The sequence below is a fragment of the Zootoca vivipara genome, chromosome 4 (genome assembly GCF_965207765.1).
Source record: "Zootoca vivipara chromosome 4, rZooViv2.hap1.1, whole genome shotgun sequence".
Classification (NCBI taxonomy): domain Eukaryota; kingdom Metazoa; phylum Chordata; class Lepidosauria; order Squamata; family Lacertidae; genus Zootoca; species Zootoca vivipara.
This window is the reverse complement of record NC_142587.1, coordinates 90,523,280-90,667,458: the sequence shown is the minus strand read 5'-3', so window position 1 is coordinate 90,667,458 and position 144,179 is coordinate 90,523,280. Positions and strand designations below refer to the sequence as shown.

Genomic DNA, 144,179 nt, shown 5'->3' with positions numbered 1-144,179 from the left:
CCCGAATTCAAAGACATGAACAAGTTTCATATTCCAAACAGTCTCACAGCACACACCCACTTGTCATACAGTTGACAAGGTTAGGTCATGCATCAATGCTCCAAAGCACTGTCTAAATTGAGCACTGCTGCAGATTCGCCACACCAAGACTGACATGTCTGTGGCCCACAGAGGAAAGCGGAATTCTCCCACCAGATATGCATATCTAAAATTCTCTCTTGGGTTTGCTGGTAGACCTTTGCTCTCCACCTGTGAGACCAAAATTCTTCCAAAATTCCTTGGAAGTAAAGCCCCATTGATTTCAGGCACATTTGCCTCCATGCAAGTAGAAATGTCCTCGGCCTGTTTAAATAAGATTTAAGCTAACAAATGTGGGGCATCTTCCTCAATAGCATGCTGTCTCTCAGCTCTACTGAAATGAAATTCATCATGCTATAGAATGAATATTGGCTCTTCACTGGAGGGAAAATATACAGGACAAAGATTGCATGTACTGTGGGGAAGAACCCCCCTCCCCGCTGTCAACAGGATAAAACGGCATATGAGAAATTGATATTTGCATGCACTTTTCTTCCCCACCAATTTGCTTCTTGTTCTTCAACTGAATTGTTGTTCTTTTTCCAGAACAGATCGATCAAGTTAGAAACAGGCACAGGCATGACAAGAGAAAGAGAGAAAGAGGGAAGAGAGAGGTGGAGGGGGCAGGAAGAGAGAGAATGCCACACAGAGAGGTTGACAAACAAACAGAAGCTGTGGATTAATCCTGAGCAGATGTGTGAACACAATCGACCACTGCTGACATCATTGAAGCCCAACGAGGGAATAAAAAAACAGAACAGCAGGGATTAAATTGATGACCTGAACAACTCAGAGATTGCCATTGAAGGAACACCCGGGAGTCCATTTAAAAGGATTGTTATTCATTTTGAATGATGCTCGGTAGCTTATCCAAATGCTTTTGGAGAAGGTTGACTTTCATATTTTTGTGGGGACACACACTGTTTTCCATTCTGAAACCCTGTCCACAATTTGTCACCGAGGTGGTCAGGCTCTAAAATAATGACGGAGACATGTCACTGTAAGAACTTGACAGTGGTGGAGCTCTATCATTCAGGCATATTCGGGATATTAGATGTAGCACCCAGAGAGGAATGTCAACACTGAAATGGGAAATTCCTTTATCTCTTACGGTTTTAGTAACCAAGTTTATACTGTATTCCTTACAAGTGAAACTGTAAACTTTCTACTTCATCTTGATTAAAAGTTGATTCAGCTGTCAGATGAGATTGCTCTAGGAATCTGGATCTGCCTTTTCACAATTCCTGGCTAAAATGAAATATCCTACTATCTCTGGTCATAGAATCATAGAATCATAGAGTTGGAAGAGACCACAAGGGCCATCCAGTCCAACCCCCTGCCAAGCAGGAAACAGAATCTAATTTTTCACAGTGTCACAGATATTACACTATAGATGCTTTAGTTTTTCTGGAATGGCTACTGCTATATTAATCCATCTCCAAATAAAGAACAGATCATATTTTATTTTAACAAAACCAAGTCATAGCCAAATGAGGATGGTCCATGAAAAATAATTAAGAAGTTGACATTGTAAATAATTAAGTGTAATGTTTTTTTGAGGGAAGTACACAGCCCGAAAGTGAGCTTCAGAAGAATTTTGGGTAACTGATTTCAACTTCATTCAGAAGGCAGAATGGTTTGTTTTCATAAACACAGGAAGAATGTTGGGTCATTAATGTTCATGGTTAAAGGTTTATCTCAAATTTGGTGAAAGCTCAATCTATCACCCAAGGTCATAAAGGCACTTAAAGTTTTGTTTATCAGTTGATGGTCAATAAATTTTGGGTTAAGAGACGTGCCAACGTGATAAGCTGAATATATGGATGGAATGATAGTTGTAAAAGTTGATGTATTGATATTAGAGCTGTCAAAAGGAAATTTAGAGCTTGCCTTATCTAGAAGAAATATGTATGTCTCCAAGTTTATGCTGATGAAGAATTTTTAGGGAAAGTAATTTAGCGAGAATGAGTAAATGTCCTTTGTGCATGTTAAAGTTGCTGGGGGAATGCTTAGAAACAAAATAGCTTGGACTGCTGATATAATTTATGAGCCAGTGACATGTTAGCTTCACAGGAGAAGATTCTCAAAAACAGGATAAATATCGTCCGAACTACCAGCTCCCTGCCATCTGAAGCTCACTTGCCTGCTCCTGGGCTGGCAGCATCTGACAAGAACTAGTAAGACCTGGAAAATTAGAGAAAAAAATGCTTCCCTAGTTTGAAGGCAGGTTCACCTTCGAATGTGAACTGAATCACATTTCTCTTCCCTTCTCTTTTCAGTCCTTCATTGCTTGCATCTCATCCCACACAAGAGAAAGATTTGTAAGTGCAGATGCATGTGGTGGGCATAAGAGGGACCCTATACCGGAGGCTAGATGAGATATTTTGGGAGGTAGGATTGAGCTCCCCAAGCTGCTTATTAATTTTCTTTGTTGATTGTCTTCATGCTCAGTGCAGTACAGAGTCCTTCAGTGGTGATCTCTGGGTTTGTTCAGACATCCTTTAAGCTCTTGGCATGCATTTTGTAGTGCTGTCATTGCCGACTATGCATGCCTGAGAGTACTTCAGTAATGCCAAGAGTGCCCCAGGAAGCCCTTGTCCGATCATTACAATGCACCGCTGGTATAAAAATAAAAAGGATAAAGCCAGTGGCATATTTGTAACAAATTCACCATGTGTGTAGCCCAGAGCAACACATGCCAGAGACTGATGCTGATGATTCGTTGCCATCTGGGCGAGGCCAAACACATACCAGCAAGGGTGTGTGTGTGTGTGTTTTGTTGCAAAGAGTCTCCTTTTTGGCGGCAAAATAACGAATCGCGGACAAAACGGTCCCCGTCACTGAGAAAGACAGTGTCCGTCTTGCAGCTAGGGGTGCCAGCTTCTGTTTAAGCTGACCTCCTTTTTTTTTGCTCCTTGGTCAACAAACATGAGGCGGTAACGCTTTCATTCTCCATGCAGTTGCCCCCAAAAGCTGCTGTAGATCAAGCTGTTGTTACAGACTCAAGAGAAGACCAGGTTGGCTTAGCAACCCTGTTTGCAGGTTCCGACAACACACAAGGAAACAAGGAGCGGTGACGTGTCCGAGCTTCTACAGACATATCGTATGGGATGCACAGCGCTGACACATTGAGGAGGTGGGTTACAATGTCTCTTGAGGTGCTCCTCCGACTAACAGACATCTCACACGGCCTGGGGAAGGAGGGGGTTGCGGTGCTCATGCTTTTGCTTACCTGCTCATTGTTGCTCTCCCACCATTCCCCATACTCCCTTTTGGAGTGAAACATTCTATTTCCGACTTGTGCTGGGCCAGCTTCCTGCCTTTGTACCTAACACATCAGGACGAGGACAGGAGCAACAAAAACAGAGAGAAGTGACCATGTGCTCGGGAGTCACCCTGTCGTACGGCGGCTGTGCAAAGGGAGGGAGAGGAAGGCACATGCGCACATCACCGTGAGCCTCCCAAAGGCTGCCATAGGCCTCTGCTGCCATAGACCAGTGTCCTCAACCTTGGGCCTCCAGATGTTTTGAGACTACAATTCCCATCATCCCTGATCACTGGTCTAGGGATCATGGGAGTTGTAGGCCAAAAACATCTGGAGGCCCAAGGTTGAGGACCACTGCCATAGACCATATGTGGACCACTTGGTTCCTTTGGTGTGTGTCTGTGCATGTTTGGCAAACAGGATCCAAAATACCAGCCCTTTGCCATGTGATATGTGCTTAGGAACCCCACCCCAAGGCAAGGGGGAATGGAAGGTTTGGGAGGAGAAGTTGTAGGAAGGAGACGTTGTAAGGGGAAAGTGCTCCTCTGGTGAAAATCAGCCTCTCCTGGGGTGCATGTGCTGATTGGAAGCAGCTACCAGGAGTGGAGGGGATTTTTCCACATGCTGACTTGGGCTTCCACCTTGGAAAGTGTAGACAAGGATAGGGAAACTGTAGACCAGGCATCCCCAAACTTGCGGCCCTCCAGATGTTTTGGCCTACAACTCCCATGATCCCTAGCTAACAGGACCAGTGGTCAGGGAAGATGGGAATTGTAGTCCAAAACATCTGGAGTTCCGAAGTTTGAGGATGCCTGCTGTAGACCTTCAGATGCTGTTGGAACCCATCCCCCTTCAGCCCCAGCCAGCATGGCCAATGGTCAGGGATGGTGGAAGTTGCAGTTTGGCAACATCTGGAGGGTCAAAGTTTCCCCATCTTTGGTGTGCGCTATCTTCAGCATCTGCTGATGATATCCCACTCACAGACATGGTTCTTTCATTAAATTCCATTAGTACTTAGCATCATTATTTAAGTGCCCTCATTAGTAGCATCTAAATAACAAAATATAAGAGGAATCCCATTTACTGGCCATCAGTTAATGTGTGGGGAATAGCCAAAAGGAGCAGGCAACCCTTAGCTGAGAATTGATTTAGTGTTGCAGGAAAATAATAACGGTCCCGCCGGTGCTCGTATTGTGCTTTGGGGAGCAAAATTGTGGTGACTGTGGGTGCAGTGGGAGAGATAGCTCATTGAGAGGAGGAGTGGCTTCCCATATGTGGTTAGATTCCAACTCCCATCATCACTGACCACTGGCTATACTGGCTGGGATTGATGGGAGTTGGGAGCCAAATAGCATCCAGAGGGACACAGGTCCTCCATCTCTGAACTAGTGCAACCAAAACAACTGGCTTCTCAGCTCCAAATATACCCAGAGCAGCCAAAACTGAGCAGCGAGATTCAGAACGTGTCAAAGTGGCATTTGTGATGTAGCCGGAGCATCGATTAATATCTCTGACCAATTGCTGATTCCACCAAAGCAGTGTTCTGTGCAAGGTTGTGCCGAGATTGCAGGTTATAAATGAGAACCATGCAGGATAGACAGAGAGATAATATGCATACGTACTAACTCAAGTCGGGGTTCCTAAATGAATGAAAAAGCTGAGGCACTTTGGCTGCAGTTGAAACCACTGAAAGATACAAAGGAAGTCAAACTGGATCACAGGAGTCCTCTTCCCGAGACAAAGGAGCCTTCGCTCATATTGGGAGGGAAAGAAAAGCACCCAAGAGGAAGAAAGGAACCAAGAAAAATGTACAGATCATGCCCTTGGGAGGGGAAAATCCACAAAAGGATGGCACATCTTGATACTGAATGCAGCGTGAACTTCTGTAAGCAGAAGTTTGCTCCATTAGAAGCATGGTGCTGTTTTGCGTCATCACCACAAGGGCAAAATGCATTCTCTCCTTCGAGGGTGGGAACCTGTGGCCCTCAAGATGTTTTTAGTCATTCCCCGGGGAGGAATTGCGGGGTGTAGAAGGGAGGAGAAAAGAGGAAGATTGCTTGCACGAGTTGCCTTTTCCTCACTGCACACATTGAATACAACCCACAGAAAAACCACATGATCCCACCTCCTGTAATCTATTTCTGACATCCGGTGAATTCATTCTAGCCAGGGATTACAGCAGAAAGAGGAAAATTCTGGCGATCTGCTGGCTATTGCTGGACTACAACTCCCATTCTGCCTGCTGGGAGCTGGAGTCCAACAGCAGCCCCAGGGCCCCAGGTTCCCTGCCTATGGAATAGAAAGCATGTCCACTACAAACTGATTTAGCCACCACTCCCTCTCCCTAGTGAACTCTAGGCATTGTAGTCTACGAGAAGGACGAGCGATCCTGAACAGAGAATGTTTGGCACTCACACCATTTTGCAGCTCCTAAAAGTCTATGGAGTAGATGGTATAAGTTTGAAGTTAACCCAGAGATGCATTTTAAATAAAAGCACACATTCTACTCATGTAAAAACACGCTGATTCCCGGACTGTCTGTGGGGCAGATTGAGAAGGCGACTGGGCCGCATCTGGCCCATGGGCCTTAGGTTGCCTACCCCTGCTCTTAGCATTACAACGGAACACGGCTATTATCTATAAAAACCAAAGAGCGAAATATATAATTCTATTCTGGGTGCAAGCCTCAAAACATGTGTAGCAGTAACTGGTGCATGAAAGCCATAGATTTGTAGTTCCATTGCTGGAAGGAGAAGGAGAGGAGGGCAGAAAGACCACAATTCTGCTATGATGGAATGGCTCTGCTTCTCAAACCAGACTTCCTTGCCGTGAAATTGTAGAATTCTGAAGTCCATGTACACTGGGATGAGGAAATCCTGTAGATTTAAAAGCTGCAATTCATGACCATACTCTGTTGTCATGTTTGTTGATAAAACTTAATAAACACAATGGAAAACAAAACCTGCAGAGTCTTTGGGGCAGAGACTCAAAGTATGTTCTTAAGTACCTGAAAAACACTTTGCAATACGGAAATCAGCCCTGAGTGCTCCCTGGAAGGACAGATCGTGAAGCTGAGGCTCCAATACTTTGGCCACCTCATGAGAAGAGAAGAATCCTTGGAAAAGACCCTGATGTTGGGAAAGATTGAGGGCACTAGGAGAAGGGGACGTCAGAGGACAAGATGGTTGGACAGTGTTCTCGAAGCTACGAACATGAGTTTGACCAAACTGCAGGAGGCAGTGCAAGACAGGAGTGCCTGGCGTGCTATGGTCCATGGGGTCACGAAGAGTCGGACACGACTAAACGACTAAACAACAACAACAACAACAATACATATGTGGGCACCATAATAACAATTCTTTAGCTCAGGCATGTATCAAATAAGACAGTGGGGGATATGTAATTGGAACATGGAAGCTGAGAGAGGGGACAGGCAGTATGCCTCTGAATATCAGTTGCTGGGAATCAAAAATGAAGAGTGTCTGTTGCGCTCAGGCCCTGTTTTCAGGCTTCCCGTAGACAACTGCTTGTCCACTGTGATAATAAGTTCTTAAGTTTTTAAAAGCAAGCATGTTGCATTGGTAGCAATTAAAAGAGGGGTTATTGATGTGCACCACTGCCAGACCTCTCCATAGGACCTTCTCATTTTTTTTATCTCTGTAGTCTGTGTAAACCCTTGGGGTGCCAAACTCTGTAGTGCAAGGTCTCAGCGTCAAAATATCCCTAGAACCGAGTGCTAGGATTGCAGGTGAGAATTGCCGGCTGGTGTGCAAACGTCACACATCATAACAACTGAATTGTTCAAGTTTGTTCTTATGAAATACAAATCACATTTCAATTTAAAACCTTCCTCTCAGGCTAGCCTTCTCCTCCTCCTCCTCCTTCTATTATTATTATTATTATTATTATTATTATTATTATTATTATTATTATCTAGGGTTATCTATGTAACATGGCAGTTTCATAACTGTATGGCTGGCATTAACCCCCCCCCCAATATTAGCATTTTTTAGTTTGGGTCAAGGGTATTGACAATTCCATAGGAAATCCCTAGAGAATCTCCCAGAAGCACAACTAATGAAGCCGTTTTAAGTCTGTGGTGTTGATATGCCCCAAGATAATTTCTCTTTGAAGAAGAACATCAAATTCTATTCCCCCCGAGGAAGGCTTTAAATTAAAATGCATGGGTTGTGGTTTGCAGAGTGCTTACAAATAAGTCCTAGTCATCCATGCCTCTGTGAGCAAAGGAAATGTGTAGCTCTTTTGCACCTGTCTTGCTCAGTATTGTTTACAGTGATTGGCTGTGGCTCTCCAGAATTCCAGGCAAGGGAATCCTACCTGGGAAGCCTGGGATTGAGCCTGGAATCTTCTGCATGCAAACCAGGTACTATACCACTGAGGGCTCATCCAGGCTTGTGCTTGTTATAAAGCACATGCCTGAGCAGTTTTCCACTTTCCCCTTGTTTTCCAGGCATCACTCCAAGCGGTTTTGCACTTGCCCTGCTGCTTTATCCTGGAAAACCCACTCTTCAGTGATCAATTGTAACAAACACCAATCCACAGAAAACCCAATGGACGTTTGCTCTGATTCAGCAGTAAATATTGCGTTTTTTCTAGGGGAAAGCAGTAGGGCAAGGGCAAGAATGGATGAACCCTGAGCTGTGGCCTCCCCCCCCCCCTGATTGTGTGGAGCACCTACACATGCACAACTGTCACTGGTAAGTGATTTATTGCCCCGCAATTGCCCCTTAATTAGTCAACCTCTGCTGCCTGCAAAGGGGGAGGGATTGATGGAGCTACTCTCATTGTCTTTATTTTATAGTGAAATACCAGTATTGCATTATAAAAGGAAAAGGGGGGGGGAGAGAGTTAAGCAAAGGGGAAACAGTAATTAAAGCCTTTCTGCCAGGGGAAATTAATCTGTTGACAGTTCTGCTTTGGGTTAAAATCATAGCAGCCTTTCAAAGCCTCAGCAGTCTTCTGATTTAGCTTCATGGAGACACCATATGACCCACATGTCATAAGACAATTAGAAGGGTAAGGCTTCCTGCTCTCACTTGGAAGTATTGTGGGACAGAAATGGCACCTAAGGGGACCACATCTCTGCACCTGTCTGTGCATTTCACACACACACACACACACACACACACACACACACACACCCGTGCTACTATCCTAAGAATAGGGCAGCCCAATTGTGGTTGGGGGTGGACTATGAGGTTCTGGTGTTTTGAACATAATGCATAAATATTAATAGAGGAATTAAGGTAAATGCATAGTGAGCAGTGATTGGATGAGCCTTTGAAAGGGAGTTTGAATGCTGATGGCAAGTCAACCTTAAGAGTGGTGCCAGGTGACTGATGGCGTGAAAGTTGATGGTGGATGAGAAGCAGGCTTGGTCTTTTAAATAGGATCTGTTTTATAGCAGTAATGTGTTTAGCCTAGATAAGAGGAGACTGAGAGGTGAGATGGCAGCCATCTTCAAATACAGTGGTACCTCGGTTTATGAACACAATTGGTTCCGGCAGTCTGTGCATAAACTGAAGCGTTCATAAACTGAAGCGAACTTTCCCATTAAAAGTAATGGAAAGTGGATTAATCTGTTCCAGACAGTCCGCGGAGTACTTAAACTGAAGCATTCATAAACTGAAGTGAACTTTCCCATTGAAAGTAATGGAAAGTGGATTAATCCGTTCCAGACGGGTCCGCGGAGTACTCAACCTGAAGCGTACTTAACCCGAAGCATGGGTGTAATTGGTTCCGGAAGTCTGTTCATAAACTGAAGCGTTCATAAACTGAAGCAAACTTTCCCATTGAAAGTAATGGAAAGTGAATTAATCTGTTCCAGATGGGTCTGCGGCGTTCGTAAACCGGAAATTCGTAAACTGAGGTGTTCGTAAACCGAGGTTCCACTGTACCTAAAAGGTCAACATATGGAAGATAGAGCAAGCTTGTTTTCTTGTGCTGGGGGGGGGGGGTGGTTTACGGTATGACCTGAATCAATAGCTTCAAGTTACAAGAAAGAGAGACTCCTTTCTTGGACATACATCAACTTTGTTGGATAAACACCAGGAAGAACTTTCTGGTGGCAGAAAGTTGGGAGGTGGCAGAGTTTTTTCAGCAAAGTTTGGATGTCTATCTGTTGTGGATGCTTTCATTGAGATTCCTGCATTGCTGGGGCTTGGACCTAGGTGACCCAGGCTCCCTTCCAACTTACAATTCTATGATTTGAGATAAAGAAAGTTGGGTGTACACCAAGGAATCATAGAACCCTCGTTTATTGTTTCTGATCAATAAATCAATTGCATCACACCGCATGCCTCATATTTGGTTACGCTGGGGTGGAGTATTCTGATAAATATTATCTGTGGTGGCAGCAGGGAGGTTATGGAAATACCCATTCAGAATTCACCTCAGAGCTAAGAGCGGGAAGGTGCTACAGGGCCGCGTGGGTGGAGTCTGAGCATTTTATAGCAGGGGGTGGAGGTGCCGCAACAGGGAGATTTTGGCTCTGCTTCTCTCCCCTGATGGAAGTATCGGCAGCAGCTAGGTCTCAACTGATTTAAGCAGAGCCTGAATGACGCCATTGCTTCCCCATCTCTAATAAGCGTTGAAAGAAATATAGAGTTTCCTACGCCCACATAGTTTCAAGAGACCCCATTTAAAGCCAAACATACCATTTCATTATCTAGCTGTTAAGTTGCATCTATGGGAGTAACCCTTTAAAAATAAAGCTGCTGTAATTAGATAACCACGTGTAATTGCTGCCCGTGCTTTACACAAGCAAAAAAATGATTCCTCAGCCCCCTGTGAAACGGTAATCTACAGACCGAGGTCTGATTGACACGTTTTTACACATATCTCCTCCTGAAAAGACTCACTTTAGAATAGATAGTTTCTATGACTCGTTCACAGGAGATCAGCATAGACATTGAAATGGCCTCATAATGCGTTTTTCAGTTTGAATGTATCTGCGGTGATGACTTTTTCATTTTCCCCCTCAAAAATTATTTCCTGTAGCACAAATGGATGAACTTTTGCCTATTAATGACTAAAATGACGTATATTCCATTGAAATATTTAAAAAAGGTTACGCACAAACCGTTTTTAATTTTTTTGTTTGCCGTTTTACCATTTCATGAAATTGTATTAACAATTCTATATATATTTCGTATCAAATTTGGACACAACACCACATTCCACAATGGGGAGTGTTCTTAGCAACATAGGGTATACAAATGTCACACCTACGCAAGGTAAAAGCCCCTTTTTGGGACTTCAAAACTCAGCCAGCAGACCCTGCCGGGCATGCTGGGAAAAGAACCTACAGGAGAGGTAGCAAAACATCGTCCTCTAGTGGCGCCTATACTGTTACTGCAGCTAAAAAAAAGCTTCCTTGTGTGTTTTATGACCCTATATAATGTTGTATATATGTGACTCTAAAGCTTGGGTTCAATTATATATCTGCTTACAGTGACTTCAAAAATGGTCAAAAAACTGATAAATATTTTTTAAAATCATTTTGTGCGTGAGGTTTTTTAATCAAATCTCTTTGAAAGTAAGATTTTATCTAATCTTTAATGAAAGCTCATCAAATTATGATATAGGGAAATGAGGTTGTAAAAAAGTCATCACCCTAATGGGCATCACAACATATAGCTTGCTTGCAGAACACAGAACACAACAGAGTGGCACTGAAGCTAAAAGCCGGTTTAGGTGATGTATCAGACAGTTTCCTGTCTGGTACACTTCATGTTTTGCTTGAATGACGCCTCTAGTTCACTTCAGAACCTCAGATATATAAGCTAGGCTCCAAAGCGTTCTTTAAACTAGGGTTTCCGTTGCCAAAATGGAATGTCTAGTTGCAATTTTGGGGCCAGACGGCTCAAAAGTCATATTTTTCAATATGATAGAATTCTACGGGATGTGTTGCTAGGCAAGATCCAAGGATCCCCAGCCACGCACTTCCAGATGGTAGAGACATCAGGTGCCATTCTGGTGCCTGGGCATCTTTACTCGGTCACAAGTGGCCGATAGCCAGGTGCAAAATGCGCCTGGCAAATTTCAAATGCTGTTTCCTGGCACCTCTAGCTCAAAGAACATCTCAGATAACAGCTCTCAGAAACTTGCCACTTTCCCGAGATTCCCAAAAGACCCACCAAGAGCAGATGTGGATGAGTTAGCCCAGCCTCCCCCAACCTGGTCTTTTCTAGATGCTTTTGGACTGCAGCTCCCATAATCCCTGACCATTGACCATGCTGGCTGTGGCCGATGGGAGCTGGAGTCCAAAAGACCTAGAAGGCACAATGAGACTCAGCATCTCTCCTTCCCACATACCATATATTTAATTAGGGTTTAATAAAAACCTATTTAAACATTAGCCCACTCCCAAATTGATCTGGGTCTGGGGTGGGTGGTCCCTGGGTTGGCCTAGTCCCAGGGACCTGGGTCAGGGCAAGATTGCAGGGAGGGAACATCTGAGCACATGTCACCATGCCCAGTTGAACATTATGGTGCATAGTGGCAAAATAGTGGCACATAGTGGCAAAGAGACCAAATTATGATTCAGGAAGGTCCTGATTCAAGAATCGTGACTGTGAACTCATTGAGAAACCTTAGTCAATCCCCCACCCTCTCAATTTTGACTTAGAAAATGGGAGTGACAATCCTGAACTACCTTACAGACCTGTTGGAAGGATTTCAACAAGGTAGTACATAAGGGCCTTGAATGCATTAAAGGTAAAGGTAAAGGGACCCCTGACCATTAGGTCCTGTCGTGACCGACTCTGGGGTTGCGCGCTCATCTCGCATTATTGGCCGAGGGAGCCGGCGTATAGCTTCCAGGTCATGTAGCCAGCATGACAAAGCCGCTTCTGGCAAACCAGAGCAGCACATGGAAACACTGTTTACCTTCCCGCTGTAGCGGTTCCTATTTATCTACTTGCATTTTGACATGCTTTCGAACTGCTAGGTTGGCAGGACCTGGGACCAAGCAACGGGAGCTCACCTCGTCACAGGGATTCGAACCGCCGACCTTCTGATCAGCAAGCCCTAGGCTCAGTGGTTTAACCCACAACATTAAGGAGTGATAAATATACCAATATAGTTTCATATATATATATATATATATATATATATATATATATATATATATGTATCTGAACTTGGATTTGAAGCAGTGCACTCCATTCATTCAGCCAAACAATTTGTATCGCTCTGTCAAAAACGGTTTAATCAAATCTATGCCATGGAACACTCTCCAGCATGTAAATTAAAATCCATTGTAATCATAGTGTACGAGAAGCTCAATTCATTATAAGATGGAGCATTTTTTTAAAGAGCAATTCATCAAAATCGTTCAGATCTAATATCCTTCACACAATTTCACAAAGACAACCCAGCTATTCCTCTGCAACCCTTAATTTTAATTAATCACATTATCAGACTTGTCCAGAGAGGTACCTGAAATAAATTATCTATACGGAATGAATGAGTCTGACCATCAAACAACCTCCACACTCCTAGATTCTGTGGTACAGCAACCTGCGAGGGATATAAGCCCTCCTCAAAGGAAGGTGAACACTGCAAGAGTTGGATGAGAACAGTGGCTCTGATCCAGTTTAAGCTGCTGCAACTACTTGTGCATAACACAAATAACAGAGTGGATGGGGATATATATCCCTAATAACTACAAAATGCTCATCCAATCAATGGGAACGAGGGTTGGACAAATGCTGTCAATTTCAGCATCTCACCATATCCCTAATCTTCATTTTGGATCTCCACATTTTCAGATCAGTTTGTGATTTTTTAAAAAAAGAAGTCCTCGTGGAAATTCACCAGCATTTTAGTGTGACTAAATCATAGAATCATAGAATCATAGAAGAGTTGGAAGAGACCACAAGGGCCATCCAGTCCAACCCCCTGCCGAGCAGGAAACACCATATGTCAAGAATGCTTTGATGGTGTTTCCTGCTCGGCAGGGGGTTGGACTGGATGGCCCTTGTGGTCTCTTACAACTCTTCTATGATTCTATGACTTTCTCCTAATGTACATTTTTGTAAGCGATTTACCTAATGTACACATTTTTTAAAAAAACCTAATAATAAAGTCTTTATGAATAATTTTTTCCACTAATGTATATGCATCATTGTGCACAACTAATGCAACAAAAAATGCATTTTGTACACATTACTTGCTGCAGCACAACATCTGGAGAAGTGTGAATTTTTTGAAGGGTGGCTGTTGTTTCAGTTCACATATTGTTCTGGAAAGTGCAACCTAGTTAGATTCGACTTTAAATGCAGGCTGAAATGAGTTTCTCCTTCATACCTAATGGGAACCATGGTTCCCTGTGAAGGGAATTGTGAAATTCCAACGGATATCAAAGTGCATGTGAGATCCACACCATTTGCATTCCTTGTCACTTCTTCTGTTTTCAATGTCCAGGAGTGAGTGACGTCACCGGAAGCCCAGGTAACATGAGTGGCTAGAAGCACTTCCCCCCCCCAGCTGTGTCTGCAGGTTCAGCCATTCCTGGACCGGGAGAGCTTGACCCCAGAAGATCAGGCACTGGTGACTTCAAGATTGGATTACTGCAACACCCTCTACATGGGCTTCCCTTGTGCTTGATCCAGATACTGCAGTTAATGCAGAAAGCTGCAGTGCTGTTGCCGAGAGGTCCATTTGCCCCTTCTCGGGCGGGCGGCTTTGTGGGCAGGCCTCCTCTGTGAACCAGCCTATTGCAGGCTGGATTGTCCTCCGGCCACCAAACTGGCCAATGGCGGCAGGAATTAGGGGGCGTTCCCCTGGGCACAGGACGAACTGACCAATAGAGGCGCTTGGCCCTGCACCCAGGGCAAGGATAAATTCCCAGCTTCCTGGGTCGCTGCAATGCTGTTGCAGAGAGGGAGACCCTGTCAGCATATAGCACCTCTGCTTTGAGACCTGGTTGCTGATTTGTCCTTTAATTAAAAACAAAACAGAACTGAGCCTTGTTCAAGGTGTTACTATTGGTATATAAAGCTCTTAACGGCTTGGGACCAGTTACTTGCAGGGTCATCTTACCCCATATGTGCCCACTCAACCACTTTTACCTGCAGAACTACTACAGGTACCACAGTTTCTAGCTGTTTTTATTTATTATATTACTTCTTGTACACCACTTAGAGGTTTGTCTACAAAGCGCTTTATATCATCTAATATAAAGCGGGGTTGTGGTAGGGCTGTTAAGAAATTTAATATAGGGTTTGGGCTGGGGCCTAGGCCACAGGTCATGCTGAGTAATGGGGGCGTGGTTATTTAAATGCATGTATTGGGATTGGTGGAGGGGGCCCCCATTTAAGCTTGTGTCCTCCATTTTCTGATCACTTTTGCCTTGGCGTTCAATCTCCCTCCCACCCGCCACTTTCTTTTGCAGGTTTTAGCCTGACATTGCTTTGCCTCTCTAGGGGTCGCCTGTATTCAGGGGCCCAGTAGGAATTTTCCAATTGGCTGACTGGCTTTGCCTTTTGGTTTTCGCCTACTGCTTAGCAAATTGTCACAACTTGTTAGGTTGGCGGTTAGGCTTTTGGTTGGTGAATCGGTTGGAAGAGGAGTGTGGCATCCAGATGCCTACCCCCCCCCACACACCTTTGTTGCTCCACATAGAAGTATTCCGTTAAAGGAATCCCGGGGCTTACGCTCTCATCCTTACATCCCCGCCATAGGCGGGATGGAGGGGCCAATTATAAGAGTAAGAGCCTTGGGGAACATTCTTGGAAAAAGAGAGGAGAGAATGCCTGGCCTCAGCTACCTCCTCTCCCAGGGGTGTTCACTTGACTTCCCTTTAGGAAGTCGGAGCTGGTACTGTCCAAGCGGACAGTGGTGAGTCCTGTCCCAAGTGGACAGATGAAGTGAGTCCTGCCCCAAGAGGGGGCAGATGAAGTGAGTCCTGTCCAAAGGGGACAGATGATTGAGTCCTGCCCCAAGTGGACAGATGAGTTGAGTCCTGTCCACAATGGACAGATGGAGATGGTCCTTCTTAGGGAAGGACGAATGGTTAACCAAAAGCCTAAGCCAACACTCGGATTAAAATTATATTTAAATAAAGTTGTGGCCTAAATTAATGCCAAAAACCAAACCAAAATTTTCGTGTCTGTTGTGAGTTATTTTAAGGGTAATTTCTGGTAAGCCTCGACACACAATCAAGTGGTATATAAATTTTGTTAAATAAATAAATGTTGCTGACGCAGCCTAAATGGCACTATCTTTGCAGAAGAGGGAAGTATCAGATAGCCCGGGGCAATGCCACGATTTGTAGAAGCGCACTGAAAATCTTTTGAACGAAACAATAACTGGGAGAGCCCAGCAAGGAAGGAGCATTTCTCAGTCAGGTGGGGACTGAGCATGCTCGGTAGTCACAGAGTACTGACTGAAAGTCGGGGGCGGCAGCACTGAAGATACACAACCAGGGTGCCGGTAGAGTAACAGAATGGAATGCAATGGAGTTTCATGAATGGTGTGCATGCCTGGCTGACTGGAATGTGCACTTGACACTGCAACATTTTGTTGCAGCCCCCCATCCTTCTAAAAGGATTCTTCCTTTTCTCTTTTAAATGCGCTGCTTTATTCCAGGGGTCTTTGTAGTCTTTGAAATATTTTTCAGCGCGGTCCGCCTATAAACCAATTAAGCACTGTTTTGTCAAAATCGGTTTTGTCTCCACGCAACGCCGCTCTCAGTTCCCCAGGGATCTGGATATTTGCTGGCGCTGTCGTTGGCAATTTTACATCTGTGGACTCTATCTGCCAGTGAGGTTTTAGATTTGGATGGCTTTAAAGATTTGGATGCCTTATGAGGAACGGCTTAGGGAGCTGGGTATGTTTAGCCTGGAGAAGAGAAGGTTAAGGGGTGATATGATAGCCATGTTCAAATATATGAAAGGATGTCATATGGAGGAAGGAGAGAGATTGTTTTCTGCTGCTCCAGAGAAGCGGACACGGAGCAATGGATTCAAGCTTCAAGAAAGAAGATTCCACCTAAACATTAGGAAGAACTTCCTGACAGTAAGAGTTGTTCGGCAGTGGAATTTGCTACCAAGGAGTGTGGTGGAGCCTCCCTCTTTGGAGGTCTTTAAGCAGAGGCTTGACAGCCATATGTCAAGAATGCTTTGGTGGTGTTTCCTGCTTGGCAGGGGGTTGGACTGGATGGCCCTTGTGGTCTCTTCCAACTCTATGATTCTATGATTCTATGATTCTAAAGGGGGGGATTAGACAAATTCGTGGAGGGTAAGGCAAATCAATCACTGCTAGTTGCGACAGATTATGTATCGCCTCTGGTATCAAAGGTATGGAGTACCCTGCTCTATACTGAGTCAGACCACTGGTGTGTCTACTTCAGCACTGTCTATACTGAATGGCAAAGACTCCTCAGTGTTCAGGCAGGTGACATTCCAACCTTACCTAGGGATGCTGGGGATCAAACCTGGACCTTTCTGCATTCAAAGCTCTACCACTGAACTACAGTCCTTCCCAGGAGCCTATTGCTCACTATGCCTCTGAATACCAGTTGCTGAGAAACATGATTGGGGAGATTGCTATTGCAGACATGCTTTACTTGCAGGTTTCCCAGGTACAGCTGGTAGGCCACTGTGAAAACAGAATGCTAGAACAAACCAGCAGTAAATCACACTGCCAAAGCTGGACTTAACTATTTTTTTTAGCCAAAACAGGTACTTCATATACTTGGCTGAGTGTCACAGCAGTTCATCTCTGGTGGGTCTTGCCCTATGGATCTGTTGCTCAGACTGAAAGTCCCTGTCTCCCCAAAGCCTTCCAAGTCCCTTCCTCTCTAGGGCCTTCCCCAAGCAATCAGAGACTCCGCCTGCTTGCAGCCTGCAGCTGCTCAGCCCATTTCAGCTCTCTTCTGGTTCTGGGAGACAAGGGCGAGGGAAGCTTGTTGCAGCAGGAGGGGGAGACACCCATGACTCTTCAGCAGCCTGACTCATCTCTGCCTCTTGGCCTCTCTCCTCTCACTCCCGTTTCAGCATCTGCCTCTTAATTGTGGATTTGTCGCTGCTACACTCTCTCAGCTCACTAAGCCCTGTTACCTCTTCAGCTTCTGACACCTCCTCTTCCCTGTCTTCTCCCTCTGACCACTTGCCGTAGTCTCCCCAGGCTCTGAGCCTTCTTCCTTTGGTGGTTCCCCAGCGGGTTCCTCCCACCATTCCTCTACATGCAACCCGTCCATGACAACTAGATGCACCTTTGGTCTGATCCAACAGACCAACGTTTTTCAACATTGAAAAAGCCTGCTTTGTGCAGACCAAGGACCCAGCTAGTTCAGCATCCTGTTCTCAGAGTGGCCAACCAGATGCCCATAGGAAACCCACAAGCAGCACTGGAGTGGGGAAACAAAGCCTCTCTCCACTTGTGATTTCCAGCAACTAGCATTCACAGGCATACATTCAGTGGAGGTAGAACAGAAGCCAGCATGGCTAGTAATGATTGATTCTTAGGTCCTCATGGGTTAAAGAACAGCCATTCATTTTTATATCAGACACAACGGAGAAGGCCTTTTTCAAAAATGATGCCCACCGTGTCCGATATTTGTAGATCAGTTTATTAAAATTGCAGCCGTTATCTGTGTCTACCTACAATTGCTATCCAGTAAATCAGGGACATCATTTCAATCAACTAGCAGATTCTTAAATGGATTTACCTAAACAATCAAACAACTCATTGCTTTATTGAGCGGTCACAAAATTTAGCTTGCAAACTTGTCAGCCCATATCCTTGATGAATGGTAAAGGCACACAGCTCAAGTGCAGCAGAACAACCTCCCAAAACACTTTTTAAAAATCCGTTCTCTTTGCAAGGGCCACACGTTAGCTGCCATGCGCTGAGAAGGTTATTCTCTCCAGGTGAGAACAAGCAAAACTCAAGTCTGCAGCCCTGGCTGATTCAGGGGCTGTACTTGAGTCCCTTAACCCAACCTTGTGCCTCCAGATGTTTTGGGACTACAACTCCCATCATTCCTGACCACTGGTCTTGCTAGCTAGGGATGATGGGAGTTGTAGTCCCAAAACATCTGGAGGCACAAGGTTGGGAAACACTGCCTTAACCAACAGAGGGAGGGAGGGAGGGAGAGGGGAGGGAAAGTTGCAGGCATAGTAGCCAGACTGGGGTCCTTCATAGGAAAGCCCCCTGGCTTTTTCCATTTGATGTTTTTTGGCGCAGAAGTCAATTATGAAGGTGTGTTGTTGCGGGGGTGGGGTGGGGAGATGACCCTTAAGAACTGCAGGGAAGTTAAAAATCAGTGGATGAAGGTGGGGAAAGCACAGTCTATGCCCCGCCCATCTGACTGGGTTGCCCCAGCCACTCTAGGCAGCTTCCAACATATGTGAAAACATAATAAAGCATCAAACATTAAAAAACTTCCCTATACAAAGCTGCCTTCAGATGTCTTCTAAAATAAAAAAATTCCTTCAGTAGCACCTTAAAGACCAACTAAGTTTTTATTTTGGTATGAGCTTTCGTGTGCATGCACACTTCTTCAGATACAGTGAAATGGAAGTTTCCAGGCACTTATGTAGAGAAGGGGTGGGGAGGGGTGGGGATGGGGAGGGGGGATCACTCAGAAGGGTGGTGGAAATGGGTGATTGACTGACTGATAGCTGTTGATGACCGCAAACGACTGCAAATGGTTTTGCATGAAAAAGCAAGGGTTGAGATGGCTGAAGATCGCTTATCATGTATAATGAGATAAGAACCCGATATCTCTGTTCAAACCAGGTCCCTCCATGGTTTTGAGCTTGGTGATAAGTTGCAATTCAGCAACTTCTCTTTCCAGTCTATTTCTGAAATTCTTTTGTAGTAAGACAGCTACTTTGAGATCTTGTATAGAATGTCCTGGGAGATTGAAGTGTTCTCCTACTGGTTTTTCTGTCTTCTGGTTCCTGATGTCAGATTTATGTCCATTTATCCTTTGGCGTAGGGTTTGGCCTGTTTGTCCAATATAGAGAGCTGAAGGGCACTGTTGGCATTTGATGGCATACACAATGTTAGAGGATGAGCAATTAAATAGTCCTGAGATGGTATGTTGGATGTTGTTGGGGCCAGTAATGGTGTTGTCTGGGTGTATGTGGCAGCAAAGTTGGCATCTGGGTTTATTGCAGGCTCTGGTACCAGTGTCCATGTTAAGTCTGGTGGTTGTATTATTGTGGGTGAGGAGTTGTTTAAGATTGGGTGGCTGTCTGTAGGCAATGAAAGGTCTTCCTCCCAGAGCTTGAGAAAGGGAGCGGTCATTGTCCAGGAGAGGCTGTAGATCTCTGATGATGCGTTGTACTGTTTTAGCTTGGGAGCTGTATGTGATGACTAGTGGTGTTCTGTTATTTTCTTTTTTGGGTCTGTCTTGCAGCAGGTTCTCTCTAGGTATCTGTCTGGCTCTGTTGATCTGTTGTTTAACTTCATCAGGTGGATATTTTAGTTCTAAAAAGGTTTGCTGTAGATCTCTTAGGTGAGATTCTCTGTAGAGTTGGAACAGATGCGGTTGTAACGTAAGGCCTGGCTGTATACGATGGATTGTTTGGTATGTTTGGGATGGTAGCTAGAAGCATGTAGATATGTTTGTCGGTCAGTTGGTTTTCTGTATAAGGTGGTGTCTATACGTCCATCCTGTATTTTTATAGTAGTGTCCAAAAAATGTATTTCTTGCATAGATTGGTTCATTGTTAGGTTGATGGTGGGGTGAAAGTCATTGAATGTCTGGTGGAAGGTTTCCAGGGTCTGTTGTCCATGTGTCCAGATAATAAAAATATCGTCAATGTATCGCAGGTACAGGAGAGGTTTGAGTGGGTAGGAGTTAAGGAAACGTTGTTCTAAATCTGCCATGAAGATGTTGGCATACTGTGGGGCCATGCGGGTGCCCATGGCTGTGCCGCTGATCTGGAGGAACAGGTCATCACCAAATTTGAAGTGGTTGTGGGTAAGGACAAAGTGGCAGAGTTTGGTAGCAAAGTCCGCTGTGGTTTTATCTGAAATGGTGTTCCTTATGGCTTGTAAACCATCATTGTGTGGGATGTTGGTATATAGAGATTCCACATCCATAGTGGCTAGTATAGTATTGTTAGGAAGATTGTTCAAATATTGTATTTTCCTCAGAAAATCTGTGGTGTCACGTACGTAGCTGGGAGCACTGATAGCATATGGTTTCAGAACAGAGTCCATATAGCCGGAAACACCCACTGTAATGGTGCCAATACCTGAGATGATGGGGCGTCCTGGGTTTCCTGGTTTGTGTATTTTGGGTAGAAGATAGAAAGTTCCTGGCCGAGGTTCCGCTGGTGTGTTTGTGAGGATCTGTTCTTGGATGTGTAGGGGTAGCTCCTTAATAATCTTGTTCAGTTCTTTTTTGTATGCTTGTGTGGGGTCTGAGTCCAATTTCATGTAAAAGGCAGTATTGGAAAGTTGTCTGTGGGCCTCTTGGATGTAATCAGTTTTGTTCATGATGACGACAGCTCCACCCTTGTCTGCCTCTTTAATTATAATGTCTGGGTTGTTCCTGAGATTTTCTATGGCTCTCCTTTCAGCATGGTTTAGATTTTGTTGTAAGCGATGGTGTTTTCTGGTCACATCCGTTTGGATTCTGTGGCGGAAGCATTCGATGTACAGATCTAGTGTGGTATTGCGTCCATCAGGAGGGGTCCATGTGGAGTCCCTTTTTGTGTAACTTCTTTTCGGTGGTAGTTGGTGGTTAATGTTCTGTTCATTGATGCGTTTGGAGGGTGATGGTTGTTCCCCAGTAAGTTGAGAGGTGTTGTGTTGTGGGGATGTAGTTTGTTCTACAAGACAAAGTAGAACAAGACAAAGTAGAACAAACTACATCCCCACAACACAACACCTCTCAACTTACTGGGGAACAACCATCACCCTCCAAACGCATCAATGAACAGAACATTAACCACCAACTACCACCGAAAAGAAGTTACACAAAAAGGGACTCCACATGGACCCCTCCTGATGGACGCAATACCACACTAGATCTGTACATCGAATGCTTCCGCCACAGAATCCAAACGGATGTGACCAGAAAACACCATCGCTTACAACAAAATCTAAACCATGCTGAAAGGAGAGCCATAGAAAATCTCAGGAACAACCCAGACATTATAATTAAAGAGGCAGACAAGGGTGGAGCTGTCGTCATCATGAACAAAACTGATTACATCCAAGAGGCCCACAGACAACTTTCCAATACTGCCTTTTACATGAAATTGGACTCAGACCCCACACAAGCATACAAAAAAGAACTGAACAAGATTATTAAGGAGCTACCCCTACACATCCAAGAACAGATCCTCACAAACACACCAGCGGAACCTCGGCCAGGAACTTTCTATCTTCTACCCAAAATACACAAACCAGGAAACCCAGGACGCCCCATCATCTCAGGTATTGGCACCATTACAGTGGGTGTTTCCGGCTATATGGACTCTGTTCTGAAACCATATGCTATCAGTGCTCCCAGCTACGTACGTGACACCACAGATTTTCTGAGGAAAATACAATATTTGAACAATCTTCCTAACAATACTATACTAGCCACTATGGATGTGGAATCTCTATATACCAACATCCCACACAATGATGGTTTACAAGCCATAAGGAACACCATTTCAGATAAAACCACAGCGGACTTTGCTACCAAACTCTGCCACTTTGTCCTTACCCACAACCACTTCAAATTTGGTGATGACCTGTTCCTCCAGATCAGCGGCACAGCCATGGGCACCCGCATGGCCCCACAGTATGCCAACATCTTCATGGCAGATTTAGAACAACGTTTCCTTAACTCCTACCCACTCAAACCTCTCCTGTACCTGCGATACATTGACGATATTTTTATTATCTGGACACATGGACAACAGACCCTGGAAACCTTCCACCAGACATTCAATGACTTTCACCCCACCATCAACCTAACAATGAACCAATCTATGCAAGAAATACATTTTTTGGACACTACTATAAAAATACAGGATGGACGTATAGACACCACCTTATACAGAAAACCAACTGACCGACAAACATATCTACATGCTTCTAGCTACCATCCCAAACATACCAAACAATCCATCGTATACAGCCAGGCCTTACGTTACAACCGCATCTGTTCCAACTCTACAGAGAATCTCACCTAAGAGATCTACAGCAAACCTTTTTAGAACTAAAATATCCACCTGATGAAGTTAAACAACAGATCAACAGAGCCAGACAGATACCTAGAGAGAACCTGCTGCAAGACAGACCCAAAAAAGAAAATAACAGAACACCACTAGTCATCACATACAGCTCCCAAGCTAAAACAGTACAACGCATCATCAGAGATCTACAGCCTCTCCTGGACAATGACCGCTCCCTTTCTCAAGCTCTGGGAGGAAGACCTTTCATTGCCTACAGACAGCCACCCAATCTTAAACAACTCCTCACCCACAATAATACAACCACCAGACTTAACATGGACACTGGTACCAGAGCCTGCAATAAACCCAGATGCCAACTTTGCTGCCACATACACCCAGACAACACCATTACTGGCCCCAACAACATCCAACATACCATCTCAGGACTATTTAATTGCTCATCCTCTAACATTGTGTATGCCATCAAATGCCAACAGTGCCCTTCAGCTCTCTATATTGGACAAACAGGCCAAACCCTACGCCAAAGGATAAATGGACATAAATCTGACATCAGGAACCAGAAGACAGAAAAACCAGTAGGAGAACACTTCAATCTCCCAGGACATTCTATACAAGATCTCAAAGTAGCTGTCTTACTACAAAAGAATTTCAGAAATAGACTGGAAAGAGAAGTTGCTGAATTGCAACTTATCACCAAGCTCAAAACCATGGAGGGACCTGGTTTGAACAGAGATATCGGGTTCTTATCTCATTATACATGATAAGCGATCTTCAGCCATCTCAACCCTTGCTTTTTCATGCAAAACCATTTGCAGTCGTTTGCGGTCATCAACAGCTATCAGTCAGTCAATCACCCATTTCCACCACCCTTCTGAGTGATCCCCCCTCCCCATCCCCACCCCTCCCCACCCCTTCTCTACATAAGTGCCTGGAAACTTCCATTTCACTGTATCTGAAGAAGTGTGCATGCACACGAAAGCTCATACCAAAATAAAAACTTAGTTGGTCTTTAAGGTGCTACTGAAGGAATTTTTTTATTTTACTTCGATCCAGACCAACACGGCTACCTACCTGTAACCATGTCTTCTAAAGATTACTTATCTCCTTGGCTCAGGGGTCGCATAATTCCGTCCCCTCCGATGAAAATAGGGACGTCCTAAGGAAAAGTGGGGGACCCAGGTGGCGCTGTGGTTAAACCACTGAGCCTAGGGCTTGCTGACCAGAAGGTTGGCGGTTCGAATCCCTGTGACGGGGTGAGCTCCCGTTGCTTGGTCCAGCTCCTGCCAACCTAGCAGTTCGAAAGCACGTCAAAATGCAAGTAGATAAATAGGAACCGCTACAGCGGGAAGGTAAACAGCGTTTCCATGTGCTGCTCTGGTTTGCCAGAAGCGGCTTTGTCATGCTGGCCACATGACCTGGAAGCTATATGCCGGCTCCCTCGGCCAATAATGTGAGATGAGCGCGCAACCCCAGAGTCGGTCACGACTGGACCTACTGGTCAGGGGTCCCTTTACCTTTACCTAAGGAAAAGTGGGACATTCCAGGATCAAATCAGAAACTGGGATGGCTTCTGTAAATCTGGGATTGTCACTGGAAAATAGGGACACTCGGAGGGCTTGAGATGGGCTTCAGGGGAGCTGGAGCATTCAAAACAAACACTTCTTCTCAAATGACTGCAAGCAGAATTGAGGTGAGCACAACATGCTGTAAGCAGGCTCCTTTGCACTGATTCTGTTCATACCCCCAAACCCTAGCTGGTCCTCTGCCCCATTTCCCTATGAACCGTCAGCCAGAGAAACAAACAAACAAAAAAATACTGGTATTACTGTCAGAAGCCTTGAATCTGGGCTGCAAAGTCTTCAGCTCAGTTGAGTGAGGCAACTCGGGGTTTCGAGAACATTCTGAGAAAAAGCCTGAGATTTCCCCACATAGTCAAAGGCATTTTTTGAATGGAGATGAGGGATAGCCACACATTCCAAGTGGGTCTCTCTCTCTCTCTCTCTCTCTCTCTCTCTCTCTCTCTCTCTCTCTCTCTCTCTCTCTCTCTCTCTCTCTCTCCACTAGGTGGAGTCTTGCCCTTACCGCAACTGTTATGGGCCAGTGTCTCTCCTGCCCTAGAACTTTACAGGACTCTTGCCTTAAACTGCATCCTACACAGAAAGGAAAAGGGGAAAAAGCCACACAAACCTGCGCTCAGTTCCTTGCTTTTGTTCTCTCTCATTCTCAGCCTGACAACATGCAAACTTTTGAACGGAGCCCTGGTGCTATCTCTTTGACAAGCCTTTGAAGCGACGTGGTCAGGCCACCAATTAGCATCAAAAGAGCACCGTGCTAATGATAGAGGTTCTTCTATGCCCTGGCGTGACTTAAACTACATGTTTCTTTAAGAACTGGCATGATTCACTCCTTTACAACACTCTGCACCATCTAAATATAACCACATCATTCCAATTCAAAGCCCCCTCCCAGTTTTTTTTTTTGTATTATTTTGTTTTAGCTTCCAGTCACTTCAGTGTTGGCTTGAATGGATTCTTGAGCCGGCTGCCAAACATCAAACAGACCCATGATTTATATTTTGGAATTATTTACAGGTTGATCATTAAATAAGAAGCGGTTTGTGTTCCTGTACTTGAGAAGGTAATCTGCCAAATTTAACAAAATAGAACGCTGTCCCGCGTGCTGTTGTAAAAGTTTGACAGGCTGACAGCTGTTTTCTGGAAGAGTGGTCTCTGGGGTTTTTTTAATGGGTTCCTTGGAAGGCAGGCATCCAACAGATGAAGCTTTCCCTAGCATGGCAATTCTGCTCCAAGAGAGGGAGCCTTTCAGCCTTTCGAAAGAGTGATGCGCCGAAACCTGTCCTCCGATTTTGTGAAAAGTTTCCCATTCCTGCAAAAGAGGCTTCTGTCTCTTTTGCTCTGCCTCATTGTCAGGAGGATGCTAGGAAATTCCCTTACAATTTCTGTGCGTTGAGCTTACCTTATCGCTGCAAGGTGGCTGGGGGTGGTGTGTGTCTTTTCCTGTCCATTAACCATTTCTGCAGCACTCTGCAGCCTCCATGGCTGCCAGCGTTTCCTGATCTGAAAAAGCCCCATGGGAGCAGTTACCTCGTGACATCTTCCCCCTGGGCTTCATCTCGAAGGGTGGGGAAGCCAGGGGAAAACAGGCAACTGAGCGCCTGAGATCAGTGCACTTGGTGATTTTGTTTTCAAGGGTGCAATCGTAAAGCAAGGTCTGCTCCATCTCAGCAGGCTAATTCCCTGGCTCAGCTGCTGTCAAGTCCCCAACCCTGTTCATCTGAAGATACACCAGAGTAATTTGCTCACCTGAGCTCTGCCAGGGCTCAGCTGACTGACCTGAAATTTGTTGAAAGGGGCATTCTAGGTTCTGATAGGGGTGGAACCAGTAAGGGGATATTTAAGCTGGATCCTACAGCCTGTGTAGCTCGGCCGTATGACCTGGCAACTCAGAGTAGAACATAATTTTAAAGCAGAAATTAAAAAATTCCTTCAGTAGCACCTTAAAGACCAACTAAGTTTTTATTTTGGTATGAGCTTTCGTGTGCATGCACACTTCCTCAGATACACTTGAAACAGAAGCGTCAGACCCTTATGTGACCCTTATTAAGCCTTAATTTTAAAGGCTTGTTTTTCCTCTGCCAGGCTTAGGAAGAGCAGCAGCAACCCTGTTGCTGAATGAGTTTTGGATATGGCGTAACTTTACGCTGGCTTAACTTGCAGTGGCTTGCTTTACCGGCTTCTTGTGCTACCTAAGCAAAGTCCTTCCTTTTGAAAAGAATTCCCACACCAATGGCTTTAAAAGACTTCACTTTGAGCCACCCCACCTTCCCATCCTTACGGGAAAGTCAAGAAATCATGGGCACCCAGGAAGAGTGCCGACTGCCAGAACGCCAGTGTGGTGTCATGGTTAGATCACTGGACTAAGATCTGGGAGACCAGGGTTCAAATCCCTGCTCAGTCATGAAGCTCACTGGGTGACCTTAGGCCAGTCGCTCTCAGCCTGAACTACCTGACATGGGATAAACTACCTGTTGTGAGATAAAATGGAGCAAGGGGAGAGCTGTTTATACCACCTTAAGCTACTTAGGGCGCAAATGTAATAACCACCTCTGGCCCCTCTCAGGTGGGCACCATTGCCATTACAGTGGAACCTCGGGTTATGTACCGCCCCCTTTGCATATGCTTCAGGATACGCATGCGGCAAACCCGGAAGTCACAGAAAGGTTTCTGCCCGCCGCGCCTGCGCAGAAGCGGGCTACCGCCACGTGCGCCTACGCAGAACAGGTGCCTCTGGATACGAATGTTTCAGGGTAAGAACGGACCCCCGGAATTAATTAAATTCGTATCCAGAGGTGTTCATGGTGAGTTCCGGCACCTCTTTTTCTAGAAAAATAGCACTGGTAATAACTAACAAACTAAATACTGGAGAGATGATTCCTAGGATGAACCAAAGGGACACTCACAAGCACCATAAAGCAACCTTGAGGGTAAGGTCAACTTAGCAAAAAAACAAAACAAACACTCAAATCCAAACCAAAAAAGATTTCAACCCACCCATGAAAATGTCACTGAAATTTCCCATCCCCTAATTTTCAAATGCAGTTCCCTTTTATTGTTAGTTAATGGAGAACAGTAGAGAAAAAAGAGAGGAGAGATTTTCAGCACATCACTGGTGGAAAGCACAGTCTAAGGCTGGAATAGGGGACTTGTGGCCTTACAGCTCCCATAAGCCCTGGCCAACAGGGCCAATGGTCAAAGATGAAGGGAGTCAGCGCCCCACAACATCGGGGTGGCACCAGTTTCCCTGTCCCTGATGCAGGAGAAGCAGCTTCGGGCCTCGAGAGCAGGAGGCAAGTACAAGTATGGAAGCTGTGTGGCCACAGGAAGTGATGTCAGCATGAGGACAGCTCAAGTTCAGCAGACTGTTAAGAAGCGACCAGAATAAATAATGGCAGGTGAGGAGGGGGGGGGGAAAGAGAGTCAAAGAGTAGGAAGGAACGGCATGCGAAGAGCAAAATTTATACTAGTTGAATCACTTGGAAAACACTCATGGAAATTCCAAAAATAGCTCCTAATGATCCTATCTACTGAATGGTGAATGATTAATTTCTAGTTACGAAGCAATTATGTTGTCTTTCCACAGTGCAGGGGGAGCTACAGTAAGCCCACAGCGTGCTTGACAATCGGCAGAGAGAAAGGGATTTTGGATTAACAGCTTCAAAGACAAGAGGAAGCAATTTGCACTCCTTGTGATTTTCCAGGCTCTTGTTTGCCTCCTTCTGGCATATGTGCGGCTGACTCAACAGGTCTGGATGGGCCAGTGATTGAGCCTGCCCCATATTTCCTTTACAATCTGCTAATGGAGCCCAGTTAGCTTTGCTGGGCCTTATGCTTATCAGCTTGTGACATACCCTCCAACATTTCTCCAATGAAAATATGGATGTCCTATTCAATAATAATAATAATAATAATAATAATAATAATAATAATAATAATACCCCTTCCATCTGATTGGGTTGCCCAGTCACTCTGGGCGGCTTTCAGCATACCCATCAACATTTATCTGATGAAAAGAGGGACGTCCTAAGGAAAATACCAGGATCAAATCAGAAACTGGAACGGCTTTTGTCGATCCAGAACTGCCCCTGGAAAATAGGGAAACTTGTGGGGGTCTGTTGTGATGTAACATAGAGGCTGGCTTTTTCACTCATTGCACCAGTGTTGTGGAATGCCCTTCCTGGCTAAAATGCAAGAGGCCGCGTCAATATTTTGCTGGCTTCTGATGACATACTTGTTTAGTCCAGCATTCCTTTGAATTGAAATTCTGAGTGTATTGTTTTAACTGGGGGGTTGTTGTTTTTTTGGTGGGGGGAAGCCAACTGCTTTAATTGTCATGTTCTTTAATCGCTTGTTTCATTGTATGTTTTGATTAAGGTTTCTTTAGTGCCCCGAGGGAACTGTTATTGTGCATTTTAATCATGTACTGTTGTTAAAGTTATAAACCACACTTAGAAGCAATTTTGGCAGTATGAATAAAGACAAACAAGTGATACTTATTACTTTTATGTATTTCTGTTACCTTGTGTAATCAACGGTTGCCAACCTTTTCCGGTCAGTGGGCACATTTGGAATTTTGTGCAGAAGGGGGTCAGTAACAAAATGGCTGCCGCGGGAATGTGGCACAACACAAAATGGCAGCCGAGGCTATGTGGCGAAACACAAAATGCTGACCACAGATAAAAGAGCAGGTGAGAAGAGCCAAGGGCTACCAAATGGTGTGCAGATGGAAGAAAAACACCTGCACCAGCCACCACCACACATACTCAGAGAGAGAAGCTCTTTGTACCTCTCCTCTGTTCAGAATGGGAGGGTGGGCAACCAGCCCTGGCATGCAATGGAACTTGGGCATGCCTAAGAGGCCATGTTCAGAGTAGGATTGTTTAAACCTGTGCAGTGAGGAACTCAGCAAGAAGAGCCAACAGTTTCCAGTGCATTGCAGGGGTTTAAAAGGATTTTTACCGAGACTTTCTGTGGGTACCAGAGAAGGAACTAGAAGGCACACTGGTACCTGTTTTAAGAATACAGTATTAGATGTTTAATTTTCCTGAAATGGGAATATTGATTTGAGTTGCTATGTGTATTTAAAACGGTGTGTGTGTGTGTGTGTGTGTGTGTGTGTGTGTGTCCATCAAGGTACAGTTCTCATGTGATTGGCTAATAGTCACATGGGAGGTATGCTTTGACAGTTCGTGACAGTCTCTCTTTCTGTTACTGGTCGCTGTTACTGTATCTCTACCGGGCCCAGTAAAAGACAGTTTGCCTCTGCCTGTACTAAGTCAGACAGAGGGTGATCCCTATAATGTAAACAGGAAGGCTTCTGTCCAGGAGATTTCTTTATAAAGAAAAAACTCTTTGCTGAGCTAAAGAGCTACGTGGGAACTGAGACTGGACCCATGTTTTTATGAACACGAGTATGTAAGTATGTTCTTCATTTAAATATTTATTAAAAGAATTTACTCAGTTACCTAATAATAATAATAATAATAATAATAATAATAATAATATTTATACCCAGAAGAGTTTTTAGGCCTTTTGTTGTTGTTGTTAGCTACTCTGCTACTTCACATCAAGTTTAATTTTTTTCAACTACCCAATAACAACAACCTGCACATTGGTGACCCCGGCTGCATATTGTGGGCTACCTTCACCCCAGTTTCCTTTATTCAGGGACAGCATATGAATTAAAGCAGGAGCAGGTGCCTGTGGTCATCCAGATGTTGTTGGACTCCAACTCCCATCATTCCTCACCATTGGTCATGCTGGCTGGGGCAGATGGGAGCTGGAGTTTAGTGACATCTGAAGGACAACAGGTTCTCTCTCAATTAAAGTCCAGTCTATTTTAAGTACGATGCATAGGCCTGAGTTGCATGGGCCCACATCCCATAACACAAAATTATGTAGCTCATGAAGTGTGTGAAAGTTGCAGGAGATAGATGCAAACGACATGAGTCTTTTCTGTTATCGCCCAGCAAAAACATGGTGGGAAAGACACCAGGGACTAGCCTCATCCATTGAGTTTCAGTATGCATATACCAACAATAACCGGATAAGTCAACACCCCAGAAAGAATGGGCTTCCAGAAGAGCATGTACAGAAGGCCAGGCAGCCCAATTAATGAGATTAGAGGACTGCTATGTTAAGTTATTCTTTCAGAAGTGGTCCTTTGCATACATTCAGTGCTATATTAGCTATTCTGTCCAATAGACTAAACCTAGTCTGTGGTGAAAATTTCTCATCCTCCTTTTCTTGGGGGGGCGGGGGCGGCTGTTCTCCATCAATTAATGAGAAAAGCAATTGCATTCAAAAATTACGGGGAGAGAAAGTGATCAGTGAAACTCTCATGGGTTGGGAGCCAGGACTTGCTTCGTGCTTTTACCACACTTTTGAGGTGCTTGAGGGATGTTGTGTGTGTGTGTCCTGCCATTCATTCTACAAGTCATCTCAGCAGTGGCCTGCACCGGGCACCCTTCCCAGGTGCCCATGCTACAGTTAAAGGCCATAGGAAGACATGATGAGGAAGTGTGGGCAACTGGGGAGGCTGCAGAATGCTGAGGAGATATTTATGGAAAGAAAGAGGGGGGGAAGCCCCACACACTACCCTCAAACACCTCACAACAATAAAGTAAGCTCAAAAGTCTGAACTCACTGAAATTCTAAAAGTACCATGAGAATGAATGGGGGGAAATTGAAGTCTCTTTCACAGGGGAAGGATAATTTCAAGAAATCGGAGGACAGGTTTCAACACAGCACAAGATTAAATTATTTGCCTTCAACTGGTGGTTCCGGAGTCATAAACGGATCATGATCTGACTAAGCATGGGTTGTATAGACAGAAGCAGAAAAGGCTGATAGAAGGAGAGAGAGATAAGAGAAAAGAAGGAGACAGAGGAAAAAAGAAAGCAAAAGAAGGACAGATCTAGAAAGATAAAGTAAACATAAAATTAATTTGAAAGTTAAATTATTCAACGCAGCTCCCATGTTGCAGGTTGGGCTGAAAGATGGATTCTGAATCTTAACGGTAGAATCCAACTAGACAGCCCAGAATAATTTCACCCTTGTTGGGATGCAGGGCAAGGCTGGGGTGATCATAATAATATAATAATAATTTATTCAAATTCAGGATGGCCCGTCTTATCCCTTCTCCTGCTGCCCCTGGAAAACCTGCACTCCAAAGCTAGCGTTACCTTAGGGTCTCTCCAGATGACCCCCGCCTTTTCCAAAGGTTGACCAAGCTGCTTGAGCGGCTGGTGGCAGAAGATGACTTCCCGTCCCCCACGTGCATGCGGACCACTGTCGAGGTGGTGAATGCGCTGCGCACGTTCCTCTCCGGCTTGGCAAGGATGATGTAGACCTTTGGCACGAACATGCAGCCGAGAGCCACCGTGGCGCTCAGGCTGACGGAGAAACACATGGTGATAATCTTATAGTTGCTCCCAAAATAGATCGGCACGAAGGCCAGCCAGATGATGCAAGTGGTGTACATGGTGAAGGCGATGTACTTGGCCTCGTTGAAGTTGGCGGGGACATTTCTGGTCTTGAACGCGTAGAAGGTGCAGCTCAAGATGAGCAAGCCATTGTATCCGAGGGGAGTCACGACCCCCAGGTTGGTGGTGTTGCAGATCAGGTATACTTCTCGGATGCTCGGGTAATCGTGCTTTATATTGGGCGGTTCCATGATGAAAAGAGCGACAATGATGCCCAGTTGTACGCATATCAAGATAAACGCAATGACTAGCTGTGCACAGGCGCTCATGAAGCGAGGTTTCTTGGTGCAGATTTTCTTCTTGCTGCCGGCGAGGATCCTCGCGATGCGGTTTGTTTTCGTCACCAGCGCAGAGTAGCTCATAGCCGGGGAGAGGCCAATGCCGATTCTCTGAAGGTAGCAGTAGATCTGCTGAGGCTTGGCGATGAGGCAGAAAGTGCACAGGTAACCCAGAAATATGCCGGCTAAGATGATGTAACAAAGTTCTCGGCTGGACGACTTGACCACTGGAGTGTCGCGGTACATGATGAAGACCGCGGTGACAAACATGGTAGCCAGGAGACCCAAGCAGGCAAAAACAACTGCAGCAATTGGTTCCGGATCTCCCCAGCGGAGGTACTGGACTGGGATTAAATCACAACCTGGAATGGAGAGGAAGGAAAAATAAGTCAGTGAGGAAGAAGCCTCAGAGTAAAGAACTGAAGGCAATTGTGTATGCAACAATGGCATCGAGGAACTGTATGCACAGAAGTGGAAGGAAACAGCAATGCCCACAAAAGAAGAATGGATTAACAAACTAAAGGACTATGCCAAAATGGCAAAACTATCTGCTAGACTAAGAGACTCTAACAATGAGGTGTTTGTAGAAGAATGGAAACCCTTTTCAGATTACTTAAGTAAATGCTTTAATTCTTTTTCAAGACGAAATGGATTTATATCTCAAGCAACAGAAGAACAAGAATATGTTATTTTCAGGTTTATATTTTATACTTTGCGTCATGTTAGAAACACATGGGCAGTTCAGAGAGCAGAGGTATAGTGTCCAATCAAGTGGTATGGGAAGTCACAGAAAAATAAGAATATGTTTGTTTGTTTTAAGATGCATTATGTGAAAAACGAATTTATTTATTTTTAAAGAACCAAAGGCATCACACAGGTGTCCTTAAGCTTGCTGAGCAAGGGTTGTGGTGCTGGAATATAAAATCCTCTATGCCATTTGCCTACTCTTTCGTTTGGGGGAGATGCAAAGCCTCTGAAGCAGACACAGCTTGTGTTTTGCCAAAGGCCATCTCGCTCTTCCAAAATGTGTTAACACACACACACACACACACACACACACACACACAGCCCATTAACATGCTTTATGGAATATTGCAAAGTGTGGCTTCGCTGCAGTACTTTTTCAAACCAAAGGCTTGTTTTTGAAGCATCGACGTATGTTTGCATCCTCTCAGGCTCCTTGACATACACGTAAACTCCTGCAGTGGGCATGCCACACGATGACCATTTAGAATTGTTATTATTTAAATGCATATCCCACCTTTCTTCCCAAAGGAGTCAGTGAGGCAAATGCACCAAGGATTAAAAACATCTAAAATGCAGGTGCAAACTGGGAAATTGTTTCAGAAGAGGGAGGTCTTCAGCAGATGCCGAAAAGCAATAGAGATGGGGCCTGACTCATATTTGATGAGAGGGAATTCCAAAGGAACTGGCCTGTGCAAATCCAACTGGGAATTCAATGTCCACAAAAAGAAATTTCTCAGAAAACCACTTCCCACTTTCCTTACTTCATGCAGATTTCCTAGTTTGATATAATCCTCCTCGGGGCAGTTGACCTTCCCAGCAGCTCCTTGATTGTTACTCATAAAGCTGATATTTGATTGCTCTTCTAAGCTTGTTGCTGTTGTTCTTTGGGGCCCTCTGTTGAGTCCTTACAAGCCAGCTGGCATAGGGTTTTCTCATATCTAAAACTACTTCATCCTTAGTCAAGTATTCAGCTCCTTGAGAAAACCTCACCTGTGCTCTCACAGTCCTCTTGATTGCATTTTCAGTGCACTTTATAACTGAACGCCAGCCATCCTTTCAATGATTAAAAGCGACACACACTTTCCCAATCAACCTTGTCAAAAGGGGTAGAATTATATTCTCCATTAACATCTGCCTTTCATCTTCTCCCACTCTGTAGCTTTATGGAAAGTAAATCCTATTGAATTCAATGGAACCTACTTCCAAGTTAGGATTGCAGCTTAAATCAAACCAACCCATTGAATCTTGACCAAGATAGATAGATAGATAGATAGATAGATAGATTCCTTCCTTCCTTCCTTCCTTCCTTCCTTCCTTCCTTCCTTCCTTCCTTCCTTCGATCCAGAACATCATAAATGGTTCCCCCACATGCTATCCTCCTAACAGCCCTGTAAGGTAGGTGGAAGTTGAGATACAACCAATGCACTTCATGGCTGTATGGGGTTTGGAATCAGGGTTTTCCTATCCTTTGTTGTTGTTTAGTCGTTTAGTTGTGTCCGACTCTTTGTACCCCATGGACCATAGCACGCCAGGCACTCCTGTCTTGCACTGCCTCCCGCAGTTTGGTCAAACTCATGTTCGTAGCTTCGAGAACACTGTCCAACCATCTCGTCCTCTGTCGTCCCCTTCTCCTAGTGCCCTCCATCTTTCCCAACATCAAGGTCTTTTCCAAGGATTCTTCTCTTCTCATGAGGTGGCCAAAGTATTGGAGCCTCAGCTTCACGATCTGTCCTTCCAGTGAGCACTCAGGGCTGATTTCCTTAAGAATCGATAGGTTTGATCTTCTTGCAGTCCATGGGACTCTCAAGAGTCTCCTCCAGCACCATAATTCAAAAGCATCAATTCTTCGGTGATCAGCCTTCTTTATGGTCCAGCTCTCACTTCCATACATTACTACTGGGGAAACCATAGCTTTAACTATAGAGACCTTTGTTGGCAAGGTGATGTCTCTGCTTTAAGATGCTGTCTAGGTTTGTCATTGCTTTTCTCCCAAGAAGCAGGCGTCTTTTAATTTCGTGACTGCTGTCACCATCTGCAGTGATCAAGGAGCCCAAGAAAGTAAAATCTCTCACTGCCTCCATTTCTTCCCCTTCTATTTGCCAGGAGGTGATGGGACCAGTGGCCATGATCTTGGTTTTTTTGATGTTGAGCTTCAGACCATATTTTGCGCTCTCCTCTTTCACCCTCATTAAAAGGTTCTTTAATTCCTCCTCGCTTTCTGCCATCAAGGTTGTGTCATCTGCATATCTGAGGTTGTTGATATTTCTTCCGGCAACCTTAATTCCGGCTTGGGATTCATCTAGTCCAGCCTTTCGCATGATGAATTCTGCATATAAGTTAAATAAGCAGGGAGACAATATACAACCTTGTCGTACTCCTTTCCCAATTTTGAACCAATCAGTTGTTCCATATCCAGTTCTAACTGTAGCTTCTTGTCCCACATAGAGATTTCTCAGGAGACAGATGAGGTGATCAGGCACTCCCATTTCTTTAAGAACTTGCCATAGTTTGCTGTGGTCGACACAAAGGCTTTTGCATAGTCAATGAAGCAGAAGTATCCTATCCTTCCTCTAAACAAAATAATTTTTTTTCTCCCAGTAGCACCTTAGAGACCAACTAAGTTTGTTATGAGGATGGGCTTTTGTGTGCTTGCACACTTCTTCAGATATACTTCTTCAGATTTCGTGTGCATAGACATGAAAGCTCATACCAATAACAAACTTAGTTGGTCTCTAAGATGCTACTGGAAGAATTTTTGTTTGTTTGTTTCGACTATGGCAGACCAACACGGCTACCTACCTGTAACTTCCTCTAAATGTTACCCCGGCCGGGTTCTTTACTTCATATTCACACTATTTATTCATAGATGGGAGCTGCTATGGGGGAGCAATAATAATAATAATTTATTATTTATACCCCGCCCATCTGGCTGGGTTTCCCCAGCCACTCTGGGCGGCTTCCAACAGAAAAATAAAACTCAGTGATCTATTAAACATTAAAAGCCTTCCTAAATAGGGCTGCCTTCAGATGTCTTCTAAAAGTCCGGTAGTTGTTTTTCTCTTTGACATCTGATGGGAGGGCGTTCCACAGGGCGGGCGCCACTACCGAGAATGCCCTCTGTCTAGTTCCCTGCAACTTGGCTTCTCGCAATGAGGGAACCGCCAGAAGGGGACCTCAGTGTCCGGGCAGAATGATGGAGGTGGAGATGCTCCTTCAGGTTCAGCAATGCATTGAAACACAAAACTGAGTAAGAAGCGAGATGGTAGATATGGATTGTGGCTATTTTGTGTATGCTGCTTCCCAAACCACAGGTGGGAGTGCACTGGATGCAGAATAAATGGGAGTGTGTACTCCCATTTGACTGTGTCGACCACAGCAAGCTATGACAAGTTCTTAAAGAAATGGGAGTGCCTCATCTGTCTCCTGAGAAATCTCTATGTGAGACAAGAAGCTACAGTTAGAACTGGATATAGAACAACTGATTGGTTTAAAATTGGGAAAGGAGTACGACAAGGTTGTATATTGTCTCCCTGCTTATTTAACTTATATGCAGAATTCATCATGCGAAAGGCTGGACTAGATGAATCCCAAACCGGAATTAAGATTGCCGGAAGAAATATCAATAACCTCAGATATGCAGATGACACAACCTTGATGGCAGAAAGTAAGGAAGAATTAATGAGGGTAAAAGGGGAGAGCGCAAAATATGGTTTGAAGCTCAACATAAAATAAAACTAAGATCATGGTCACTGGTCCCATCACCTCCTGGCAAATAGAAGGGGAAGAAATGGAGGCAGTGAGAGATTTTACTTTCTTGGGCTCCATGATCACTGCAGATGGTGACAGCAGTCACAAAATTAAAAGACGCCTGCTTCTTGGGAGAAAAGCAATGACAAACCTAGACAGCATCTTAAAAAGCAGAGACATCACCTTGGCGGCAAAGGTCCGTATAGTTAAAGCTATGGTTTTCCCAGTAGTGATGTATGGAAGTGAGAGCTGGACCATAAAGAAGGCTGATTCCCGAAGAATTGATGCTTTTGAATTATGGTGCTGAAGGAGACTCTTGAGAGTCCCATGGACTGCAAGAAGATCAAACCTATCCATTCTGAAGGAAACCAGCCCCGAGTGCTCACTGGAAGGACAGATCCTGAAGCTGAGGCTCTAATACTTTGGCCACCTCATGAGAAGAGAAGACTCCCCGGAAAAGACCCTGATGTTGTGAAAGATTGAGGGCACAAGGAGAAGGGGACGACAGAGGACAAGATGGTTGGACGATATAGCCTGCAGATGGTTGAGAACGACCCTCCGAATTCACCTTTGTTTTTGCTCTAGGTGAAATCTGGTGGCAGCACAGTAAGATCGAGCTGGCAACTCAGCTTCCACATCAAGGATTGTTCTTCAGCGCCTCATTAGTATGCTTAGGGTAAGCCTTCCTTTGGCTGCTTTTCAGGGAACTTCTTGCTAGCTTACACTTGAAGTGCTAAAGGGCTGAACTGTGATCCAGGAAAAGGAGAAGGTGGGGGGGGGAGAGCAGGGGTGTCCTTAATTTACTCCACCAGATCAGTTAGATACTTTTCTTCCAACTATATGAAAATGCACATTTTTGAAGTCTAGTGCAATTAAACAGAAGCCTTTCAGGCATTCCACAGACTCCAAAATACAGAGCTTCCTTGTTCTCACCTCAAAAATCAAATTTCCAACACATTTAGAGGACATTAAGAATGAGAAATGCCGATGTAGCCTGCAGATAAATCAAAAGCTGGTGGAATTAATTGCATCTACTCTCCATCCTTGCCTCCAAAGCTTCTGGAAGTAACTCTTTGTTTTAGTTGCTCCATGAGTGACAAAAATATGGGATTCAGCCCCCACAGGAAGTAGCAGTGATTGTCACAGTTCTGGCCCAGACCACAATGACACAGGTTCTTACTTGAGAAAAAGGAAGAGATCTGACTTGAGAGCAGAGAAGACCTAACAGGCTCAGCAGCAGGAAATGCGTCCCAGCGGCTGCTATGCTCTGGCTAGAGGGCAGGCAAGGTGAGGCTACACGGGTTGGGGAACAGTGTTCAAAGTCTAAGGAGTCCAAGATCAGGGCAAAGATCAGAGTTGTCCCAATGGGTAGGCACGCCCACCTGCCAAGCCTTTAAAGACAAGGCAAGGAACACTTACTTGTAAGACTCTTGTGCCTTGCAAAATTGCTGGGTCCGCAGATGCTCACTTTGTTGGGAATGATGTACCTGTTGCCAGTGATGGGAGTGCTGCCTGGTCCTTCAAGACCAAGAGGTGACCTCCCCTTCTGACTCTGGTTCCTCCACTCCTAGCATTGGGCAGATGCCCTCCCTGGATTCCGTTGCTGTGTTCTTCTCCCCAGGAAGTAAAATGGAAGATGGGAATCCTGTTTACCCAGCCAAGGCAGCCATATCCTGGAAGAAGGAAAATAAAAAATTCCTTCCAGCAGCATCTTAGAGACCAACTAAGTTTGTCATTGTTATGAGCTTTCGTGTGCATGCACACTTCTTCAGATACTTGAAGTGTGTGTGCACACTTCTTCATATCTGAAGAAGTGTGCATGCACACGAAAGCTCATACCAATGACAAACTTAGTTGGTCTCTAAGGTGCTGGAGGAGACTCTTGAGAGTCCCATGGACTGCAAGAAGATCAAACCTATCCATTCTGAAGGAAATCAGCCCTGAGTGCTCACTGGAAGGACAGATCCTGAAGCTGAGGCTCCAATACTTTGGCCACCTCATGAGAAGAGAAGACTCCCTGGAAAAGACCCTGATGCTGGGAAAGATGGAGGGCACAAGGAGAAGGGGACGACAGAGGTCGAGACGGCTGGACAGTGTTCTCGAAGCTACGAACATGAGTTTGACCAAACTGCGGGAGACAGTGCAAGACAGGAGTGCCTGGCGTGCTCTGGTCCATGGGGTCATGAAGAGTCGGACACGACTAAATAACTAAACAACAACAAAGGTGCTGCTGGAAGGAAATTTTTTAATTTTGTTTTGACTACGTCAGACCAACACGGCTACCTACCTGTAACTGGGAGAAGGAAGTATCTGCTTCTTCTTCTAGACTCTGTTCCCCAGTCTCAGCTCCCTCTCATCACCCTCCTACCATTTGACAGAATGAGGCAGCTGCCTCAGGCAGCAGATGCTGAGAGGGCAGAAGCACCAGTCCCCATAGGACCAAATTCTCCATTCCAATCCTGCTGGCTTCAAAGGTTTGCTTCACCTGTGTGTTCCCCACAGGGAACGCACTGCAAAGCAGCACCCAGCAGAATTGAACTCTCCACTCAGCAACAGGTTCAATCCTGTTGGCTGAAGGGGCCATAGAAAGCCATAGAAAGCTGAGTGTGAATCCCCTTCCTCCATAGGGCACCGAGGGGGACAGGAACAGAAGATAGTTTCCTGGAAGACATAATGGCTGGCTGAGACCTTGCATGTACTTTTTCCTTTTAATCCTTATAAAAATTCATCAGAATTATAACGCTTATTCCTCCTAATATACACATTTGCATGCAACTTTGCGCAATACGCACTTTTTTTTCTACCAATTTCACCATGTAGAACCACTTTCTCTTTGTTATTTTCAGCAATGTGTGCATTTCCACACACACCTTCCCCTAATATGCACATTTTTGTATACAGTTTTTGGCTGGAGAAACAGGCGTTGCATAACTCAGGGAGGTGTGGTTTCCAATGGGTAGATGTGCCTCTGTCCACATATTATTTGGGGAAGCGTGAATTAAAGAGCAATCCCACCCCTAGTTGCAGGTCCCATTCATAAGAGCATAATCTACATACCAGTGAGCTCGTGGTTGGGCCAAGAACCCAGCTCGCAAGCTGTGCATGTGTATTCATCGAAGACAAATTCGTTCTCTTTACATCGTGTGCAAGTCCAACAACAACTGACTTCACCTTTGCGGATAACCTAAGAAGGAACACGCATCAACATTTCAATGTCTGCAAAAATATTTTGCTTTATGCAGTTTATTTTTAAAATTAACCTGCCTCCGCCCCCGGCTCACATTTTGTACACCTCTGTCCTGTACATATATTTTACCAAATGGGCTGAAGCTATTTATGGATGTGATTTCCATATGATCAGCCAACACTTCCCTTGAGCTAAAACTACTCACCCATTTTCAGATTAGCTTTCAACGCTTGCCAAAAGCTGGGCCCCAGCTTTGGTCGGGAGCCAGAAGCCCTGAGCGCATCATGAACTCAAAAGGACCTTCACTTACCTTGATCTCTCCTTTCTCACACGGCTCGCTGCAGACAGATCTGATGGCAGAATTTTTGTGGGCCCAAATTTCGTTGTCGTCCATTTTCAGTTCGCCGTTGTCCCAACTTCCAACGTTGATATAGTCAAAGTAGTCCTTTCCCATTTTCTTAAAGTTCATGATCTCGTACCTTTTGAACAAAAAGGACGAATCATGCAGTTGAGTTTAACACAGAGCTGAGGACAGCCATGTAAGGAAACTGCCTTATATAGACTCAGACAATTTAGCGAAATATTGTCTATACTGTTTGGCAGCAGCTCTTCGGGGTTTCAGGCTGGGAGTCACAATTAACCTGGTCCCAGAGAACAGTATGCACTGTTAGGACCAGCCCAAGACCTTTTGCCGCCTGAGGTCCATTACTTTCAGTGAGGCTACTCAGAGTAAAACGTAGAATTTTGATGAGTCTACTCTACTTAGAATTTTGATGAGTCTACTCTAAATTGGCCTTGGTCAGATACAACCACAGCATATTGTGCCACAGGTATGCTGCATAGTGAGATAAACAATTAAAAAGCCAAAATAAATAATGGCATATGCAATCCAGACAAGGAAATATAAATTGCCAACAGAAACAATGCAAGTTAAATATGACTATACTAAATAGGGCTAAAATGTATCTACTTCATAATAAAAGCATTGTTTAAAAACTTGAAATATTACATTGGGTTACAAATTCTGATAAAGGTATGCTACATTAATGATGCATGTCTATTTTTTATATATATAAAAAAAATCCACTGGCATTCTACGGTGTTCTGTGATTTATGCAACCCTGAAATGCTGCCAGGCATTACACAGGAATTTAAGAGGCTGCCTTACACTGAGTCCATCTAGCTCAATGATGCATCAATGAAACCCAGCCAGGTGGGTGGGGTATAAATAATAAATCATTATCATTAAATTATTATACACTGAAGTCAGCAGCTTTCCAGGGCTTTAGAAAGGGGTTTCTCCTGCCTCTTCCTGGAGATGCTGGGAATTGAACCTGGGACTGTCATGTGCTCTACCACTGAGCCACCACCCTTCCCCTGAAGTTAATGGCTGGATCCAGAGTTGCTGTGAGCAGAACCCCCACTGAGATCCTACCCTAAACCAATGTGATCTTTGCGATCCCCTTGCCCTATCTGTGTAGATTTCTGGCCATTTTGAATCACTGCTCAGGGGAAAGCAGAGCATCATCATCAACCATGGAGAAGGCCATGGCATTGCCCTTTCACCTGTGGAGTCTACTCATCTTCCTATATGCTGATCATCATAGCATCATTTCTCTCTGACCATGAGTAAGAGGTCCACACTCCACACTGCAGAGACTTGGCTAAGAGCCACTGTGTTTTCTCACCTGCATGGATCTTCCTAGTCCTTTTCTAAGCTTCAGAGACCATCTGTGTTTTCTCACCTGCATGGACCACAGGCCTTTAAAAGGGTTTATTAAAGGGTTTATTAAAGTGTAATTTGAATGTGTGACTTTTCCAAATAATTGGCGGTTTGGGCAGGTGCCGTTGGGGCTGAGTTTTTGGCTATTATTTGCATCATCACTTGAAAACTTTCACACTGAAAATTATGTGATTCTCAGAAGCCCTGAAATACTGATATATATTTCCCCGCACACACAACTTATGTGACCCAAAGTATAATTTTCCTGCTGTTGATAATACATAATAGAGGTGAGACCTTTTCCCCTGGGCATTCAGAGGGAAGAGAAAGTCAGGCAGAGAGAAGGCAAGAAATTAGTTGACTGTCTGCCAAGGAAAAAAAGCGTTAAGCCTTTTGATGCTCGCTTCAAGTGATCAAAATCACTGGCTGACGGAGGTTCTCTGCCAACCAGCTAATTCAAGTGAATCCAAAATAGTATGAGAGTAAACTATCATTTAGACTTCTGCATAAATCAGCCAATCCGATCCATGGTATAGCCACGATGTGTTTAAAAATATATTTGCAGGACTCTCATTCACATGGAGGCAGAAGCAATTCACCAGGCTGGCTTCCCAGCAGGCGCTGCTTACTGGGAGGAAGAGGGGAAGGGGTAAGGCAGTTGGGAGGTTGCTGTGGTGCAAATGGGGCCAATCCGGCACTTCTGCTAGTGCATTTACACTTTGCCGACCTCCCCACTGCTTCATCGTCTCCCTCCCAGTAAGCATGGGTGATCCACCTGCCGGAAAGATAGCACAGAAGCTCTGCCCCACTCAGAAAGCTGTTTCTGCATGAGAGATACCCATCACGTTCAGCTTAATATGTGGATAATGCCCATTCACAGATGTTTCCACATTGTGGGCTGAGCAGCACACATATGGACATTGGTCTGGGGCTACTGTACGGGACCCCTGCTTCTCACTAGACAGTTGAGTGATGCCTGGCTAGGCATTTAGCAAGGCACACATCCCAATAGTAGCAATTAAGACAGGGAGCAACGATTAAGGCATTTCATGCTTTCCAGATTGATAGCTATTTAACAGTACCGTCCCGGTGAGTCTCCATTCTCGTCGAATGTGATCATATCCCCAGAAACTCCAGTGAAGTTGGCCTTCATAAGAGAATCGAGGAGTTTCCGTCCATCAATGGGCTTCATAGCATCACAAAGACCCGCGTAGCCTGGGCAAAGTGCCGTCTGCATGTTATGCAGGCCGTAAGCCATGGAGTATATTGCGTTAATCACAAAGCCCATCTTGGAATCTTGGACATGTTGTGTTTCTAAGGTCAAATTGCCTGTTGAGAAGCACAGCACATTGCAATTGTTAGCATGCTCAAGGTAATAAAATCAAGTTTTAATTTTATATCTACAGGAGCCCCTACCCCCTTTTAGGGCACTAGAATTTTTTTTTGGGGGGGGAACCCAGTTCTGAGACCGGATACAAACATTCACTCTTCAATAAGGTCAACGACAAAGCACTGCTATTTTCACGGAAGTCATCCCACGGGCTTCATCGATAAGTGACTGCAAACCAAGTTGCTGGCATCTCAATAAAAGACGTTAGTTAAAAAGAACAGTTGGAAGAAAATGTTCCCTGGCATATTAGCTGTGAAGGACCAAGCGATTTCCCTGCAACCAAAAATATTACCATGACGACGAAATATTGTGAGATTGCCGAAGGAGCAGGCCAATGTCAAAGCATGTGTTTCTGAAGTCTCTCCGTGCCATGGCTTGAAAGGTGTCGAGCACAAATAGTTTTTGTTGAAATCTGTGGGAGCAGCTGAGCACATAAGGACCTTCTAGGACAATGGCCATTATAAGTCATTCTAAAGGGAACTCACCCACACCTTCCGCTGGAAGTTAATAAATAGTGTTCAGCTGGAAAGGAAAGTGTTGGGTTTGTGCTTCTTCCAAGAAGCTATTCATGCCCCACAGTCATCCTGAAAAAGCATCACTTTATATAACTCTGCATCAGTTTGTGAAATATTCCCACATGTCCCTATTTTCTCCCTTTCTTTGCTTTTTTTTGGGGAGGGAATGTGACAATTTTCGGGCAAGTTCCTTTCTTCAACGTTCAGCTTGCTGGAGTCTCTAGAACGTAAAACTTAGCAGAGCAAATGGAAGCATCATTCAATGGCATCAAAAGTCACCTGGAGATCAAGGAGAATCAAGAGGGTCACACTCTCCCTGACTCATACATCATACAGGGCAGCCAGCTCACCATACATGGTGGTTTCCATGCCAAAACCAAGTCTAAACCCTGACTGAAATAGATCTAGAAAATCAGTCTCAGCCAGGAGAGTCAGGATTTGGATATCAACCATGTGCTCAAGAACCTTACCCAGGATGTGGACATTAGTGACCCCTTAATAGTAGACTACATTTTCTGGATCCAGGGAAGCCTTCTCAAGGTGTGGCCCTTTAAGTAAGCCAGGACTCTTCCCTCTCATGAGGAGGCATTAGTCACCACCCTGGCCCAACCAGCTGTCCCCTCTTTATCAATTTTTATCAGCTATGAAGGGCAAGCGCCAAGAGCACATGTGATCAACTACACCAATCCAAGAATTTTGTCCACATTCTTGAGCTGTGCCAGCGAAAACTCATCCAGGAAAACAGAAGGCATTCTGGAAAATTTGCAGAATTTTGGATTTCAATGGGTGGCTGGCTGTGTTTTGGTTTGAATGTTGTTTCAGAAAGTGCCAATTAAGCAGCGCGTATTTTCCCAGTCCATGCTCAGGAAGGATTTTACAAGGGCAGAGCATTAATTGAAGGGGTGGTGTAGAATAATTTCATTTGAACCCACAGGATCTTCGGTGTATCATTAATAATATGCATCATTTCTTTGAGTTGAAAGGCTTCATAATATAATTTAAGATTAGGCACTCCCATTTCTCCTTTGTCTCTAGAACGATACAAAGTTTGGAGGGTTGTTCTACTTTGCTTACCATCCCTGCTTCTCCACATATATCATAGCTGTCAAGTTTTCCCTTTTCTCGCGAGGAAGCCTATTCAGCATAAGGGAATTTCCCTTTAAAAAGGGGAGAACTTGACAGCTATGATATATATGTATTTCTGCAATTGCCTTCCAGTGACTTCTCCTATTACATTCAAGGTGCATTTATTGCTCAGTGGCACTAATAACATATAGGGCATCCCTTCAATTATCTTCCAAGACCTCACCATCCCCCCCCATGTGTCTTGCTTTGCAACTTGCCCTCCTATTATTCAGCTTTTTTCCAGTGCTCCAGAAATTAGCCTTGTCAAATGCTCCTTTCTCAGAACCTCAAATGTTTTCAAAACAAAATAAAAAAATTCCAGCCAGTAGCACCTTAGAGACCAACTAAGTTTGTCATTGGTATGAGCTTTTGTGTGCATGCACACTTCTTCTATGGAAGGCACCACATTGAGTCACATGAAATGGAAGTCCATCAGGTATCTGAAGAAGTATGCATGCACATGAAAGCTCATACCAATGATAAACTTAGTTGGTCTCTAAGGTGCTACTGGAAGAATTTTTAAAAAAATTTTGTTTCGACTACCCTGTTTCTCATATTTTAAGACATACCCATAAAATAAGACATAGCAGGATTTTTAAGCATTCAAGGAATATAAGCCATACCCCGAAAATAAGACATAGTGATAGGCACAGCAGCAATGCCGGCTGTGGCAGGAGGAGGAGGAAAAAAATAAGACATCCCTTGAAAATAAGCCATAGTGTGTTTTTTTGAGGAAAAAATAAATATAAGACATGTCTTATAATATGAGAAACACGGTACATCAGACCAACACGGCTACCTACCTATAACTAGATCAAATGTTTTCTGTTCTCTTTATGCAGCTCAGCATTCTAGAGCCAGTTGCCAGGCAACCCCCAAGTGCATTCTCTTTCCCCTGCTCTTTTTGGACTTGGATCTCATTGGCTAGGAGTGTCGTTTAGGAGCTACAGCTGGTACAACAACGACAACCATTCTTGGGCAGGGATAGCCTGACCACAGTGTTCAAATGCATGGATTGGTAACCTCAAAGTTTTATTATTGCAATGTGCTCTGATGTGGGGTAGGGTTGTGGGAGGGATTTGGCCCAGTTCACATTTAAGGGCAAGCCTACTTAATTCTCACTTTCCAAGACAAGATGCTGACTGAAACCCAGCCACCTTGTGAATATTTCACTTCTCTGAATTTTGCAATGCGGATCTCTAATAATAATAATAATAATAATAATAATAATAATAATAATTGTCAGGGGGTTGTTGTGGCTAATCTTGAGTAACGGCCCTCCACATCTGCTGGTTTTTCAGATGTTTTTATTAGTGCATATTATTCACAGTGCAAAGAGTCTGTAAACATGTCTGCCTCAGTCCGAGTCAGAAACCTGCAATGCCTGCTTCCTGTTGCGCACCCAACACAACAGCCTGGGAACTGCGAAGCGCCTCCCTCTGCTCCTACGGGGAGCCGTTCACCTCAATTCCGGCGTTTGGGGGGGGGAATGGCCTTCCTGCTGACTGTCTGCCGGTCCTTTCTTCCCCTGCTCTTTCTCCCTCCCCTTGGAGCAAGGGCTCTCTGATGCTGCCAGAGCCTCGGCTCTGCCTTCCTGTTTCCTGGCTCTTGTAATCTGATCCTGTGCTCAACTGGCTGCTCGTCAAGGAACTCAACCTGATGAGAGGGGGTTGTTCTCTATAAACCTTTCCCCTTACAACAATAATTTATTATTTATACCCCACCCATCTGGCTGGGTTTCCCCAGCCACTCTGGGCGGCTTCCAACAGAAATATTAAAATACAATAATTTATTAAACATTAAAAGCTTCCCTAAACAGGGCTGCCTTCACATGTCCTCTAAAAGTCTGGTAGTTGTTTTTCTCTTTGACATCTGGTGGGAGGGCGTTCCACAGGGCGGGTGCCACTACCGAGAAGGCCCTCTGCCTGGTTCCCTGTAACTTGGCTTCTCGCAGCGAGGGAACCGGCAGAAGGCCCTTGGCACTGGACCTCAGTGTCAGGGCAGAACGATGGAGGTGGAGATACTCCTTCAGGAGTAAATGGACCAAGGCCATTTAGGGCATCTCCAATGAAGTAATGTGTACAAAAATCAGAGGTGGATTTAGGGGAGAGCAACCGGATCACCCTCACAGGGCACTGAGCCAAGAGGGATCCACAACAATGATGTAAAATGGAAGGTAAAAAAAGGGGGGGAGTGTATGCAGAAATTTGGTGTTGCACAGAGCACTGCTGAAATTTGGAATCCCCAAGTCCGCCACTGCAAAAATATATGCTAGGACAAAGTGTTCATAAAAAGGTGTCTATTGGAATTCTAAAATGCATTGCATTAGGCAATACTGCTTGACAAAATTGTGTATTGCATGGTGCAGTTGTCAGAGTGCCAGACTAGGAGCTGGGAGACCGGGGTTCAAATCCACATTTGTAGGCCATAGGTAGTAGATTGTTGTGCCAAAGGTTTGATGCAAAAGGGGGGGGGTTGGAAGAAAGAAGAGAGGTGGCATCATGCAGGTGTTCTTGGAAGCACTTTGAAGAGCGGGAGACCTTCATCCTACTGAGCAAAGGCTGCAGTGCTGTAATATAAATCTCCCCATGCTGTTTGCCCACTCTTTTGTTTGGGGGAGATGCAAAATCTCTGCAGCAGAAACAGCTTGTGTTTTGCCGAAGGCCATCTCGATCTTCCAAGAGGCATTAAAACAGACACACAACAACAACAACAACAAACACAGAGGCCATTAATGTGCTTTATGGAAGGTTGCAAAAAGTACATTTGCTGCAGTGCTTTTTCAAACTAGCAGGGGTGTCAGTGGCAAAACATGCTTTTGCAGTTGCTCTGCGATGGAAAGCTGGCTAGCGCAGACAGACGTAGGAGGCACGTTAATTTTAATCAAGACATTCATATATAAACCATGAAGAATACTGCAGGGTTCCACACAGCCACCTTCCAATTGCTGCTACGGTAAGGCAATACTTCATATATTCTACACAATATGTAGGGAGACATAGGAAGGCGAGTTCTCTGAGTCAGGCCATTGGTCCAGCAAACTCAGGGTTGTCTACACTGCCCGGCAGTGGCTGGCCATCCTAGGGTTCCAGGCATGGGACATTCCTAGCCCTGCGTGAAGATGCTGGGGATTCAACTTGTCACCTTCTGCATAGAATCATAAAGTTGTAGAGTTCAAAGAGACCTCGAAGGTCATCTCATCCAACCCACTGCAATGCAGGAATCTTAGCTAAAGCATCCATGACAGGTGACCATCCACCGTCCAAGGAGAGTCCGTCACCTCCAAAGGAAGCTTGTTCCACTATTGAGCAGCTCTTAATGTCAGAAAGCTCTTCCCGATGTTTACTCAGAATCTCCTTGTACCTTGAAGCCATTGGTTCGATTCCTACCCTCTAGAACAGGAGAAAACAATCTTGTTCCATTATGTGCTCTGTCACTGAGTCATGGCCCAGGAAGCATACCTGCCAAGTCTCCCGCTGAAAAATGTGGGATCAGTAGCGTCGCGGCACTGGACGTTGCGTAGAAGCAACTTCCGGGGCTGTTCTGACCATGTTTGGGCACCGGAAATTGGGCAGAGCGGCACCGGAAGTCGCTTCTACGCATGCCTGGCGGTCATCTTGGTGGTGGCCGCCGCCATGAGGCCACCACCAAGATGGCCGCTGGGCATGCGTAGAAGCGACTTCCGGTGCCGCTCTGCCCTATTTCCGGTGCCCACACATGGGCAGAGCAGCACCCAAAATGGAGGCTCCCTGGCAGATAGGAAATCCGGGGGATTTCGAAGGATTTTTCTCCATTCGGGAGAACAGCAGGGAACAGATTAAAATCCGGGGGTTTCCCATGAAAAATAGGATACTTGTCAGCTAAGCCCAGGAAGGGAGGTGGCACTTTTTAAGACTTGATGGGGAAGCTGTGAGATTCAAACATCCCTCTGTTGACATAGCTATTTAAAGGGACAGGGGACACCTACAAATCAAGGGACTGAAACAGCTAATACAGTCATCAGACTCAAATGCTCCCTACTGACTTTTTGTTTAATAATAATAATAATAATAATAATAATAATAATCCTCACAGGGTTGTTGCAAATTAAAAATTGAGAAGGTACATGGAATCTGCTGTAGTGATAAGAATGTTGGGCTATGACTTGGGAGACCAGAGTTCAAAGTTCCCACTGGGTAACCTTGAACTAGTCAACATTTATCAGCCTAGCCTACCTCACAGGGTTGTTGTGAGGATAATATGTGGGGAGGAGTAGGCATGCTACTTTGAGAAAGTTAAGATAAACATGCAACAAAACAATAAATACAAATGTCACAAAACAAGTGTTTACACATCTTTCCTAATTGCTGCAGTCAACTAGATTTTATTCAGAGTAGACCCATTCAATAGCCATGGCTAATTTAGGCCCCTTGATTTCAACAGGTGTACTCTGAGCAACCCTTGATGTGGAAGCAATTCAAGCTGTCTGTCCCGACCCCCCATAGAAGGGGACATTTGTTACCCAAGGAAAATTTGAAACCTACAGGGAGGGAGGGAGGGAGGAAGGAAACGGCATATTACCTTTTTGTTCTGGTAATTTCTCCTCCTAATTAAGAATAATCAGCATAATAGCTGTGAGAATAGATTGCACTGGAAATCCATTCTAATTGAAATTAAGTGGAATGCTGAGCAGTAAATTATGTTGCAATATGCAAAACTTTTAACAAAGTATTCACCCTCAGAATTAAGTGTGCATGCACTGTGTAATTAATTATACTAGTCGTTTAACAGAAACCAAACTTGAACCAGAAACAACATTGGTAGTTTTTTTGTTTTGTTTTTTTTAAGAAAAAACACACAGAAAACATCTATTTTATTACATACAGTTCTCTTCAATTTTCTTTTAAGAGCGGGATGATTTTGATCTGTGCTGGGATTTGTGCTGTGTAATTTTGTAGATGGCCTAGTGATGGTTTTCCAGGCAGACAATTCAAACTCAAGTGAATAAGAGTTAAATTGAGATGGGTCTGTTTCACACTTCACGGAAGTCAACCGCTACCAGGGATTAAGCTGAGCTACAAACCTGTGCTTTTCAAAACTAGGTTGATTTCTCAGCCCACAGAATGTGGAGAACGGGGGGGGGGGGGGAGAGGATGGGGCGGTGGCGGTGGCAAACACGCCTTGCTAAATATTATTGTGGGTTTGACCAAAGGGGAGCAAAGCAGAAGGCTTCTTCAAGCAGGTCAAAAGCCCATCTAGCCCATCACCTCACAGTAGCCAATCAGAAGCCTACAAAAAGTCCACAAGTACGTAGGATCTTGGTGCACCTGGGAAGATGTGGCAATCTGTCCCTCCTTGACTGTCCCACTCATTCACTTGCAGGGAATTCCTAGTCACCTAATACTAGCAGGTGTATCCTTAGCTACCTGTATTCAGTGTTTTCCTTTTCTCCACAGGTAGATTCTGCTTCTTAATTTGATTCTTCTGAAGGTCTACAAGCTCCTTGAGAAGCTGCCTCTTGTGCCATTCTTGCAGAGCTATTGTGCTGCTTAAATTGTGATACTGTATTGAATGGTACACCAGATACCACCTGCGAGTGGTGGGTTTTTTTTTTAACCTAAATAATTGTAATGGCTCTGTATGCTCCTCCCACCCACTGGATCGGATTCAGGACCCAAATCCAGGACTTCATATTGGGTCCAATTTGACCTGGGCCAACCTCCGCCTCCCGAAGCAATCCAAGGGCCAGCCCACATGTTCAATCAAGGTTTTAAAAGGTTAATTAAAAACACAGGTGGAAAGGGAAAACAATGAGGCACTGCATCTCCTTTCCACTTCTCCCAAACACACTGCAGAGAGCAGGACTGAACCTTCTACTCTCTGTGAGTGGAGATTTTAATTCTGCTGGCTCCTGTTTTGCCAGCACAATCCCTGCTAGGAATAGTGTTCCTTACGGGGTCCCGGATCAGGTTTAAGGTGCTGGTTTTGACCTTTAAAGCCCTATGCAGCTTGGGACCCTCGTACCTACGGGAACGCCTCTCCTGGTATGCCCCGCGGAGGACCTTAAGGTCCACAAACAACAATACTCTGGAGATCCCGAGCCATAAGGTGGCTAGATTGGCCTCTACTAGAGCCAGGGCCTTTTCAGTATTGGCCCCAACTTTGTGGAACGCTCTTTCCGAGGAGACCAGGGCCCCGCGGGATTTGTCATCTTTCCGCAGGGCCTGCAAGACAGAGCTGTTCTGCCTGGACTTTGAGTTGGACTTAGCCTGACCCCTGTGTTTTCCTCCCTCATGGCCTGGATTTATGGACTACTTGAAATGAGGCTGCATTTTAAATTTTAATACTGTATTTTAATCTGTATTTTAATTAGTTTTTATGTTTTATTGTGGTTTTGTTGGTGTGAGCCGCCCTGAGCCCGTTTTTTGACTGGGGAGGGCAGGGTATAAATAAAAATTTATTATTATTATTATTATTATTATTATTATTATTATTATTAACAGTTGTAAGGTTGGAAATCTGTACAGGAGAAGATTCATGGGGTTAGACACACTGCTGGCCACTGTTTCAGCAGTCCTAGCAAAGTTAGAAATGGAAGAGCAAGTGGCTTGCAAGATAAGACCAAAGGCCAATCTAGTCCAGCATCGTGTTCTCACAGCAGTCAATAAGATGCCTGTGGGTGGATGTGCAAGATAACAAAAGCATTCTGGGAAATGATATATAATGGGTTGGGGAAAAAATGTTTAAAATAATGTTTGTGAAAAAGACAGAAGCTTTCTTACTAAGAATTTTAGGTGCAGAAATACCAAAGGTGCAGAAACAATTATTTATGTATGTGACGACAGCAGTGCAAATACTATTGACCCAGAGATGGAAAGAAGATAAAGTCCCAACCAGAACACTTTAACAACTCAAAACTTTGGCAGGATTTGAGTAATGCTTGTAATGTACTAAAACTAAGGTAAAAATTGATTATTTTAAGAAAAATAGAGAAAATATATGATGCAGTTGAAAAAGATTGAAAATGGAAACCACAGAAGGGTGGAAGGAAGTCTAAGGATTCAAGGAATCCTAAATGTTGATGATCATGTCTAATGTTTGAATTTAAATGTGTAGTGTAAAACTGAATAAAAAAGATTATATATATAAAAAGATGTCTGTGGGAAGCACACAAGAAAGACCTTTAATATGTCTTTTTTTGAGTTGCTGTAACAGACATCAAGCTGTATCGATTAACTGCATCAGTCCTGGACACAGGGCAAACTTCTCCAAAGCACAGTTTGATCCTTTAAAACTAGCACACCCCATTAAATGCACCCATGTTCATTTCTCCCATCCTAATGATGGCGCAGAGTCCCTTCCTTTACTTCCTTTACTTGCTGTTTTTATCTGTTTCTTTGGGACTCCATATGTCTCGCCCGACTTCTCTGACACGGAGCTGAAAGCATTGAGAATCAAGGTGGATAACTCTGAACACTTCTCCTTCTCTGTAACGCTTCGGCTGGGCAGAAAATCAATGCACTTAGCAGAGGCAGCAGCAAGTGTTTGAATTAAGGACGGCTAAAACTTCCAACAAAAAAGAGGCTGTATTTTCCATGTTAGCTTGGCCCCTGGATGAAGGGCAAGGGAACATGTGCTGCTGCTGCTGCTCAAGAAGCTCCCTGTTGCTGAGCTCGCAAGCCTGCAATGACACCAGGAGATCTACCCAGCATGCAAGTAGACTAGCAGGCATAACGAATGGACTGGATTTGACTGAGTGGGTCTCAGGCTGTATACAAATGGGGAAGGGCCATAATTCAGTGATAGAGCACGTGTTTTGCCTGTCCTAGGTTCCACCCCCAGCATCTCCAGGCAGGGCCAGGAATGCCCCTTGTCTCAACCCTTGGAGACCCAATGTCAATATATACAACCCCAGGTTAGATGGGCCAATGGTTTGACTCAGGATAGGGCAGTTTCCTGCATTCTATTATCATAAGAATAAATATTCCATTGCAAGTGAGGGTGTTTTGTGGAGTGTGTTTGTGCTCTAGCTTTGATTGTCTTCACTCCATAGCTGCCAAGTACCCCGGTTTCCCCGGGAAACCCCCGTTTTTACTTACCTTTTCCCAGTGGCCCCCTGTATCACTTCGTCTCCCGTTTTTCTCCGTTATTTTCTCCTGCCGGCGGCCATTTTTTTTATTTCTGATTTGCCCTTCTATGGGCACAAAAATGGCTGCCGCCAGCTTCAAAAGTCGCATCTACGCATGACCAGAAGTGCGTAGACGCGACTTCCGGTGTCGGCGGCGACCATTTTTGGTGCCCATAGATGGGCGGGGCGACACCGGAAGTTGCGTTGACGCACTTCCGGTCATGCGTAGAAGCTACTTTTGAAGCCGGCGGCAGCCATTTTTGGTGCCCATAGAAGGGCAAAGCGGCACCGGAAGTTACGCCGATGCAACATCCGGTGTCACACGGCTGCCGCTCCCGGATTCTGCAGTCCGGGATTTAGAAGGTAAGCTTCACTCTTTAACAGAAGAATGCAAGAATATTGTCTTCTGCAGATGCCATAGAAACCAAGCAGGCTGGCAGAGGAAGATGGGGCAATCTGTCCCTCTGCGACTGCCCCACTCACTCAACTGCATGGAATTCCTAGTCACCTAATGCTAGCAGGTGAGTTGTTAAATATAACCCTGGCTCATATGGGCTTGACATTTGCTGCTCTGTTATATTTATCACCGTCAGCAAAGTCACTTAAATAATGCAAATGAAGTCCTCCGAGAAAAGTCCCGTTGACCCTTTACCGAGCAAACTGAAAACAGTGCGCAATTTGAGGAGAAAGGAAAAGAGAGGTTTTGTCTTTCTTAGTTCAGTCCTTGTACATAGGAGGAGGGGGGAAAATCAGCTAAAATATACAGAGGGAAACCCCCTCTGAACTACATAGCCAATCAGAACATGTGCTACCTCAGTGAACATCATGTGACTCTGGTTGCTAAGCAACCCTTCCGCCGCCCGCACCCCTCTAGGCTAGCTGACTTTTTGACAGTATCAGAGCTAACCCTTAAGTTACAAATGAAATAATCTCTGCTGCTGGAAGAGCAGAAAAGTATCTGACTGATACTAAAAAGGTAAAGGTAAAGGGGCCCCTGACCATCAGGTCCAGTCGTGTCCGACTCTGGGGTTGTGGTGCTCATCTCGCTCTATAGGCTGAGGGAACCAGCATTTGTCCGCAGACAGCTTCCGGGTCATGTGGCCAGCATGACAAAGCTGCTTCTGGCAAATCAGAGCAGCATACGGAAACGCCGTTTACCTTCCCGCCGGAGCAGTCCCTATTTATCTACTTGCACTTTGACGTGCTTTCGAACTGCTAGGTGGGCAGGAGCTGGGACCGAGCAACGGGAGCTCACCCCGTTGCAGGGATTCGAGCCGCCAACCTTCTGATCAGCAAGCCCTAGGCCTAGACTCTGTGGTTTAACTCACAGCGCCACCTGGGTCCACACATCTGACTGATACTACTCTTTATTTTTATTTATAAGTTTATTTTACAAATTAGTGAAATGCTGCGCAGCCTGAGGCCATCAAAGTGGTGTGTAACAAGATAAAATAAAATAAAAAACAACTGCCGCAAAACGAAACCAAATTCCAGAATATAGAAATATAATAGAATAGAAGCTATGCTCAACCTTTTTGTTACCACATGAAACTGTTGTTTGAGTCTGCCCCCAACTCATTGGCACAAAAGACTCTTAACAGCACCATACCTTCATCCTGACACTGATTCCTCCCGTTCCCATAATCCCAGAAGCAATGAACAGCTTGGACTTCATTGGTTTCAAATAAACAGACATGTAAGAATAAAGATGCTTACTGCTGCAGGTCTTATTGAATTTCATATTCTCCTGAGGGGATCCCTTCAGCCGGCACTGGAAACGGTGTTGCCAAAATTCCTGAAACCACGGGTTTCGGTGGTTGGTTTCTGGGTGAAGCTGCAGGTAATAGTCATCGAACCATTTCACATCCGGAGACTGAAGCTTGATTGTTATTCCGCCAACAGCCTCGCGCTGGTATCCTTCTGTCACATCGTATCTGTCTGCCCAGCCATCGCTGCAAAGATAAATAAAAGGAGCAGACTCTCTGTGAGGACGGGGCTGCTGTGAATCATTGAAGAGAATTATTGGCATGCGTCCTTGGGAATAGCAAGGGGACCCTGGCCAAACGAGAGCTGTGGCTGGACAAGGAAGGTGCTTCATTCTTGTCGCACAGATACAGTAAGATCTTGGGTTTCCTTTATTTAACCAGCTCACACGTTTGGCTGAGAGTACCATATCATGGACCTAATCCTGGGCAAGCAGCCCTGCAATCAGACCCAGAGGACAAGTGGCCAGATAAACCAGAAGGACCAGTGGCACAAGCCCCAGAAATGACGAACCCATAAGAATGTGTATAAAAAATAAAAGAGGAGTCCTGCTGGATCAAATCAGAGGCCCATTTGATCCAGCGTTCTGTTCTCACAGGGGCCAAGTAGATAACTATGGGAATCCCACGAGCAGGATGATGACTCTTCCAATCATCACCCACAGTGACTTTCATTCAGAGCACAGCCATCAGGTTTAGTAGCCATTGATAGCCTTAACCTCCATGAAATGTTCTGACCCCCTTTTAAAGGCATCCAAGTTGGTTTCCTCCACTACACATTGCGGCTCAGAATTGTGGTAGCAGATTCCATAACTCAGACCAAGGTTCTTGACACCAAGCCAGAGTCCCAACCGCTGGGATGCACAGTATTGCGTTGCAAGGCTCTTTGAATCACTTTTGTGAGTAAAGTGACGAAGAAGAAGAAGAAGAAGAAGAAGAAGAAGAAGAAGAAGAAGAAGAAGAAGAAGAAGAGGAAGAGGAAGAAGAAATCTTGAGTCAGATACCCCAAAACTGGGACCCCCCAAGCATAGCAACCCACGAACAAATTCCTTTAAGGGTCAAGCTGCCTCTACACTAGAGACTTCATCCTTCCCAGTACCTACTTCCCAGGGCAGTCAGTACACCCAAGGGGAATGGACAGAAAGGAAATGGTGCGCTTGGCTCTGGACCAGAAGACCCTTGATGCCTCTGAATGCCAGTTGCTGGGAATCACAAGTGGCAAGAGTCATGCCTTGTTTGTGAGCTTCCCGTAGGCATTTGGTTGACCATTGCTGAACTAAATGGGTCATTGGTTGGATCCAGCAATAAATAACACAGTTAAATATCAGTTGAAACAGCAGTGTAAACATAGCCAACAGGAATAGTAGCCATTTTTAGTCTTATCCTCCTACTCCTCTATTTAAACCATTCAAGTTGGTGACCATCATGATCTCCTGTGGAAGAGTGAATTCCATAGTTCAACTATGTATGGTGTCTTTAATCTGTCCATTGGACACCCATAAGTTCTAGAATGAGAGAGGTTTCTCCTTATCCACATTGCATAATATTGCACACATCTATCACGTCACTTCTTACTAAAAAAAACAACAACCCACCCCCTGCATTAAGCAGTTGGTCCCCTACCTTTCTTAGCCTGACCTGGCCACAGTGATCCATGTGATGGTCACCTCTAGGCTTGATTATTGTAACTCACTCTATGCGGGGCTGCCCTTGAAACTGACCCAGAAACTCCAGCAGGTGCAGAATGCGCAGTGAGACTCCTTACGGGGTCCTCGCCGCGAGATCACATTCATCCAGTGCTTTACCAGCTGCACTGGCTCCCGGTGGAGTACAGGGTCAGGTTTAAGGTGCTGGTTTTGACCTTTAAAGCCTTATGCGGCTTAGGACCCTCGTACCTACGGGACCGCCTCTCCCAGTATGCCCTGCAGAGGACATTAAGGTCCACAAGTAATAACATACTGGAGATCCCGAGTCACAAGGTGGTTAGACTGGCCTCGACCAGGACCAGGGCCTTCTCAGTATTAGCCCCGACCTGGTGGAACGCTCTCTCTCAGTAGACTAGGGCCCAGCGGGAGTTGTCATCTTTTTGTAGGGCCTGCAAGACGAAGCTGTTCCGCTTAGCCTTTGGACTGACTGTTACCCTCCCCTAAGGCTTTATCCTACAGATATTTAAATGAGGTTGCACTTGTAGATTCCTAATTTTAAAATTGAATTTTAACATTGTATTTAATCTGCATTTTAATTTAATTGTTTATTTTATGCTTGCTTTGATATTCTTGTTGTTAGCCGCCCTGAGCCCGGTCTTGACTGGGAAGGGCGGGGTATAAATAATAATAATAATAATAATAATAATAATAATAATAATAATAATAATAATAATAAATGTTGCAACTTTTTCTCATGGGAGTTGCTCTATCTCCTTGATCACTTTGCTCTCCCTTGTGGCTCTGCTACTTAGGACATGAGAAATGCCCTTCTGGATCAGACCAAAGGACCATCTGGTTCAGAATCCTGTTCTCACCACAGGTCACCCCTGGAAAGTCTGAAAACAGGACTCATGGACCCCAGTCACTGGCATTCAAAGGCATGTTGCCTCCGAAAGAGGAGGAAGAATGTAGCCACCCTGCGTATTATTTTATTGTATATCTTGCTAGTATTCTATATGCAGTGTAAACTTGGATAAATGATACAGAGGGTGGCAAATGCCATAAAGAAGCAAGCAGTGGTGACCTAAACATTTAACCCTTGTAGGAGCTCCACTGTTCCTCATCCTATTGATTCAAAGCCTGGTCCCTAAGGTCCTCATTTATGCACACAGCTCTTTTCACAAACACACTGAGGTTGAATTGGGGTGAGTTGCGCACAAAGCTGCTGCAACCTTTTTTCTGACCACCAGGCAGTGAGCGCAAGTGATGGCGAATGAAGTAAGAGGAATGACTTCATCGGCCGCTGAAAAACAAATAGCAGAAGACGACAGAGCCTGATGCAGTAATATGAACACATACTGACTTAGCTGAAGATTCATAGGGTCTCTGTGTCTCTCTGCAAAGTCTACAGGAATTTGACTTTCTAAAAAAATAGAGGTTCAAAAAAAATGGGGTGGGGAGAATAATGAGATGCTGTAATGTTTCAGCATAGGGATGGGGAACCTTTTTTTCCAACCTGAGGGCCACATTCCCTTTTGTAAAACTTTCTGGGGGTCATATGGCAGTGGTGGGCAGGGCCGGAGGAAAAAGTGGGAGGAGCAATTAATGTAAACGTTACCTGTGAACAGTGGGAACACTCACAAACCCCTTTCTATTCTCATTCCAGGCAAGCCAAAGGTATTTTCAGGGTTCAAGGATGCACTGCAGCCAGGCAAAAGCACTCAAGGGGTATGTGAGGCAGGGCAGGGAGGAGAGAAGACTTTCCAGGAGTATGGCCTGGAGAGAATCTTGAGGGCCACATTCAGACTCTGGGCCAGAGGAACCTCAATGCTTCTTTAGGATCATCCCCATCTTCTTCTGTTTTAAAATACAGTGGTACCTCTACTTACGAATAACTCTACTTACGAATGCTTCTACTTACGAACGGAGCTCCGTCCGCCATCTTGGATGCAGTTTAGATAAGGATTTTTTCTACTTACGAATTTTTAGATAGGGTTGCTTCGACTTACGAATTTTTTATCCCAATGCATCCCTATGGGATTTGACTTACAATTTTTTTTCGACTTACAAATGTGCGTTCGGAACACATTAAATTCGTAAGTAGAGGTACCACTGCACCTATTCCCTGGTCCCTATGCAAAGGGAGTTACAAAAATATTGGCCACAGAACATGGTGATGATGTCCTAGGCTTGTGAAAAATGTGGTATTGTTATTCTTACAACCCAACCCAACCCAACCCAACCCAACCCAACCTCTCTCTCTGGATGTATAAAGGATCAAGGTAGGACTACCTTATACAGTATGCATGTGAGAAACTGGTGATGAGGATGACAATGAGATTGAAGGTGATGATGGATTTGGTGAGTGACGACCATGATGATGAGGGTGGTGATTATAGCCTTGCTCCTGTTGTGTTGTTTGGTCCCTCTGGTCACCGCTGCAGTACAAAAGATAGTATTTCAACACAACTGACAATCTGGAACCACATCGCTTCGAGGCTCGTTACATTTGGATTCAAACCATTTGTTGTATCCATTTAACAAACATTGATATCCCACTTTATTGTAAAGAAACCTCTAAATGGTTGACATAAATACGAAATAAAACATTAAAAGGCTCCATAAAGAACAGGTGTTTTAAAAAACATTCAAAACATTATCGAACTAGATAGGCGATGGGAAAGAGGCAAAACCCATGTAACTCATACATGTTAGGCTTGCCTAAACAAACATGTTCTAAGCAGATGCTGAAAAGAATACAGTGAAGTCTTGTCATCTGGGCAGCCCAGGACCTCCAGACACGCTGCCCAGGCTTGCACCCCAGAACATCATTGCTGTTAATGCAGTTATGCGTTACTGGTCTCTGCAGTCACAGTGGTTCTGCAGCAGTTTGACTCTTGAGACTGATGGGTGCCAACATACAAAAGTCTGACTGATGCCAATATGCAGGGAGTTCCAAAGTTTCATCAGACTACACAGTCTGCGGACAATGGGTTTGGATTTCGTGATAGGGCAGAGGTGGACAACCTAGATCTAGACAGACCTGGAGAGTTGCTGTCTGTTCGAGAAGGAGGGTATTCTGGGCTCGATGGAGAAATAGACTGGATACTAAAAGGAGGGGAGACTCTTTTATAGCTCCACCTACTTTTGACTCTGGCCCTGCCCACGATTGGTGTGTGGTTGGAGAAACTTGTCCAGTCAGAGTCTTGCATTCCTTTCTAGGCAAGTTTCCAGGAACAACATGCCAGTGGTGGGTGGGGTCAGGGGCAAAAGTGGGTGGAGCAATGCATATAAATATTACATCCGTACAGTAGACTAGTTTCTACACATGAACTCCTCTGTATCCTCAATCCAGGCAAACAAGAAGCATGAAAGATACAGGGCGCCAGCCAGGCAATGTAAAGTAGCAGAGAAATGTCTGGAAATTTTGCAAGTTCAAAGTTGCTCTGGAAAACCAGCATTACTGCTCTCGGGAGGAAAGCACTCTATGTGTGCCCAGAGACTCTCTTGCCTTTCTCCAAATCAGCCTGTCAGTTCTATGATTAAATGCAGATTCGTAAATTCAAGATCCCTCTAGTTCAAAGAGAGCATTATAGTCACCCTACCGCATTGGCCTGTGGCTGTTTTGACAATAAGGTTTGTGGCTCACAGGAAACAAATTCGTAGGTCCCCTTTGTCTCCCAATCGCTGCCCTAGAAATTCTAACACTTGTACCCGAAGCTTGATTGCCGGTATACAACAGCATCTACAGAGCTGTATCAAGTAACCATGGCAACTAAGTGTATAGGCCATTTTCTAACAAAATATGAATTACAAGGCTTCTTTATTGTTGCTGTAAGAAAAGGGGGCAAGTCTGAACGCTTTAGTGCTATGGTTTTTATTTTTATTATTATTATTATGGAAGAAAAAAACCCCACTTTGTATTCTTTATGTTATCTTCCATTTTGCCACCCACTCGGAAAGAACACGGCAATTAGCATTACACAACGGTTTTAAATTGGGAATGGTGCCATTCACTGAAGTGCATTTAATTGCAGCTATACTTGGTCCTACATCCATATAGGTTAGATGGAGGGCCTAAGTGCCCGTTACATAAAAATGAGTATAAACTAGTGCAGGCGGCCATTTTGTTTCAAGAAGGGGCACTTTGTGATTTGGAATGGAGAAGCAGCAGAAGGAGGGAAGGGTGTGTGCTTTCCCTACTTGTCACTGTTCACATTTCACTTGCCAACCAGCTTCACCTATTCCTAGAATCATAGAATCTTAGAGCTGGAAGGGACCCAAGGGTCATCTAGTCCAACCCCCCGCAATGCAGGAATCTCAGCATAGCTGCCAAGTTTTCCCTTTTCTCGTGAGGAAGCCTATTCAGCATAAGGTAATTTCCCTTAAAAAAAAGGGAGAGCTTGGCAGCTATGAATCTCAGCGAAAGCATCCATGACAGATGGCCATCCAACCTCTGTTTAAAAACCTCCAAGGAAGGAGAGTCCACCACCTTCTTGTGGGAGTCTGTTCTACTGTTGAACAGCTCTTACTTCAGAAAGTCCCCCCCCCCCAATGTTTAATTGGAATCTTCTTTCTGCTAATTTGAAGCCACTGGTTCGAGTCCTACCCTCCTGAGCAGGAGAAAACAAGCTTGTTCCCTCTTCCATGTGACAGCTCTTTAGAGATTTGAAGATGGCTATCATATCTCCTCTCAGTCTCCTCTTTTCCTGCACTGTTCTAAGCACCTATTTGTGAGGGAAGAAACACAGGTCTAGGAACCTTAAATCTGAAAAAAGATGTGTGTTGTGGTTGGTTGGTTGGTTCGGAGTGGAGAAAGAGCTGGCAGGAAAAGATGAAAGAATCCCATCTACTTAGTTCCTTAATCTGCTCTAAACAAACTCCTTTTCTTTTTTCATCCTTTCTCTGTTTTTGTTTTTATCTAGATAACTTTCTTTTATCTGATTGTATTATGAAAAAAAGCTTTAATAAAATTTTATTATTTATGTTATTTAAACTAACCTTTTTGGACTAGTGGACACAGTTGGAATTTTGAAAAAAATTCATATGCAAAAGACATAAACTTGGTGCTGAGAGGACGAGGCTTACCCAAAATGGCTGCCACAGGGTGTGTGGCCCAACCCAAAATGGCTGCTGTGGAGGTGTGGCTGCCATACCTAAATGAGCGGGAAAAGCCATGAGTCTACAAAATGATGTGGGCATGCCTCATACCTGTCAATGGAAAAAATGCCACTTCTCTTGCCACAGCCATGTTCACTTAGAGAGGGATGTTCTTCACACCTCCCCTCTCCTCAGAATGGAAGGGTGGGTAGGTGTCTAATCCTGGCATCTGAAGAAATTGGAACATGTTTAAGGGGGCTTGTCCCGTATAGAAGCAGCCGAAAAAGTGCAATACATAACTGGGCAGGAAGAAAGAGCAAAAAAGCCACTTGGGCACTCTGGATTTTTGAGGAGATATTTACTGATACCTTTCATAGGCACCATAGGAGGCAATGGAAGGCACACTGGCACCCATTAGTGCCATGTTGGCAATGCTTGTGACCCTAACCCAGGAGGAACTGAGGACTGAAAATGAGAGTTATGTAGGATATACACTGCACCTACAACAAAATGTTGCAGTATGAAGTTCTGCTGTTCAGGCTTCCAGCCACTCTGTTTCACTCTTCCCTTTCGTCCCCACCCTGCTTATGGGTTTTATGCTTTCTGTTTATTTCCTTTGGCTTTGTTGCAAACTGCCCTATGGCTTGTGCAAAGGGCAGTATAGTGGACCATCTGGATATGAACTTAATTCGTTCTGGGGGTCCTTACCAGGGCCGTCTTAAACACCCCTGCCACTGTGGTGCGCCGGATCTCTCCGGCGCCCTCCCGCCCCATTTCCCAGCGCGGTGGGCGGGTGGGCGCAGTGGCGGGCGGGCGGGCAGGCACAGCGCGATCTCTCTGGCGTCCTCCCGCCCCATTTCCCAGCGCGGTGGGCAGGTGGGCACAGCGCGCAGCGTGGCTCCCACAGGCGCAGCTGCGTGGTGGACCGGCGGACCGGCCGGCCAGCGGGCGGGCGCAGCTCGCGGCGCCTTTCTGGCGGGCCGGCGCCATGGTGCCCTGCGCCACCGGGGGTCTACCTAGAGCCGGGCCTGGTCCTTATGTACCCCCAAAAGTCTGCAACATTAGGCACCACTTCTGCGCACTCACGGGGAGTGACAGAGCGCTTCTGCGGATGCGCGGAGTGCGTGCGGTGAAACCCGAAAGTATACACTTCCGGGTTTGCTGCGTTCGCAACCTGAAAGTTACGTTACCCAAGGGTCCACTGTATAGGAACTGCCCAAATAAATGAACAAAACTGAGGTTTTTTTTGAAATTAAAATGTCAGCTAGGCAATTGGCACTGCTAAGAGCACTGGGCATATTCCCTTTCAGGGCCCGAGGAGCTGCTCATGGAAGCTACTTTAGCTCTGTCCTTAAAATGATAAACCAGCTGCGCCTATCAGCTTGTACAACCTTCCCTAAGAACAGTTTTCTTCTTTGCCTCAAGCCATGGCGATGGGCAGACAAACATGGAGGGTCGTGGAAGTGTTGTGCAACAAATGTCACTTTCTAAAAGGCTTCAATTCGATTCCAGAAAGCCCAGCAATTACCACTTGCCCAGGGAAGTGGCAAGTTCTCCAATTCCAGTTATTCCGCTCCCCGGGCCCTCCCCATTCCATTTCACACGCCAATCTATCGCTGATGTCACAGAGGTTAATGAGTTCATTCATTAGCTGGCAGTCCAGTCTCGTTCACTTTACCTAAAGCTGTTTGCAGCCCACATCATTATGACAGAAGCTGCCTCTCCTGCCACAGCAGCTGCCAGATCTCTGACAGATAGTGCTTTAGCAGATACTGTGTCGTGCTAGGCATTGTGTTATGTTATGTTATGCTTTATTTATATAACACTTCTTCTTCTTCTTTTGGCCCAAAGGCGGTGAGCGGCATATTAATAGAAAAGGAAGATGCAACAAATGCAAGCAATCCATCAAAAAAGCAAATAATAATCATAATCATAAAATGCCCACACATCACACTAGATATGTGTTAGGAACACTAGTTAGCCCCGCAGCAAATAAGCAGAAAAGGAATCCAGTAAGGCACCCCTCGCCAAGGGTGTATGCACTCCCCTCCCATTGCTCAAGTGGTCGGGTGGGGAGACAGGTCTAGCTAAAGGCTCCTACCCCGGGGCAGACAATCTCTCCTGTTGCTGCCTACCAGCCACCAGGCAACACACTGATACACTCCAAGCCAATCTCTGAGCGGTGAGATACTCCAGGGGTCCAGGGCTCACCCAGTGTTCGTTTTCCTTGGAGTGAAGGTCAACAGAGGCTGCATTGTCCTTAGGATAGACCAGGCTTCCTCAACGTCCAGATGATTTTGGCCTACAACTCCCATGATCCCTAGCTAGCAGGACCAGTGGTCAAGGATGATGGGAATTGTAGTCTCAAAACATCTGGAGGGCCGGGGTTGAGGAAGCCTCGGATAGATGGTTTTATTTACATACACATGAAAGCCAAGCATAAGATGGAGGGGCTCACAGCTTCAACACCCTAATTAATCCTGCTTCCCCATTAGATTTCTAGCGGAGGCTGAAAGCCCCACACAGAGCATGCTTGTCTCAGTTGGCAGGCCTGCCTTTTGCTCAGCTCGTACACAATTTCACTCCTCTTGCTTGCTTTCCCAGCCAGTGGAAAGAGGAAAGGCCCAGATATTTGCCCTATGACACAGAGCAACTTCTTTGGTTATGTTTAAGTGGGCAATGGTGAACTGGGTGAGGAGGCCTGGGCAGGCCCTATATTTATTCTCTGAGCACAGACCCAAGTGATGCCTGCTGGCTCAGTTGACCCCACCCCTGGGGAGGTCCTGCACAGTAGCCTGCCTGAGATTGGCTAATTTGCAAGCAGGCTACAACCCAGAGGTTTGCAGGCCACACATGCCAACCAGGCCTTCCACCCTGTACTGCCACAGGATCGTGAAGAGGGGACAGTGCCAGTCTGCAACAACGCCTGCCCAATGAAGGGGTAAGCACACTTGCCTTAAATTGCCTAGTTCAGCGATAGAATCCCATAGCTGATTTTGACCCTTCCTGGGTGCAGGGCCCCAGGGATTAGAAGGGACTCGGGGCAAACCTACAACAATATTCATTAAATCCACTTTACAATAACCAGAACCTGGAAGTGTGGGTGAGGGAAGGGAACCTACAAGCCTGGAATGCTGAACAGCCCTCTCCTTCCTGATTCTCGCCTTCCACCCTAGCAGGGTCTCACCCTAAAGCATAGAATCATGGAATCATAGAATTGTAGAGTTGGAAGGGACCACAAGGGTCATTTAGTGCAGCCCCTTGCAGTGCAGGAATTGTTTGTCCAACACGGGGCTTGAACCCACGCACGGACCAATTTTCTTCTTGTTTTTGCTGGTGTACCCATCTGCACATAATAAACACCTGAGATATTCTCCAACACCACCAAAGCAGGAATTTACTGGCCGATGGGTTGTCTCTAATGTTAATGCCATTTCATCCGAACCTCTTTTCTAGTTTCACCTTCCCCAAAAGATAACTATCAGAGCAAGGATGTGATCAGCACCATGGACAGCTCTGAATGGGTCTCACATTAGAAGCAGGAGCAACTAATCTCAAATATTGGCCCAACAGCTAGCACAGTGTTTCTCAACCTTTTTTGGGCCACGGCACACTTGTTCCGTGAAAAAAATCACGAGGCACACCACCATTTAAAAAGTTAAAAAAATTAACTCTGTGTCGCCCTATATTATAATTATGACTGTAAGAAACACTTGCCAAATATTGCTTTCTGGCGGGTCAGTGTTGTGTATTGGCGGCCGCCAGGCTCGTTTGCACTGAGCTTTGGGAAAGAGGAGGAGAAATATTGCTTTCCAGCGGGTCAGTGTTGTATATTGGCGGCCGCCAGGCACGTGACAATGCAAATCGCCCTTCTCGTCGCCGCACGTCGCGGCACACCAGCCAGCGTCTCGCGGCACACTAGTGTGCCGCGGAACAGTGGTTGAGAAACGCTGAGCTAGCAGACTCTGAACCTTCAGCAGCGGTTTGGCTTCCTTCAGATGATCAGCTCCGACCTCACAGCAAACGATATACGTTGGTTCCTGGATCAGGGCAAAGTACTTGAAGAGGAAACTTCCTGTAGAGACAAGTGGGAGGTGGAAGCCTGTGTGGACCTGGAGGGCTCAGAGTAAGCAGGGCTCTTTGTCTGCTGTAATGTACTTTGAACTGTTTCTGTTTGAGTGTACCTGGAGTCTGTTTTAAAGACAGGCAACCCTGATATGCAACAGCACAGCATTGACCTTCAAAGGGGTGCTGCTTGCTTTAGGAGCCATTGGGTACGGTGATGTGTCTGCAGTTTGGTGGCGGCTGCGGACATAGAGTTGAGGATGGTCAAACCTATCCATTTCTCCTTCTCTCCACTCCTCCCTCCACCCCCAATCTTAAATGGAGTTTGCCACATTTTTGCATTGGTTCAAAATTGTTTTAGTCCCCACTAAAATTCATCAGCACATTTCCTCCTAATATTTAAGACATTTAAATATCTAAGACTATCAATAAGTTTGAAATGCCTTAAATAGTTAAAATCTCACTTTTAACCGTGTTTTAATTTGCTGGATTTATGCTTGTTCTTTTACTTGTATGTTTTGAACATTTGAAAACCAAGTAGAAATCTTTGGATATAAACTGCTGTAAGACTGTATTAAATATATGAGCAAGCACAGTTGGCAGGAGTATATGTTTTCTCCTTGCATGGGCATGCTTTGTTTTTGTTTTCTGTTTTGGTTTTATGATGTTGCATATTTTTGTGTGCTTTTATGCCCTAAACCCCCCTGTGATAAATTTAATAAACAATAAATGATTACAACATGCACATATATATTTTTTTTGCAAGCAATTCCCTCTGAAACAAAATGCATTTCTGTAATGTTATCATTACTGGCGTGTATTTTACTTTTCCTAACATACTCCTTTCTTTACATTTTTTCAGTCAGGGAACTGTATCACACAAAATTTGGAGCAGTGTGAATTTGAAAAAGTAGCTAGAGTTGCCACATTTCAAAAGGTAAAAATCTAGATACAAAAACTTGTTGAGATTTTTTTAGGGCATTCGCTTGATAGCCCCTCTGCTACTGTTGAGCCAGAGCCTCCCACATGTAGGCCAGAGCTGGGGTCATATGTGCCAGAGTTGCCGGAACCAGAGCCTGAACCAGAGCTTGGACTGCCTATGCCAGAACCAAAACCAGAACCTGAACCAGAGACACCCATGCACTTTTTTAATATAAAAATGCAACACCCAAAAATCCAGGACATTTGCTTTAAAATGTAAAATTACTCCCAGATGGGCATGTAGGACCCCCAAAAGAGGACATGTCTGGGACTTCCTGGGCATATAATAATTAACAACAACAACAACAACAAATTATTTATACCCCACCCATCTGGCTGGGTTTCCCCAGCCGCTTTGGGCAGCTCCCAACATAATATTAAAAACACAATAAAACATCAAACATTTAAAACTTCCCTAAGCAGGGCTGCCTTCAGATGTCTTCTAAAAGTCAGATACTTGTTTATTTCCTTGACATCTGGCAGGAGGGTGTTCCGAAGGGCGGGTGCCACCACCAAGAAGGCCTTCTGCCAGGTTCCCTGTAACCTCTCTTCTCGTAGGGAGGGAGCTGCCAGAAGGCCCTCGGAGCTGGACCTCAGTGTCTGGGCTGAACAATGGGGGTGGAGACACTCCTTCAGGCCATTTTGGCAACCCTAAAGGTAGCTGCTTTCCTGAGTTGCGCATTCTTTCAGGTAAAATGCAAACTGAACTGAATTTATCTCGCAACTCTGGCTGGAGTCATTGGAAGAGGGGGGAAGGTGCTGATCCCTTCTCAAACTGAAACAGGGTTGGCCTCATGAACCTTTGTGGTGATGGGGTGTCTGCAGAGCTAGGGACGCTAAGAACCATTTCAAGGGCCAGCTCGCCTTCGTGATCTGAGAGGTTGTTTCTGTCTGGTGTCTCCCCCCCCCCAGGTGGTAGCAGAGGATCAGAGTACTGGATCCTGGCACATATCTGCATTGCATGGTCCCTTGCTTAAATTGCTCCCAGGCAGAGATTCAGTAGCTCATTCACACACCAGAGTACACAATTTGTTCCATTTTCCTGTGACATGTCCATAACTATATTTTGGGTGCTATTTTTCTAGCACTGATTAACTTTACATCTGCTTGATTGATGAGATGGTTTCTTTGCATTATGTCCGCCAGGAGAGAGAGGGGAGGAAAAAAAAAGATAGCTAACATTTAATTGGTTTTCTGTTGGCTCAAAGATTTACAACAGCTGCCATCTGCAGAATGATTTTCCATTAGATAGCCAAACATAGTTCTTACAGATAAGCTCAGTGACTTTAGGCAATACATTCCTGTGTATTTACAATAATAAAGAGATACCAGAGACAGCCTTGAATTAGAGGAGGATGAGCACCATGAAATAGAATGCCATTTAACCAAAACAGTGGATTTGTTTTGTTGGCTGCTGCAGTGGCACAAAGACTTTCACTCCAAAGGATTCAAAATAGCAGGTGGTGTGAAAATTGGTATGAATAGCAGTCATCTCCACTGCAGTCCCGCAATCTGTTCTGAATGTTCTGGAGTGCGCAAAACTTTGGAGTGTGTAAAAAAAAGAACCATCTCCACCACCCACAATTCCAGGAATGGTTTCACCAGATATTAACACATGTCAGTGGAGAGAGCTGATCTACATTCTTGCTTCTTAGTGCATCTGGTTTGGCTCCTATTGTCAAAAGGAGTGAGGGACCACTCTATGTGCAGCTTTCAATGTTCAGCTTTACTGTTACAGAATCATAGAACCAAAAGATCCAAACCTACCCCCCCCCACCACAAAATATAGAAGGCTCTTCGAGACAAATCATTTGGCTTGAGAGCAGTACATGTGAAAAGGATCTAGGAGTCTTGGTAGACCACAAACTTGACATGAGTCAGCAGTGTGATGCAGCAGCTAAAAAAGCCAATGCAATTCTGGGCTGCATCAATAGGAGTATAGCATCTAGATCAAGGGAAGTAATAGTACCACTGTATTCTGCTCTGGTCAGACCTCACCTGGAGTACTGTGTCCAGTTCTGGGCACCACAGTTCAAGAAGGATACTGACAAGCTGGATCGTGTCCAGAGGAGGGCAACCAAAATGGTCAAAGGCCTGGAAACAATGCCTTATGAGGAACGGCTTAGGAATCTGGGTATGTTTAGCCTGGAGAATAGAAGGTTAAGGGGTGATATGATAGCCATGTTCAAATATATGAAAGGATGTCATATGGAGGAGGGAGAAAGGTTGTTTTCTGCTGCTCCAGAGAAGTAGACACGGAGCAATGGATTCAAACTTCAAGAAAGAAGATTCCACCTAAACATTAGGAAGAACTTCCTGACAGTAAGTGCTGTTTGGCAGTGGAATTTGCTACCAAGGAGTGTGGTGGAGTCTCCTTCTTTGGAGGTCTTTAAGCAGAGGCTTGGCAGGCATATGTCAAGAATGCTTTGATGGTGTTTCCTGCTTGGCAGGGGGTTGGACTGGATGGCCCTTGTGGTCTCTTCCAACTCTATGATTCTATGATTCATTTATTCAACACTGATCCTGATTTGCTTGCATAAAGAAAATGACACAGGCACGACCCTTCAACCCCACCCCCAAATCTTTTCCCCTCTCCAAATTGAGCCACCCCAGTCTTCTTCTCCACTGCCTAAGAGTGCAGGTAAGGTGTCCAATTGCTCACCCACCTCCTCCCTCTCTCCCAATGGGCACCCTCCCTCCTCTCCTACCCTCCAGTGGCCTGGGCCTGGATCCAGTGCCTCACGAGCCCCCTGCCATTGAGAAGACGGCCACTGCCTGCTGCCATCTGGGCAGGAAGAGGAGTGTCAGTGGTCAGACTATACCTGATATTTATTGAGCATTCACTCTGATTTCTTTGTGGGGTGGTTATACAACAATGAGCATTCAAGTGCTTACAAGTCTTCCCATTAGTCATTCATTCTTTCCAAACTTTTCAATGCATTCTCTTCATCTTAGTGACAACATGGTTGGCTGGCTGGAATTCTGAACAGAAATATTCCTGTTAGGAAGTGAGAATACATTCCAACGTTTTTTGTAGATAGGGATGAGATAGAAAATCAATTCTGATCTCACTGAGGGCTGAATCTATCAAAAATGCATATATTAGGGGAAATTGTGCTGTGCCTAAAAATGAATATATTGGTGAAAATAATACACAAAAATGCATTCAAAAGTGTGATTACCAGGAGAATGTGCCCTAAAATATTGGTGAATTTTCATGAGTTCCTTTTCTTTTTAAGTTTTGCCATTTGCTGCAAAATGTGGAGAACTGGATGTAAGACTGGAAGAATGAGAAACAGGAAGAAGCAAAACTGACGTCCCCTTCGATCCCTAGCTGCAAGTCCCCCTTGCGTGAGCACATAAGCAAACATCATACATTCAAAACACTCTCTAGGAGTGCAGCACTGTGCATTTGAATCAAATTTAGTCAGACAACAGGACTGTTAAAATTCAATTTTGTAAGCACCTACAGGGGAAAAAAATGGATTGCCAACATGGATTTGTTAAGAGAAAACCTTGCCTAAACCATTTAGCTTCCTTTCTTGACAGGATAAGTGGCTCGGCATTAAGGTCGTGAGGTAACAGACTGGAGTGCTGGTGTGATGCAATGCAGTGGATTTTGATTTATGGTGCAGGGTGCACGAGAGCTTCTTGGAAGCTTGTAGCTTGGATCCAGAGGATCTTTGGGCCCCCAGATCTCCACTGTTTTCTTCTCCTGTTTCCCAACATCACTTCTCACGCCATTCCACAGGGTCCCCAAATCTTCAGGGGTAGAATTTGGCAGCATAAAATCATAGAACTGTAGAGTTGGAAGGGGCCCTGAGGACCATCTATCTGTCCCGGTCCCGGTCGGCGGGCGGTTGAAGTCCTGGCTGAGGACGTCAGGACCAGAGGCAAGATGGTGGTGAGGAAGCAGGAACTGCTGAGGGTCCAATAGCAGGCAGTCGCAGGGTCAAGGAGCAAGGCAGAGGCGAAGGTCTGGGAGTCAAGGAGCAAGGCATTAGCAAGGCAAAGGTCCAAGGGTCGAGGATCAAGGCGTCGGCAAGGCGAGGGTCCGAGGACCAAGGCGTCAGCAAGGCAAGGGTCCAAGGAGCAAGGAGTCGGCAAGGCAAGGGTCCAAGGAGCAAGAGGCCAGCTACAACCAGGCAGGGATCGCGTTGCTGTGGCAAAGAGCTGAAGGGAAATGCTGAGCTTTTATCCCTCCCAGCTCCTGCCACCAGGTGCAGTGAGGTATCAAGTGGCCTCACCTGAGTGGCCACTCCTTGCTTCTCCAGCACAAGCTGAGGCAGGCCCCAGTCCTGCAAAGCACTACAGGCCCCAGAGTCTGACTCCTGCCCATACTCCTGACACTAGCCCAATGGCCTGTAAGGCAGGAATATGCAGCTGCCTCATACAGGGATCGAACCTGCAACCTTGATGTTAGCAGCACCAAGCTCTAACAAGGGCTGCAGCTAACAAGGGCTCCAAGCCCAAGGGGCTGCAGCTAGGCATGCTAGAAGGCACTGATTTCCACTGAGCATGTGCAGTGCTGTATCCGCTCTGCTGCAGTTCGACTTTGGACGAAAACAATGTAATTCAACTTGCTGTTTCCTGTGATGCAATTTTATGTAATTAATCATGTTGCCCGTACGTGATTCCAGGGAATGGGTGGGTGGGTAGTCATCACCTGAGGACTGAAAACAACAACAGTGAATACTGACTGTGTTTGCTGGATTGCTTTCTGTTTTGGACGTGAGATGAAGAAGCAAGTACCAGCCATTTCTGCTCACATTTCTGTTTCCATCAGAATTCTCAGACAGCGCCAGCTGCAAATAGGTTGATGTAGGGAAAGCCTGTTTCAGATGCAGAGCTTATGCTCACACTTCCAAGGATCTTACCCAGTTGGGCAAGCAGAACTTTGATGCAACATCACTTTCCCACCTTGTGGCTTCCAGCAACTTCTTCTTCTTTGGCAATCACTCGTAGTCAAGTAAGATTGTCTTCTTGAATACGGTCTTAACCAGGCATCCCCAAACTGCAGCCCTCCAGATGTTTTGGCCTACTACTCCCATCATCCCTAGCTAGCAGGACCAGTGGTCGGAGAAGATGGGAATTGTAGTCCAAAACATCTGGAGGGCCGAAGTTTGGGGATGCCTGGTCTTAACCTTGTACAGTGGAACCTCGGTTTATGAACACCTCGGTTTATGAATTTTCGGTTTACGAATGTCGCGGACCCATCTGGAATGGATTAATTCACTTTCCATTACTTTCAATGGGAAAGTTTGCTTCAGTTTATGAACGCTTCAGTTTATGAACAGACTTCCGGAACCAATTACACCCATGCTTCGGGTTAAGTATGCTTCAGGTTGAGTACTCCGCGGACCCTTCTGGAACAGATTAATCCACTTTCCATTACTTTCAATGGGAAAGTTCGCTTCAGTTTATGAACGCTTCAGTTTATGAACAGACTTCCGGAACCAATTACACCCATGCTTCGGGTTAAGTATGCTTCAGGTTGAGTACTCCACGGACCCGTCTGGAAAGGATTAATCCACTTTCCATTACTTTCAATGGGAAAGTTCGCTTCAGTTTATGAACGCTTCAGTTTAAGTACTCCGCGGACCATCTGGAACAGATTAATCCACTTTCCATTACTTTCAATGGGAAAGTTCGCTTCAGTTTATGAACGCTTCAGTTTATGAACAGACTTCCGGAACCAATTGTGTTCATAAACCGAGGTACCACTGTATCCATAAGGGACTGTGGAGGACAAATCTGAATCTGCACATCTTTCCATAGGTTTTCAGGCAGGAGTTGTTCATGGTGAAGGTTTGCCAAACATGCCATCCCTTTAGCTCGTTTCTTCCTGTGTTCATGTTTCTTCAAAGTCCATGATGCCTTTGGAAGAGGTTGTTCTCCAGTTGGAGCGCTCACAGGCCACTGATTCCCTCCTTGTGGCTTTACTGCCTCGCGGCTTCCAGCAACTAGAACATGGGTAGGCAAACTAAGGCCTGGGGGCCAGATCTGGCCAAATCGCCTTCTAAATCCGGCCTGCGGAAGGTCCGGGAATCAGTGTGTTTTTACATAAGTAGAATGTGTCCTTTTATTTAAAATGCATCTCTGGGTTATTTGTGGGACATAGGAATTCATTCTTTTTTTTCCCCCTCTTCAAAATAAAATCTTCGTACAAAGATTACCATAATCAAGGACAAAAGTGGTAAGGACCTAACAGAAGCAGAAGACATCAAGAAGAGGTGGCAAGAATACACAGAGGAATTATACCAGAAAGATATGGAGGTCTCATACACCCCAGGTAGTGTGGTTGCTGACCTTGAGCCAGACATCTTGGAGAGTGAAGTCAAATGGGCCTTAGAAAGCATTGCTAATAACAAGGCCAGTGGAAGTGATGATATTCCAGCTGAACTATTTAAAATTTTAAAAGATGATGCTGTTAAGGTGCTACACCCAATATGCCAGCAAGTTTGGAAAACTCAGCAATGGCCAGAGGATTGGAGAAGATCAGTCTACATCCCAATTCCAAAGAAGGGCAGTGCCAAAGAATGCTCCAACTACCGCACAATTGCGCTCATTTCACACGCTAGCAAGGTTATGCTTAAAATTCTACAAGGCAGGCTTAGGCAGTATGTGGACCGAGAACTCCCAGAAGTGCAAGCTGGATTTCGAAAGGGCAGAGGAACCAGAGACCAAATAGCAAACATGCGCTGGATTATGGAGAAAGCTAGAGAGTTCCAGAAAAACGTCTACTTCTGCTTCATTGACTATGCAAAAGCCTTTGACTGTGTCGACCACAGCAAACTATGGCAAGTTCTTAAAGAAATGGGAGTGCCTGATCACCTCATCTGTCTCCTGAGAAATCTCTATGTGGGACAAGAAGCTACAGTTAGAACTGGATATGGAACAACTGATTGGTTCAAAATTGGGAAAGGAGTACGACAAGGTTGTATATTGTCTCCCTGCTTATTTAACTTATATGCAGAATTCATCATGCGAAAGGCTGGACTAGATGAATCCCAAGCCGGAATTAAGATTGCCGGAAGAAATATCAACAACCTCAGATATGCAGATGACACAACCTTGATGGCAGAAAGCGAGGAGGAATTAAAGAACCTTTTAATGAGGGTGAAAGAGGAGAGCGCAAAATATGGTCTGAAGCTCAACATCAAAAAAACCAAGATCATGGCCACTGGTCCCATCACCTCCTGGCAAATAGAAGGGGAAGAAATGGAGGCAGTGAGAGATTTTACTTTCTTGGGCTCCTTGATCACTGCAGATGGTGACAGCAGTCACGAAATTAAAAGACGCCTGCTTCTTGGGAGAAAAGCAATGACAAACCTAGACAGCATCTTAAAAAGCAGAGACATCACGTTGCCGACAAAGGTCCGTATAGTTAAAGCTATGGTTTTCCCAGTAGTGATGTATGGAAGTGAGAGCTGGACCATAAAGAAGGCTGATCGTCGAAGAATTGATGCTTTTGAATTATGGTGCTGGAGGAGACTCTTGAGAGTCCCATGGACTGCTAGAAGATCAAACCTATCCATTCTTAAGGAAATCAGCCCTGAGTGCTCCCTGGAAGGACAGATCGTGAAGCTGAGGCTCCAATACTTTGGCCACCTCATGAGAAGAGAAGAATCCTTGGAAAAGACCCTGATGTTGGGAAAGATTGAGGGCACTAGGAGAAGGGGACGACAGAGGACAAGATGGTTGGACAGTGTTCTCGAAGCTACGAACATGAGTTTGACCAAACTGCGGGAGGCAGTGCAAGACAGGAGTGCCTGGCGTGCTATGGTCCATGGGGTCACGAAGAGTCGGACACGACTAAACGACTAAACAACAACAACAACAGGAATTCATTCTTTTTTTTCCCCCTCTTCAAAATATAGTCTGGCCCACCCACAAGGTCTGAAAACAGTGGACCAGCACCCTGCTGAAAAAGTTTGCTGACCGCCGAACCAGAAGCATACAGCCTCTGACAATGAGCAGATAACACAGCCACTGATCTCTGCATCTCTCAAGATGGAAAGAAGATAAAGTCCCGACCAGAGAAGAATGGCAGATTAAATTGATGGATTATGCCAAAATGGCAAAAATAACCAGAAGAATCAGAAATCAGGAAGACCAAAATTTAAAGAAGGAATGGGGGAAATTTATAATTTATCTTAAAAACCTTTGTAAACAGTTAAAATGGTTAGTAGGATTGGAATAACACTTGCAGTTTAATGGTGAATTTTGGATATAATGGAGATGTAAAAGGTTTGGATTATTATAAAAGATACAGGAGGAAATGACTAACAATCGGACCTACAAAGGGGAGGAGGGAAGTCCAGGAGATTCTTTGGAATCTTGTTTTTATGTTGTATGCTGGATATGTGATTGAAAAGCTTTAATTTGAAGAACCAAATAATTTTTTTAAAAAAATAGTAGCCACTAATAGCTTTATCCTACATGAATGTGTGTAATCCTCCTTTAAAGTCACCCAAGTCTGTGGCTATCATGACCTCTTGTGGGAAGGAGTTCCATAGTTTAACTATGCAGTGTGTAAAGAAATACTTGATTTGCCTACCCCTGAATCTTCTAACTGTTAGCATAAATCCTCTGCATGGCACAGATGCTGCATGTGGCTGAATGTTTACTTTATATGATTGCTGTAACTTTCCCACACAGGCTGGGAACCTTACACAAGCTGTAACCTGATCTCCTGTCATGTGATGTTCTTTGTTCTGTTTCTACTTTCACTTTCTTCTGAACTGGAGAGTGATGGCTGAACACACACTCTCTGAATAAACGTAGATTAGCACCTACGATTGTTTGCTGTCTTCTTTACCGAAGCCAGTGGCAGTAGTAAGAATATTGGTGATTTACACCCCAATATTCTAACAGTGGTAGCAGAGGATGGTTTCGATCCATCGACCTCTGAAAAGCGTGAAAACAGGCACGTAAACAGGCCTCAATCTGCAGCAGCTGATCCTGAGGAATTTCGCCTGCTTGGGAGTCACGGTTCCTGCGTTCCAGGGGAGGAAAAGCATGGATAGTCTGCGTTCCTTATCACCGGAGCAGTGAGTAACCGGGACTGATTTATAGCGGCAATAAAACCTCTAAAGCGGCAGCTTAATTGCAGATGCCTGCCGAAAGCCTAATTTGCAGCTTCTTTGTACTTTGAAGTCAGAAGCTAGCAGCACGCTTACAGTAGCAAGATGGCTAAAGCCGGGGATTCAGATCAAACACCCAAGAGTTTGTGTCCTCTGTTAAATGACTCAAATTACGCAACGTGGAGTGTTAAAATGGAATGTGTTCTTATCCGGCAAGGACTTATTGAGTTGATTCAGAACGCACCGCCTGTTTTGCCAGGCCACAGGTGGTTGAATCGCAACGCACAGGCAAGGGCAACAATAGTTCTGCATTTGGACCCATCACAGCTGGTTCATATTCGGAACTTAGACTATGCTTATGATGTTTGGACTCATCTTCGGGACGAGCACCTGAGGTTGCGCGCCGGATCAACAACATTATTCTTTCAGAGATTAATTAATTTGCGTCTGAAGGAGGGAGGAGACCTGAGAGCCCATTTGCACCAGATGCGTCAGCTACGCCAGGAGCTAGCTGACAGAAACGTCAATTTGGATGACGACATTTATTGCTTTACAGTGCTAAATAGCCTTCCCAAGTCCTATAATGCTATTGCAGCCCAGCTGGGGGCTCAAGACCCTCAGCAAATGACTGCAGCAGGAATTTATGCTTCATTGCTTAATGAGGAGGACAGGACCCGCGCACAGGCGGAGGCCAACGGGGAGCGCGTCTCACCATCACCTGGGTTTCTGGCATCAGTGGGACTTATATTGGGTCAGTGGGAAAAGACATGCTTGCCCATGAATTTTAAAAAATACCTAGGAGAAGCTAGGAAACTGACCCTAGGCCTTTCTTCTTACTTACAAAGGCAAAACGACCCCTTTGGAGATGAAAAAGGGGATTGTGATTGTATCTGTAAGCTCCAGTCCTTCAACACACCTGATATCCACTTGGAAAGGAGGCACCCATGGGCACAGACGCGATCCGAAATCATGTGAGCGGTGTATCACATACAATGTACAGTACAGTACTGACTGCCCTGGTTGAGGGCTGAGCCTACACATGTGCATCCCTTTGTGGATGTTAAGAAGAAGAGCCTGCTGGATCAGGCCAATGGCCCATCTAGTCTAGCATCCTGGTTCTCACAGTGACCAACTGGACAGGGGCAGAGGAAGGGGGGGTGCAGTGGGGGCGGTCCGCCCCAGGCTTACCTTCCAAGTCCCGGACTGCAGAATCCGGGACCGGCAGCCGTGTGACACCGGACGTTGCGTCGACGTAACTTCCGGTGTCGCTTTGCCCTTCTATAGGCACCAAAAATGGCCGCCACCGGCTTCGAAAGTCGCTTGTACGCATGTCAGGAAGTGTGTCGACGCAACTTCCGGTGTCGCTCCGCCCATCTATGGGCACCAAAAATGGCTGCCGCCAACACCGGAAGCTGCATCTATGCACTTCCGGACATGCATAGATGCGACTTTTGAAGCTGGTGGCGGCCATTTTTGGTGCCCATAGAAGGGCAAATCGGAAAGAAAAAATGGCCACCGGCAGGAGAAAATAACGGAGAAAAACGGGAGACGAAGTGATACAGGAGACCACCGGGAAAAGGTAAGTAAAAACGGGGTTTCCCCGGGGAAAACGGGGTACTTGGCAGCTATGGCCCCAGGTGTCACCACTGAGGGGGGTGACAAAAAGCTGGGCCCCAAACAGTCCACCCGATGCCTCCCCCTCAGCTGTAGGGCAGCTGAGTGGGAGGAGGCAGGCAGAAACCTCAAAGGCCCTGCGGAGTGTCCTGCCCCGCCCCGCGGCTGGCCACCCCCACCCCTGGGCGCAGGGCATGCACTCCACCCCCAGGTGCCTGATCCGTTTGCTCCACTGCTGGAACCGGATGCCTGTGGGAAACCCAAAAGAAGGATCCAAGCACAAGAGTCTCCTGCCACTCATCACCCCCAGTAGCTTTTATTCAGAGGCATGCACCCTGTGACACTGGAGTTAGCACACAACCTTGGCAAGCATCTTCTCAATGAGAGGTACACAGGGTGGTGACAAAGGAGAGGGCCTGTTCAGTGGTGGCCCCTCACCTGTGGAATGTTCCCCCCCAACAGAGGCTCCCCTAGTGCACTACTTTGATGATTTCTGGGTCGGCAGGAGACCTTTCGATTTGCCTTTTGAAGCAGTTTCATAATTTTAAAGACTTTTTGAAATACGATACTTATGAAATAGAGTCAGTATGAGATCAATATCAATTGTGATCAATGAGTCCCATTGATTTAAACATCTGTTCCATGCATCTTGCTGGGGTTTGGGGATGGGTATTAGTTCTACATGGTTGATTTCTGATTCTCTGCATTGTATCATTTGGCTGTAGCTGGAATGCTATGCTCAAAGCAGAAATCTGCTCTGCTCTGATTTGATATAGCTTGCTTTTAGGATTTTTGTGCCGCTATCTGATTTTCTCGGCAGAAAGATTTTCCCAGCAGCACATGGATTTTGTTTGCTTTAATTGTTCATTGTCCAGAGTGCTCTAATTATGGAGCTTCTAAAAAAAGTAATAAACAAATATGTATTGTGTAATGAAGGAAGGAGGAAGGATTTTTTAAACACACACACACACACACACACACACACACACACACACACACACACACACCATAGCTGTCAACCCTCCCGTTTTTCATGGGAAACCCACTTATTTCAATCCGTTTCCCGTTGCTATCACGGATTATTAGATATCCCGTAAATTCCCCAGATAAGGAAGCAGCTCCTCTCCCTCCAGGGAGGCCAGGGAGGCTGCACACGCCCCCCCCCCCGCCCGCAAGCGAGCAGGCAGCTGCCACCCGGTAAAATGTCTCGCTCGGTGGCTGGCTGTTCACTCACTTGCCGAGTGCTGCCGGAAATCGCCTCTGCACATGCCAGGGCATGCACAGAACCAATTTCTGGTGCCCCTCTGCCCATGTCTGGGTTCCGGTGCCGATTTCCGGTGCCGCGCCACTGGGTGAGGCTGCTGATCCCTTATTTTCCAATCCGGAAGTTGGCAGCTATGACACACACACACACACACACACACACCTCTGTGCAATAATGATGCTTTAAAAAGGTGGCTCCTCAAAGATGAATGGTTGTTCAGTATGGCAACATAACTTTATTCTGCTAAACTGTTTTTCTGTAACTTCCCTCTCCAAACAGATTACAGAAATAAACTTTATTCCACAAAACTGTTTTCCTATAACTTCTCTCTCCAAACAGATTACAGAAATAAAGTATACACCATCAGTAGCCGGAAAGATGCCATAAATAATGGAAAAACCAATACTGTAAAATCCAGGGTACAATTTCCTCTGGCGATATGAGTAATACCTTGGTGTGTGTGTGTGTGTGTGTGTGTGTGTGTGTGTTGTTCCGTTTTCCGTAACAGTGCTTGATAAAGGACACCGTTGAGTTATCAGCTCCCCTCTCTGTATACAAGGAGCCTCCCTGCTAGGGTTAATCTCAATTTTTAAAATCTTGACCTCACCACCCACCCATATTGCTCTCAAAACCACCCCCAGGAAAACCTGTATCAATAGGATTGCACATGGCACCCAGAGCTAAGTTATTAACTGGCATCCGAGAAACTGATGAGAACTGAAGAGCGCCTGGGCCTTTCGCTCAATATTTGAGGGCTCTCAACTCAAAGCCACCTTTTAACAATTTCCTTCAGAATAGCATGCTTGCTGATTCTGAGCTGAAATGCCTTGTCCTCATTTGCCACTCTATTTGCAAAATCACTGTAGCTCAGTGACAGTAACTCGGAGCAAGCTGACCCTGCCCTGTGAAATAGTCATCCTGTTGAGATACAACTAGCCCCACTCTTCTGGAAACAGTTGAAGACCATTCTTGTTCTGACCGCCTTTCCCAGCTGGATAAATGAGTCCTCACCATTGTGGGATGTAAAACTGAAGTCAAGAACGTCATTCCTACAGTGGAAATGTTAGGGGATGTTTTGTACCCCTCAGGAGAAGACTTCCGGTTTCCTCCTGAGCTGGGACAGACTTCCACTACATGTGACGTGAAGAGGGCGTGGTCTGTTGCACTAGCATTGTGAACTGGATGATTGTAAGTAAACTAGTTTTATGTTAACTTTAATCAGATGGTTGTGCCTATTCTTTTAGGGGGGGTATAAAAAGGGAAACCAGGAATCCTAAATAGTGAGGTTCAGACGAGCCTGCAACCAGCTAACCGCTGTGTAATTTAAAAGGAGGGTTGTTTATGTTATGGACTGCAAGTTATGGACTGCAAGAAGGTCAAACCTATCCATTCTTAAGGAAATCAGCCCTGAGTGCTCACTGGAAGGACAGATCCTGAAGCTGAGGCTCCAATACTTTGGCCACCTCATGAGAAGAGAAGACTCCCTGGAAAAGACCCTGATGTTGGGAAAGATGGAGGGCACAAGGAGAAGGGGACGACAGAGGACGAGATGGTTGGACAGTGTTCTCGAAGCTACGAACATGAGTTTGACCAAACTGCGGGAGGCAGTGGAAGACAGGAGTGCCTGGTGTGCTCTGGTCCATGGGGTCACGAAGAGTCGGACACGACTAAACGACTAAACAACAACAAGAAGTTATAGAATTTGCTGACGCAAGTTAGGAAGGATATCATAAAATAACATATCCTCTCCTGCCTCCCTAAACATCCCCACAACCATTAATCTCTAATTTGGATGGTTTTAGTTTTGTTTTAAATATTTAATTAAATATTTAATTACTCTTAGTGTGTGTTGCCTTGAGATGGTTGTACAGAAGACAATTAATAAATAAGCAGCAGTAGCAGTAATAATAATAATAAGGAGAAATAGTGAGGTGGTAAAGTCTGCAATTTGTTCAGGGTGCTCAAACCAAAAAGCAAGTGCGAGGAGCTCCATATGGATCCCTCCAAAAAGTTTGAATGAGCATTATTATTATTATTATTATTATTATTATTATTATTATTAGCATCTATAGCCCACCTTTTCTTCAAGGTGGAAAGGTCACCTCTCCTTATTTAAACCCTGCAATCCTTAAACAGGACTGCAATACCTCAAGGACGTCGTTGTAAAGGAACACAATTAATGGGTTAATTCTCCATGAGTCTGGAGAGATGACTCATTCCCCACAATGCACCTGCAGGCATCTTGGTGATTCTCTTATCTGTGTTACTGGGCAGATTTGGCAATTAATTTTTGGCAATTAATTTACATCATACTGTGGTGGGTTCTTGTAGGAGATTGAAGGAGTTGTGGAAGGCTGTCTGTTGGAACTGCAGATTCGAGTGAAGACTTTTTTTTAAAAAAAGATCATCTCAGGAAGAAGTTGGAAATTGCCAGACTTCACAACTTTGGAAAACTCTTATCAACTGCTGGACTTTGCAAACAACTGAACTAAAAACTTAGCTGTGGACTTTAACACAGCAAGGACTTGAAGCAAAAAGCCCTCTCTGGACTCGGAGAGAGGGACTACCCGTAACATCTGTAAACATCTGTATGTATAGTGGTGAAAAGTATTTTTCTGTTCTTATACTATAAACCACCCTGTGATCCTCAGATGAAGGCTGGTAAATAAATAATAATAATAATTAATAATTAATAATAATAATAATAATACCCTAAGAGATAGGTTAGGTTGAGAGGCAGTGACTGGCCCAAGGTCACCCAGTGAGCTTAATGTCAAAGTGAAGATCCAAACCCTGGTCTCCCAGGTCAGAGTCCAACACTCTAACCACTACACCATACTGCATTCAATGTAAGCAGGTATAATGTGCTGCACAGTGGGAAAGAACAACAATTCCCAACCTCACAGGTGTACTAAAATGGGATCTGAACTCGTAATGACTGAACAGAAATGTAACCTCGGGGTTTTGGTGAATAGTTTGATGATAATGATGACCAAGGTTGAGGCAGCTGTGAATAACGTGAATTATATAACAACATTATAATATGGTCAGGCAGAGGGCCTTCTCAGCAGTGGTGCCTGCCCTGTGGAACGCCCTCCCACCAGATGTCAAGGAAATAATCAATTATCTGATTTTTAGAAGACACCTGAAGGCAGCCCTGTTTAGGGAAGCTTTTAATACAGCGGTACTTCGGGTTAAGAACTTAATTCATTCTGGAGGTCCGTTCTTAACCTAAAACTGTTCTTAACCTGAGATACCACTTTAGTTAATGGGGCCTCCCACTGCCACCGCTCCACCATCGCCCAATGTTCTCATCCTGAAGCAAAGTTCTTAACCCGAGGTACTATTTTTGGGCTAGCGGAGTCTGTAAACTGAAGCATCTGTAACCTGAGGTACCACTGTATTTGATATTTTATTGTGTTTTTAATATCCTGTTGGAAGCCACCCAGGGTGGCTGGGAAGGCTCGGCTAGATGGGCAGAGTATAAGTAATAAGAAGTTGTTGTTGTTTGTTGTTGTTGTTGTTGTTTCAGTTCCTTTCCAAGGAACAAGACAGAAGTACTGTTTGTGGGGGACAGGAGACGGGCAGGTGTGGAGGACTCCCTGGTCCTGAATGGGGTAACTGTGCCCCTGAAAGACCAGGTGTGCAGCCTGGGAGTCATTTTGGACTCACAGCTGTCCATGGAGGCGCAGGTCAATTCTGTGTCCAGGGCAGCTGTCTATCAGCTCCATCTGGTACGCAGGCTGAGTCCCTACCTGCCCACAGACTGTCTCACCAGAGTGGTGCATGCTCTAGTTATCTCTCGCTTGGACTACTGCCATGTGCTCTATGTGGGGCTGCTTTTGAAGGTGACCCAGAAACTACAACTAATTCAAAATGCAGAAGCTCCTGCAGCCAATCAGAAGCCACACCTTGCTTTTCGAATGTTTTTGGAAGTGGAACGGTTTCCAATCGAGAACCAAGGTACCACTGTATATATTTTTAGCCAAGAACAAAGGTCCATATAGTTAAAGCTATGGTTTTCCTAGTAGTGATGTATGGAAGTGAGAGCTGGACCATAAAGGCGGCTGATCGCCAAAGAATGGATGCTTTTGAATTATGGTGCTGGAGGAGACTCTTGAGAGTCTCATGGACTGCAAGAAGATCAAACCTATCCATTCTGAAGGAAATCAGGCCTGAGTGGTCACTGGAAGGACAGAGCCTGAAGCTGAGGCTCCAACACTTTGGCCACCTCATGAGAAGAGAAGACTCCCTGGAAAAGACCCTGATGTTGGGAAAGATGGAGGGCACAAGGAGAAGGGGACGACAGAGGACGAGATGGTTGCACAGTGTTCTTGAAGCTACGAACATGAGTTTGACCAAACTGCGGGAGGCAGTGGAAGACAGGAGTGCCTGGCGTGCTCTGGTCCATGGGGTCACGAAGAGTCGGACACGACTAAACGACTAAACAACAACAACTCTCCTGACTGGTGTCTGGTCTCTCCTGCCTCCTACTCTGCATCCCTTCCATAGGTGTCAGGAGACAGTCCTTCAAGAAGCTGGGTCCCAAGCAGTGTAGGACTTTAAAGGTAATAACTAACACCTTGAAGTGCATCAGTCAAGGGGTGTTGAATGTGTGGGCATCTGTTTGTTGTTGGTCTTTAGCTCCCACCCTTCCTGACCTTTGTCCATGATAGCTGGAGCTGATGGGAGTTAAAGTCTAACAGCACCTGTCATAGTCACAGGTTAGTCATATACCCTGTTTTATATGCAATAAAGTCCGACAATTTTTAAAAATACATTTTTTTGAGAAAGAAAGAAAGAAGGTTATTTACTGCGGCCTGTGTTTTGTTAGCGCCAAAATGGAAAACGAGCGAGGTCCCAACTAAAGAAGAATGGCAACCTAAGCTGATGGAATATGCGCAGCTCATGGACTTAACACATAGAATAAGAGAACAAGAAGAACATACGTTTAGAGAGGACTGGGAAATGTTTATTGAATATATAGGGGGTGGGAATTGTGTGCCCTTGAAAACATTGGCAGCATTAAGATAAATTCAGCCCTGAGTGCTCACTGGAAGGACAGATCGTGAAGCTGAAGCTCCAATACTTTGGCCACCTCATGAGAAGAGAAGACTCCCTGGAAAAGACCCTGATGTTGGGAAAGATGGAGGGCACTAGGAGAAGGGGACGGCAGAGGATGAGATGGTTGGGCAGTGTTCTCGAAGCTACGAACATGAGTTTGACCAAACTGTGGGAGGCAGTGCAAGACAGGAGTGCCTGGTGTGCTATGGTCCATGGGGTCACGAAGAGTCGGACACGACTAAACGACTAAACAACAACAACAAAAGATAAATTCAACAGTGTAAATCAGTTTTGATGGATGTAATAATGGAATACTGAATGGTTTAGTTTCCCTAAAGTATGCAGGGATTTATGATATGAAAAATGAACCATGAAAAGAAAAGAAGGAAAGTTACTGATATTTCAAGGCTTTGAGTATTCTAAATTGCAAAACAGAAAATTACAAACACACACACACACACATATATATGAGAAAGTCCGACACATTTTCTCTTGTAGGAACAAGGTGCTAAGAAGAGTGTTGATGCTCAGGCAAAGTCTCACTCTAGAAGAAGAAACCAATAGTACCTGGAAGGTCACAGGGTCTTCAGCTATGAAATCCCCCGCCCCCTGTTCCAACACTCTATTTACATATGCAATATAAACCTTTTATTGGGGGGGGAGGGGAGCTATTTTAGAAATAATATTCAGAAGCACAGTTATTACTGTTCTGTTCCTAACGTATCGCGCGTAGCATCTGTGTGCTTGATGATGCTACCCCTGTTCGCCCTCCCTCCTGCCATATGGCATCACCAGTTTGACTCACTTCCTGCAGCCACCTGCTTTTGGAGTCTCTCTTGGCTCCTGCTAATTTTACCCAGGCGGGTGAACGTCACGTAATGGGAGAACATTCAAACGCAGCTGAGATGAGCTCTGCGAAGGAAGCAGGGTGGGAAGGAGGAGAACGAAAGCAGGAGATGCTCTCGGCATGCACGCACGCACACACACACAGAGCCCAACGGCGGAGCCTTTGGTTGAACCGAGGACACACAAGGAAGGCAAGGTCCAGGAGGCGCTGGTTAGGGTTAGGTGTCAAATCAAATCAAGCCTTTATTGTTCACGGTAAATAGCCAGCATTGGGAAGCAAGGGAAGAAGAACATAGAACACATAAGCCAGATGCACATAACAGAGCAGGAGAACACAAAATGAAATAAAGTAAATATTAGTAGCGTAAAGGTAAAGGTAAAGGGACCCCTGACCATTAGGTCCAGTTGCGGACAACTCTGGGCTTGCAGCGCTCATCTCTACTGGCTGAGGGAGCCGGTGTACCACTTCCGGGTCATGTGGCCAGCATGACTAAGCCGCTTCTGGCGAACCAGAGCAGCACACGGAAATGCCGTTTACTTTCCTGCTGGAGCAGTACCTATTTATCTACTTGCACTTTGTGCTTTGGAACTGCTAGGTTGCCAGAAGCTGGGACTGAGCAACGGGAGCCCACCCTGTCACAGGGATTCGAACCGCCGACCTTCTGATCGGCAAGCCCTAGGCTCTGTGGTTTAACCCACAGCGCCACCCGTGTCCCACATAGAGCATAGTAGTATAGAGTGAAGCAAAATGGGAACCACCTCTCAGATTCTAAGAGAACAAGGGAGGCGTTCATGGTGAGCTCTGGCCCCTCTTTTTCAGGAAAAATAGCACTGGCAACAACATCTTAAAAGCTGTAAGGTAAAGGACCCCTGGACGGTTAATTCCAGTCAAAGGCGACTATGGGGTTGCAGCACTCATCTCGCTTTCAGGCCGAGGGAGCCTGTCCACAGACAGCTTTCTGAGTCATGTGGCCAGGATGACTAAACTGCTTCTGGCACAAGAGGACACCGTGATGGGAGCCAGAGCACATGGAAACACTGTTTACCTTCCCACCGCAGTGGTACCTGTTTATCTACTTGCACTGGCATGCTTTCAAACTGCTAGGTGGGCAGGAACTGGGACAGAACAATGGGAGTTCACCCCGTTGCGGGGATTCAAACTGCCAACCTTCCCATCGGCAAGCCCAAGAGGCTCAGTGGTTTAGACCACAGCGCCATAGTACATGGCCTCACTGAGAGTGATAGGTTAGGATTAGGTGTTGAAAAATCTTAAGTGGCCCTTCAATTCTGAAAGGGAAAAAAAACCTTGAAATATAATTAAACTTTTTTTTCAGCTGTCCATGACAGTAGTGTGTGGAGAGTCCTGAGGGCCAGACAGTGAAGCTTGGAGGGCCACATTTAGCCCCCAGGCCTGAGGTTCCCCACCCTTAGCTGTTCTAAGACATGTTGCTGAGGCAGATGGAGGAGGAGGAGGGGAGGAGGAGGAGAGGACAGAGGGTGAAGAAGGAGCTGTGAGTGGAGAAGCCCCCTCTTTTTATCCTTTGGAGCCCCTGGGAAACCCAACAATCCAGCTGTTTCTGGAACTGGTTGTGGAGAGGGCAGCTGAATGGGACACAGTTGTGGGCAGCCTGAGGAAGTATCGTCCACCTTGGGGCTGACTGTAAAAAAAATCAAGTCTAGAATGAGAGATTATGGTGATGTTCTCTGTTTCCTGGAACTCTTCTCATTGTGAGACTTTTGTGGGCAAGCTGAAAGTTTGATTGAACCCTGGAGGTGGAAGGGTGTGTGTGTAAGAAGAAAAATGAATTCATACAGTGGTACCTTGGTTCTCAAACGCCTTGGTACTCAAACAACTTGGAACCCAAACACTGCAAACCCAGAAGTAAGTGTTCCGGTTTGCGAATTTTTTCGGAAGCTGAACGCGCTCCGTTTTGAGTGCCACACTTCCGTTTTGAGCGTTACGCTGAGGTCTGTCTGTTTTTGCTATTCATTTTGCGTTTTTGTTTTTGCAGCTTTTTTGTTTTGTTCTTGTGACTGTGTGGAACCCAGTTCAGCTACTGACTGATTAATCCATTTTGCATTACTTTCTATGGGAAAGTGTGCCTTGGTTCTGGAACGCTTTGGTTTTGGAATAGACTTCCGAAACAGAGAAAGTTTGAGAACCAAGGTACCACTGTATTGATGTGTGTGTGTGTGTGTGTGTGTGTGAGAGAGAGAGAGAGAGAGATTAACTTTTTATAATGTAATGTTTTTATTTGTAACTGTATATTTTTGAAATATTTTGTTTAAGTTGTCTGCTTTTGCTTCTTTTTTGTACACTGCTTGGAGATCTTTTAAATATATTACCGGTAAGTGCTAAAGAAATTAAATAATCAATAAATCACTTAAATAGCCAATGGAGGTGACTTTCATCTCTGCAATTCCAGTGCCATTTGTGTTACCACAGCTCTGTAACTCTAAAGTTTCTGCAAATCAAAATAGTTCTAGATTTTGTAATATATACAGAAATGACACTTCATTTATGACATGTGAAATTGGAAACATCTTTTTTATTATTAAGCACAAACACACCGGAACAACAAAGATTCCCCTTAAAAGAAAAAGTCATTATTTGTAACGGAAATTGAATGGAGGTTTGCTTCTCACCCTTTTTATCTGAGAGGGTTCTCATAAATTCTTTCTACTGCAGGCTGTGCTGTTGACAGCTTGCTCAAGAAATAAATGAGATTTCCGAGCATTCATTAGACCATGAGTTGCAGACCAAATACTGATATGATGCCATTGCACATGAGTTTCTGAGTGAAAACAAGGAAAGAACCAGGTAAACTTCCTTTGTTGTTGCTGTAAGAACTGGGAGAAATAAGCGGCCGTCACAATGGGATACAGAATTGATTATAGAGCTCAGAATTTGTTTGCAAAATACATTGGATTTTCCATTACAAAATCGAGAACACTAAAATACCCCAGAACAAGTGAAGGAATTCTGTTTGGCTGAAGAAATTGTATACAGAGTGGTGCAGGCTCAGTGCTAAAATATATCCAAACATCTGCTCCAAACTCTGGGCTAAAGAAAACTGATTTATGCAACCCTTATGCACACGAGGGGAGAAGAAATTGAATAAATTTGCATAACTTATTCTGCTTCTGTTAGGCCACATTCCCACCATAGCTATAAAGTTCTGTGATACCACTTTAATCAGTAATGGCTTCTCCCAAAGAATTCTGGGAGCTGTAGTTTGTTAAGTGTGCTGAGAGTTTTTAGGAGGCCACCTATTCCCCGTCCCTGAGCTACAATTCAGAGTGGTTTAACAATCAATCACTCTGTATGGGGAGCTCTGGGAAGGGTGTAGGGGTCCGCAGCTCTCATAATTCTTTGGGGAAAGCCATGACTCTTCAAAGTGGCATCATAGCACTTTAAACATAGGGTGTGAATGTGGCCTTAGTTGTAGGGAGGGGCAAGCAGCTACTTCTTCCTGCAGCAGCCTGTAGTAGTTGCAGCTTCTGAACTGTCTTCAAGGGCAGCCCCAGAGTGCAATGCAGCAGTCCAGATTTCTTAATAAAATTGGGCTGCAGGGCTGGCTCAAGACATTTTGCTGCCCAAATTTAGCATGATGGGAATAAACCTATGGGAGCCCTCTCTGGTCTTTGAACGCAATAAAGATTGATTGATTATTGATTGACCTATGGGAGCCTCAAACTCAAACATTGTCCTCACCCCTTTCCTCCTCCAGTTTGGCCACAGGGAAGAATTTGGAAGCTTCTGGTTTTGCTTAGCCACATCTTCTTGTGTCATCCAAACCAATAAACTGTGGTTAATGTCAACCATGGTTTACTTCTAACAAGTAGATTTCAAGTTAACCAGGACTGACATTGGCCACAGTTTGTTGAACTGAAAAGCACCAGAAACAGTGGTTAGGCAAAACTGGAAGCGAAGCTTTTCAGGACACATTCTCATGGTCTTACCACAGAAGGAGAGGAGGAAGGAGTGTGAGAGCTCTTGATAAAGTTCATGCTAATGTATGATGAATCATGGCATATAACTGCAGTAAGAAAAGTAAGGGATTTTTTTAAAAAATTAAGAAGATTTGATGTCTTAGCGAAGTATTTTAAAAATAGAGAAAGAATAAGGACAGTTGTGATTGTGATGAAAGAGCTGATTATACCAGTTCAAAGGCAATGATCCAAGTGTTTTAGAGTGGATTGTCTCAGTGATTTTTAATATTCTCATTTGAAAATAATGCAACACACTCCTTAACTGTAAACCTTTAAAAATACCCACAGCAATTATGCTTAATTAACGTGTTATCATCTTCATGAGTGATTAATGCTAACTGCCAGTATATTTTTTAATGATGGAGATTATATCCTTATATACCCTCATTCAGAAAATATGTCGTCATTATACGTAAGCCCCATAGGCTGGCTTGATTGGGGTGTATGGGTGGTGCACATATGTAAAAATACTTCTGGTTCTCCTGAATCCTCAACTGCACTGGTGATCCTCAAACTGTGGCACTGTCATAGAATCTTAGAGCTGGAAGGGAACCAAGGGTCATCTAGTCCAACCCCCTGCAATGCAGGCATCTCAACTGAAGCATCCATGACAGATGGCCACCCAACCTCTGCTTAGAAACCTCCAAGGAAGGAGAGTCCACCAGGTTTCTCGAATGCTTAGTCGGAATCTTGTAACTTGAAGCCATTGGTTCAAGTCCTACCCTCCAGAGCAGGAGAAAACAAACTTGCTCCCTCTTCCATGTGACAGTCCTTAAGATATTTGAAGATGGCTATCATATTTCAGTCTCCTCTTTCCCAGGCTAATCATACTCAGCTCCTTTTTGACATTTGTTTCTTTTTATGATATACGATTGTTGAAGTTACGATGTTTATTATGCTGCATTAAGTTTCTTTCTTTTCTTTTTTGCTTGAAAAATCTCAATAATTTTTTTTTTAAAAATAAACATACTCAGCTCCTTCAGCCACTCCTCATAAGCCTTCGTTTCCAGACCCTTGATCACCTTGGTTGCCCTCCTCTGCACACGTTCCAGTGTGTCAACATCCTTCTTAAATTGTGGTGCCCAGAATTGGACACCGTATTCCAGATATGGTCTGACCAAAGCAGAATAGAGTGGGACTATTACTTCCCTTGATCTGAACACTAGACTTCTGTTGATGCAGCCTAGAATAGTATTAGCTTTTTTTGCTGCTCTGTCACACAGTTGACCCATGTTAAGCTTGTGGTCCACAAAGACCCCTAGATCCTTTTCACATGTAAGCCAGATGTCCCCCATCCTATATATGTGCATCTGGTTCTTCTTGCCTCTCAAACCCAGATTTCCTGATTATGACCCCCTTGTACTGCACTGAGCTCCAGCACACATGCTGGATTGGGGGAGAATCCTGTCTGAAATCCTGAAGAGACACTGCTACTCAGTGTAGACCATGTTGAGCTAGCTGAATCAAATGAATAAGGCAATTTGCTAAGGTGGGAGAGGCTGAGCCAGTGCAAAGAAGAAGTACGAAGAGCAAACATAGCTGCCAAGTCTCCCGTATTCCCCGGGAAATCCCCGTTTTTCCAGCTGTTCCTAGCTGAAAAAACGGAATCCCCCCCCCCGGTTTATTCTGACGTGGCGGCCATTTTGGAACTGGGCGGAGCATGCTCAGAAGCGACCTTTGATGCTGCTCTGCCCAGTTCCAAAATGGCTGCAGTGCAACTTCTGGCGCGGCGGCCATTTTGGAACTGGGCAAAGCAGCATCAAAAGTCACTTCTGAGCATGCTCCGCCCACTTCCAAAATGGCGGCAGCGCCAGTTCGGGTATGCTACTTCCGCCCAGGAGGAGGAGGAGTTTGGATTTGATATCCTGCTTTATCACTACCCGAAGGAGTCTCGAAGCAGCTAACATTCTCCTTTCCCTTCCTCCCCCACAACAAACACACTGCGAGGTGAGTGAGGCTAAGAGACTTCAGAGAAGTGTGACTAGCCCAAGGTCACCCAGCAGCTGCATGTGGAGGAGCGGGGAAGCAAACGCGGTTCACCAGATTACAAGCCCACTGCTCTTAACCACTACACCACACTGGCTCTTAACCACTACACCACACAAGGGAGATGTTCAGGGTGAGTTCTGGCATGTCTGTTTCTAGAAAAATAGCACTGGGCACACTGATGCCCACAGGCACCATGTTCCTGACCTCTTATTTAAGCATTCAAACTTGAAAAGTAGAACGTTAAGTGGATGATCAATAAGTCTACCTGCAGGCCACAAATACTCTCTCAGCCCGAGACACCATCTTCTGCTTTCAGGCTTGGCTCAAGCTCATAGACGAGCTGCCCCGAATCCCTTGAGCTCTCTGAGCACAGCCACCAGAAAACCCAATTAAAACTGCTCATGCTGGAAGAGGATCTTATTTTTCTGTTGGCGCACGCAAGCAGGCATCACAAATATCCCTCTTTGCTCCGAAACGCCTTGTCTCCTTGGAATGTCCCTGTTTGCATACCAATAAAAGAGCAGGTTGTGCCAACGCTCAGCTGCCTCCAAGCAATGTAAAGGAAATGTTTTCTGCTAAGCGGGGCCTTTGGGAGGTCTAATATCCGCTGAAAACAACCCATTACGTGTAATTAAGGCGTCAGCTCTTGGGGAAGGGAAGGTACCTTGCCTGCCCTGAAAGTGTGTTGCATGTTCTGCCGGGAATATCTGGAAATGAAAGAGAATGTCAGTGCCGAATAATTTTGAGTTGCAAGGGACCCCTGGAGCCCATCTAGCTAATTTGAGCCCAGGTGAGCAAGTAATATGGGAATATCTTGTGAACTCTCCTTCCTTGGAGGAGAGTTTGGATGGCCATCTGCCACAGATGCTTTAGCTGCGATTCCTGCATTGCAGGGGGTTGAACTAGATGACCCTCGGGTTCCCTTGCAACTCCTATGAGTCTATCTTCAGCTGAAGGAAGCAGGATTCTGCTCTGATCTCTAATCCTGGGCCTGATCGTTGCTCTCAGGGTGGAGGGAGAATCAATTCTGAAGTCAGTTTGCTTTCTTAAGCGGTCTGAAGATGGCACAGTACCAGAGACAGATCAGGAGGGCCCTGTCTCATTCAGCCTTTGTTTGTTCGTCCTCCTCCCATTAAAACATAATGAATCCTCTCCTCCATTATGACGGCCTTTTCTTCTTTGTACCCTGACACAGCTATTTTAGCTGCTCTGGTGAGCTAGTAAAATTGGTCTCTGGCAAACTTACTTCATCCCCTCTCTTTTGTAGGTTAATGCAGTCATGGGTCACCAATAACACAGATACAAAAAGCCAGGTTGCCTACTGTTTTGATGAAAATCAAAAGGCAACAACACATTCTCAGTAGCCAGCTAATTACTGTGAAAGAGGAATGCGTGTGCTGTGAACAATAATGTGGTGTGGAATTAACACTAATGGATGCCATATAGAATATGCAAGAGGAGTTTCACATTAAGCAATGCCAAGGAAAGGGAGGCTGGGGAGAACGGGAGAGGCGCCCATTCCATAATTCAACCACTGTGGTGTATTTTTTAAAGACAAAATAGTTACTTCTTCCTTTGTAGGTGCTTTTGAAGAAGAAGGTGGAGGTGGCGGTGGAGGTGGAGGTGGAGGAGGAGGAGGAGGAGGAGGAGGAGACAACTATTGCATCCTGGCAGCTCAAAGATTACCATTAGGGCAATGGAACTCCCTCTCTCCTCTCTGCATGCCACCCACCCTCTATGGGGAGCTGCCTTCTGGCACCAGACCCATTGGCAGACCAGCTCTGTGTTACAAAGGTGTCTGCAACTGTCACATGAAGGCTGGCAACCCTGCCATGTGGGATTCCCTTGCAGATGACCGCACTGCCTGGAGACAAGTCATGTATCCACAGCAGTGACCAGAGGAGCAATGGCTGCTGGGAGGAGCGCAGAGAGAAGAAACGCCATGGTGCACAGGGCCATCTTAAGCATATCTGGCGCCCTGGCGCCGTGGTGCGAAGATCCCTCCCCAAAACGCCTGCTGCGCGACGCCCCCTGGCAGCCTGGCGCCCTGCGCCACCCAGCCTTGCCATAGGGCTGGCCCTGATGGTGTACCCACAGCAGCACAACCGGACGCCTTCATCTTCCCCAGCTGCAACAAAACATGTCTCTCCTGCATCGGCCTCTATAGCCACAGCAAGCACAGCTGCCTCCCGACAGTATGACTTCACCCCCAAAGGTGCCCTCTTCCATTGTCTCCCAAGACAGAGGGATGCCAGCAACAACCGTTGGTTGATCTGCTTGATTTTTGTTGTGAGCCATCTAGGGATATTATTATTATTATTAAATTCTTGAAATGCTAAGACCAGTAACGATGGACAAAGTTTGTCTACTGCTGCTGCCAAACCTCTCCTGCAGTGCACATTGCTCTAGATTACACCCTGTTCATGTGAGGCAAGGCTGAGATCTAGAAGGAATGTTCTGTGGGAATATCAGTGCTCTTTCCCCATTCCACATACAGAAGTTCACCGAAGTGGTAACTGAATCTTTCTTCCAATTATGCTGACAGGATAGGACCCCCCACTTCACCTGAGGTAGGAGACTAGTTGGGGGTGGAGGGTGGTCAGGACAGGTGACATAACACCCACAGCTCTGTCTCCCAACAGAGGAGAAAGGAAGAACTGCCCAAGGGATGTTTGCTGTTTTAGGTGGTTGTTCCCTTTGTCTAATGGTAGGGCCGGTCTTTCTGTAGTAACTGCAGCTTTTCATTGACAATTGGTATTTATCAGCTAATTCCTCTTTTAATTCTCCCCCTCGGGGTGTACTAGAACAATATGCTCAGAATAAGCGAGATGTTTAATATTTTTGTCAGAACACTACTAATTTTAGAAATGCCTTATTGACCAAATGCACTCCTCTGGCCCGCTGTGTCCCGCCGGAGATAACTACATCTCGAGCGCTGATGGAGCATGTGGTACATCTCCAATCTATTCCTCCGAAAAGAAAACAGAAATTAATGAAGGGTGTTGGCGTAAAATATGGCTTGCCTTTCAACGTTAAGTGGCTCAGCATGGGAAACATTGATGGTTTGAATGTTGCCTTTTTATATGTACAGCATTCTCTGCAGTTCTGGTCAGTGATAAATTGACCGTTGGGTGAAGCTAGTGGCTGAGATCATTTTTAAGGCTCAGTGTGAGGGCAGGGGCAATTAAATATATTTTACTACAACTGCGGGGGGGAATCTTTTTTCGAAAATAATAATTGTGCCCTAGGTCAAGTCTAAAGTGCTGTAGTGTCCACTACGGGAAATATTTTGTCCGCAGTAAATACCTTGAGGTTGTTTGGGGCCTGAGGAAAGCTTGTAGGTTTGGGGAGCATTTTAGTTGAGAGAAAATGCGAGGGAGATGTGACGTGGTAGACATGCAATGCTTTTTTATCTATGAAGTTGTTACAGGAAGTGCCACACTTTTAAACAGCAACAAAAAAAAAAGAGCTGCTGGTACTGCGTACCCCTGAGTACCTCCTGAAAAAAAGTACTGTAGACATGTATTAAAAAAATTCCTTCCAGCAGCACCTTAAAGACCAACTAAGTTTTTAATTTTGGTATGAGCTTTTGTGTGCATGCACACTTCTTCAGATACACTGAAATAGAAGTCCCCAGGCGCTTATATAGAGAGAATGGGTGGGGAGGGGTATCACTCAGAAGGGTGGTGGAAATGGGTGATTGACTGACTGATAGCTGTTGACGACTGTAAACGACTGCAAATGGTCTTGCATGAAAAAGCAAGGGGTGAGATGGCTGAAGATCACTTTATCATGTATAATGAGACTAGGAGAAGGGGACGACAGAGGACGAGATGGTTGGATAGTGTTCTCGAAGCTACGAACATGAGTTTGACCAAACTGCGGGAGGCAGTGCAAAACAGGAGTGCCTGGCGTGCTATGGTCCATGGGATCACGAAGAGTCGGACACGACTAAACGACTAAACAACAAAAACAACAATGAGATAAGAATCCAACATCTCTGTTCAAACCAGGTCTCTCCATGGTTTTAAGCTTGGTGATAAGTTGCAATTCAGCAACTTCTCTTTCCAGTCTATTTCTGAAATTCTTTTGTAGTAAGACAGCTACTTTGAGATCTTGTATAGAATGTCCTGGGAGATTGAAGTGTTCTCCTACTGGTTTCTCTGTCTTGTAATTCCTGATGTCAGATTTATTTTGTTTCGACTATGTCAGACCAACACGGCTACCTACCTGTGACTGTAGACATGTATAAAATTCTCCATGGCATGGAGAAAGTGAATAGAGGAAAGGTTTTATCAGTTTCTCATACTGCTAGAACCCATGAACACCCGATGAAGCTGAATGTCGGAGGATTAAGGACAGACAAAAGAAAGTTCTTCTCACAGTGCACAGCTGAAATACAGAATTGGCTTCCACTGATGTCTATTGATTTGGATGGTTTTACAAGAGGACCAGACAAATTCATGGAGGTAACAGCGAACAATGGCTCTGAGCCCCGATGACTGTGCTCTGCCTCCCCAGATGGAGGAAGTGTTTTCTGGATACCAGTTTCTGGAAACTGCAGGAGGGAAGAGCACCGTTGCACTCACATCCTGCTTGCTGGTTTCCCAGGGGCATCCGGTTGGCCACTGTGAGAGGAGGATGCAGGAATAGATGGACCATTGGCCTGACATAACAGTGGTCTTCTTATGTTCTTACTGTGGAAGTGTGATTTAACTGTGTGCCCACACATGAGAGACAGCATAGGCCTCTGTTAGGTCTCTGTTAGGTGCTAAGAATTAATGCAACTGCAATGGTTAGGTGCCTACTGTTTCTTTGCAAAGGAGAAGGCTAGAACCAGAACAGGTGGAGGTCTTCCAGAAAAGCAATTGTGACAGCAGGAATCTCTTCTGAACCAAAGTATGAGACGTTGTGGTTTAGTTAGATGCTGTTTGTAAAACCGCAATGCTGAAGGGTTGACCTCTTCGTAGACCCTTAGAATACCTGGACTATACATGGCGCAACGACACCATATTAGTTTATGGAATTCAGTGCTATAATATGGTTGGGCACATTTGCCAATCACACACTTTCCTAGTTAATAGTGATGTGGGAGGCCATCCATTTCTGTGTTTGCTACAATGGTAAAAATGCTTTGTGCCCACTGTGTCCGGAGCCCAGTTCCTTTTGGAGTGATGCAGACTCTGGACTGCAGCCAGAATAAACTCTGCTTTACCTTTCTACCCGCTGTCCCTCATTTTATTGGCCAGGAAAAGACAACGTTTTTGGACTTTTGCTCGGGTTAACAGGTCTATCCATGGGACAACTGGCCATCGATTTATACTACACATGAGGAAGAACTTGCTGGCTTCCATAGCTTCTCAACAGTGGAAAAGGATTCCTCAGAAAGTGGTTGACTTTTCTTTGCTAGACATTTTTAAGCAGAGGTTGTATAACCACCTAAAACCAATACTAGGGGGTTGGTCTAAATGCCCTTTGAGGTGCCTTTCAACCCTATGGTTATAGCAGCTTTCCTCCGTCTGGTGACCTCCAAATGTTGTTGGGCTACAAACAGCAAGGCTGCTTTCAGATGCCTATAGATGGCCACCAATGCTTGTCCTTTAACAGAGATATCAGTGGTCAGAATTTAATTGTTATGTGTGTGTCTTAAGATCGAGCTTTAGCTTTTAGATACCACACATGCGTCTTGATTTTGTTTTGTGAACAGCATGATGAGCCGCCCGTTTATCTTGTTTATTTTTTATGATTTAGTTTGCTATTTTTAAAAGCACTCTGAGGGTGCCATAATTTTGACATACACCCTCTGCTGTTCAGCCAGTGGCGTAAGTTATTGCTGTTCAAACCACTCTGCGGAGACTTTAAAGAGACGTGTTGCTTTGCTCAAAGCAGTTGACAAACTCTATATAGCAACATTACAGGATATATATTATATCCCCCCACACAGCGGAAATAAATAACAGATACATTTTGCCATTAGAGTGTGTTTCTGCTTCTTTCTTTTTCTTTGATGACTGGTCACCAGTGGTGCAGCATGTCCCCCAGATTTATGGGAAAGAAACTTCCGGAAGATCAGAGTTCAAATGTGTCATAACACTGGAGAGGAATTCAGGCAAGAATAGCTGCAGAGCAGCATCAAGGAAGTCAACTGCTGGAGCTCCAGGGCAATTGCCAGACCCTCCTTTCTCTGGCAGTGATCAAGGTGATAAAGAGGCTTTCAAGTTTTACCATTGTTCATGGCAGATTATCATAGAATGCTAGAGTTGGAAGGGACCTCAAGAGTTATCTAGTCCAACCGCCTGCAGTGCAATGCAGGAATCTAGAATCTAAGCATCAATGACAGATGGCCACCCAACCTCTGCTTCAGAACCCCCAAGGAAGGTGAGCCCACAACCTCCTGAGGGAGACCGTTCCACTGTCAAACAGCTCTTACTGTCAGAAAGCTTTTCCTGGTGTTTAGTCGGAATCTCCTTTCTTGTTTCTTGAAGCCATTGGTTTGAGTCCTACCCTCCAGAGCAGGAGAAAACAAGCTTGTTCCCTCTTCCATGTGACAGCCCTTGAGATATCTGAAGGTGGCAGAAGGGAAACCAGAGGATTAAAACAAAAACAAAAACAAATCCAGCAAAGGCTGGATACTGCTTTCCTTTCCTTTGATGGGTTTTAAACTTCACACAAGCAGTTGAAATGATAACACTACTTGGCGAGATTGTTTGCATTCCCAATTAAAAGCGATCACCTATTGACTGAAACTCTTTTCTTAAAGGCTAAATGTGTTTTGCAAATTGAAGCTATGCGGTCAGAAGTAAACACCCCTGATACATTGTGGGTTTTTTGTTTTTTGTTTTGTTTTTAAAAGGGAGAGGGACAGAGTAGGTATCAGTATTGAACCCTACCTGCCTTCTGGGCCCAAGCAGTTGTCTGGGAGTGCTGCATGCTGATGCCGGGCCTGGATTACATGAGAACATAAAGAACAGGTTGCAGGATCAGGACCTGAGCACAAGCGCCCTCTCCTCTCCCATGGTTTCTAGCAACCGGTATTTGGGAAAGATTACTGCCTCCAACTGTGGTGGCAGAGCACGAAGATTATGGCGAGTAGCCATCAACATCCCTCTCCCCACAGAATATGTTTAATCCTCTTTTAAAGCCATCCAAGGATCTGGACTGAAGAGGAAGAGGAATGGTGGAGACTGCCACCCCCTTCTCCAGTAGCTTCCAGAGAAGAGAGAGACAGTACTGAATTACAGCAAAACACTGAGGCAGATAACAGATCGGAGGCAAGCGAGCAGCTGAGTTATGAGGTGTTAGGAGGAGGGGGGGGGGAGGCAAGTGACATGTCTTTAGACAGCATAGATGAGCCGCCATCCCCAGGCATTTGACCACAGGGGGCCACCATAGGGTCAGATGCTGTTGGGAGAGAAAAGGGGGGAAGAGCCAGAGTGAGCAACTCCATCCCTGAGGGATGACAGGATTCTTTGTCTCTCACTACAAGGTAAAATTAAAAGGTACCCCCGACCGTTAGGTCCAGTTGTGGATGACTCTGGGGTTGCGGCACTCATCTCGCTCTATAGGCCAAGGGAGCTGGCGTTTGTCCGCAGACAGCTTCCGGGTCATGTGGCCAGCATGACTAAGCCACTTCTGGCGAACCAGAGCAGCGCACAGAAACACCGTTTACCTTCCCGCCGTAGCGGTACCTATTTATCTACTTGCACTTTGACGTGCTTTCGAACTGCTAGGTGGGCAGGAGCAGGGACCGAGCAGTGGGAGTTCACCCCGTCCTGGGGATTCGAACCGCTGACTTTCCGATCTGCAAGCCCTAGGCTCAGTGGTTTAGACCACAGCGCCAACTATGTCTCTTCTGTCTCTCCCCGTAAGGACTGAATAAAATCATAAGGACAACCTTTCATGTTTCCTCCCTGCTTCTTGAAGCCACCGGGAGAGGGAGAGAATGCCTCAAGCCTGACATCATTGCTCCTGTGGGGGTGAGTTCCACAGTTTAACTATGCAGTCCATGAAGAATGGTTTCTTTTATCTGTCCCCAAACCTTCTAGCATTTGGCTTCATTGGATGTCACTGGGTTCTAGCATTACAAGCGATTACAACATAGCGAAGAGAAACATGGATCTCTGCTCATTCAATAACACTCTTTCAATTCTGGTGTGTGTGTGAGGGTTTTTTGCTCTCTCTCTTTTTTTTAAAGAGCCAAAAGTGAGTGAATTACTGGAAACTCACATTCTGTCAGTACCATAAAAGGCTTCAGTTCCTCCACCTTTGCTTTTATGAGTGAGCTCCACAGAACGCAGTGGGCTTTACTTGCTTCTGAATATAATAAATAGGGTTGTGTTTCCAGTGCTTGGAAGCTTCAATTTGAAAAGGAACAAAACGGTTCGGTTCAGGTTCATTCAAACACAGTTTTTTTTTTAGTTCGTAATAATTCCTGCCTCCACGAGTGCTGCCCTCCCATGATGCTAGCTCTCAACCATTTAGTGAATGCCCATAAAAAGAAAAGAAAACACACAACTGGGCAACTTCTTAATGTATTTTAAAATTGTGTGTGTGTGTTTGAAACGAGCATCTGTAATGGCATGAATGTAATGGTTGGTGCGTTGAACTAGCACCTGGGAGAACAGGGTTCAGTTCTATATCCACTTAAATCAACACAGTGGGACTTACTCCTAAGATGAATGCATAGGATTATGTTAGCAAATGATACTTCCTCTTCAGTATAGTTAACCATTACATATGCAAGAACTTGGCCTCATCTGCACTGTGCCTGAGAGTGCCGTGTGTCAATGCAAAGCCTGGATTATATCAGAATATAAGAAGAAGAGGTTGCTGAATCAGGCCAGCTCCCCCCTGGCCCAGCTCCCCCCTGTACTTGTGGGCAGGCGGTTCAGCACTGCCGTGCTTTAGTCTAGTAGAGGTGGGGTTGCTCTGGCAGTGAGGGCTGGGCTGGCATTCCCCTGCCTGATGTGCACGCACTTGCCCCGGGTGCAGGCAACTGGTGCCATGCTGCTGCCCACAAGCAGGACCCAAGCACAAGCAATTCTCTATCCCGTGGTTTCCAGCAGCTGGTATTCAGAAGTGTTACTATCTCCAACAGTGTGGTGTAGTGGTTAAGAGCGGTAAACTTGTAATCTGGTGAACCAGGTTCGCTTCCCTGCTCCTCCACATGCAGCTGCTGGGTGACCTTGGGCTAGTCACACTTCTCTGAAGTCTCTCAGCCCCACTCACCTCACAGAGTGTTTGTTGTGGGGGAGGAAGGGAAGGAGAATGTTAGCCGCTTTGAGACTCCTTAGGGTAGTGATAAAGCGGGATATCAAATCCAAACTCTTCTTCTTCTAACAGCAGACCCTCCAAGTGTCCCTATTGTCCATTAACAGTTCACAGGATTTACAGAAGCCGTCCTGGCTTCTGATTTGATCATGGAATGTCCCACTTTTTCTTAGGACGCCCCTATTTACATCAGAGAAATGTTGGAGGGTATGGAATAGGACATCCCTATTTTCACTGGAGAAATGTTAGAGGGGATGTCTCTATTTTCATCAGAGAAACGTTGGAGGGTATGGAATAGGATGTCCCTATTTTCATTGGACAAATGTTGAAGGGTGTGCAGCAGTGGAGGCATAGCATAGCCATGTGGCTGGGAGTTGTGTCATGACGGAGCCGCAAGTTTGGAAGCACCGGTTCAGGTTGGCCCACCGCAAAGAGTGGACCGAGCAATTTCCTCCCACATTTTTAGTCACAGGCAAAGGTGGTTGCATCAACTGCACAGCCCGGCTGTAAGGCATCTCCGCTGCCCTGCAAATCTGAAGCTCAAACAAACCCAATGAGCCTGTGTCAGAAAAAGCCAAAGCAAATCAAGTCATGTTGCAGGAAGAAATCTGTGGGTGCACAAAGAGCACAGCAAAGACCTCTCCATTGCTTCATCCAGATGGCAGAGCCTTGATGAGAAACGACAGATCACAAGCAAGAGAGAGATCTCGAATGACAATATATCTACTGCCCCAATGGCGACTTTTGACATCAACAACAATGACTTCACCAGAGGATGGGAAAGATGGTTCGCTGTCTCTTCCCACATGCGAGCAAAGAGCGAAGCTTGCAGGTAAGCACCCTTGCCATTTAGGGATCAGCTATTTTAGAAATTTGAGAGAGGGAGGGGAGAGAGTGTGGATTTCTTTGCAACTTTCAGCCATTTTTGGTTGATTTTTTATTTTGTTTTAATGCCACCCCCCACTATGCAATAAAGAAACTTCAACGAACACAAATGAAACATGCACATAATATCATTTGTCTCCTAAATAGACATGCCACTCTTCAAATGCTGCATTAATAAATTAGCAGTCAGTTAAGGCCAAAACATAGTAAACAATTCATTTTTTGCGTGACAACCTTAATACACAGAAAATTAGTGATTTCATTGGATGCCTGTACCCTTAACTAACTTTAAATGCCTCTGATCTTAAATTACTTCTGCAGTTACAAGAATGGTCAAATTCTTGATGCTGTGTCATAGCGAGCATCACCTTGATTGAGTATTTGCAAAGGTGCTTTGCATGTCCCTCCAATCAGCTGATTGCACAGCTCTGCGCCTTTGCCCTCCCTGCTTGATTTCATTGTGATGTCACATGATTGACAGGTGGGCAGTCCCACCCATCTGGCAAAGATGACCCACAGTAGGGTAAGGGTAGTTAAGGCACTGCCTCACTGGCTGGATACAGTTTCATACCCTTCATATGCCCCTTCTTGTACAGACAGAGGCTGGGGAGTTCGGGAATTCGACTGAGCCTAGCATGAGATTCACAAGGGTTCTTGTCTGGTCCTACCAAAGGCTTCCTCTGTTTTGCACTGTCAATCAGACATATTTTGCAAACAGAATGTGCAATTGAAGACAAGGGCAGAGATATCAATAATCCATGGCAATTGGGGGGAAGGGGGAGATGACACAAACCCAGAGGAAAGTGATTTGATAACAAATTCCACGTTCCAGTCCATAAATCCTCTAAAGCTCTCATTTCCCTGAAGAATCTTCCGGTCACAACCCTGGGCCTCGTGGATTGATTTTCTCATTACCTGCAAATTCTTTTCTCTGAAAGTTCCATACCGGTAGTTTTCAGGAAGGCTCCCAACAAAAGGGGCTGTGTGCCATCCTCTAGAGAAGGACACTCAAAGGGAATGCAATCATAGCCTGTAAATACTTTCAAGGCGGCAGTGGGATGAAAGGACGAGCGTTACTGATGGAGAGATGGGGAAAGGGAAGAGGAGTGAAGCTGGAAACGGGACAGGGTTTAAAGCTGGGGTGGTCTCCATTTCTCTCATTCACCCCCCTGCTCCATACTGTTGACAATGCACTGCGTGAATAATAGAATAATAAAATTGTAGACTTGGAAAGGACCGCAAATGTCAACTAGTCCAACTCCCTGCTGTGCAGGAAACTTGCCCAATGTGGGGCTCAAACCCACGACCCTGAGATTAAAACTCTCATGCTCTGCCAACTGAGCTCCTCTCTTTTGTCCATCCTGGAGTTTCTATCCTTCAGCTTCAATGGATGTCCATAAGTTCTAGCGTTATGGGAGAGGGAGAGAAACTTTATCCACCTTCGCCATGCCATGCATGATTTTATACATATTTAAAATACATATTTTGAGAGCTATCCATTTATATGCATGCGTAACTGTGAATTTTCACAGGTGGCTGCAGAAGCAGGAATGAGACGAGACTCAGGAGAGCCTCATCTGCAAAAGGGATGCAAACCAGAAATTCACTGATATTTTATCCCTAGTTGTGAGCTGTCTTCTCCACTATCCGCTTAGCAGCTGAAAGAAATCGTGCCAGTAGGTCGTATTGCTTGAATAATTACTGATTTATGCATGCAAAACTGTTGTCTTCTATGGCAAGGGGAAGGCATGCCCGTAAATCGTGTACGAAAAAATCACGAAACTGGCTACAAATGCAATTTTTGAAAAGTGACGAACTCTAAAGTTAACATTTGATCTAGAGTTGGCCCTCACAGAAAGTCATAGAGTAGTGGCCACACATATTTCAAAAGACCAGGAAGCAAGTGTCCTTCCCCCTGCTGACCACGTCATCTCTCACTGAGATGCAGATTCATGTATTTATATCCTGCCTTTCTCCCGGGTTGGGACACAAGGTTGCTTGCCACATTTAAAAACAACATTATAAAATACAGAGTAATAAAAGCAAACTAGTAGAAAACCACAATTAAAATGCCTCAGAACGCATTTAGAATCAGTGGTTAACGGTGCAGTTTGCCCTGACAGGGACGCGGGTGGCGCTGTGGTCTAAACCATAGAGCCTAGGGTCTGCCGATCACAAGGTCGGCGGTTTGAATCCCCACGACGGGGTGAGCTCCCGTTGCTCAGTCCCTGCTCCTGCCAACCTAGCAGTTCGAAAGCATGTCAAAGGGCAAGTAGATAAATAGGTACCGCTCCAGGGGGAAGGTAAACGGCATTTCCATGCGCTGCTCTGGTTCACCAGAAGCGGCTTTGTCATGCTGGTGACATGACCCGGAAGCTGTACGCCGGCTCCCTCGGCCAGTAAAGCAAGATGAGCATTGCAACCCCAGAGTCGTCCGCAACTGGACGTAACGGTCAGGGGTCCCTTTACCTTGCCCTGACAGCAGCAGCCCAATGATCAGCATTGTCTGCCGTTTAGTTTTCAAAGGCCTGTCTGAGCAGGAAAGTCTTAGTCTGCTGGTGGAAGGATAACAAAGAGGGGGCCAGTCTGACCTCTCTAGGAAGGAAATTCCACAATGTGGGAGCAGCCACAGAAAAGGCTCTGTCTCGTGTCACCACCATCCTTGCCTCTGATGTTGATGGAGCTGAGAGAAGGTGTTCATCTGAGAATATTAGCACCTAGGCAGGTTCATATAGGGAGATATGATCTTTTAGGTAGCCTGGGCTCAAGCCACATAGGGCTTCATAGTTCAAAACCAGCACTTTGAATTGTGCCCAGAAACAAAATGGTAGCCAGTGAATTTGTTTTAGGAAAGGAGTCATATATTCCCTGCACCCAGCCCACATGAGCTGTCTGGGTCTAGCATTCCATGATACTATGAAGTCAGGGACCTATGTCAAGCTGATGAAGAATGTGAATGCAGATCTGGGAAGAAGAAGCATTGCTAGGTGCTTCAAAGACTCGGGGCATGACAGAAATTTGCATATGCTCATTTATATGCACAGAGCAGGTGAGGTGAACCACTTTTCAGCCTGGGCTCTGTATATTCTTCTGGGCAACCTTCCAAGGACCACATGCCAATGGTGGCCAGAGACAAAAGGAGGAGGAGGAGCAATGATGTAATGTTTACCTTTGAGAAAGCTACTTTCTGCACAGACTCAGATAACTGATGGGAGATGGAATCCGAGAACACCAGGAGAGGTTAACACATCTCTGCTTTTGTGCAAATTGACTTGGCCTTGCTAGCGAACATCAAGTCAGTTTCACAGCATCGGATAGTCACATTTAGTCGTGATGACGGTTGACTGATGAGTTTCCAATCAGGAGCGCTTTTATCCGCAGGTTCCAGCTGCTGGTTCTGGATGGCTGAATTAGGATGGAGCGGCCCATTTAATCAGAGACATTGATTGTATGTGTTTGTGACGATGCAGGGGACGCCATTTCTCATGCTTCGTTTCGTCGTCCCATTTACAAGTACATGGCATAAATATCCGGTCCAACTTCTCATTGGCAGAAGCCATTGATCAAACCAACAGCAACTAAATTGAGGTTTTGCTTGCTATCAGAGACAGGAAAATAACTGCAAAGGTTGCTTCATTTTCCTCTGTGGCAGAAAGTATTCATCAAAACTACACAACAGCATTCGTCTGATGTTCATGTGATACTGTTTGTTTCTGATTTTCCACTCGTTTCTTTTGAAGTGTTTCTGTGTTCATAGGACACCCACACCAACAAAGAACGTCTACTGGATATATTACAGGTGGGGTACAGGGTATAAATTCCTTAATTCTTTGACAGCCAGTATGGTGTAATGGTTATAGGCTGTCAGGCCAAGACCTGGACATAGCTGCCAAGTTTTCCCTTTTCTCACGAGGAAGCCTATTCAGCATAAGGGAATTTCCCTTAAAAAAAGGGATAACTTGGCAGCTATGGACCTGGGAGACCAGGGTTCAAATCCCCACTTGGCCATGAAGTTCACTGCGTGACCTTGGGCCAGTGACTGTCTTTCAGTTCGCCACCTTGAGCTCATTGGAGGAAAGGGTGGGGTATAAATGCAATTAAATCAGTAAATATGTAAATAATAAAATAAAGTTATGCTTTTTGCCCACCTTGCCAATATTGTGCATTTGGCTTAACCCCCAGAACCATGCCCTCCTATGCAAATTTGTATCAGGTGAAGAAAAAGGAAATCGCTCAAAACCACCTTGCAATGTCAGACTAGGGTTGTGCCCCTTACAAAGCAGGGAGAGATTATTTAGTCATCTTGGAGGAATAATAACGTTAAAAGAAACTCTATCTGCAATGGCAGTAATTAACTATGAATCATGTAATGCTAAACGGGAATGGTTTTTCTATAATAATTAAATCAGTTGTGCAAGTGGCAATAAACAGATGTTATTGCGCATAATTACAAATATTATAGCTTTACAGCATTCTCATTATTTTTCAGTAACAACTTAGCAAAAGTTGGGAGGAGGGGAGAGAGACAGAAAGAAGACTGAAGCTGTTCTTCCTCCCCCAGAACAGTTACGTTGGGGGACCAAGTTCAGCTGGGATGTGATGTACTCAAACAAGTGGTATGTATAAAACAAACCAGGGATTGGGAAACTCCAGCCCATAGAATCTGGCATGGGCCCCACTTTAATCCACAAGGCCATCCCCCCCCAAACCACACCTACTGTCAGGTTGGTGTCTCCCCACCCCCCTATGACTCGACTCAAAAGTTAATTATTCCAGATTTATTGGTCAATTTACAAACACTCCAGTGGAGCAAATTTCCATCAGTCCTCACTCGAGTATCCAGTTGCCGAAACTGGGCCCCTCCTCTTCCGTCCCCAACAAGGAAGCCCCCACCTTCTCTTTCTCCCCTTCCCACGTTTTTTCAGCTAGCCTTGTTAATCTATGAGTTTTGGGCGATTCTACCCCCCCCCCATTTCTCCTTCTTCTTCCGTTTTGTCATTATCACAGCTTTCAAATTGCATTACTTCACTCTGGGACTCCCTTTCATTTTCTCTTGTATCCAGAGATCAAATTACTGCTGCTCTCTGCTTCTTCCCTCTCCCCTTGGAATTTCTCCCTGCTTATCTCTTCTCCCTCTGTGTCTGCGTTTTCGCTTTCCATCAGAGAAGTGGCTATTCTGACACCTCCTGGCCCTAGACCTGTCATCATAGTCATGTCATTGGAGGTTATTAAACAGACATTGGGTGAACATCTGGTAGGGATCCTTCATTTGTGATTCTATGATTCTATAAAACCCTATAAAATCTCTACCTGCCCCAGGGTCATAGAATCACAGAATTGTATGGTTGGAAGGGACCCATCAAGTCCAACCCCCGCAATGCAGGAATGTGCAGCTGTCCCTTACAGGGATTGTACCTGCAACCTTGGTGTTGTCTTCACCATGCTCTAACCAACTGAGCTGATTTTGAAATGTGGCTGGATTGGCTGCACAACCAAGTTCCCCCGTGGTTAACCTGATCGCCTAGCTTAGCGCTGTGGAAAGAAGTCAAATTCACTGCCCCGTCAACTGACGAAGGGTGACTTCAAGCCTGTTGGATCGGACCAAATTCCCCATGGAGAACTGAATTGTGCAGCTGTTCCTTGCAGAGAGCAGCATTGCTAGCCCCATGCTTTGGAAGCACTGAGCACACTGTTTGCAAAGTGCAGTGCAAGGTGACTATGACAGCTGGGTGGGGCAACCCAGCTATCAATCATCTGATGTCATAATGGTGCCAGGTGATTGACAGGGGTGCATTGTCTTGCTGCTAAGAAACATTCCATGGATGGGGCATGATGGCTGGGAAGTGGGACAATCTCCCCTTCCCTGACCCATATGAGCAACGGGATGGGTGCCCCAATCTCCTGCTTGAACCGTTCTCTGCCACCAGAATCCCTTGTGCCTTCCCACTTTCTCATCTGAGCAAAAAACAATGCAGTGTAGTAGTTAAAGTGCCGGACTAGGACCTGGGAGAGCATTTTAAGTATAGTTGTTTAATTGACACTGAAATGGAGAATGTCTGAATGTTTATTACTGTAGACTTTAACGTGGGGATTTTCCATGGAGCTATATTAAGAGCTCTCTGAGCTCCTTAAGGGGCTGGTAAAAGGTAAAGGGACCCCTGACCATTAGGTTCAGTCGTGACCGACTCTGGGGTTGCAGCACTCATTTCGCATTACTGGCCGAGGGAGCCGACGTACAGCTTCCAGGTCATGTGGCCAGCATGACAAAGCCGCTTCTGGTGAACCAGAGCAGCACACAGAAACACCGTTTACCTTCCCACTGTAACTGTAACACTTTGACGTGCTTTTGAACTGCTAGGTGGGCAGGAGCTGGGACCGAGCAATGGGTGCTCACCCCGTCATGGGGATTTGAACTGCCAACCTTCTGATCGGCAGGTCCTTGGTTCTGTGGTTTAACTCACAGCGCCAGCCGCATCCCTAATAGGTTGGTAATTAACTGCTATTGTTCCCTGGCAGCTCTGAGGTGGTGTTTTAACTTTAGATCACACGAGAGGTATTGAATTGCAAATTCACCATCTTGGAAGGGTGGAGACTTCAGTCTTTTCCCTCAGCATCTGTGGGAGTTAAGATGTGTAAAAGAAACTCTCCTGAAGGGGAGAAAAGAGCTCCAGGCAAAATCTCTAGGTCTGTTTGGAACTATCTTTTATTTCTAAGATGTTGAACCTGTGCTGGACAGCAGGAGATATTGTATGGAGTTATTTGGATGCATTTCTGATGCTTTTGTTCTGTTTTGAAGAAAGTTCTGCAAGTAAAGTTTTGAACAATCTGGTAGTTCTCTAGACAATGTCTTATTCTAAAAGGAGCCAGTTTTTCATGCACCCAATCACGTCAAGCTGTACAACATTAATATCTGCAGTAGACCAGAGTTCAAATCTCCTCTCAGTCAGAAAGCTCACTGGGTAACCTTGGGCCTGTCACTGCCTCTCATCTTAACCCACCTTGCAGGGATGTTCTGTGGATTAGCTATGGGAGGTGAGAACCAGGTATGCCATCATGATATCCTTGGAGGAAAAGGTGGGCTAGAAATGCCACAAATAAGCCAAAATCAATAAATCTGGCTTCTCAGCCTTGAGCCAGTTGGGGTCGTGAAGCTCAGGACAGAGGGGGCAGATAATCACTTATCACATTCTCTTCCTTCTGCCAACTGCTGCCCCCAAAGCTGTCTCACTCTCCCCCCTGCTACGTCCCAACTAAATGCCACTTTTCGAAGTATGAATTGGGTGAGGGAATTGCCAGAGAGAAGTGATAGCTGAGAGAAGCCAGCCATAGCAAACATTGAAGCAAGCACGGTTCCGGGGCATGGATATTCCTGGAACACAGCCCTTCTTGACCACAGTGGAGGCGCAGAAATCGTTCAAGGCACTTTCTGCACAGACTCCAACTCCCTGCTATATCCTCCATCCAGGAAGGCAAATGAGGTGTTTTCAAAAAACCAAGGGCCAGGAAAAAAACACCCACAGGGGGGAAGCAGGGCCAGGGAGGGGCATGGCTTGGGGAAAGTTGCAAGGGTCTGATCCGGAGGACAGATACGTATTGTCTTTCCATATCAGAAGGAAGCCTGAATAGGAATAAAGAGCTGCGCTTCCTCCGCGGCTGTTGAGGCCTTGTAGAACTGACTGGCCATGACAGCGTTTTCAGAAGGGAGCATGAAGACGGCTCTCCCCTTTGTCATCCTGAATCGGCTCTTTGCTTTGTTGAGGATGTAAAGACAAACTGAAATAATGCCATGACCTAATAAAAGCAAAGTCTGCAGGCATGGGCTCCCATTGGTGTCTCGGATGGTTCTCCACAAATGACAGGATGTCAAAAGATATACAGGGCTAATTTGTCCTCGAGGAAGACCATTCTTGGTGGATGATACTAAAGATGCTTCTTGAGTCTCACGTTGCGGGGACATGTACTGCTACTTCCGGCTGGGCTTGGCTGTTGTGCCGTTCCAGCTGCTCTCCTCCTAGGCAAGAGCTTCTGGTACCAACAGAACCCTAGTCAACAGCTAATCCTTCAAGAGAACTACCATGAGGGCTGTAGGATCTGCTTTGCATGTAAAAGTTTCCAGCTTCAATCCCTCTCACATCCAGACATAGAATCATAGAATGGTAGAGTTGGAAGGGAGCCCGAGGGTCATCTAGTGCAACCCCCTGCAATGCAGGAAACTCAGGTAAAGCCTCCATGACAGGTGGCCATCCAACCTCTGCTTAAAAACCTCCAAGGAAGGAGAGTCCACAACCTCTCGAGGGAGACTGTTCCACTGTTGAACAGCTCTTAATGTCAGAAAGTTTTTTCCTGATGTTTTGTCAAAATCTCCTTTCTTGGAGCTTGAAGCCATTGGTTCGAGTCCTACCCTCTAGAGCAGGAGGAAACAAGCTTGTTCGTCTTTCATGTGGCAGCCCTTCAGATATTTGAACATGGCTATCCCACCTCCACTCAGTCTCCTCTTTTCCAGGCTAAACACATCCAGTTCCTTCAACCGTTCCTCATAAGGCTTAGTTTCCATACTCTTGATCAACCTTGGCAAGATGCTGCCAGTTAGTGCAGACAATGCTGACCTAGATGGGCTCAGGGTAAGGCAGCTTTCTGTGTCCCTAAGTGAATTGTTCCCATGCTTTGCCCTATCGCTGCCCTTCTCATCTTCCCATTGCCTTCCTCTCCTTTGGTCATCGTTAGAGCGTTCCCCATCACATTAATCTCTGTTTCTTTTATGAGCTATCCGTATGCCCGGGGCAGAAGAAAACAAACAACAGGGTCAACATGCTGCCTCTTCGCAGCAAAACGCCACCATCTCTCCCAGTGAAGGAAACCCGAGAGAGCAAAATCAATCTGGCTTGCCGCTAAATGACTCATATATCAAGGGGATTGAACTGCACAGCTTGGGAAGGGATTGGTTGGGGGTGGGGAGGGTTACTGTGTAGGGCAGAGATTTGAAGAAGTTATCCAGTCTCTCCACAGAAAAAAATAAAATAAAGAATGCACCAACCAAGTGGAGCCCAGATTGTGCCCTGGGATTAAAATATGCCAGCAGATCCTTGCTTCCCTGCTTGTTTGGCATAATATTTCTACGTGGAATCCATAGGCATGAATGAAAATCCACCTAAATGGTATGAATTATCATTTTCTGGGTTGCAGCCGGCCAGGATTGCATGACTCCCTCGGCCCCCAGTGAATTGACAATGCCGTGATGGCCAAGTGCCACAGAGAGCATTCAGAACAATATGGAACAGCTGTGGATGAGCAGCGGATTGAAGCACTAGTGCCAAAATCTGGGAATGCAAAGAGGCACAAAGCCAGGCTCATCCCCGAGACAGGAAGAGGGAGATTTGGGATGGGCCGAGCTAAGACAGGAGCAAAAGTTTCCTAACTGGCAAAATTCATAACTACCAAGTGCAGGGCATGAATTCACCCAGCTCATAATGCTTGACTCTTTTACAAAATGATCTCCACCCCTGCTACTCTAAGTTCTCGGTATACAATACAAAGTTGTGTACCACCTTCCTTGACACCTTGAATGTTGCAGTGGCAGTGTTCCAGGTGATGGGGTCCCTGGGAAAGGATCTTCTCCCAGGGCACCTTAATCCTTATTATGGGCCTCAGGTGGCCTGCTGGCTGCCTAGAAAGAGGGGAGATTGTTCTGGTGGTGGAGTGTGTCTGCTTTCCCCTGGAGTCAGTTTTTGGCTTCTTCAGTTAAAAGCATCTGGTAGCAAGTGATTGGAAAGGGATCTCTGCCAGAGATCCTGGAGATGTGCTGCCAGTTAGAGTAGACATTACTAGGGTACATGGGCAAATGCTTTAACTTGGGACAAAGCAGATTTTTTTGCTGCTTGCCACCACTCGGGTAATAGAAGAAGAGAAGAGTTTGGATTTGATATCCCGCTTTATCACTACCCTAAGGAGTCTCAAAGCGGCTAACAATCTCCTTTCCCTTCCTCCCCCACAACAAACACTCTGTGAGGTGAGTGGGGCTGAGGTACTTCAAAGAAGCGTGACTAGCCCAAGGTGACCCAGCAGCCGCATGTGGAGGAGCGGAGACGCGAACACGGTTCCCCAGATTATGACTCTACCGCTCTTAACCACTACACCACACAGGTGAATGTGAAGGGATGTAGGTAGCAGGAGAAGATTTGGGAGCAGGAGCTCCTACTGTTGCATTCCCTGTGATGTCACTGGATTAGTGCTGTGCCAAAATCTCTCCTCCAATTTTTTTAAAAAAGCATTCTTCCCCTGCAAAACAAGCTTCTATTTGTTCTGCCTCCTTCCCAGGGCAGTTAAGAATTTCTTTAGAAATTCAGTGTGTGCAGAGTGCTTTTCCTGCAAGCATTTTCCCAGCACCCTGCAGCCTCCACTGCTGCCTGTATTTCGTGATTTGAAAAGGCTCCATGGGAAGGGCGACCTCATGGTGTAGTCTGCTGGGCTTCAGTTGAAAGGCAAAGCACCCAGGAAGGCTGCAGAGCCTGGTGAGCACTGGTGAGGTGGTTTTCAGAAAGAAAGAAAGAAAGAAAGAAAGAAAGAAAGAAAGAAAGAAAGAAAGAAAGAAAGAAAGGAAGGAAGGAAGGAAGGAAGGAAGGAAGGAAGGAAGGAAGGAAGGAAGGAAGGAAGGAAGGAAGGAAGGGCAGTCACAAAAAAAATCCCCTCGGCCAACACGGAAGTAACTGCAACAAAACCCTGGCACCCCAGTCCATGCGAGTTTGACAGACATTTTTTCTTCTCTTTGATAGTTTTCCCAAGGCAATCGCTTCTCTCATTAAATTGATGAAGAATGGAAAATGCAGGAGAAATTTCAGCCATGGCATCATACTGAATCCACATGTGGAATTGAGCTCAAGAGACAGAGAGCGAGAGAATGCTATGAGGTATAGCTCAATTTGCCATGTGAACCCCAGATTCAGTTGATGCGACTTTACGCATTATTCATTGCTGGCCTGAGGAAGCTGAGCACTTGGGGAACTGAAAGATGCAAGCCCCAGTGGGCTGCAAGCAGCAGGGACCAGGGAGAAAGTTGGTTCAATTTGCATTTAAAGGTGAACCCAGCTAAACTGCATTTTTTAAAAACAATATATCAGCATGTGAAAATGGGCCCATCGTCTGCTGCTAGCTCATGAGTTGCAGGGGGCTGGACCAAATGACCATTTGGGTTCCTTCCAGCTCTATGATTCTATGAGGGATTCCTCACGAGGGATGGTATTCAATACTTTCAGAAACTGGCTTTTTGATTTCTGCGCTTCTGTCTGCGCATGCAAAAGGTGGGGTGGGTGTGGGGAAGGAAAGAATGAAAGAAAATAGTGCAGGCTTTTGTATCACAATGGGACATTTCCCTTAATGCAGGCCAAGCCTCGGCTGGGCTTTGAGCCATAAGCACACACATTTGATAGCCGCAGATGGCCTCTTGGCAGCCGGCAGCCGGCCCCATTTGTCAGCCCGGTAATGTGGCTCCAGACTCTTGGCTTGTTTGATTCATTGAGATGATCACTGCAGGTGCCAAGCGAGTGGGCAAGATTAGATGGGCAGCTTGTAGCACATCAAAAGGGTTCTGCATCCACTGCCCCCTTTCATGAAATCCATTCTCCAGCCTGGAGATCTCTTCCACGGTAGAAAGAGGGGTGCAGAAATGCAAAATGCAGCACCTGTTGAGATTTCAGCATCAAGAGAAGGAAGTCTCAGGGCCTTGCTTGGATAAACCATGTTAAACCTCAAGTGTACATGTTAAAGTCCACAGAGCAGTTATCCATTCAGCTAATATGTATCTTGACATTGATTCATAACGTGGTTTGTGCTCCCCTCTGGGCCCAGAACTTACAGCTGAATCGGAAGCTCTAGGTGGCGAACCTTTTGCTTTGAGAGGGTAGCACCTCAAAAGTGAAGGGGCGCCTTTAACAATACCCAGTCTGTTTTATAGCAGTGGCACATTTCCTCGTGAATATCACTCCCACCCAATTCCATGGAATCAGTGGCATAGAGTGAAATTTTTCATAGGGCAACAGTCAAGGTGTGCTAATGTTGCATGCTTTAGCATCGTGCCTCCCTCCCTAAGCCGGGCAGAAGCTTCCTGGGATTTGGGAAGGAGGTGCCAAGCTCTAATACTTTAATACTCAAATTTACCAGGAACATTTAGAGGACTAGCCTAGTCCACTGACTGCATGCCACTGATAAGAACATGCAAACCTAATCCAAGCCAACCCAAAGTGGACCGAGTCCATCAATTCCAGCATCCTGTTCTCGCAGTGGCCAGCCAGATACCCCTGGGAAGTCTGTGACTTATGATCCAATGAACAGTTAAAAACAAGTGCATGTATAAGCTTTTTTTTAAAAACAAACAGACAGACAGACAGACAGACAAACAAACAACCCATATGCAAACAGCATTTAAAACAGCAACACATACATAAAATCAATTTCGTTCCAGGACAGACGGTAATGGAGGATAAAGATAAGGTTTGTTGAAAGAGGAACCTCTTTAGCAGGTGCTGAAAAGCCAGTAGAGAAGGTCCTTTTCAATATGGAATGGGAGGACATTCCAAAGGGCAGGTGCCACCACAATAAAGGCCCTCCTTTATTGGCAGTATATTTTTTATTACATTTTTCAAACATTTTCACAATAATCTTCATATCAAACAGTTACATTGTTTCACAAATTGACTTCCCACCCCCGCATTTCCGCAGTGTTTTCACTCAAACATTTTCTTCTGCACTATATCTTTATGTATTAAAAAAAGTTTATTTTATACTAAAGGCCCAATCCTGACCCTGTGCAGAATGGAGCTGCGGATGGAATGATAGCTGCAGGATGCTCTCTCTTGCAGAATGCAGCGGTTATTTGCTTATGGATGAGACAATCGTTTAGTTAGCCTAGTCCCAAGCTTTAGGGCTGTGTACCTTGAAGCCAGCCCAGTAGCTAATTGGCACCCAGCACAATTCCTTCAACAGCAGCAGTAGTGTGATGGTGATATTCCACCCCAGTGCACAGTCCTGCTGCATTTTGCAGCAGCTGCAGATTCTGGAAAAGCCCTTTCCCCCATTCGAACACACTGCAGTAATCCAATCTGGGAGTTACTGTGTGATATTTCCAATGCAGTCAAACCAACAATGCATGTTTGCTAGATGGGCACATTATAGGAGCTGAAGCTCACAGAGTTTACCTGTAAGCTTGCTAGAGAGAACTCTGAGACAGACACTCCCACTGTGCCCTGACAGGGGGAGGGCATAGGGAGTGGGTGGCGCTGTGGTCTAAACCACTGAGCCTCTTGGACTTGCCAATTGGAAGGTCAGAAGTTCGAACCCACGTGACAGGGGTGAGCTCCTGTCGCTCTGTCCCAGCTCCTGCCAACCTAGCAGTTCGAAAGCACACCAGTGCAAGTAGATAAATAGGTACCGCTGCGGCAGGAAGGTAAACGGTGTTTCTGCATGCTCTGGTTTCTATCACGGTGTCCTGCTACACCAGAAACAGTTTAGCCATGCTGGCCACATGACCCGGAAAGCTGTCTGTGGACAAACACCGGCTCCCTCGGCCTGAAAGCAAAATGAGCGCAGCAACCCCATAGTCACCTTTGACTGAACTTAACTGTCCAGGGGTCCTTTACCTTTACCTTTTTTATATATTCCCCTTACCTGCCTGAGCACATCCACTTTTGCTTGTCTTCAGTCTTACCTCTTCATCTCATCACCAAGCCAGAAATGTGAGAACAGCCACTAAGTCTGAGCTACAATTGAGACTCCGCCTTAAGCTAGACTTTGTAACCGAATTACCATTTTAAGCCTGCCTGAACAAGGCAGCTGTATCTGTTATTCTGCAACACAAATGGAGTGAGTAAATGTTATTTTTAACTTTTACAAGACTGCTTGTGTAATTATTGTTTTAAGGGGGGGGGGCTGGAAATACAGTGGTACCTCTGGATAAGAACTTAATTCGTTCCGGAGGTTCGTTCTTAACCTGAAACTGTTCTTAACCTGAAGCACCACTTTAGCTAGTACCAGGAGAATCCAACCTCCCTTAAGGCATCCAGGATCACTTAAACAAAAAGGCTGAAACCAGCCTATCTAAGCTTTCTCCTGAGCTGAAAGCAGATGCGCTCCACTGAACTCACACATGTGAGGAAGGAAGGAGAATATCTAATAAATATATCATCTCCTAGCATCTATACACATCCATATAGTTACCAGTGCATGGAAGGCAGTGGCCCAGTGTCCTGATCCAGAATCAGCTCCAGCTGGCTTGCCAACCAAAGCTGGCGAATGGCCCTCCCAGCCCCAGAGGTCATATGGGTCTCTATTAAAAAGCATCTTTCTCTTTCCAGGATTCAGAGTCAGTTTACTGGCCCTCATCCAGCCCATCACTGAGTGCAGTCACCAGTTTCGGGCTTGCACAGCCTCCCTTGATTCAGATGTTTCAGAGCTGGGTGTCACCTGTGTGCCAAATTTCCTAAAAACCACTCCCAATGGCTTCACCATTATCACATCGCTGAGGACAATGGGGAGTGTGGAAGAGTGTGCAACATGTGTGCATAAGCAAACGTTTGTACCAATTCCCCCGATAAAGGGGAAACATAGTTTGACACTCCTAAAAATGCACACCCACACACAATACTATGAACAGTCTCAGCTCCCTTCCTTATCTCATCTCAGCCCTTTCCTCTTAACCTTATTTGACATTATAGGCCCTTGATTATCTTTGGAGATTTTCACTGAAACATTTCCAAAATCCATCTCCAGCCGTAGTGGAACGAATCACAGTTCCATTAACAAAAGCCAAACCTTGGGCTGTCTTGGCCGGGATTCTCGCATTCGGCAAGGATATGTGGCATAAATCTTTTCCTTCTGGCTCTAGTTTTGTGTTTTACATTTCAAGGTCAGTAAGGCATTCTCCCTGCCATCAACCTTTTTTCATTTTTTCAAAAGTCCGCTGAAATAAATCCTGGTCTCACTTGGCAAGTGGCAGAATTAACTATACTAACAGAAATGCTCGTAGGAAACAACAACCAAGCTGGCTATAAGATAGAAGATGTTCCTTCTTAATATAGGTACATGTCCGACCGCATAGAATCACAGAGCAGTAGAGCTGGAAAGGACCCTAAGAGTCATTTAGCCCAAGCCCCTGCAATGCAGGAATCACAGCTTCATGTTTTGATTCGTGAAACTACACATGTATGAGGGTCTGTACAACTTGTGACCCACAGCACCAAATGCAACTGACCAGCCATGCGTTAGGCATGACCAGCGCTGAATTTTGGCTCCACTCTGTCAGATAGCAAAAATACCGAGCCCTTTGTGTGCCACTTTACATAGCCAGTGATGGAAACCAGAGCACACGGAAACACCGTTTACCTTCCCGCCGCAGCAGTACCTATTTATCTGCTTACACTGGCATGCTTCCGAACTGCTAGGTTGCTTGGTTGGCAGGAGCTGGGACAGAGCAACAAGAACTCACTCTGTCACAGGGATTCGAACCGTTGACCTTCCAATCAGCAAGCCCAAGAGGCTCAGTGGTTTAGACCACAGCGCCACCTCACCACAACCCCATAATTGCCTTTGACTGGACTTAACCATCCAGGGATCCTTTACCTTTACCATTTTTTTAAAAAATTTTTTACAGCTCACCTGGTCTCAGACTTCTCTACTATGATGCAATGACCTCTAAACTTATTGAGCGCTGGCACAAATGACACCCTGGCACATATTAATGACACATTTGTCTTCCCAGGCTTTTCCCGGAGCTTACTCCCCACAGGCTATTTTATTTTATCTTATTTCAACTCTGCCTTGGTTATCTGCTGAGTTTTATTCTGCACAGTGATTTTAATACTGATGTTGCTTCAACTGTGGTGCATTATCTCGAGGCTGAGGAAATAGGTGGCGTGAAAATATTCAAAGGTCTAGCCTTTCTTTTTAAATTATAGTAATTATAGTATCTATATATAAATATTCACAGACACAAATTGTTTGCAAATGGATCCTCCTTTTTGGTGATTTCTAAGAGGCCACCCAAAGGGCAGGTGATTGACGAGGACACATTTCCTCCTCCACCTCCTGGAATGCCCACCCATGTAATACACAAATGTCTTTTTTCTTTTTTGCTTAATGTGCTGCTCATTTTATTATGTCCCAATGACTTTTGGAATGAACAATACATTCAGTGGATTTGTAACTGGCTGACTGACCGAACCCAAAGGGTGCTCATCAATGGCTCCTCTTCATCCTGGAGAGAAGTGACTAGTGGGGTGCCACAGGGTTCTGTCTTGGGCCCGGTCTTATTCAACATCTTTATCAATGACTTGGATGATGAGCTTGAGGGCATCCTGAGCAAGTTTGCAGATGACACCAAATTGGAAGGGGTGGCTAATACCCCAGAGGACAGGATCACACTTCAGAATGACCTTAACAGATTAGACAACTGGGCCAAAGCAAACAAGATGAATTTTAACAAGGAGAAATGTAAAGTACTACACTTGGGCAAAAAAAATGAAAGGCACAAATACAGGATGGGTGACACCTGGCTTGAGGGCAGTACATGTGAAAAGGATCTAGGAGTCTTGGTAGACCACAAACTTGACATGAGTCAACAGTGTGATGCAGCAGCTAAAAAAGCCAATGCAATTATGGGCCGCATCAATAAGAGTATAGCATCTAGATCAAGGGAAGTAATAGTACTACTGTATTCTGCTCTGGTCAGACCTCACCTGGAATACTGTGTCCAGTTCTGGGCACCACAGTTCAAGAAGGATATTGACAAGTTGGAACGTGTCCAGAGGAGGGCAACCAAAATGGTCAAAGGCCTGGAAACAATGTCTTATGAGGAACGGCTTAGGGAGCTGCGTATGTTTAGCCTGGAGAAGAGAAGGTTAAGGGGTGATATGATAGCCATGTTCAAATATATAAAAGGATGTCATATAGAGGAGGGAGAAAGGTTGTTTTCTGCTGCTCCAGAGAAGCGGACACGGAGCAATGGATTCCAACTACAAGAAAGAAGATTCCACCTAAACATTAGGAAGAACTTCCTGACAGTAAGAGCTGTTCGGCAGTAGAATTTGCTGCCAAGGAGTGTGGTGGAGTCTCCTTCTTTGGAGGTCTTTAAGTGGAGGATTGACAGCCATCTGTCAGGAATGCTTTGATGGTGTTTCCTGCTTGTCAGGGGGTTGGACTGGATGGCCCTTGTGGTCTCTTCCAACTCTATGATTCTATGATTCTTTCTCTCAAAATATACTTAGAGGTGTGTGGCCCTATCCAATTGCCTAAGGGGAGAAATGAGCAGAAAAGGTGATCATAGGAATCTTCCTTATACTGTCATGGACTGGCTAGACAAAGAAGGGTTGTGGAGGGCAGCAGCTGGGGAACCCCCAAGAGAAACTCCAGAGGAGGAAGGCTCAGAGCCAGGGAATTGCTGGTGGGATGCTGAGGACCAGTCCGAGGGGGAAGATTGGGGGGAGGGGCTGGATGCTGAAGGGGCAACAGGGTTTAGTGAGCAGGGAGAGCCTGTGATAGGGAGCAGTTCAGACTTTGAAGTTGGAGCAGAGGAGGTTAGTCAAGAGGCTGCTGAAGAATCCAGGGAGTCTGCGACAATCTCCCCTCCCTGCTGGTCCCTAAGAATGTGCAGAATAATGAGGAGGGCAGAACAGAGGCCAGAAGTGCGCAGACACTGCTTGGGAAACATCTGGGAGAGGAGGAGCATTAGCAAGGGTGCAAAGCAGGGACCTTCAGTCCTGGCAACTGTTCCATAGAGGCAAGACCAACTGGGAAGTTCTGCTGAGTCATATGCTATTTCCTTGAGTAAAGGGTTAACTTCACGGACAATGACCCCTGCATCTTTCGTGCTGACCTGCATCTGACTCCAGTCCTGACAGCTACCATGTCAGACAGACAGTTCATCTAGTAGCTCATGCTGCCTGCACTGACTGGAAGCATCTCTCTATGGTTTCAGACAGGAGTCCTTCCCAACACCGCCTGAAGATATAATGGATTGAACCTTCTGTATGTGGAGCCGGCAGTTTGCCACTGAATTATGTCATTGGGTATCCATCTTTGCTCCCCCGCTGAAATGTAAACATTGGAAGGGGGGAAGGGGTTGCATCCTGCTACTATTTACACAGAGTAAACACACTGAAATTAATGGACCTGTGTTCCATCATCGTCATTAATTTTAGTTGGTCTACTCTGAGGAAACATGAGTTGATTACAACCCATAATTACAGTACTGTATACCGTTGCAGCTTTGTGCCAAGAAAAGGAGACCCAACATCCCGCTCCACTATCAAAGCCCGTAATTTGTTTTCAGTGTGATTTCCAAGCACTTAAGCTGATATATTTGCAACTAAACAGTGTCATCCTATTTCTCTTTATTATTATTTTTTAATGCTTTCAGGGAACTTTTCTAACATTTTAAAGGGAAACCTAAAAGAAGCTTTGTTCCTCGGATTTCTTTGGCTAAGAGGCACGGCGCGTAGGAGTATGATTTGAAATTTCAGCCTCTGCGAGGCATTCAGTCGCAAAACATGTGACTCACTAGAACTCCTTCTCAGGCCCCTGCAAAAAATAAAATGCAGTCCTTCCACCCGCATCAGAGCAGAAACTCCATTTGGAGGCTTGGTGGGGCAGCCTAAGGCAAAGATTCGAGGGTAAGAGGTATTCAGAGTCTACTGCAGGGATGGGGAAAATGTATCCCTTCAGATGTTGCTGGACTACAATGCCCATCATCTCTCACCGTTGGCCACGCTGGCTGTGACTGATGGGAGTTGGAGTCCTGGAACATCCACAGGCCCAGAGATTCACCATCCAGGGATTTAACCTTCTGTGTGCATGTCATGCGACCTGAGCCATGGAAATAGCCAAAGTACAGTATCTCACTAGCTTAAGGATTTCGCTTCTGCAAGATGCACTGATGGTCACTACCTTAAGTAAGGTCTTAAGTAAGCATCACTTAATGGAGGAAAATCTATCAACCACTGTTGGCAGCTAAATGGCAGCGGGTTTTGTAGCTCAAGCTTGGATCATGCCACTTCACATTTCATAGTAGTACAGTCGTACCTTTGTTGTCAAACACCTTGATACTTGTAGGTTTCTGCTCCTGAACTATCAAAACCCGGAAGTGAGTGTTCCAGTTTTTGAACATTTTTTGGGAAGCTTAACGTCCAATGGGGCTTCCATGGCTTCCGATTGGCTGCAGGAGCTTCCTGCAGCCAATCAGAAGCCACACTTGTGGTTTCCGAACGTTTTGAAAGTCAAATAGACTTCCGGAATGGATTCCGTTCAACTTCCTAGGTACGACAATATTCGTATGGATTCAGCCCATTTGCAACAATATCATAACCAGGGAACTCGCTGGAACTCAGTTCCAGCACCTCTCATGTGGGCGCCATTGCCATTATAAGAGAACAAGGGATATTTCTAGAAAAATATCTCTGATCATAATTGATCTCAGCTCTCCTGTGCCAAACCTGTCTACTCAGAAGTAAGGTCCACTGAATGCAGGGCCACTTACTTTTGGAGAAGTGGCATATCTGTTAAACAAACAGGCACAATTGCTGTAACAACAGAGCTATTCAGAAACTTTCCCAGGCAGCCAGGTAAGGGAGGGCGGGGGAAGGTGAGATATTTATTTATTTATTTATTTATTTATTTATTTATTTATTTAAGGGAAGCTTTTCTTTTCTTTTGGGAAACAACAAAGCAGGCTCCATGTCAGAGAACCGCCATGGGAATTTCCAGGCAATTACAGTGGTACCTCGGGTTACAGACTCTTCAGGTTACAGACTCCGCTTACCCAGAAATAGTACCTCGGGTTAAGAACTTTGCTTCAGGATCAGAACAGAAATTGCGCGGCGGTGGCACGGCGGCAGTGGGAGGCCCCCATTAACTAAAGTGGTACCTCAGGTTAAAAACGATTTCAGGTTAAGAATGGACTTCCAGAATGAATTAAGTTCTTAATCCAAGGTACCACTCTGTGTGTGTGTGTGTGTGTGTGTGTGTGTGTGTGTGTGTGCGTGTGTGTGTGTATGTCTATGACAAGAAATAAACAACACAGTGCTATATATAGGCTTATATCCAACTAAATTTTGCTAGGGATACACGCTTTGAAATTAATGGACCTAAGTTAGTCATTTCCATTAATTTCAAAGTGGGTCCCCTCTTATTATTATCATCGTTATTATTGTCAGTATATGCTAAGTTTGCAAGTATAAAAAACAATTATACATGTTAAAATTTTGACGTATATAATTACAAAAAACAATAAAACAATCTCTTAAAAGCATTAAACATAAAAAATTAAGAGATGCAATAAAACAATGCCATTAAAATTAAACAGCAATTAAAAAATGAAACTCAAGTTGGAAAAATGAAGGGAACCCTTTTGAATACTCTAGGACGTATATTGGATACAGCACATAGTATAATCTCAATTTTCCATGTGTATAGTTTCCACCTCTGTGAACACATCGTTCACTTTCCCTTTTTGGTTATTCTAGTGCCTTTCCCAATTAAAAGGATAAAAGACCAAAAGGATGTTCGTTTGGCGTTTATTGTTGGGATAAGTATCCCCCCCAACCTCTGCACATAAACCACACTTCCTGAAGATCGCTTCTTGCTGCCAAGATTTACAGCTCTTTCTCAAGGCCCTTGCGAAGGGATCTCTGTTTCAAGGTTTTTGGTATTTTCTCCACGTTATCAGTCGCTTTCAGCTTTAACCTCCAGAGACGCAGCAGCTTCCCAGCAAACGATCCGCCAGTCATGCTGAGGGAGGAACAGGTCTGCTGTTTGCAACTTGATGTCATTTTAATCCACTTGTAGGGAAATTTATCACATCATCTAGTTTACAGATCGGAATTTGGCCTGGTTTTCGAGCAGCCTCCTTTCACAGCACTGTGGAAGAATGGCTAGAATGCCGGATGATGGAGACTTGAGTTCAAATCCCCACTTGGCTGTGAAGCTCACTGTGTGAGCCTCTGCCAGGCACAATCTCGTAGCCTAGCCTACCTCACAAGGTTTTTGTGCGGGTAAAATGGGAGAGGCCAAGGAACACAATGTACTGACCTTCTTGAATGTTTCTCATGTTTCTAAGTTAGTCCTGCCATGCATAGCTGCCAAGTCTCCCGTATTCCCCGGGAAATCCCCGTTTTTCCAGCTGTTCCTAGCTGAAAAAAACGGATTTTTTTTGTTTTCCCCCGGTTTATTCTGGCGCGGCAGCCATTTTGGAACTGGCGGAGCATGCTCAGAAGCGACTTTTGATGCTGCTCTGCCCAGTTCCAAAATGGCTGCAGTGCGACTTCTGGCGTGGCGGCCATTTTGGAACTGGGCAAAGCAGCATCAAAAGTCACTTCTGAGCATGCTCCGCCCAGTTCCAAAATGGCGGCAGCGCTACTTCCGGTCTGCTACTTTCGACCCGGTCCCTTATTTCTCCGACAGCAACTTGGCAGGTATGCTGCCATGTTCAATGGGGTTTGCACATTAGTAGGATCATAGAATTTTAGAGTTGGAACAGACCCCAAGGGTCCTCTAGTCCAGTGCTCCCCAACCTTTTTATCGCCGCGGACCAGTCAACGTTTGATAATTTTACTGCGGCCCGCTGAGGGGGGCCGTTGATTTTTTCATTGATTATTTATATTTTATTTAGATTGTTTTGATTTAATAATTTTAATTTAATTGTATTTAATGTTCCTTGGGCGGCCCGGTACCAATTGATCCATGGACCGGTACCGGTCCGTGGCCCGGGGGTTGAGGACCACTGATCTAGTCCAACCCCTTGCAATGCAGGAATCTCAGCTAAAGCATCCATGACAAATGGCCATCCAACCTCTTCTTGAAACCTCCTGAGGGAGACTGTTCCACTGCTGAACAGCTCTCACTCTCAGAAAGTTCTTCCTGATGTTCAGCCGGAATCTTCTTTATTGTAACTCGAGTCATACCCTCCAGAGCAGGGGGCGGGGAACAAGTGCTTAGGATTGTAGCTTCAGTTTCTATTATGCTACCACACAGTTTGTTTAAAATATTTTATATCACCTTTCAGAAAGATTTCCCAAGGTGGTTCCCAAGAAATTCTCTTAACCCTCCTCCAAAATATTAAAGTAATAAACTCAACAGTCTCTCCTCATCAGGACAAACATTTGTTAAACCGGCATCACAGCTGACATCAAAGGCCAGCATAGGGCTTGGAAAACAAATGAGTTTTCAGCAGGCACTGAAGCAGCAGCATTGCCATAGTTCAGCGGGGAGTCCATTCCCTTCCACTACAATTCCTTTAACGTAGGTGTTATTTGTGTATAACATGTTGGATGCTCTGCTCAGCAGCCTAGTTGATGCGTTATCCAAAGGAGGTAAATGGCACTCCTAGCTACTGTGGCTACTTCGAATCATAGAATTGTAGAGTTGGAAGGTATCCCCAATGGTCATCTAGTCCAACCCCCTGCAATGCTGGAATCCTTCCCACAGCCGTCCCCTGGTGGGCTCAAACCACCAACCTTCTGGTTAACAGCAAGACACACTGGCCCATTGTGCCTTGTGCCTCTAAGTGTTAAAGATGGAGAGCATCTCCAGTCTATGCACCTGTTCCTTCTGTCAATTTTCATTTCTTAGTGCAGAAAGTATTGATCTGATGTGTAGAGATGTTTCCTATTCTAATTAATTCAAGAGGGCCCTGTGTGACAGAAACAAGCAGAAGGTTCTTGATGTTTGGGTTATTCCTTCAGAGAAACTGAGTACAGCTGGCTTAAACTGGTTCTCTTTTCTCAAGGTCATGCTGACTATAAAAGTAAGGCCAGAAGGAGCCTGGGTTTCACTTTCTCTTTCTAGGATGAAAGGTTGTTTTCTGCTGCTCCAGAGAAGCAGACACGGAGCAATGGATTCAAGCTACAAGAAAGAAGATTCCACTAAACATTAGGAAGAACTTCCTGACAGTAAGAGCTGTTCGAAAGTGGAATTTGCTACCAAGGAGTGTGGTGGAGTCTCCTTCTTTGGAGGTCTTTAAGCAGAGGCTTGACAGGCATATGTCAGGAATGCTTTGATGGTGTTTCCTGCTTGGCAGGGGGTTGGACTGGATGGCCCTTGTGGTCTCTTCCAACTCTATGATTCTATCTCTCTTCCTTCTGGTGTGGTGTTCTGTACATAGTATGCTATAGTGTTATGGTTTAGACTTATTATAAGTTATTGTAAATTAAGTAATCTGGGTATCAATAGTGAATTGATGAACTCTGCTCCCAATCCCCTGATGGCTCCCAACAGCTTCATATATATATAGCTTTGTGAGCAAAATGATACCCTATAGCACCCAATAACTTCAGTGTCAGATTGCTGATATATACATAGTCGCCCAATGATGGGGCCAGGTGAAACTGTCAGTTTTGGTTTCTTTCCATCACTTGTTTTTTCCAGTTTCAACTTCAGGTTTCCACATTTCCACATCCGTTGGCAATTATTATCATTTTAAAGAAGTTTTCATGGAAATTCATCAGGATTTTAATACCTTTTATTCTAAAATACACATCTTTTGCCTAATTTTGCCTAATACGCACTTTTTTTGCAAGGCAATTTCCCCTAATATAATGCATTTTTGCACATCATTCTCACTTATTTGTGCATTTTTATGCAAACTTTCCCCCATTCCATGCATTTTGTACACATTGCTTGTCTGTAGAGCTGCATAGGAAAATTCAGAGAAGGGCGAATTTCCAAAGATGGCTGGGTTTTTTAGTTACACAGAATTGCATATGTTAGTGAAAATAAAATACAACACACACACAAATGCTTAGGGGAACAAACTGGTAAAAATGTGCATATTAGGCAAAACTCTATACAAAAATGGGTGTATTAGGAGAAACATGCACAAAATCTAAGTGGATAGCTCTGTTGGTTAGAACACACTGTTGATAACAACAAAGTTGCAGGTTCTATTCCCAGATGGGACTTCTGCATATTCTGGCATTGCAGGGGTTGGATTAGATGTTCCTCAGGGTCCCTTCAAACTCTGTGATTCTATGAGCCTCTGAAAATGCTCGTGAATCTTCAAGAGCGATTGTTTCTTTAAAAAGTGCAGAAACATGGTGAGCCGAATTCAAGATTGTGGGGGAAATGAGATGTTGAGAGCAACCAATTTTGACAAATTTGCCCATCTCTCAAGAGCGGAAAAACCCTGAAAGTGATGGCGCCTCGCCACAGATACAATTTTTCTCAATGTTATTGCGGAAATGGGTTAGGGCCTTACAGAGGAGGGGCTGTAACATGAATTGTGAAACAGAGTTAAGGTTGCGATGACACAGAAGGTTTATTTCACTTCCAACCTGCTGGACCCATTTAGGGCTATTTTCGTCTAACGTTCGAATGATCTGTTCTTAAAAATAGAGATGGCAATTCCCACTGGAAACGGGAGCTAATGGAACTCCCTCCTTGCAGTGGACAGCATGGTGAGAACAAAGTTTGGTCGGTGATGTGGGAGCAATGCTATTGAAAGACCTTCAAAGAGAAGGGCACAATCCTGTGTGCACTCTCTCTCTCTCCAGAAGGAAGGATAGGGAGGCCCTTCTATGGCGCAGTGTACCTGTAAATGACACTTCCCCACATGGAAGTCCTGTCAGACGTTCAGCTTCCAAAAAAAGTTTGAAAACTGGAGCACTCACTTCCAGGTTTTGATTGTTTGGGAGTCAAAACATTTGAGAACTAGGCTGTTCGAAACTGTATCAGTAACTATGCGTTAATGCAACAGTTTTACATGTAACTGTATTTTTGTAGTACCATATTTTTCTGTGTACAATATGCCCCCATGTATAAATCCTTTATAAATGTATAAATCCCATGTAAAATAAATTTTGTTGAGCTTTTTTAGGGGGGAGGATTGCCCACACTTGTTGAGCTTTTTTTAGAGGGAATTGCCGAAAATCGCTCACCTGCGAAAACAACCGATCCTCTCTCCCCTCACCAGCAAAAGCCGCAAACCACCTGCCAAATTACTGCAGCGACAGCCAATCAACACCTGACCTTGTCGCAGCAACCAATAACATGCCCAATAGCCGCTGACAATCTCTGGCTCGCGGCAGCAACTAATCACACGTTCCCCCTATGCACTACAGTGGAACCTCGGTTTACAACTACCTCTGTTTATGAACACCTCCGTTTACGAATGCCGTGGACCCAGAAGTGTTTATATCCGGGTTCCGTGGCGTCGGATGCGCAGCTCGCGCATGCACAGAAGTGATCTGTGCAGCGCGTGCGTGCGCAGAAGCGCTCTATCGGCGCTTCGCGCACACGCAAAAGCGTGCCTTCGGGGGCAAATGCCTCCGTTTACAAATGCCTCCGTGGAACGGATTGCGTTCGTAAACCGAGGGTCCACTGTATCTGTGTATAAGACTACCCCCCCCATTTTAAACATGATTTTTAGTAACAAAAAGACCCCCATGTCTTATAAATGGAAAAGTACAGTATTTTGTTTGTTGTCTGTCGTTGCTTCAGTTTTCTGTATACTGCTTAGAGATATTTTTAATATATTAAGATGTATAGAAGTCAAATAATCAATCAATCAATCAGTCAATCAATCAATTCATCCCACCCCCCTCCTTGAGTGCTTTTTTCCTGGCTGGAATGTGTCCTTGAACTGGGACCATGTCTCCTGCATGCCTGGATGGAGAAATGTGTCTTTAGAAAGGGTGCATGACTTGAATTATCCTTCTCTACAAAGGCAAGAGCTATATTTGTTGCTCCACCCACTGCTTGCCTCTGGCCACACCCACCACTAGTACCTGGCCCTCAGGAGGACATCTATATGGGCAAGGGGCCCTTGGGCTGAATAGTCCCCCACCTTTTCTTTCAGAGTTTTATTCTGCTTTTAGTTTGCTTTTAAGCTTCTATCACTCTCTGTTTGGATTGGTCTGCTTTCAAAAGCCTGCTTTCCGTTTGAATGGCACGCTCTTCCGTATGGCTCCCTTGGCAGGGAAGAAACATCTCCAGAACTTGAGGTGCAAACAGGAATTCCTTATAAAGGCATAAGGATTCCTATCTTCTTCCTTCTTGGAACAGTAAAAGCCAAGCATGAAATGAAATAAGAAACATCTCAGTGACTAATAAGGTCTGGATTCCAGGATGGTGTAATTTGCCCAGCTAACGAGGAATCAAATTAATTTAGTTTGAACTCAATTAGTAACCTCCTGATTTCTCCAGCAATATGTTCAGAAGGCAGCTAATTTATTTTCTTTTTGGGAACACACTCTACTTCCTGGAGTCCACACATATAACATTAACTTCCTCTTTGGCAACCGGAGGAATGTGCTGGGTGACCAACACGGTTGTCTTCCCCTGGCTTATTATATTGTAAAACAATTGTAAGGTTGAAGTTTCAGATGTCTTTTAATAAATGCTTTTAATAAATAGTCAACACCATAAACTGAGTAAAAATCATGCTAAAAGCACAACATAACATCAAACAAAATGTTACCATATGTTATTTAGCTCTTGATTTTTATTTTTATTTTTAAAGAGCTCTGTTCCAATTGTTCATTATTGCAATGTTTTATTCTCTTAGTCTCTGTTTCAAAGGGTTGATTGCATAACTGTCTTCTTTGCTGCGTCTTAATTTGCTCTATTGCAATGGTGATTCCTAATTTGTTTTTACTTCACATGTCACTCAGACGACTCCAGCAAGTGGACAGCTGATAAATTAGATTTTGTAAATATATAAACATAAGGGACCCAGGTGGCGCTGTGGTTAAGCCACTGAGCCTAGGACTTGCTGATCAGAAGGTCGGCGGTTCGAATCCCTGTGACGGGGTGAGCTCCCGTTGCCTGGTCCCAGCTCCTGCCAACCTAGCAGTTCGAAAGCACGTCAAAATGCAAGTAGATAAATAGGAACCGCTACAGCGGGAAGGTAAACGGCGTTTCCATGTGCTGCTCTGGTTTGCCAGAAGCGGCTTTGTCATGCTGGCCACATGACCTGGAAGCTATACGCCGGCTCCCTCGGCCAATAATGCGAGATGAGCGCGCAACCCCAGAGTCGGTCACGACTGGACCTAATGGTCAGGGGTCCTTTTACCTTTACCTTTACCTTTAGCCTTCAACATTTCACAGGTGGGAGAACAAAAATGCTCTTGGAGAACCCACTAATCACAAACCAAGGTTCATTGTCTATGTCCCCCTTCTTTAAACATTGGGGAAGGTTCTGCCTGTCTCCTGTTTTCACTTGGTTTGGAAAACCAATGAGGTGTTTAATGCAATGTGTTATCAGCTTATTCTGAATCCACGCTACACTCTGAAATAACAACTTGTGCACTTAATGTCCACGGGCAAGCATTTATGTTTATGTGCACTAGAAACGAGTGATAGACAAGCATAGGATGGTATTCAGCACTAGTCCTACTTAATTTTCCTCTCTTAATTTACACATGCAACTCTATAGATGGGATTCACATGATGCTGTTTTATTGGAGCCTTCCCCCAACCTAGTGTTGACCTCCAGCTGTTTTGGACTACAATTCCCATCATCAGCTCTAGCCAGCATGGGACTTGTAGTCCAAAACAGCTGGAAAGTTGGGGAAAGTCTATTTTATTGTATTCTTCATTTATAACCCTTTGATTGTGAGCCACTTTGGGAAGATCTTTGGTTTTGAATAATGCAATACCAATTGCATCATCATCACCACCACCACCACCATCAACATTATTATTAGCCATAACTCAGTAATAGAAGAGAAGAAGAAGAGAAGGGTTTGGATTTGATATCCTGCTTTATCACTACCTGAAGGAGTCTCAACGTGGCTAACATTCTCCTTTCCCTTCCTCCCCCACAACAAACACTCTGTGAGGTGAGTGGGGCTGAGAGACTTCAAAGAAGTGTGACTAGCGCAAGGTCACCCAGCAGCTGCATGTGGAGGAGCGGAGAATCAAACCCGGTTCACCAGATTATGAGTCTACCGCTCTTACACTACACCAGACTGGCTCTCAATAGAACATCTGCCAAGTTCAATTCCCAGCATCTTGAGGTAGATCTGGAGGAAACCCCTGGCGGAAACCCTGGAGATCAGTGGCGGATTATCAAATAGTCTGAGTAGGCACTGGCCTATGGGCCATAGCTTCCAAGTTTTCCCTTTTCTCACGAGGAAGCCTATTCAGCATAAGGGAATTTCCCTTTAAAAAAAGGGAGAACTTGGCAGCTATGACTATGGGCCCCACCTCTTTTAGGGACTCCATGACAATGGATCAAAATAATATTGATTCGAACTTGAAAGAATTTGATTTTGGAAGAGAAACCCCCATTAACTCAGAAACCGACATCATTGTGAAGGGGCCCCCAAGATTTCAACTGCCTAGCGGCCTCCACATGGTTTAATCCAGCCCTGCTAGAGATCTGCTGCCAGTCAATGTAGGCAATATGGAACTGGATGGACCATTGGGCCTGACTCAGTATAAAGCAGCTTCTTATGCCCCTATGCACATAGGAAGGGCCACAGCTCAGTGGAAGAGCATCTGCTTTGCACGCAGAAGGTCCCAGGTTCAATCCCTGGCATCTCCAAGTAAGACTGGGAATGTACCATGTCTTGACACCCTGGAGAGCTGCCGCCAGTGTAGTTCAGACAATACTGAGCTCGATAGCATCTTCCTATGTTTCTATATTTCTAAGGTGGAGGAGGAGGAGAAGAGGGGATGAAAGGAAGCACATCAGTGACCCTTGGAAATAGACAGTGGGGCGGCCTCTTTTCTTCGGGTATCTCCTGTGGGTCTCTTGGTATTGATTAATTTCTTGGTGGCGCACTAGTGACTCTCTCAGGGCCCTGAAAATGATTGCCGCGTGAAAACATCTATTCATTTATTCTTCAAGATTCACATCCCGCTCTTTGACGAGTGCTCCCCCAACGCAGCTCTTGGCATTCATAAAATGCAATTCCAATATAAAGCCACCTAACTCGAGGAATTAAAACCATAAAATAAATGGGCCTGGGAGAAGAGGCAGACGAGGCTGGGATTAAAGAGGAACAGGAGGAAAAACCAAATGGGCACACACACTTTCCAACTGTCCCTATGTATCAGGGACCATCCCTTTAGTACTTTCCATTACAAGTCTCTGGAAAATCATGAACCCCATTTTTGACCCTCTTTTTGGTCCTTGGGGAGATGCCTTCTTAACAAGTTGATAGTATGAGTTGCTAGGAGCTACAGAGACAGGAAATTTAGTGCTGGAAGGGGGCACAGAGGTAATCACACTCTTTCCTAGGTGGAGGAACTTAAATACAGGATACAAGTACAGCCCACCTGACAGGTGACTGTTCAGCTTCAGCTTAAGTATTCCCAGCGATGGAGTGTCCACCTCCTTCCAAGGCAATCTGTTCCACTGTCTCCCTTCTAGGAAGTAAGGAAGGGCTGTAGCTCAGTGAGCTAGAACATTTGCTTTGATACAGAAGGCCCCAAATTCAAATCTCCAGGTAGGAAAAGGAGAGACTCCTGTCTGAAACCCCAAAGAGCCACTGAGCTTGATAGCTCAATAGTCTGACTCGATATAAGTCTGTTTCCTAGGCTCCTAGTTGATACCAAGACATCATCTCTTAAGACTGTTGTGGAAGTCCTTTTTTCTCTCTCTTGAATTTGGTTTTGGGAGGTGTGAGGGACAGGGGATATCGCGAAGTCCCTCCCCTCCTGAGTTCAAGCCCATCCCCGAGCACAGGGGAAAGCAGAGAGAGTTCCGATTCCAATGGGGAAGCAGGAAGTCGTGTCCGAGGCTCAGGCAAGGTAGAGGAGCCAGGGTCCCAGGTGGGACAGGAAGGGGCGAATAAGGGGGGGAGACCCATCCCCCCAACTCCGGAATTACGCAGAAAGAGGAGGGGAAAGAGGATGGGTCTGCCAAAGCTTTTGTGTTGGAGAAAGACGCGCCAAAAGCCATTCGGAGGTTCTGGAACCGACTGACCACATCACTCCGTGTAAATAGCAATGACTTCAGCACTGTAAATACGCAGCACCAATAAAAGAATAAAATGCAGAGCTGCGTAGCGTCGTTACTCTGAAGTAGCCCACTCCGGCCACTGTGACAGCAACCTCCGAATCCTTTTTTGGGCTACTTTGGAGTTGCCGGGATGAGCGTGTCAGAGGCGGAGAGATGGCGGCAGATCGCGGAGAAAGCCCAGCAAGAACTGCAGCAGCTGTCGCTGCAGGCGCAGGGGGAATTGAAGGCAGCTAAAGAAGAGACTAAGAAGGTCCAGGACGACCGGCTACAACTTGCGGAACAGGTGAGAGCGCTACAGGAAAGAGAGCAGGAATTAAGGGCGGTGGCGGTAGACCTCCAAAACAAGCTGGATGCAGAGAAAAACAAGGCGGGAGGGGCACCCCAAGTCCAAGTGCTGCCAGGAAGGAGAGCCGGGACCCTAGTAAGCAAGTTCAATGGAGACCCGAGGGAATATCAGGGCTTTGAGACTGAGATTGTGTATGCTCTTGAGCTGCACCACGATGAGTTCCCTGATGATGAGCACAGGGTAGCGTTTATTGTGGAGCACCTTACCGGGGCAGCCAGGGAGTGGCTAAGACCGTTAATCGCAACAAAGAATCCTTGCATGAAGAATGTCAAACTATTTCTAGAAGGTTTGAAAACGATGTATTCGTCCGATAGTCATATGGACCAGACTAAGGAGGAACTTCATAATTTACGCCAAGGAAATATGACAGTTCGCGCGTATTGGGCGAAATTCACCATGCTGGTGCACAGATTGGGGTGGGAACTAGAGTCACCCCCAATGCAAGCGGCGTTCTACTTGGGGTTGCATGAGGAGGTGAAGGATGAGCTCTCGAGAGGTCCAAAGCCCAGTAATATGGATCAGCTGAGCAAAGCGGCTCTGGCGGTGGGGGTGAGACAGGAATCCCGGTGGAGCGACAAGCAAGCAACGCGCGCAAAGCGGGCTTGGTTCCCACGGTCGCAGGAGAAGCCACCCCCCAACAACCCTTTCAAGCCACGCCTGGGGCCAGCCAGGACCAGGAACCCATGCAGATTGATAGCGCGCGCGCGCGGGCTTTTCAAACCCCAGCGGCGCCAAGACGCAAGGAGGGAAGGGGTGGGAATTGCTTTCTCTGCAACTCCCCCCAGCATCTCGTCAGAGACTGCCCACATCGCAGGGAGTGGCAAGGAAAGGCGGGAACGGTTGTGCCCTCCCCCACTGACGCAGCACCACAGCAGGGAAACGGGAAAGCCTGGCTGCAGGAGACAAGGGGCAGCAGCCAGGCACAGTCAGCAGACAACAGCCCCAGCCCACCCACCCGCACAGAGAGGAGCAGAGCCAGCCCACCCCTCCCAGAGCAGGAGTGGTTCTAGAAGTGACGCTCACGCTCCCGAATGGCTATCCCCTGACGGTCCTCGCCCTAATTGACAGTGGGGCGTCAGCGAACTTCTTCTCGAGAAACTTTGCAGAAGAGCACCAGATCCAGCTTCTGCAGCTGGATTTTCCTCTGCACGTGGCGACCATTGACGGCAGAGAGCTGCTGGGAGGGGCCATCACTCATCAAACCCCCCCCCATGAGAATGACGGTGGGAAGGCACTCAGAGACACTGGCATTCAACGTCACCACCATCTCAGACCCCCCCATCGTCTTGGGCATGAGCTGGCTGGCGCGCCACGACCCCTCCATCAGTTGGCACCAGAGATGCATCACTTTTGGATCGGACTTTTGCCTGGAACATTGCATGCAGCACCAACCAGGGGAGGGGCCTCCCATAGCCACGGTGGCCACCATGCACGTCAAAGGGGGTGAGGCGATACCCAAGCCGTACTGGGACCTGCAGGAGGTCTTCAGCGAAGCGGAGTCCGACCACCTACCCCCACACAGGCCTTTTGACTGCCAGATCAACCTGGTGCCAGGGGCCACTATACCCCCAGCCAAGCTGTACGCCATGTCAGACCAGGAACTGGAGGATCTGCGCGCTTTCATCGACAAGAACCTCAAGCGGGGGTTCATCAGAGAAAGCAAGGCAGCAGGGGGCAGCCCGGTCTTCTGGGTGGACAAGAAAGACACGCAACAGCGCCGTCTTGTGGTGGATTTTAGACGGCTGAATTCAGTGACAGAGCCAGTGGCTTTCCCCATGCCCAGAGTGGATGATCTCCTGACAGCGGCACGCAGGGGCAAGATTTTCACCAAGCTAGACCTGAGGGGGGCGTACAACTTGATCAGGATCCGGGAAGGCGATGAATGGAAAACCACGATGTTCACGCCTCTGGGCTCTTTTGAATATCTGGTGATGCCCTTCGGGTTGCAAGGGGGCTCAGCATGCTTCCAGGCCTTCATGCACCACGTCCTGGGGTCCCTCCTCTTCAGGAAATGCTTGGTCTTCCTGGATGACATCCTTATCTATTCCGATGACCCAGGGCAGCATGTGAAAGATGTCAGGGAGGTGTTGCAGCGCCTGAAGGAGAACCACCTGTATGTGAAGCTGGAGAAGTGCAAGTTTCACACCAAGGAGGTGGACTTCCTGGGCTACAAGCTGTCAGACAAGAGGCTGGCGATGGACAAGGACAAGGTGCAGGCCATCCTGGACTGGCACAGCCCCAGCACGCGCAAAGATGCCCAACGCCTACTAGGCTTCGCCAACTTCTACAGGAAGTTCATCAAGAACTTCTCTCGCGTTACGGCTCCCATCACTGACTGCCTGAGAGGCAAGCAGAAGTTCAGGTGGACACCAGAGGCGCAAGCAGCGTTCGAAAGCCTCAAGAGGGTGTTCGCCTCAGACCAGAACCTGTTCCACGTGGTTCAGGACGCGCCCCTACGCGTGGAGACAGATGCTTCTGATAAAGCTGTGGGCGCCATTTTGTTGCAACTGGACGCCAACAGAGAGTGGAGACCCTGTGCCTTCTTCTCCAGGAAGTTGACCCAGCCAGAGCGAAACTACACGGTGTTTGATCGGGAACTTCTGGCGATCCACGCTGCGTTCCAGCACTGGAGACACTTCCTGGTGGGCGCCAAGCACCCCATCCAGGTGTGCACAGACCACAAGAACCTGGAGTTCTGGAGAACGGCCAGGGTGCTCAACCAGCGGCAGATACGGTGGGCAGAGTTCTTCTCGAACTTCAACTTCTCCATACACTACATCCCGGGAGAGCAGAATGTCAGGGCGGATGCCCTCTCCCGCAAGCCAGAGTACATGGAGGAGGAGGCGCCACCGGCACCCAGGCACATTTTCCCCCCGTCAGCATGGTCCTGCGGAGCAGCAGTGGTGAGCGAGGCAGAACTCACAGCACTGACGGCAGCGGATGATTTTGCCAACCGCATCTTCAGAGAACTGAGAGGGGGGGGGAGCAGGCAAAAGACTTTGCAGAACGCAGGGGGCTGCTTTTCTACAAGGGTGCACTGTACCTGCCCACCACCCAGCTTAGACGTACGGTCCTCAAGCAGATGCACGACAACCCAACGGCGGGTCATTTTGGGAGGGACAAAACCGCTCACCTAGTCATGAGACACTTCTGGTGGCCAGGGGTGCGGGAAGATGTTCGAGACTATGTACGGGGCTGTGACACCTGCCAGCGGGCAAAGGTGGTCAGAGCAGCGCCACCGGGATTGCTGGAGCCCTTAGCCACGCCACACAGGCCGTGGGAAGTGGTGTCCATGGACTTCATCACAGATCTGCCTTCTTCCAGGGGCAAGACCGCAGTGTTGGTGGTGGTGGACCTCATGTCCAAAATGTGCCACTTTATACCGTGTGCCAGGGCGGTCTCTGCAGAAGAGACAGCCAAACTGTTTGTGGATCACGTATTCAGACTGCATGGATTACCTTTAAGGGTTATTTCGGATCGTGGCCGCCAATTTGTTTCCAGGTTCTGGCGGCGGCTCATGAACCTCCTGCAGGTGGAGGTCAGCTTGTCGACGGCTAGACACCCGCAGACCAATGGACAGGCGGAGAGGGTCAACGCCATTCTGCAGCAGTACCTGAGATGCTACGTCAGCCAGCGGCAAACGGACTGGGTGGATCGCCTGCCACTGGCAGAATTTGCCTACAACAATGCGGTGCACGTCTCCACAGGGGTGTCGCCCTTTAAGGCCAATTACGGGCGCGACCTCAGATCTTTCCCAGAGAGGGAGGGGGAGGAGGAGGAGGAGGGCCCACAGGCTGAGGATTGGGCAGAGGAACTGGAGACGGTGCACCAGCAGCTCAGAGAACACTTGGAGAGAGCCAAGGAAGCGTACAAGAAGGGGGCAGATCGCCACAGGCGACCGGGGGAGGTCATTAGGGTGGGGGACAAAGTTTGGTTGTCCTCGGAGGGCCTTCCCATCAGAGGGAGGTGCAAAAAGCTGGCGCCCAGAAGGTTGGGCCCCTTCACGGTCACGCAACAGGTCAACCCGGTGGCATACAGGCTGGCACTGCCAGAGGACATGAGGGTGCACCCAGTGTTTCATAGATCGCTGCTGTCGCCGTACAGGGAAAGCAGCAGGCTCCGAGGCAGCGAACAAACCCCTGAGGGAGGGGGGGAGAGAGAAGGCAGGGAGCAACTCAATGAGGCCACGGCCATCCTGGACTCAAGGAGGGGGGTGGGGGGCCTGGAGTACCTCATGGCATGGGAGGATGCTCCACCGTCCCAGAATGAATGGGTCCCAGCCACTCAGATACAAGAGGAATTCCTGGTAGAAGAATTTCACGCCCTCTTTCCCCATAGACCCAAGCCCTGGCACATGGAAAGGGAGGGAGAGGGGGAGGAAGCACGGGAGAGCAGTTCACCATGGCGCTGGGAAGCGGAGTTTGAGGAACCAGAGGATGAGGTATGGGTGTCACCGAGATCCACCCAGTCAGAGGAAGGAGCAGATTGGCAGAACATTTTTACCCCTACCAGCTCTGACGCCACGGACTTTTTGGGATTCCCGTCCTCCCAGGCGGAAGGGGGGGGCTCGCAGGACTGGGGGGAGGTGTTCACACCAACGGGCTCGAAAAGCACTGAGTTCTTAGGCTTCCAGTCGTCACCGACACCTGGGGGGGACCTGGGGAGGGGTGAAGGAGAGCTTGGGAGGGGGGTGGATGTGAGGGACAGGGGATATCGCGAAGTCCCTCCCCTCCTGAGTTCAAGCCCATCCCCGAGCACAGGGGAAAGCAGAGAGAGTTCCGATTCCAATGGGGAAGCAGGAAGTCGTGTCCGAGGCTCAGGCAAGGTAGAGGAGCCAGGGTCCCAGGTGGGACAGGAAGGGGCGAATAAGGGGGGGAGACCCATCCCCCCAACTCCGGAATTACGCAGAAAGAGGAGGGGAAAGAGGATGGGTCTGCCAAAGCTTTTGTGTTGGAGAAAGACGCGCCAAAAGCCATTCGGAGGTTCTGGAACCGACTGATCACATCACTCCGTGTAAATAGCAATGACTTCAGCACTGTAAATACGCAGCACCAATAAAAGAATAAAATGCAGAGCTGCGTAGCGTCGTTACTCTGAAGTAGCCCACTCCGGCCACTGTGACAGGAGGTAACGCAACAACTACTGTACAAATAAAATACAAAATGCTTTGTTCTCCTCTGGCAAACGCTCCTTGCAAATATGCAGATTTTTAGCGAATTAGGATTTGGTTTTGGATATCCATTTCAGTTTCTTTTTTCTACTCCAGCAAGGGAAAACCCACAGCAACTCTCCAGTCAATGTTTTATTGCTCCAATATAAACAAACAGCAGTGTTCCATTACATGACCCCTTACTGATCTGCACTTCCTGTTCATTGATGAGGAGTAAGAATCATCTGTCCTGCCTGAAGCAGTGGTCATAAACAGGCTGGATCTGCTCCCAGCTTCTGTATTCAGTCTAGCACTATATTACAGCTCCTGAAAAACAGCTGATCCCATGTGCAGCTGTCAAGTGGGGCTGGAAAACAGCCCAACTCTATCTCCCAAGCACTATGAAGCTAGGAGAGACTCGGTTGTCTTATCAAAAGACTCTAGTCTAAGTATGTACAGGTGAAACTCGGGAAATTAGAATATCTTCAAAAAGTGCATTTATTTCAGTAATGCAACTTAAAAGGTGAAACCAATATATGAGATAGATAGATAGATGCATGACATGCAAAGCAAGATATGTCAAGCCTTTTTTGTTGTAATTGTAATTATTTGTCATTAGGTGGGTCAATTATAAATGGAATGCAAGTAATGAAATATAATAGTGATGTTTATTTTTGTATTATTGTAACTACAGTTACTACGACTCGACAACTGAATTTTTCGACTTACGAATGGGGCAAATGACCGCACACTTACGAATTTCTCGACATCCAAACGGAAACCACTGCAGTTTTAGATAGGGTTTTTTAGATGGGGTTGCTTCAACTTATAAATTTTCCCGTTTCCAATGCATTCCAATGGGAAATCGCATTTCCTATGGCGCTTTTCGACTTATGAATTTTTCGACCTACGAAGGTGCCTTCGGAACGGATTAAATTCGTAAGTCGAGGAACCACTGTATTTGTTTTATTACTGTGGAATTTCCAAAAGAAAGCATTTGTAAAAAATAAAATTAAAAATTATAAGTTGCATTACTGAAATAAATGCACTTTTCGACGATATTCTAATTTCCCAAGTTTCACCTGTATATATTGAATATTGTATCCCTGTTTATTCCTGCCCCATCTCCTCCTCCAGTTGTCTCCTCTGTATAAAACTTCAGATTGTGAGCAACAGACCTGTAATTGGCCAACTTTTCAGTTATGCAAAGAAATCCTTGCCAGTGCCTCCTGGTACAGAATCCCATCTTAAAGATATAAAACCAGAGGAATGGAGATGCCGTAGTGTGGCGCTTGTGTGCTGGGCACCCACAGTACAGGGCCCAAGTCTGCACCACTGCATTAGGCCTCTGCCAACCTGTCTAGGTGGTATTTCATGCAACATCCAACACATAGCCAGGGAGCCATAGAGCACCATAGGAGGAGATTCCCGGAGCCAACCATCTGTTCTGTCTTATCAACCCTTTTTGTCACCACAGTCTCTCACAGACAACCATATCACTTAAGGCAGTGAAGCAGTTTTGCCCTTCCAGTTCTTTTGGGCAGCCTAAGCCCACACAATTACATCACAATGGGCATTCAAACAGAATCTATATCCACAATTTATTTTGCGTGGGGAAGTACCTTCCTACCGTATCTCCATCCACTATCTCAACGATTTTACCATTTACAACATCTTATGAAATGCTAGCAACAAAAACTTTGGACTTACTCATTTATAGGACTTACATTATTAAGACCCAACACCCTCAAAGACAGCCAGTGCAGATAAACAGATTGTTCTTCATATAGCAAGACATATATATATATTGGGGTTATTCAGTTATATCATATACAATTTATAGGGGCACCAAGATCCATCCTCTGCACGCACGCACACTCGCTCTTAAATTGAGCAAGATAGAACTTTTGTTTTACATGCTGTTGCTAATTCCTCCTCTTGGTAAGGAAAAACAGAAAAGAAACTTTTCTGCGAAGTACTCCGTCCAAGTCAATGAAGAATCTGCTCTGTTAATTACTCAGGCAATGTGTGGTCAATACAAGTTTATTTTCTATCTGGATTATAATAGCCAGCCAGCTCTGATTTATGCATAGGTTTTGATCTCAAAAGATATAACCAAGTCTAGTTAAGAAGCTCATTATGTTTCTGCTAAATGTTATTTTAAAAACAAAAACAAACAAACGGAAAAGACAACGGTTCCCAGTTCAGCTCAAGTCATTCACAAATAGTCGGATGTATAACCCCACCTGCATCAAATGACATATTCAGCTAATTCAATGGGAACCGGATGGGGATCACAATGCAGGCAGCACCTCCTTTGTTGGATTCAGCTGAAGGAGTTTGTATCTGCTTTCAGCATTTCCAGAAATATTAGCTATCTAACGCTTGCACAGATTTACCTGAGCAATTATTGAAAGGCTCTTTTAAAAGGCGCCCTTTTAATTATATATATAATTATATAATTATATATGGTACTCACAAGCTTGTATAAGGCAAAACAGCCAGCACCATCTCAGGAGAGGTATACCTCTTTCTCACGCAGGAAGTGATGCTGCTTCTAAGATTATCTTTGGTGCAAATGTCTGTGCAATAGCCAAATCCCCAAAGCTTGCTTTTAAATTCTGTACTATTTCACAGATTTGCATGTTTGATTTCACTGACTGAACTTCACGCAATTTCTTTCTTTCATCGGATGGCCACCCTCATTTGAATAGCGCAGACTAAAAATGCATTTGTGCATTCTGATGAAAACGGCAACAATTATCTGCATATTTACTCACCTGCCCAGCAACAGAAATTCTCCAGTGAGGCCCAAGCGCCTCATAGCCATCAGCAGCCCTCGTACTGTCATGCCCTCACAGAAGCACACCACAACTCTCGCCTTGGGCAAATGGCTTCTCAGCTTCTCCAGTAGCCTATCAAAGCTCTGCTCGCCGGCATTGCTGTAGATCTTGTAGGAATGGGCAATGCAGACCCCTTCCTTGCCCGACATGTCTTTGAAAGCTTCCATTCCACTTTCGCCATAGTTTCCTGAGAGAGAAGAAGAAGAAAAAACACACAAAGACATTAGCAATAAGGTTCCTAAGGGGTGAGACAGCGCCATCATTTTATGCAGCTGAAAATTGTCAGAATCAGGCATTAAGTGTGGGGGCACAAACCCTTTGGAACTCCTTGCCACTGCCTATCTGATAAGTGCATTCTCTGTTCTTTCTGGCACCTGCTAAAGGTATTCCTCTTCCAGCAAACCACCATGGATTTGATTTTTATATATTTGAAAATGTGGTTTAAAACTGTGTTGTCGTTTTTTTTTAAAAAAAATTATATGTGCAGTCTATATAGAATTGTTTTATATATATTTTTATTATATTGCAAATTGCTTTGGGGTACTTTGCAGGAAGTGATTCATAAATGAAATACAGTAATAAGAAGGGTATTATACAGCTATGTTTTACTCAGACTCACTGAAATTAATGAGCGTGGGTAAGTCATTTCAGTGGGTATGCTCTGAGAAACACCTATTTGCATACCACCTAATGATATTAGTAGTAGTAGCAGTACTGATTCAGTGTGCAAGACCTGGGGACTTAAAACTGGATGAATCCGATTCCAGCCTTTCCTTTGCTGTAGTTACATTTCAGAGATATTCAGGCAAAATGTCTGGTTTCAGCCTCACTTCCCCTCTTAAAAACAACAGCAGCAGCAGCAACAACCACCCCTCTCACAAAGCTGTTCTGGGGACAAAAGAAAAGGGCAATTGTGATTTTATACTATTTCTGTTCATTTTGGAATTGCGTAAGCTCCTGTGAGCTGGAACAGGCACCATTATCCCAATGCGTAAAGTGCTTACATGTGTTCTCTCTGGGTCTCGTCGTTCATTTCCATACATATGGCTCTATTTGCATATAGCATTGCCATGCTACAGACTAGATAGAGGCCAGGCAGGGTGCATCTCTGGCATCCTAATGTTGCATGCCCAGGCAGAGACCCCCTACCCCAGGTGACACCCGGGTGGAATAATGACTCGTGACAACATGTTATGGGATTAAAATTGGCCACAACTTTATGTGAGTGTTTGGAGGCGGTTGGAGGATGGATGGCGGCTAACAGATTGAGGTTGAATCCTGACAAGACAGAAGTACTGTTTGTGGGGGACAGGAGGCGGGCAGGTGTGGAGGACTCCCTGGTCCTGAATGGGGTAACTGTGCCCCGGAAGGACCAGGTGCGCAGCCTGGGAGTCATTTTGGACTCACAGCTGTCCATGGAGGCGCACGTCAATTCTGTGTCCAGGGCAGCTGTTTATCAGCTCCATCTGGTACGCAGGCTGAGTCCCTACCTGCCCACTGACTGTCTCTCCAGAGTGGTGCATGCTCTAGTTATCTCTCGCTTGGACTACTGCAATGCGCTCTACGTGGGGCTACCTTTGAAGGTGACCCGGAAACTACAACTAATCCAGAATGCGGCCGCTAGACTGGTGACTGGGAGCGGCCGCTGAGACCACATAACACCGGTCCTGAAAGACCTACATTGGCTCCCAGTACGTTTCCGAGCACAATTCAAAGTGTTGGTGCTGACCTTTAAAGCCCTAAACAGCCTCGGTCCAGTATACCTGAAGGAGTGTCTCCTCCCCCATCGTTCTGCCCGGACACTGAGGTCCAGCGCCGAGGGCCTTCTGGCGGTTCCCTCGCTACGAGAAGCCAAGTTACAGGGAACCAGGCAGAGGGCCTTCTCAGTAGCGGCACCCACCCTATGGAACGCCCTCCCACCAGAGGTCAAAGAGAACAACAACTACCAGACCTTTAGAAGGCATCTCAAGGCAACCCTGTTTAGAGAAGCTTTCAATGTTTGATGGAGTTCTGTATTTTAATATTTTGTTGGAAGCCGCCCAGAGTGGCGGGTATAAATAATAAATTATTATTATTATTATCCATCCCAGTCCCTGGCCAGGGATCTGGGGCACATCAGGGTTAATCAATTGTATATGGGGATTGGGCTGGCTCTGGAAGGCGTTATGTTTAAGCCCCCCCCCCCCATTTCACCGCAACATAGGGGAGTGCACTGACAACCTTTCAGCGTATGGCCAGTGACTCCCCTCAACACAACCCCTTTAAGGAGGGACTCTGGGATTGCCGCTGCAGGGGAGGGGGCGTGTGGCACCGCTTCATGCCCCCCCATGTAGGGAAGATAGACTAAAGGATTCCACTCAAGGCCTAAAACCACCAAAGTTGTGCCTCTCTCCAGACGCAATTGGTTCTTTGAACTGAGGTTTGGCGGGAACCTCAAGGTTTGCGCCTTGGGGAGATGGGCCAGGAGCGCTCTGCCTGGAGTCACATAGGATCAGGGGTGCTGCATGCGGGCACTCAAAGGGCGCCCTCCGTTTGATGTAGAGAGCAGTCATTATACATGAATGTGCCAGTAAATGTGCATTTTAACCTGATGGAGCATAGAAAGTTCCTCAGTGCGCACCGTCTTATTTGCCATGCAAGGCCTAAGGACCGATGAGGTCAAGGCGTGAGTGTACGCGTCTTTTGTCAATTTGGCTTCCTCCTTTTTCAAACCTTGAATCTTTCCTGGAACAAAAATCTGCACACGCAAAAACCTGCATGCGTGTGTGTGTGTGTGTGTGTGTGAATGTCTCCTCATCTATGCATTCCTAACCACAATTTGGCCTGATATAAGATAAGATAAGATATCTTTATTGTCATTGTCCCCTTGCGGGAACAACGAAATTGCTCGGTTGCTACATCCACTCAGATAAAGCATTCCGCATAATCCATAATTACAAAACCTAATTAAAAACAGTAAGTATAATACAAATAACAAATAAAATAAGATGACTTCAAAGTCCAGGCTTTCCGTTTAAGGCCAAAATCGCTCTAGAGGAGAAACTGTTCCTGAGACGGCTCGTTTTTGCCTGCAATGTTCTATATTTCCGTCCCGATGGCAGGAGCTGAAAGACATGGTGACCAGGGTGCGTTGGATCTCTTGATATATCTAGTGCTTTTCTATGGCACCTGGTGGTGTAGATTTGTTCTAAGGTGGAGAGTGAGCAGCCAATAATGCTCTCTGCTGTTTTGCTGTTTTAATAATTCTACACAGCCCTGCTCTATCCTGAGAAGTACAGCTTCCATACCAAAACACATAAACCATATATTCATTTCTGCAAGGGATTTCCCCAAATGTTATGTAGCATGCCATTGTTTTCACTGCTATAAGATCTTTTGGACAAGCTTTTTGATTAGGGAGCTGCATTGGAATTTTTTTTCTTTTTGGAGGTGGGCACATTTTGAAGGATAGCAGTGTTTCGGTTTGCTTAAAGGTAAAGGGTAAAGGGACCCCTGACCATTAGGTCCAGTCGCGGACGACTCAGGGGTTGTGGCACTCATCTCGTGTTATTGGCCCGAGGGAGCCGGCGTACAGCTTCCAGGTCATGTGGCCAGCATGACAAAGCTGCTACTGGCGAACCAGAGCAGCACACGGAAACGCCGTTTACCTTCCCACTGTAGCGGTACCTATTTATCTACTTGCACTTTGACGTGCTTTTGAACTGCTAGGTTGGCAGGAGCTGGGACCGAGCAATGGGGGCTCACCCCGCCGCAGGGATTCAAACCACCGACCTTCTGATCGGCAAGCCCTAGGCTCTGTAGTTTAACCCACAGTGCCACCCATGTCCCTTTCAGTTTGCTTAGTGGCTCACGAAGTGTGAGCAGAGAAGGGAAAAGGCAGTGAAGTCAGAACATAATGCCTTTTGAGCCATGGCCCATTGAAAAGCCTTGCAACAGTCCATTTCTGACTGATGGGACACCTGCATATTCTTGCATTGCAGGGGGTTGGACTAGATGATCCTTAGGGTCCCTTCCAACTCTACAATTCTAAGTTTTCTATGATTTCTATGTTTTCTAAGCCAGGGATGGAGAGCCTCTGGCCCTCCCGATGCTGAAGAACTCCAACTCCCATCGGCCCAAGCCAGCATAACTAATAGTCGAGGATGATAGCCTATCCTCCAGCATTTCATAGAATCATAGAATCATAGAGTTGGAAGAGACCACAAGGGCCATCCAGGCCAACCCCCTCTGATGAAAATTCCCTCTGATGAAATTTTCATTTCTCTGATGAAAATACGGCTGTCCTAATCAATAATAATAATAATAATAATAATAATACCCCACCCATCTATCTGGGTTGCCCCAGTCACTCTGAGCAGCTTCCAACATATATAAAAACGTAATAAAACATTAAACATTTTTTTTTTTAAAAAAAACACCTTTCCTATACAGGGCTGCCTTCAGGTGTCACACACACACACACACACACACACACACACACACACACACACTTAAACTTTCTAAATTACATTTCAAAATATTTATTGAAACAACCTTAAATCAATGACTTCCCTTCTTCTCTTTCGGTGGTTCATTTTGCACACAGTGGTACCTCCGGTTATGAACTTAATTCGTTCCAGAGGTCCGTTCTTAAGCCGAAATCATTCTTAACCTGAGGTGTGTTTTCGCTAATGGCACCTCCCCCTGCTGCCTCACCGCCGGAGCACAACTTCCGCTCGCATCCCAGGGCAAAGTTCGCAAGTAGGGACATCTACTTCCGGGTTAGCGGAAGCATTCATAAGGAGGACGGGACGTAACCCGAGGTTCCACTATACCATACATCCCTGCATATTTTACATGAACTAAACTATTCCATAATCCATGGTTACATCCATCAAAACTTATTTTACACTGTTGAATTTATCTTAATGCTACTAGAGTTTTTAAATGAGCACAATTTTTATCCATATATTCGGTTAACGTTTTCCAGTCTTCTTTAAACACACATTCTTCTTGTTCTCTTCTTCTATATGTTGTCTCCTAGCTGTGCATATTCCATCAGTTTAAGTTGCCATTCTTCTTTGCTTGGGACCTTGCTCGTTTTCCATTGCCTTCAGATGTCTTCTAAAGACTGCAAAGTTACTTATCTCCTCGGCTCAGGGGTTGCATAGCTCCATACCCTCCAACATTTCTCCGATGAAAATAGGGACGTCCTAAGGAAAAGCGGGACATTCTGGGATGACATCAGAAGCTGGGGTGGCTTCTGTTAATCTGGGACTGTCCCTGGAAAATACGGACCCTTGGAGGATTTGGGATGAGAGCTGTGGCCCAACCACATTTGGTGTGCCTCATTTTCTCCATCCTTCCATGACACTCAGTACCTACAGCCCAAAGCAGGGGAAAGTGCTGTTTTGCATAGTTGGCCTCTAAGTGTCGAGCTCAGTAGCCATTTCCCAAATTTTGTGGCCGGTTGAATCGTTTGGGCATCAGATGAAACTCAGTTGCTGCCTCCGATGTGTGAAACAGCTTGAAGCAGAGTTGCTTTCACAGGCAGAGTGGTAAGCTGCCTTGCCTAAGACGAGGGGGAAGCGCTTTGGAAAGGATGAGTGCTCTTAGTGAGGTGTTATGAATTTCAGCATTGAAAGAGAAAAGAAAACAGGGGGTTTCTATCGTTCAGCTGGGAATGGTATAGCTGCACATTGCAGTGTGTGTGTTTGTGCTGGAGGGGTTTCAGAGGAAAAAACACGCCACAGCATTGCAATCAAGACATCTCCGTTCCCAAATACTTGTCGTATATAAGCTATGCCTAATTAACTTTTCATCTGAATAATCCCAGCGGTGGAGGAGAATTTCTGAGAGAACATGTATATTTAATTGCAATTATGTGGGAGAAAATAACGGGGAGGGGGGAATCATTGTGGAAAAATGGGCTTTCATGTGTGCTGCAGTTG

At 45.6% G+C, this 144,179-nt stretch overlaps 1 protein-coding gene across 1 annotated transcript; it reads right to left on the bottom strand.

Annotated features, from left to right (window-relative positions):
- Positions 1–30,980: 30,980 nt before the first annotated feature.
- Positions 30,981–138,425, bottom strand: GRM5 (glutamate metabotropic receptor 5). The gene is made up of 7 exons (XM_088668420.1): positions 138,187–138,425; positions 58,106–58,251; positions 54,121–54,356; positions 42,350–42,596; positions 39,855–40,023; positions 39,415–39,541; positions 30,981–32,225 (listed from the first exon to the last, which is right to left on the bottom strand). Exons 3-7 carry the CDS (start codon positions 54,143–54,145, stop codon positions 31,282–31,284), a joined length of 1,512 nt encoding a protein of 503 aa, XP_088524546.1. The 5' UTR covers positions 54,146–54,356; positions 58,106–58,251; positions 138,187–138,425; the 3' UTR covers positions 30,981–31,281.
- Between the last annotated feature and the right edge of the window lie 5,754 nt (positions 138,426–144,179).

Bases quoted from the DNA above. Each gene is read 5' to 3' on its own strand.
- GRM5 (XM_088668420.1), bottom strand. From the start codon at position 54,145: ATGAAATTCAATAAGACCTGCAGCA. The intron at 39,542-39,854 runs GTAAGTGAAGGT...GTTCCTTCTTAG, and splicing joins GTGAGAAAGGAGAGATCAAG to GTTATCCGCAAAGGTGAAGT. The intron at 32,226-39,414 runs GTATGTAGATTA...TCTCCATTCCAG, and splicing joins GCCCAACCACGAGCTCACTG to GTTGTGATTTAATCCCAGTC.